Here is a 143,853-nt window from a genome sequence, read left to right on the forward strand (position 1 = left end):
TGTATACAAATACAACTACAGTGTAGAGGATTTAAATGAATTTCAGTATCCATTCAGACCTGAAGGTTGAATTTGTGGCTGTGATAAGACCTATCAGCAAAAGATGTCATAGGTGACTGTTACACTCTAGAAGAAGGACCCTAGACAGAAGCATCAGAACTCAAAAGTACCAGTAGGGGTTTTTCCAAAAAAGTGGGTCAGGAGGTCAGGCCAGGGTAAAAAAAACAGTAAATCCACAATCACCAAGTCGAGATCCGGAAGACGAAGCCAGAGAGAAAGCCAGAGGTCAGAGCCAAAAACCTAGAAATCTTGGGGGGGGGACAGGAAACAATGCGGCTCTAGGTGAAACCCAATACTGACCAAGGAGTGGTGTGTCAGGTTGGTTTAAGTAGGCAGGTGGAAGAAGGTGTGTCTGATGAGTTAATTGGAAACTGCACTGGAATGTGAAAGAGTTTATTAAGGGCGGTAACTTCACCGGGGATGTGACGTTACAGGTGACATCCATTTTCAAACCTCTTCTTCCAATTCAAGGTTGCAGAGGAGTCAGAGCCTATCTCAGCAAGAAACGGATGCAAGGCAGGGTACACACTGGATGAAACACCAGTCAATTGCAGGGGAGACAGATAAACAACCACAGACACTCACATACATGCACCTAGAGCCCATTACCCTGTCATCTCAGTATGTTTTTGGACTATGGGAGGACCGGCACATCCAGAGGAAACATAAACTAACAGTGGAAGAAAATACAAACTCCACACAGATCTAGAATTGAACCCAGGGCTTCACTGTGAGGCAACAATGCTCTGACAAAAATATGATTAAAAAACCCTGGACATGGCGGACGTGATGATGTTACCGTTAGATTTTGAAGCAAACCTTCAGAAATGTCAAAAATTAGATAGATATACAGACCAATGGTCTCTTGGATGTGGATATCTTTTTATTCCTGCTGAACTAAAATTAATTAAAATCCTCACGGAAAGGGTTCAACATGGACCTAACATGTCACCTGTTTGTGGACCTAACATAACCCTTATACCAGTCTTGCTCCAGACCCTAATATACTAGAGAAAATACAATATATTACAGCTGTAATGTGGTCTTAGTCCTTGACTTCAGGGACAATGAAACTGTGTCTGAATGGGCTGTGTGGCATGAGGGGGGCTTGTCTTTTGTCATAGGAGTTTTGCATCCAGTTCCTGAAGATATTCTTCACCTAAGAAAAATGGCATTTTAGAGTAGCTGATGCTCACAAAAACAGGTTCCTGAAGCAGGCAGGGAATTGCACTACTTGAGGAATCTCAACGTCAGAGCACTGAATTTGCAGGATTTGGGGGCTTAAAAGCAGTCATTTATTGGAGGGATGATTGGACGATTGAGTCCCTGATTGAAAGGGAGTGAGATGCACAGTATGGGTGGCTGATCTGGTTCTCATGGGCTCGGGTGGGATGCAAGCTCTCATGTGAATGCTGCAGTTACCAAGAGCAACTACAGGCAGCAAGCTGCTCCCAGCCCAGTGACAGTGAGCATCTACTTCTGTCTACTGTATACTGAAATGTACCACATTTGTGCAGTTAGAAGTTGTATCCAGGACAATACTTTTCACATACTCATATATATGCAAATTATTGGAAAGTAATTAAGCTACAGTTGTAAATAAACATAATACACATGAGAAGGTGTTTCGTTTTATTAATATACAATATTTATAATACTAAATGCAATAAATGCATTTAAACTCTACTTTATGTAAAAAGGTGCAGTGCTACAAGAAAGATTAGAGGTCACAAATGTAGACCAAAGATGAGGACTGAAACAATAAGTCAATAATAATAAATATTTAACTAAAATTCAGGAAAACTGTGAAACCAATATACATTTTCCTACATGTATTTTTAATAGCTGCTTACTGCAACAGAATTTTGTGGTGAGCAGACAATAGCTGCAATTCAGACACACCACAACACAAGAATGGCAATTTAGAGGCATACATTAATCCGGAAATTATGAAAACATACAAATACTACACAGAAGGTGATGCAGGCTGGACTCAAAACCAGAACAACAGAGAGATAGCAATGCTAACTACAGTACCACGAACACTTCAGCCGTGTATGTCAGTCTTTCCAATTTGGTGTACAGATTGCAAGGCACATTCTTAAATGACTTATTACCGTCACTCAATTATATTAGGACTGTTAATATGGCTTGAAACCACTATATTAAAACAGCGTTAATTGAAGTTGTTCAAGTTACAGTAGATGTAACACCACCACCTGAAAACATGAAGAATTTAAGGTTTTATAGGATATTATATCATATATTTTTGTGTGGTTACACATTTCATGCTTAAGATCATACAAACAAGTACATCTCTTCTGCTGTTTCACTAAAATACTAATTACATAAATATTAACTATTGCTATTATTTTATTCATTATTATAACTAAAAAAATACAGGTAAAGAAACATATGTTGAAGTGTTCAATTATACAACTAAAAAAGAAATGTTTTCTAACAGTCATGTTTGAGATTAAAATTAAATTTTGTAGTTGCACAATTATACCAAATTAAAAAAAACAAGACAATTAACTTTTTGTTCTGTATTTTACTCTGGTTTTCTGAAGTGTTGTTACTTCTTTCATAACACTGAGAACGAAGTAATTGTTATCATTTAAGAGAAAAATTACACTTCTGGATGTATCAGAGTACTAAAGAATGACTGGAACAGCCTTCTGCTTCCTCAAGAAATTCTTAATTTGCTCCATTACCTCCTCAGTTTTTAAGGTGTATATGATGGGATTCAGCAGAGGAGGCAGGGTTGCTGCCAAAGATGTGTTGAGGATTCTGGAGTCAGTGTCCACTGGTAAATTGGTCCAAACAATCATATATGTTACTAAGACAGGTATAAAAAAAATGACCACTAAGGCTAAGTGAGCCATGCACGTTTTAAATGCTTTCCACCTCCCTTGTGCAGATGCAATCCTGGAAAGAGCAACTATAATGCACACGTATGACAAAATAATCAATGCCAGTGGCAGAAAAATGAAAGTAACAGTATAAACACTGGCTATAGTCCAATTTGCACTATAGCTGCTGCAGGCCTCTTTGAACACTGGTCCATGATCACAGAAATAACTCTTAATGACAGGAACAGGCCTGCAGAATGACAACCGTGCTATGAAAACCACAGCAACAGTAAAATATGAAAAGGCTAATAACCAGCAGAAAACAATAATAATAAACATCCTGGTGTTTGTGTTGATTGTGCTGCTTCTCAGTGGAAAACAAATAGAGATTAATCTTTCATAAGACATAACAACAAGGGACAGAGATTCTAAGCCATAGAAAGAATGAACAAATAACATTTGAGTTAAACATGTCTCATATAACACAGATCTTGAGTCAAAAAGAAATTGATGTAAACATTTTGGAATAAGAGCTGTGCTAATACTCACATCTACTACAGATAAATTAAAAATGGCTATGTACTTTGGTGTATGAAGACATTCAGACAGCCATATAATGGACATTAGAATAAAATTGGCTATCAGGGTTCCAAGGTAAACGAAAGCCAGGAATATGAAATAATAATCACTGTGCGGCAGATTCTGAAATCCAGAGATCAGAAACCCCACGGTGGTGTTTTTCTCCATTGCTGCCAGCTGCTGAAAGAGTGCTTCAAAGTCCCCCTCTTCACTTTTCTCCAGCCGAAAATCAAAAAGGCAATAAAAAGTAAAGGAGATGACAATACTGTAATATTAACAATGATTCTAGTAACACAGAAACAATACAAACATCACATCCTCTTTTTCAATTTCATTTGCCAGGAATATAGTTCTGACTATTACAAAATTGAAGGGATATCATATGTGATTTGTCTATATCTCTCAGTTCTCTATTTTTGCTATTATTTAAGAGTATAGGTAACTATGCTATATGAAATATAAACAAGATATAATACATAATAATAATACAGAAGCTCTTTCTAAATTTATGTAGGTGTGCTAACTCTGTTTTGTACCTGACAGAAAGATGATGGTAAAATTTGTTCTGTGTGCTGTCTGTATATCAGCACCCTACCATAAGATATCCAGTTATACACCAGAGCATAGCTGTCATCACTTTTTCCTCAAGTGGTACGGCAAATCCTTTGTGCATGTGAGCATTCTCGTGTGTTACCAAGAAAGAGCTAAAAAATAATACCATTTATGTCATCTGGAAACCAGAGCCTGGGTCTTCCCAGTATATCATGTATTCTGGAATGAGACTCAAAAGGAGAATACTAATGCTTTTACTCTTAGTTTAAAGTAAGACTTACCAAAGTTCAAGAAGGTAGATTAAAGTGTGAAATAAATCTGTGTTACAATTTCTGTGATACAGTATTACTAGGATAATTTTTCAAAAGTGGTTTTGACCTATTGTGCTATTCTACAGAATTGAGAATATATGCTTTTAATTTTCATCGACGTTTCTAAATGATGCATTGTTAATTGAATACTTAATATCAAAATAGTTATCGCTCAATCCATGGAGGTTTTCTGAAAAATGGACTATACAGATTTTTGATATTCATTAGTACTTTGATTGATTGACTATATTAACATAGGCTGTCACAGGTAATAATTCAAAATATTAGTCTGAAAAGACTAAGCAAGCAGTCTCTATGAGAATGGTTTTAGAGCTAAATAGGTTAAGAGCCAGGAATACCCAATACATTTCAACTGTTTACAGTACTGTATGTTAACAACAATGCATTCAATGTTAAAATGCAGGAGTTTCAAAAGTATACAATACTATTTTTTTCATTTGCTTAAAGAGCCATAAATTGTATGGAAGAAAAACAAATTGAAGAAAACATTAAAATATCCTAATTTTCATTTCAGTTCTCAAACAAAACCATGCCATTAAACATTCTCCACGTATTGTAGGAATCCTAACCCTAACCCTAGCTTTGGGTTTGGGGAGGTTAGGGTTAGGGTTCAGATTTTCTTCAAAAAATGAATGCAAACTTCCACTCATTTGAGAGGTGAATATACCTCCTGGAATCAAGATATTAGTTTGAAAAGAGTAAGCAGCCTCTTCAAACATAAGAGATTGTATCAAAAGAGGTAAAATTCTATGTTTTGACAAGAATTCTGCTGTTGGAAATTTCAAGCTCAATGGTGTTAATAATGAGCATGGGTTCAGGGTTAAATAGGTTATAGTCAGAAATACCCAATAAATCTTGTCTGTATCTTTTAATATACCAGTGCATTCAATGCCAAATGCAAGAAGTTGAAAAGAATACAGTAATCCTTTTCTTCTAACACTTTGATTTTAGGGTATTTGAGACAACACTCCTTTTTAGAACATAACATTGTATAGAGCTATATATGAAAGAAAAAATGTGTAGAAAACATTGAAATGTGACTTTTCCTACTTTCATTTCTGTACTAAAACACAATTATGCCATCCAAAATTCTCCAAGTTTTGTTGGAATCCTAACCCTAACCCTAGCTTTGGGTTTGGGGAGGTTAGGGTTAGGGTTCAAATTTTGTTCCAAAAATGAATGTGACCTTCCACTCAACTGAGTGGATAATATACCTCCCTGAATAAAGGGGAGGTACTATATATTCTTCAGGTGTGTATATATCACCTGAAGAAGGCTCCACGGCCGAAACGTTGTGTTTTCTCTCTTCTTATTTTCAGCATGGAATAAACCTATTACTTGTTCCTTTGCAGCCTACGCATGCTGACGCAGCTACCCACCTGAACTACTACTTCCTGAATCAAGATTAGTCTGAAAAGAGTAATCAGTCGCGTCAAAACGAACACTATGTCTCAACAATCATAAAATCCTATGTTTTGACAAGTATTCTGCTTTTCAAATTCAATTTTTTTGTTCAATGTTTTTCTCAGTGAGTATGGTTTCATGATTAAATAGGGCAAGAGTTGGGAATACCCAATAAATCGTGTCTGTATCTGTTAATATGCCAGTGCATTCAATGTGAAATACAAGAGTTTGAAAAGTATACATCACTCACTTTCTTTTAAACATTTCCTTTTATGACAAATTACACAACATTCCCTTTTGGGGCAATGCATTGTAGAGCCATAAATATAAGAGAGAAAAATTAATGATAACACTGAATTATATATAGATACTTTATTGATCCCTTGAGGGTAATTGCAGTGCAACAGCAGCTTAGCACAGTCAAAGAGCACAGTGTAATAAATGATACAATAATACAACAATATAATACATACAGTACAATATGGTCAGTGAGAAGTGCACTAAAAAGACTTACTCACATTACAGAATATACAAAATAACCCAGAACAGTACACAAAGGGTTGTATTGCACATTAAAATATAAAAAAAATTGCACAAGTCCCTAGCATATATTGCACAAAAAAACAGTTGTAAACAGGAAAAACCAAATGTAAGCAGAGTTTAATGTTTAGTCCAAAAACAGGTCAATGTCAGTGTTGCCCCTGCCCAGACACATAGTGGATGAATTGTACAGTCTTATGGCAGAAGGCAAGAATGACCTTCTGTAGCGCTTCCTGTCGCACTGTGGTTGGATCAGCCTATTGCTGAACGTGCTCTTCATTCTCACAAGCATGTCAGAGAGGGGATGGGAGACATTGTCCATGATGGCCATTAATTTGGACACCATTCCCCTCTCAGCCACTACCTCCAGGGGGTCCAGGTCAGACCCAATGATAGGGCTTTCTCTTTTGATGAGCTTGTTTAGCCTGTTAGCATCCCCTGCTCTAATTCCAGAGCCTCAGCACTCTACTGTGTAGAAAATGGCACTCATTACAACCGACTGATAGAATTATCTATTTTCCAAAATTTCATTGCTGTCCGAAAACACAGCCTTGCCATATAACATTCTCTACATTTTGTAGGTGTCCTAACCCTAGCTAAGGTTTTGTGTACATTAGGCTTAGGGCACAGACTTTTTTTTAAGAGTAAATGCAATCTTCCACTTATTTGAGTGAAAATATATGATACAAATAAATAAATATAATATAATAATAATACAAAAAATGGTAAATATTAAAATTAAGGTTTTGATAGGTATTCTGTTCTTGAAAAGTTTGTGTTGAATGGTCAAGGGTTTCAGGGTTAAGTCTTTAAACATACTGTAGCTTGAAGCCACTGCATTTAAACCAAACATTATGTTCAATATGTTTAATGCTTAGATGTAACATTTCTACTCTGTTATAAATATGTATTTTGTATTTTCTTTTTGTATGTGTACTCATATACATGAATACACATAATTGAATGAATTACTATATATTTAATAGTTTAAACTACAAAAAGAAAGAAATTGACTACAAATACACGTGTTCAGCTTTGAAATGTGTAGAATGTTACGGATGCAGACTAGTTGAAAAAAAAGTGCCTTAGCGGAAAAAATATCAAAGGATGAATCCTAGATCCACGATGCAGTCTCAGGACTAGACCTTTAAAGTGGTTAATTTTAGAAATCGGCGATTCAAAGATACAGTACTTGTGGGGATGAAGTCTCTCTAATTTGATTGTAAATTAGTCTTTGGACAAAACAATCAATATATCAATATATATTATACGTTAATAAATTAAAGAAATATATAAGATGGGCTATACTATTCAGGTTCTAGATTACACTTGAACTGATACTTCTTTTTTTCTTTTTCGCTTAAATACTAAGTCACTTTTTTTCACTTAATTATTTAAAAAAAGGGTTAGGTGTTTAATTTTATGTGCTGTGTGCATAATAACCCTAAGAGCTAAGCATGTATTCTTTAATTTTTTAATGGGGAAAACCCTGACAGTTCCAGACTAATGAGAATATAAATGATTTACTGGAGCAGCCTTCTGCTTTCTGATGAACTTCTTAATTTGCTCCATTACCTCTTCAGTTTTTAAGGTGTATATGATGGGATTCAGCAGAGGAGGCAGGGCTGCTGACAAAGATGTGTTGAGGATTCGGGTATCAGTGTCCACTAACATGTTTGTCCATCCTATCATATATGTTACTAAAAGAGGAATAAAAAATATGGCCACTAAGGCTAAGTGGGCTGTGCATGTTTTAAATGTTTTCAGCTTCTTCTGTCCAGATGAAATCCTTGAAAGAGCAGCTATAATGCACACGTATGATAAAGTAATCAGAGCTATTGGCACAAAAAAGAAAATAATAATATAAATTTTGGCTATGGTCCAATTTTGAGAATTGTCACTGCAGGCCTCTTTGAACACTGGTCCATGATCACAGAAATAGCTCTGAATTAGCTGAACATTTTGACAGAATGACAAGCGTGTAATAAAAACAGCAGATATAATGTGGATCACTAAAGCCAAAACTGAGCAAAAAGCAATTATGATGAGCATCCTGGTGTTTGTGTTGATTGTACTGCTCCTCAGTGGAAAACAAATACAGACAAATCTTTCATAAGCCATAACAACAAGAGACAGAGATTCTAATGCATAGAAATAATGAAACATGAACATTTGAGTTAAGCACGCTTCATATAACACAAATCTTGAATTAAAAAGAAATTGATCTATACATTTTGGAATGAGAGTTGTGCTAATAGTCACATCTATGGCAGATAAATTAAAAACTGCTATGTACTTTGGTGTGTGAAGACATACTGACAACCATATAATGGACATTAGAATGAAGTTGGCTGCCAGGGTTCCCAGGTAAACAAAAGCCAAAAATATGAAATAATAATCACTGTTGTGCACATTCTGAAAACCAGCTATCAGAAACCCCACAGGTTTTGGGAATGTTTTGTTTATCTCCATTTCTGATGGCAACTGAAAAAGTGCTTCCGATTCCTCCTTTTCAGTTTTTCTCAGCCTAAAATGTAAAAAGGGAAAGGAAATCATAAAAATATGACAACACTGCAGTACTGCTAATGATACTAGTGAAACGATAATAATTACTGCACATTAAACTTCCCATGACATGACATGTTTCAGTTTCATAACAAGTTATTTCGTTTTGAATATCACAATATTTAATGTGCACAGTGATACATGTGTCAATTATTATTTTTATATCTTAAAGTCACGATGGCTATACTGTAAGGGAAAAAAAAACAAGATTTAATTCTTATATTCTATTTTATATTTCTTTGGATGTATATTTCTGTTTCATACCTGATAAAAAAAGATGATGTTGGAATTCTGGTGCAATTCTTTCTCTGTACTCTGTTGTCTCTGCATATCCTGCCTTAAACCATCCTTTTATGTACCAGAGTGCAGTTGTCATCATCCTGTCCTCGAGTGGTGTTACAATTCCTTTGTGCATATTAGGGTGCTCTTGTGTTACTGTGAAAAAGCTGAACAATAATATCTTGCCTTTGATTGGGAAACTAAGCCCTGTACCCTACCTAGTTTACTGTTATTTCTTCTCAGGGAATTCACAGAATCAATTGAATAAATCCATAGAAATCTACTGTTTTCACTTTTAATTAAGGAGGAATAAATAAGAAAAGCCACCGTGGTGGCAGCCATAGCAGCCATGTGGTTTGCTATGTGAAATTATGCTTTTGTTAAAATCTGAGATCTATGGTATTATACAAAAGCTTTAGAGTGAAATTTATTAATTTTTTGTTGTACGTCTTAATAAAATTGTTAATTATATACTGAACATCCAAATATGTGAAACTCTATTTACAATGTTTTCTGAAAAATAGAGTATAATGATTTTGGATATTTGTTGATTTTTCTGACTGGCAGTGATACACTGTACAGTATTGACTTTATTACATTAACACTAAATCAGCTCATTAATAAGAGAACATACTGTAGTAAGCACAGGTGATGGAAGTGATTTCATTTGTTGAATGTGAAGCTTTTGTAAAATTAAGAAGGAAACAGGAAATAAAAGGAACCCATGTGCTCTCTCCTTTCAGTAGAACAATTTCCTCATGCACTTAGTAATATGAGGGGTGGATGAAGTCAGTGCTCTTCATCCTTGAATAGAGACAAGATCACCCTTATGAATGTCAGTAAGTGTTGTGCACATTTACATAAAGTTAACAGCTAAGAAAAGATCGATCAATAAGAATATCTTAGTGTGATGGTCTGGGCAGGACTGTTTAGTTAAGAACAAGGAGAAGAGTAGGAATCGAGAAGATGCCACCTGGCTCATCTAGTCCACCAAGTCCAGCTTTGCATCTTACTGCCAACCACTCTTAATAATGTGAGTTTGAAATTGGAAGATAAACCTACAGTATAAAGAGGCATGTTCCCTTGCTCTATGTCCAGTAAACGGTTGGTGGGTTCCTCATCCTGTCCAGGCAAATCAAAAATGAGAGAAAAAGCTTAAGGTAGAAGCTGGCGGGGTCAGGACCAGGCTCACCCGTGTAAGCCACCTTCACCTAATCATTGGGAAAAGAAGATGGATGGGCAGCACAAATTATTTCACATTGTGTCAAAAAGAACTCTTGCACCCCTCTGGATCACTTGAATAAGGCTGAGGGGGCTGAAGATAAGGCTCTTGGCAGCATAATGCAGTGTTGGCATCAGGAGTGGGCGGACTTGAGGAAATGAGTGGGGGCCCTCGTTGCCTTTGTTGCCTCGGTGTTGAGACCAAGGCGATTGTTGATAAAAATTAATATCTGTTGTAACAGTCTGCTGGTGTCTTCTAAGACTCCTAACAGCTCCATGGTGTGCTGGTCCTGCACCTGAAGTGCTGCCTCATGCCATGCCAGGAGTTGGGACAGCTCTCTGGCCTCAGCTGAGTTCTCCTTCTGTGGCTCTGTCATTCTGTAATGACACTGCAAGAGTGCAACAAAAGAAAAAGGGAAGCCAAAATAGAACAGAAAAATACAAAAACTATACCCAACACTCAGGGCTGCAGAGTGGTAGTGGTAGTGAACATGGACAAGGAACAGGGAAAATGCTGTATTAAGTAAGCAAGCACAAAAACGGTAGAGAAAAAAGAAAACTGGTGTAAATAAATTACAAGGTAGCAAACACACAATAACTCAGCTAATAACAGAGCCCTGAATGAAGGGAAAGGGAAGTATTTCAGGGAGATGAAACAAAGAAATAACAAGTAAATAATAGGTTAATTGGCCACCAGCTGTGAAAATCTGCCCGAGTGTGCTCTAACTGTGCCAGGAGGTGTGGGACTGATTACCGGTGCCTGCGTGGACATGGACAACAACATTCCAACTGGACAACACATATCCTCTAGATTCCTTTTCCAGGTGCGTAGACTAGAGATACCAGAGACCAAGGCTTGTGCTTGTCCAAGCTTTACCAGAAGAATGGGACTATACAGTAGCTCTTAAAACGTAACAATCTGGCATTGTGTAATGGTGAAAATGTGATCTGAGAATTTTAGGGTCCATTTACAGGCTAATCAGAACATCAGAATGGCTACAAACAAGAATTTGTACTGTTCATATTGTGAATAATCAAATTACTTATTTATAATCTCTTTCATTTTACTTAGACAATGTGTGCACCCATATTGTTCACAATTTTATTCTAGGTCCAGTTTTTATATCATTATATATCGTTTTAGTTGCATATCGTTACATTTTTGCATAAGTCCAATGTGCCTATTACATTACGTTTTTCAGGTGTTTTGCTTTTCTGTTGTGTCATAAATTGTATGAAGGCTTTGTTGTCAGCAGACATTAATGATGAGTTAGAGAACTGTTTAAAAAATTGAGAGAGTAGTACTATAAATCATACAGCATTACCTTAATTGAGCTCTATTGTACTGTAATCCACCAGGGAGGTTTAGCACAGTATTAGTGTGCTGTAGTAATTAGTGAGTCATTCTGAAGCCTAAAGGGCTTCACTGTCACTAAAACATCACAAGAAATATTGAAAAGATTTAAAGAAGATAAGATCTCACAGAAAATAAGAATTTACAGCAAAAACATTTAGGTAATTTGCAATAAGACAAAATAAATAAAGCCTATCAGTAGGGGCGATCAAATGGTTTTATTATTTTTAGGTTTAATGCACTGACCTTGAAGGATAACTGACCTGGTAGATAGACAAACAAATATTCTAGAGTTAAAAAGAGGAAAATATGACAGTTTATGCTATATATTCAAAATGTACATATAAACAAGAATACAATATTCTTGTCAATAAAGGCATTATAGAGTAAAATGCAATTACAGTATCAAAGAAAAAACATTATAAATTGGCAGATAATTAGCTTAGCTTTATGTAAGATGGTTTCAGGGAATCTCAACTGTCTAAGGTACTTGTTTGATGAATACTATCCTAGTGGGATTTTCTAAAAATACTGAGCTACTGAGATCTTGTCAACAACTTGATCTGAGTTAATTTTAGTTACCAATTCAAAGATATTAGAACTGTAGTGCTTTACTTCATTTTTGTATTCTTTAAAGGTTTCCATTCATTGAATTGAAAACAGTACTGTTTTTTTAGTTTTAATTTTGTTTTAATCAAACATAACTTATAAAAATCTTTTTTTCAAAGTTGCACTTACACACTGACACTTGGTAGATCAAACAGTTTTGTATAAGCTGTCTCTTTTCTGTATAACAAGTGTAGCCCCTCTACAAAATTCTTTCAAGGCAACTAAAAATGAACAATATAAGAAAGCATGTCTTCCTGTTTAATCATTTATTATTGTTCTTCTTTCTCTCTTTGAAAGTTATTAGTACATCCTGATAAAAACAAGATTTCACCAAGTGATTCATAATTATGAAGTCTTTTAATCAGTTTTGTAAGTTGCTGTATAGTATAAAGTTATTGAAAAATGTCTGCATACTTTGCAAACAAAAACACGGATCCATCACAGAATGGTTTTTACCTTTATTATGTGTTTGAAATACATTACAAACCTTACTGTATACTGAATGCATTGATATACTGTACAAGTACAGCATTCTACCACACGTAACTCACTTTTAGGTTTACAGTATATTATGTAGGCATGAATCTGGAGTAGTTTCAATTATAATATGTGCCCGAACTGTGAGTTGAACCAGAAGTGTAAATTGGAATTGTAAACAAGTAAGACTTACAATGCTTCTACATATTATATATTTAGAAACAGGACACAATGAATTAACAAGATGAGCCCATTAATTAATTACATCTTGATTTTTTTAGAAGATTTCAATTAAAAGACTATATATTTAGCCTCTTAGATTATATATTGGTTATACATCACTCTGCAGACTAGTTATTTAACATAGATTTTTAAAATGCAAACAGATATGGTAAATTAAACAGGACCACATAAAAATGGGCCCTCTATACAGATGCAAATTCTAAACTCAGCACTTCCTCAATCAGCTGTGTGGTTGCAAGTCTCTTCTTCTACACCAAAAATCTACTACAAGACACTGATTTGTAACTTTGACTTAGCATATGCGTCTAAATATTGGTTGTCTGCTGATGTTTTTATAAAGGACACCTTTGTTAACTACTTTCTAAAGGAAAAAAAAAACTTAGTTCCAGATTATGGTTTCACTATGGGTTTTCTCGGAAAGGGTGTCAGATGCTGTAATTCCCTAAACGGAACAGTGAGCATCATTTGCCACTGTAGCTCCTGTTTGTATGGACAGACCAATCATGAAGAACACAAAATGAATCATAACAGGGTGATTTCTGTAATGTATACTGGTGCATATAAGAAAATATAACATTCAGGTCTAATGAATTTGATCAAATTTTCAAAACATAGTGAATGAAATCACAGAAAATGTGTTAGACTATCAAAATTGAAACCATACAGAATGTCTGCTCTTGAACTTTAACACCATGCAGTCTTTTCTTATTCTACTGCAAATTTAAAAGTTTCGGATTAACTTGCTAAAACAGAAAAAAGTTGTTGACTAAGAGACATTTTTCAATGTACAGTATGATGAGCAGTTAGATTGCCTCCAGATGTTAAAAAAGATTCCTTCCTACTTTATTGCACTCTCTTTCACAACACTTCATTTGTTCTCTTCTGCACAGAAATGCACAGAAACACAAAAAAACTTTCATTATTCTAGTAAAAATACAACATAGCAAATGAAAAACCCAATGAATATTATATATGTAACCAATAGGTTATTGATGTAAAAGCTAGACTGTTGTATTTTATCGTGCATTATTATTGCCTTTTGTTGACACTGATTAAATTTGTAGTTTTAAATAGTACATGTTGCACTAAGCAGATTAAACATTATACCACATTTTCTATGATCATTCTTATGAGTTGTAATAATTATTTATTCAAAGAATGATCTTGCTATTTATCTATTGTATAGTCAAAAGTATCTTGTTTCTTTTATAAAGTTTTGTAATCGCTACCATTATCTCCTCAGTCTTTAATGTATAAATGATGGGATTCAACAGAGGAGGAATGACATTGGCCAAGGAAGTGTTTATTATTCTGGTTTGGTAAACCAAAACTTTTTTCTCTTTAACCTCTCTCTCATACAAATAAAAGAAAACACACAAACTTCCACAACATGACAATTTTCTCTTTTTTTGTGAACTAAACAGTTCTATACACATATAATACCGGTGTGGCTCTGTTACTGATTTTTTTTTAATTTACTTGTTGTAAATGCAACAAGGTAGGTGGCAGATATTGGGAGATAAAACACAGCCACTAAGATTAGATGAGAGGTGCATGTTTTCATTGCTTTTAAGTGTCCTTCCTTTGATGCAATTTTTAACAAAGCAAATATTATACACAAATAAGATAATGCAATCAGCAACAAAGGGGCAATAAAATATAATGCTGTACAGAATATAGCAATTATGTTATTTGGAGTATAATCATTACAAGCCATACGATATGTTGGTCCATGGTCACAAAAATAGCTTTCTATCATAGTTGTTTTACAGAAAGATAGTCTTGTAATTAAAACTACTAATGTAGTCATTATCCCTGCAGTGAGAATCCATATTATTGTTAGCATGATAAGCATTACAGTATTAGTGACAATGACTTGATATTTCAGGGGAAAACAAATAGCAGCAAATCTGTCATAAGCCAATACACATAGAGTAAGTGACTGCATTAAAGAAAAAAAATGCACAAAAAACATATAGGACAAACAGGCTTCATATGCAATAAACCAAGATTCAAACAGGAAGGTGTCAATCAATTTAGGAATAAGAGCTGTGCTTCCACACATGTCAACCACAGCTAAATTAAAAATAGCCATATATTTTGGGGTGTGAAGGCTTCGCTCCAAGAATATAATGAACATGATGAAAGAGTTTCCTAAAACAGTTACAGCATACACAAGGCACAAGAAAATGTAATAGTACTTCACATGTGGAATGTTAGAAAACCCACTGATGTAAAACATCTGAGGTCGAACAAACGTAGCATTTATACGTTTGTTTGTAACATTAGCTTCATGTTAAACATCCTGGAAAGGAAGAGGGGAAAGTCATTGTAGTTTTATTAGTTGTGCAGCTTTGTACCACTATACTTCTAAAATATGTAATTGATTTGAACATCTTTTCACAGTTTAGTACAGCTAAAAAGAGTTCATAGCCTTCTTCTAAATTCATTATAAAATGAAATTAAACTATATATTGCATGGTATATGTGCTTACAGTGTTGTTCACGATTGCACTATGTCCATGAAACACCTGATCAAAGATTAGACTAACAAATGACATTTAGAGACAAACCCATTGTATGAAAGTCAGGGTCAATTTTACCTTCTAATGTGTTCATGAGTTTTTGTAATTACAGTAGAACCAGATATTGTCATTTCTTATTATAAATACTTTCTTGTTTTGAGTTAAAACACGTTTTTACTTGTTCAAACTGGACGACAGAATAATCTGCACATGAAACACTGGATTCATAGTAATAATTAAACAATTACTATATACATATGTAAAAATTGTTGGTCAGGTTTAATATTAAAGTCCGTGTGCTTCTGCTTTGCAATTCTGTGAAATTTATATCTACCAACAAAAGGGTTTAGACAATGCATTTCTAATGTTAGAAATATATTCTGTAATAATATTTAATATGTTAAAATGTTGAATGAATAAGGATTTACAGTATATGTCACTTGAAAATAATTAATTTGCTTTATGTGTCTTTCATATACTTTTTCATATACTGTACATATATTGAGAAAATTAATAAAGTAATAAAAAGCTACATAGATTTAAAATATTTACTGTATAATACTCACCCAAGGGTTTACAGGGAAAAAATCTAGTTTTCTATCCAGGAACATATAATTATAATATTGTTAACTCACACTGCTTTTTCTTTTTTTGAAATAACAATGTACAAAGCATGCTTCAAGTACAATTAACTGTGTGTTTCTGATTGCATTTGCAGCAACAGGCATTTATAAATATGTAAACTACTGTATATGACGTTTTTCACTGCCATCTACAGGGGCCATACCACGCACAATTATTTCCACAAAGAGTACACCTCAGAGATATCACTAAGAAAGTAGTAGATAGTGTATGTTTTGTTTTTTGTTATATTAAAGTTACATCAAAGACTTAATGTTATGTAAAATTGATTATATTTAACATTGAAGATTTAGACAAATAACTCAGTATCAGTTATGCTCTTGTTCAAGTATTGTTGGATGAAGTGCTGCACAAAGCTAGGGAATTAATGGGCCTTAAAACATGTTAACAATCAATACTCCTGTAGGTATGACAGTCATCTCTACCAGTATGTGAGAAGATACTTGCAGAAACTATTAAAGGCATAAGCAAACTTGTCACTTCCAGTCCACATCAGTCATTTGCTCCTGCCAAAGCTTAATTTGAACCTGGGTTAAAGAATTAAGGATACATTCAGAAATCTTTTGTAAAGTTAAATTTAATGTAATAGCTTACAAACAATTATGCCCAATTTAGAATTATGTACAGTATATATTAATAATATGTATTGTATATTCTCCCTTTAATTTTATTGATAAAAAACTCATGCATCTTAAGTTCTGTTTTACAGTGGCAACATGAGTATAACGCTCCAATCCTGGTCCTGGGGGGCTGGTGTGTCTGCAGATTTTCTTTCCATTTCATCTCTCAAGTTAAATTAGCTGCTTACTGGTTTAATGGACCAATTTCCAAGTTTTTCTGAGCAATTCAGATGCAAGTGCTTTAAAGATACATGGAAAACCTGTAGACACACCGTTGTAGACACATCAGGCATTTCTGCCTTAGAGGATTCGAAAGTTTAGTTGTGTAGGAAACAGGTTGCTGGGGAAATTTAGAAAAAAACACAAATGGAAAAAAAGCAAAATGAAGAAAGCCTAGCAGAAGGGAGTTTCTGATTTCAAATGATGTCATTATTTTGAGAAGCAATAACTTGAGAAAAACTGGCTTGATAGATATATTACTATATAAATATGGTAAAACTAATAAATATGTTACTGTACCTCTTCTCTCTTCTTTTGAATGTTGTGCTTTAAATGTCTGTTCCCCACTCTACCATCATTGCCATGGTTTATAGACCACTCAAACGTAATGAAGCCTTTTTAGGTGAGTTTGTCAATTTACTTTCATTTCTATGCCGCAGATTTAAGAGGATCCTTATTCTTAGGGAGTTTAATATACATATTGACGTATGGTCTTCCAGTTTAGCTAAGGATTTTCTAGCCCTGTTGGAATGCTGTGATCTAACCCAGTTTGTTCTTAACCCAACACATAACAAAGGACACGCGCTTGATTTAATCATTGGAGACACCTTTTCTCCACCATCAACATCCTGCTAAAGCCAAACTGCCCTAATATTTTCTGTCTCTTCGCAACTTTGCAACACATTTTTAGATTTCCTTAGCTCCAAGATTGACACCATTTGGCATCACATTCTCTCCACAACACACATCATTTCCACACCTCTTCCCTGCTTGCCTAACTTTACTGGTTCCCTTCTCTCTAACTTCTCTCTTCTTGACTCTGCATCCTTCTGTCAACTGGTTTCGCATATGAAATCCACCAGCTGTATACCCTGTATATCCCACCACTTTATTTCAGTCCTGTTTTACTTCTCTCTGCTCCATTGTCCTCAATATAATAAATGAATAGGGGTTTTACCAAAGGTCCTCAAAACTGCTGCCATTACCCCAATGTCAAAAAAACCAAACATGGCTCTGGACAATCTTAACAATTTTCACCCCCATCTCCAACTTACCCTTTCTTGCACAAATTCTAGAACGTCACATTACAATTCAGTTAAATAATCACCTCATTGCAAATAGCTTTTTGATTCCGTCCGATGCGGTTTCCGACAACTTCACAGCACAGAAACCTAGTCAAAATGACTAGCCTTCTTCTAATTGCTTCTGATTCTGGTTCTCTTTCTATCCTCATTCTTCCTAAGTGCTGCTTTTGACAATGTTAACCATGATATCCTAGTTTCACGTCTTGAGACTTTGTTTGGAATTACTGACACTGCACTCAAATGGTTCAAATCTAAACAGGTTCAATAAAACAGACTCACAATCTAACTGCAAATTGTAAACTCTATACGTCCTCAGTCAGCTTGGTGGTTGAAAGACAATTGCTTCTACTGTACCTAAAGAAAAAATCAATCAAGCCATTAGTTTGTTGCAATTAATATATGAGATTATAAACTCATTCCCTATTGATAATTTCTCTTAAAGGATTAAAGGACACTTTTGTTAGCTAGAGTTAATCCTGACAGGAAAGAAAATATTTACTGTATATACAGTATTATGGTTTCACAATGGGTTTTCTTGGAAAGGACATCAGATGCTTTCATTCCCTAAAGTGAGCGATGAGCATCATTTGCCACTGCAGCTCCTGTTTATATGGACAGACCAGTCATGAAGAACAGAAAATGAACCATAACAGGGTGATTTCTTAAAGTATACCGATGTACAAAGGAAATAAAACATTCAGGTCTAATAAATTTAATAAAATATAAACATAGTAAATTAAATTACAGAAGATTTGACAGACAATCAAAATCGAAACCCTACAGAGTTTCTTTTTTTGAATATTTACACAGTCCCGGCAGTGTTGACGCATAGACCTGATCAACCTCTGCACAGACTGCTGTGGGATACTCCACCACTCTTCTTTTGCAGCTGAAGCCATTTGGCAAAGGTTGGATGTTCTTGGTCTTCTCTGATTGGCATTATACAGTTTGTTGCACAGACCTCAGTATTACGTTATTGAAGTCATGCCACTATAAACCTAGTGGTGTTTACAGTATGTGGTCTTTTAATATTGTGCTGAAAATTGGAAAGTTTCGGATTGGCTTGCAAGAACGGAAAAAGTTTTGACTAAGAGACATTTGCCAATGTACAGTATGATGAGCAGTAAGGTTCCCTCCAGTCTGGACCAGAATTGTTGTTGTGTTAAGATTCCTTCCACCCTCATCACACTTCATCACCCTGTCATTTGGTGTTGACAAAGCAGCAGTCAATGTCAATGTAATGCTAACCACAATATTAACAAATTACCAACATAAGATAGCAAATATATTGTCTTGTGCCAAGTCTGTCAAGGGTAAAGCAATATTCATCAGTGAATAAAACACTCTAACAATGTCTTTGTCATCACTTCAGGTGTTCTCTGAAATGTGCAGAAACACAGAAAAACATTTTATTATCCCAATAAAAAACACTATTCAGTAAATCAGAAAACCCACTGTCTAAGATGTAAAGAATATTATACATGTGCCCAATGAACTATTGATGTAGAAGCTAGATTGTTTCATTTTCATTGACACCAAGATAAGATTTGTACTTAAAAATAAAAAACACACTATCCGTGCAGTATTCCACATTTTCCATGAATATTTGCATTTGAGTTGGTATAAGTATTGCTTCCAAGAATGGTCTTGTTATTTATTGTTATTTATAGTTGAAAATATCTTGTTTCTTTTGTAAAGCTTATTAATTGCTACCATTATCTCCTCAGTCTTTAATGTATAAATGATGGGGTTCAACAGAGGAGGAATGACAGTGGCCAAGGAAGTGTTTATTATCCTGGCATTGGGGTGAATAGTGGCTGTAAATGCAACCAGGTAGGTGGCAGATATTGGAAGATAAAACACAGCCACTAAGATTAGATGAGAGGTGCATGTTTTCATTGCTTTTAAGCGTCCTTCCATTGATGCAATTTTTAACAAAGCAAATATTATACACAAATAAGATAATGCAATCAGCACCAAAGGGGCAATAAAATATAATGCTGTACAGAATATAGCAATTATGTTATTTGGAGTATAATCATTACAAGCCATACGATATGTTGGTCCATGGTCACAAAAATAACTTTCTATCATAGTTGTTTTACAGAAAGATAGTCTGGTAATAAAAATTATAGCTGTAGTCATTAGCCCTCCAGTGAGAATCCATACTACTGTTAACATCGCAAGCATTGCAGTGTTAGTTACAATAACGTGGTATTTTAGGGGAAAACATATAGCAACAAATCTGTCATAAGCTAATACAACCAGAGTAAGTGACTGAATGAAAGAAAAAAAATGCACAAAAAACATATAGGACAAACAGGCTTCATATGAAATAAATCGAGATTCAAACAGGAAGGTGTCAATCAATTTAGGAATAAGAGCTGTGCTGCCACACATGTCAACCACAGCTAAATTAAAAACAGCCATATATTTTGGGGTGTGAAGACTTCGCTCCAAGAATATAATGAACATGATGAAAGAGTTTCCTAAAACAGTTAAAGCATACACAAGGCACAAGAAAATGTAATAGTACTTCACATGTGGAATGTTAGAAAACCCACTGATGTAAAACATCTGAGGTCGAACAAACGTAGAATTTAGCAAAAATGTTGAATTCAGGGAGTTCATAGTAGACTTGCTTCTCTACTTCACTTTTCTGTGACCTGTAATTATAAAGGTAGAATTATATACAGTATTTTTTTTTTAATATTTTGAAAGTAAAAATTGTTGTTGTGGCTTTACAGTCCAGAATGTGGTGTATTTATTTAGTATTTATATGCATACTAAGTATACTATAATAAATGTTTTATTTTTTGCTTAATTCCACACATACAGTACGTTACTTTGTGTTGTGTACAGATATATTGTACTTTGATACTTTGTTTTAATTCTAATGACCATTCAGTATGTTTTGTGCCACATTCAGTTTAAGTAAACGTCTAAAAGACAGCATACAGTATATAATAATATTATATTAGCTTTATGTTAACCTCTCAAAGCACTAAAGGTACATTTCAGTCTCTCTATTTTAAAAATTGTCAAAAACATTCGTGTAGCTTTTAAAAGCAGAAGATACTGTTTATTGTGATGCTTTGTTCCATAATGGGTCTAAAATATGTAATTTTTTTAACTCCTTTTCATAGTTTTGTATCGCTAAAACAGTGCATTAAGAATTTCATTATATACATGTAGGAATATATCTCCATCAAACACCTGATTAAGGTTTAGACTTCTATTGACAAACAATGTGCAGATGTCAGGGCGGGTTATGTAGAACTTATCAAATTATTTTTTTTATGTGATCATGAGTTTTTGTAATTAGAATAATTTCACAGTATGACCAGATATTGTACTAATCATGGTATGCTGAACATAAATATTTAGTTTTTTAAGCTTTTAAGTCTCTCAAAATTAGCCATTATATAAACTGTGTATAAAAGATTGGATTACTAGTAATAATGAAACAATTATTATACATATGTAAACATTGTTGGTTAATATTAAATTTGATAAAACTTGGTTTTGTAATTCACTAACTTTTTCCACATTCTATGAATTTTATACCTGTTGTCAGAGAGAATTTAGACAATGCATTTCTAACAGTATGTTATATAACAATAATGGTGGAATAAGAAGTTAAAAAATGTAAAATGTTTATAACACTCACCCTGATATTTTTACAGGATTTCCAGTTTTTTCTCCAGGATCATGAAATTAGTATATGGTTAATGCACACTGATTTTTTCTTTTTTTTTAAATAGCGATTTACCTTATCATGCTTTAAGCAAAATAAACTCTTGTGCTTCGCAGCAACAAGCTTCTTATACAGCAAATATCTACAGTATATGACGTTTTTCACTGCTATTAACAGGGGCCATACCAAGAAGAATTATTTCCACAAGGACAGTACAGTACACCCCAGAGATTTCAGTAGGAGAGGAGATGATGTATGCTTTGCATGTAGTTGCATAAACATTTTCAAAGTTGTTTTGTTTTGCTTTAATTTGTTTTGTTTGCAGACAAGTAACTCAGCATCAGTTGTGGTCTTGTTCATGTATTGTAGTATGAAATGCTTGTAAAAAGGTCCTTTAAGATCACTTTATTAGCCATATACAATTTCTTGCATTAGGAATTTGTATTTTTTGCATACCCCAGCTTGCTCTCCATGAGACACACAGATAGGGAGAGAGAAGCCCGGGGTCAGAGTGTAGGGTCAGTCATTTATATGACGCCCCTGGAGCAGTTGGGCTTTGCTCAGGAGCCCAACAGAGTAGGATTCCTCTGCTGGCCACGTGATTTGAACTGGCGACCTTCCAGCCACAGGCGCTGATCCTTAGCCATAGAGCCTCTGCTCTGCCCTTTGGAGAAGCAATTGACCTTAAAGCATGTTTGCATTCAAAATCCCTGTGGATATGACAAGTACATGACAGTCTGACAATTAATTTTGCTCTTATGTTTAAAATGTGCAAAATACAGCAGCACAGCATGAAGATTAAGACTATGGTTGTTTAAATCAATATGCAACAGGAACAACTATGTCCATAAGATTATATTAATTTCCTAGCTATTTGCTGTCTGTTATAGAGGCAGTCAACTGTGGCATGTTCATTCTATTGCAATATCTTTGGTTCTTAATTTTCCCAATGATCTTCACCACCTCACTTACTCAAACAATTAAGGATTAATTCAGTAATGAAAGTATCAAGGCTGAGTATCAATTAACTATGAACATTTGACACTTATCTATGTATATATACTGATGGAAAAAAGAAACACCTCCTTCTCCATACTCTGGCCCTCCTGCCTGCGTGGAACAGGCTGAAGAGTGACTGCGAAGAGAATCTGATACCACTGCTGATGAGTCCATCACAGCCTCTGTCTGGCCCAAGCCAGTCGGGTGTGACATCTAAGAGGTGTGAGCAGAGGGCCTCTGACAGGTCGCCTTGCTTTTAGGCCAGAAGCAAGGAGCCTTACTATCCTGTCACTGATGCAGGCGTTGAATCTGTTGGCAGTTTCAGCAGCAGAATGGGTGGCAGATCTGAAATGATCTCTCAGATCAGACCAGTCTGATGTGTCAGTCCTGCTCTGGTGTGGTCACTCGAGAGCGACCGGATCTTGGATGGTCATCTGTCCTACAAGTCTGCTGAAACCTTCTCTGCAGTCAGGACACAGTGGAGCGGCTTACTCCATAGTGTCTGGCAATGCTGGCACATGACATGTCTGCCTGCAGCATGCCAATGGCCCTCTCCCTTGCTTTTGGTGACATTCAAGGCATTATGGAATTCACAGACAAGTGACAAAGTGTGGCCTTTTCTTCGCAATGACCTAAACCTTTTTAAAGGTGACCTGATCAGGCATTGTTCCACCTGGACCTCATTGGGTAAAAGTGCACCTAACGAGCTTTCGTGTGATTGGCAAGTTGCAATGCCTCACTGCACAAGCTGTATTGCTGGTCAAACAAACAAATTGACAACTTTTTGTGAAAGTATATAAGTTATTACTATAGTATTCTCATTCCAGAAAATGTTGTGCTTCTTTTTTTCCATCAGTTTATTTAGAAATGGGATACAGTGAATTAACAAGACTAGTACATGAATTAATTTCATCTTGATTCTTTTAGAAGATTTAAAATTCAAGGACTATATATTTGGCCTCTTAGATTATACAGGTATATTGGTTATACATCACTCTGCAGACTAGTTATTTAACACAGATTTTTAAAATTCAAATACATATGGTAAATTAAACAGGACCACAAAAAAATGGGCCCTCCATCCATCTACAAATTTTAAACTCAGTACTACCTCAATCAGCTGTGTGGTTGCAAGTCTCTACTTCTACACCACAAAAAAATCTACTACAAGGCATTGATTGGTAACTTGGAGTTAACATATGGGTTTAAATATTGGTAGCCTGCTGATGATTTTTTAAAGGATGCCTTTGTTAGCTAGGTTCTGCAAGGAAAATAAATCTTAGTTCCAGATTATGGTTTCAGTATGGGTTTTCTTGGAAAGGGTGTCAGATGCTGTCATTCCCTAAATGGAGCAGTGAGCATCATTTGACTTTCTTTTTTCCATCAGTATACTGTATATATCCCCCTTTTGTGCAGCATCATGGTGCAGTGGTTAGCAGGGCTGCCTTGCAGTACCAAGACCCTGGGTTCAATTCTGAAACTAGGGTGTTATCTGTGTGGAGTTTGTAAGTCCTCCCCAGTGTTTGAGTGGGTTTATGCAAGATGCTCTAGTTTTCTCCCACAGTTCAAAGACATGTTGGTAGGTTAATTGGCTTCTGGGAAAATTTGAATTGATGTAAGTGTATGTATGTGCACTACAATGGACAGGCATTCCATTCAGAGTTTGTACTGCCCTACTCCCATTGCTTATATAGGTGGCACTGGCACCCCATGACCCTCTGTTGGATAAAACGATTATAAATGGATATATAACAATATTACTAATACAATTGTATAATATATTATTATATCATTGTAATATATTCATAATAAAAAAAAGTTCTGTTTTAGAGTTGCAGCTTTAGTGTGTTCCATATGTAAGTCTACTGTACAGTGTGCAACTCACAACTGGTAATCCACCAACACCAAACAGGTGTGAGCCAAACCAGTTCATGGATAGGCGACCTCCTGGGAAAGTTAACGTTGCTGCTGAAAGAGGTGTTAGTGGGAACAGTAGGGAGTTCAACCTGTGGTCTGTGTTCAACACGTTACTGTAAAAAAAGATGCACTTCTTCAGATGAGACATACTGTAAAACTGAAGTCCTGATTCCCATTAAAAATCTTAGAGCAGTTTTCAAAAAGAGTAGGGGTGTTACCTTGGTGTCCTAGCTAAATTTCCCCATGGACTCTATACATCATGGATTCCTCCATGATGGGGAAGCCAATATAATAGTTGATGTTTGGTGAATATACTGGTGCAGTTTGGTGCATTGCATCATCTAGGTGGGTGTTACACATTGGTGATAGTGGAGGGGAGTCCCCTTACCTGTAAAGCTCTTTGAGTGCAGTGTCGACAAAAGCACTATATACTGTACATTGAAGTAATTAAATAATTAAAATGACATCAGGTTAGAATCTGACTTTCCTTTACCAAATTATGGTGCAGTTTTGAGAAACAACAGTGTTATACATAGGGGGTTGTGAAAATGGTGAATAACAGAAAATGACCATGCAGATTAGTCAATAATTATAATAATTTACATAATCAATATGTAAATAATCACAATCCTCAATTTGTAAATGATTTTGAGAAGAATATGCCTGAGCTGTTGGTATAGAGGCACATGCGTTCTTTTTTCTCTGGCACAGCTTTGGTGAATAGAGAATTAATTCAGGCACACTGAGTTAAACAAATATTTATTGACAATGACAATACACACACTACAACACACATCATAACATACAACACAGAAGTTATATTTTTTACAAATTTACACACAAGGCGTCTAACATGTCTAAATCCTCACCACCCAGAAAAAAAGACCACTATGTAGCATTTAAACTCTTATACTGTAATGCCTACAGAAGCCAGAATAAAAGGCAATAAATCACCTTCTAAATCAAACAGAATATGACCTAATGTTAAATTTCTCTTTGTAAACCCAAATACTACAAAATCAATTTTAAAATGCACTCAATAACTAGAAAAGACCTGTGAGAGATTCTTTACAGAGAAAATCCAAGTTTCTAAAAACAAAACAATATCCCTCTTAACAGGGTTCAAATACTTAACTGTAATCTGGTCTTTCTGGAAGATCAGGACAAGGAGCTCTCGTCTTCTGCATTTCTGTCCCCTTGTCATTCCATCTGTCTCTTTCTCATCTCTTTATTTCCCTGCCTGTTTTATACTGTCTTCCTCGACTGTTGATTGAAACTTAATCTTTTACTCAGAACGTAGTTAACTAAGGTAAATCAAGGTAAACTTTATGATTACTTTGATTAATGAATCTCGTAAAAGCAAAGCAAACATCTCCTTGCTTTGAAACTGGAAATGGTGACACAGGCCAGGTGTTACCACATACCTAGATTCTTCAAGACACTTCAATAGTCACTTACAATATCTGTAACAATACAAACAGTTTTATTTAATTGGGATTTGACACACAATAAAAAAATCTGCTGCTCAGAATCTTAATGTAAAATTAAGATGAATATCAAGAAGAATAAGGAGTGGCTAACAAAATGAATATGTACAATATAGGCATGATCAACCAAAAAGTCCAGAATATGACAAAACACCAGGCTGGCACTATGGAATCCAATACAAAATCAATTGTATGTTTAGCCTGACTTTCTCCGTCTTGATAAGTGATGTTCCACATGGTTTACAATTTCTATCATCTCCCAGTAATGAAAATTTGCCAAATCTACCATATTACTTTGTTGAGTGGATTTTCACATGGAATGGATGCTTTACAACATACAGTATACATGTGAATTTATCATAGGTATTTTAAACATTAATGGAAGAAACGTAAGAGAAAGGATAGATCCTAATCTTGCACACTCCTGCTCGCCTACCAATTTAAGTCTCACACACCCTCCTTCCATTCTTGTACTAATTCCCTGACTCAGTTCTTCTGGCTAGGCTAGTATTCCCTCAGCTAGGCGAGTTACAACAAATACATATCTTGTCTCTCTTTCACATTCATTAGGATGGAACTACTGAAACATAAGAATTGCCTATAAGAAGGGTTATATGAAGAAGCTTCCATGAAGAACAATTCTACGAGCTACATGAGATCCTACTAGTAAAAAAAGGATAGAAAGCCCTTCCTTGGAAAGATCAGTAAAAAGCCCTGCTAACCCATTTGGTGACTAACTGCTTTGCAGCTCCTTTGAAAAACTTAACATAGTCACACAGAGGATGAAGTAATTCATTTTGGTTTGTACACTCTTGGGATAGTTCCTAGCAATTACGTGAATTCAGTATTTTTACACTTTGTGTTTAAGTGTAAGCTACCAGTTTACAATAAACTGGATATACTAAAATATATTTACAACCACATATTATATGGCTATTTGTACTGGCAACTATTCCGGTGTTTTCAAAATTATTCCACAAAAGTATTAACTTCCCATTACTTGGGAAAGTATCTTGTTTCTTTTACAAAACTTTTTAATTGCTTCCATTATCTCTTCTGTTTTTAAAGTATAAATTATAGGATTCAGCATTGGTGGAATGACAGTAGCTAGGGAAGTATTTATTATTCTAGCATTGGGATGAATAGTGGAACTTAATCCAGCTATGTAAGTAGCTGCTATTGGAAGGTAAAACACTGCTACTAGGATTAAATGGGACGTACATGTTTTCATTGCCTTTAAACGTCCTTCCAATGATGCAATCTTTAACAAGGCAAGTATTATACACACATATGATAATGCAATCACCACTAATGGAGCACCAAAAAATATTGTTGTACAGAATATAGCCATTCTGTAATTTGGAGAATTGTCATTGCAAGCCAGACGAAACACTGGGCCATGATCACAAAAATAGCTGTTTATCACAGTTGATTTACAGAAGGACAGTCTGATAAATAGAAGGACAACTGTAATTAATATTGCCGCTGTGACAATCCACACTAGTGACAGAATTACAGTTATTGAATTGTTAGTCATAATTATATGATATTTAAGGGGGAAGCATATAGCAACAAACCTGTCATAGGCCAGTACAACCAAAGTAATTGACTGCATAGAAGAAAAGAAATGTACAAAAAACATATTGGCAAAGCAGGCCTCATATGTGATAAACTGAGAATCAAACAAAAAGGTTTCAATCATCTTAGGAATAAGAGCTGTGCTGCCACACAAGTCTACTACAGCCAAATTAAAAATAGCCACATATTTAGGGGTATGAAGACTTCTCTCCATAAATATTATGAACATGATGAAAGAGTTCCCTAAGACAGTAACAGCATAAACAAAGCACATGAAAATGTAATAGGACTTTGCATTAGGTAAGTCTGAAAACCCATTCACATAAAAGAACTGAGGTCGGACAAAAGTATCATTTGGTGAAAATGTTGCATTCAAGGAGCTCATGTCCAATGTTTTCTTCACAGTTGTTTTCTTTGTCCTGCAATTATAGAAGTCATTAACTTATCATTAAATGTTGCACACCCTGAATGGCATTTACCAAGGTAGGTTTAGGAGACGAAATGTCATTATAGGGATCTATATGGGACTCTTTCCATTTCTCAAAAGCAAATTTCACCAACAGCAACATACAGTCCATCTGTATTCGTACTCTAGCATTAAGGCTTACTTGTAGTTCTTGAATTAAATTATTAGTAGAATAAGTGGTAGACTTATTAAATATATATGACACATTGTTAATGACTATAAACTTTTGAAAAAATGATCTGAATGTAGAAAACATTGCACCTTTCAAAAGAAATAAGCCGATCTGCATTTAAATACAACTAGCCTTCCGCATAAATATTCAAATTCATTAAATACCCAATGGTCAAGAGTAAATATAATTATACATTATTAACAGAAAAACTGAATTAAACTTTTAAAATAATGCTTCAAACCAGTTAAAAAATAACAACCTATAGGAAAGATACACTTCTTAAAGTATTTTAAGATGGTAGATTCAAGAGCTGCACATTATACACTTTGAGGGAGAAATGCCTAAAAAATGTTAATTTAGATTTATTTCATATATGCTTTTTATTTAAATAATTTTTCATGTATGCCTTTTTACAGTTAATTGTGTAATTGGGTGGCATTATTTAAATGTATTTTGTTAATGATAATAAATGCTAACAGATACGCCCGCAAATTGTATTTATCAAAAAAAACTTCACAATCTAAAATTATTTATCTTGAGAAAAATCAGGCATGAGTTTAATGAATTCATAAATCCTGCAAATCTTGGAATGCCTTAGTTAGAATATCTTAGACTGCAAACCTTACTTTTTTTCATGTAATTATTTTTCTGTCTGAAAACATTATTTTTTCACATGAAAAACGTATTTTTTAATATTCTTTGCACATTTGCCAACATTATTCGTAACGTTTCTACAAATTCACGAAATTTGTGTTACTACTGAAACTAGAAAATATTTGTTGGCAATCCATTAGTGAATAAATTATTATAATGTTATTTTTAAGTTATTGTAAATACAAGAATACTAAATAAACATTTAATAATTTATGTCTTATACTTACCCAAGGGATATTAAGATTATTAGCTTAGATGTTCAGGTTTCTTTGAGATTTAACACTTACAGTCTTCCGAAATAAAATTATTGTATTTGTACAATGAACCTTAACTTGGTAAAGTGGTTGTTTCCGTGTTAGGAATCACAAATGTACACAAGAGTAGAGTGCCATCTTTTATTAATGTGGCTTTGTGACGTTTTCTGTTCCCAGCACCTGTGGGCATGATAGTCTGCACTCCAGAGGAAAAATGTCATTTCCTCATTGATCTGGGTTTAGTTTTTTTTTTTAAATTAAAAAAATACTAAGAGTCTGCATGTATTTTTCTTGCTGTATTTCCAAGCTCAGTCATGAGATGTCATTAAAGTGCCATTCTAACTTCAGACTTTCTGAAAACGTCCTATCTGAACAGAATATGTTCACAAGCAGTAGTTAAGCAGTTCACTGTAAAGCAGGGGTATTATGGGTGTTGAAGGCAAACAATATATTTTCACAGATTGCTCTGATGATCACATAGAGGTTATACCTGTATCTATTTGCTATCTGGAAGGATATAAAAGTGTGTACTGATTACTTTCATAACCAACTCATGGGTTACCAAGATTTCCTAAGACTGCAAGCTAGTCAGAGGGAGAAATAGTACCAGTACCTGTTCCAGCGCTTATACGGAAAAGATGTTGCCATTTTTAAAATTAAATATATTTTTTAAAGAGAGCTAATATGATAACATCATTAAGGCTGTTGTTATAATATAGATGAGGATAAGACTGAAAAGGAATCAATTTGTAAATGGATGTGCAAAGCTAACAAGCATTTAGGTTTATTGTACAGTACATTATAGTTATATCACTAAATGGCTTATGTGAATAAAGTGAATTTATATTCATTTATTTCTCCAAATGGTGTCATAATTGCAATAACAAAGCCTTCTGCTTCTGCAAACCAGCAGGGATCCAATTTTCTGTCAGATACAGTACCACATACAGTATGGCTTAATTACCACCTTGCTAAAATAAACTTTGACATTCAGAATCACTGGGACTGCTTTGTTGCTATACATCAATAACAAAAACAAAAATATAATGTATGTTAATAATCAGGAAGTCATATTTTGAGTTATGGATGTAATAATATTTTTTTAAGATACCTAATGCAAGTTGATAGTATCCGGTCAGTTAAAGTATATTGGAACACCTCATTTAAGAAACTGATTAATAGGAATAAAAAGGATGATGTCAAGTAAATATTGTATAACTAATAAGTTCTGTATTTATCAAAAGGTAAAAAAGCTCTCCATATTCTCATACCATTTAATTAAAACATACTGTATACTTTACTAAATGTAATGTATTTTACTTTGAGTTATTTAAGCAAAGTATAATAATGTGTACTGTATTGCGCTATTTCTGTCATATTGTACTTTCAACATATATAGTTTATTTGCATGTTTTAAGTATGTTATATGCTCTACACAGAAAACTCATTAAAAAAATTAAAAAAAACATGTTACAAAATAAAATTCCAAAATAAGGTACTATAAAAACATTGATTTTATAACTAGAAACTATTATAAATCTTTAAAAAATATCAAATAAAATGTAACATTTTATTTTAAAAAATACATTTTGAAATGATCTTGCATTTTTTTAGATCTGGTGATAACTTCCCACACAGAGCAAATGATTTAAATTATTATGTGTATAAAAATAAATGAAAATATTGTTGATGACTTACCAAAATATTTGTTATGTATAATGCTGTTGAATTCTAAAAATAATACAATAAAATACTAACTACAAAATGCAGTTCCCAAATTAAAGCATTTAATGCATGACTTAAATGGATTTTATCATGTTAATGAATCTGAAAATACATTTTCAGAGTAATTTGTTTTCATTAAATAGAAAACATCTCATCATACAATAGAATAAAGAAAAGAATTACTGAGTTAAGTAAACCTTCAATGATTGAAATATGCACAATCGACCCTACCAAACTCTGAGAAAAGTCCACCTAGGAAAACATTATTAAAGAGGTGCTCACCACATTCCTCAAATGAGAATAAAAGAAGCTGGAGATGGCTTTCCATGTGTTGACATCTACCTTTATAACACCCAGACAAACGGGATGAAACACATTATTTTATGTCAGGAGAGATAATAATTACTCATTCAAGCAATTGCTTTGGCTTTTGTCAAAATGACTATTGAACTGTGTAGCAATAAGAAATTACTACTCCTGATCTTTAACTTTTTGTTTCATACTTGGTTCCTTTTGAATATTTTTTTAATTGATTCTTTAATCTCCTCTGTTTTTAATACATGAATAATAGGATTCAGCAGATATGGAATGGAGCGTGACAGTGAAGTACTTAGAATTCTAGCATTTGGATGAAGTGTGCTGTTAAATGCTGCAAAGTATATTCCTAATATCGGTAGGTAGAAAACTGCCACCAACATTAGATGGGAAGTACAGGTATTGAATGCTTTCCAGCGTCCTTCTAGTGATGCAATTTTTAATAATGCATATAATATACAAGCATAAGATAATATAATCAGTACCAATGGTACAAAGAGTAATATTGCAATACTAATAAAAGCCATTATTGAATTAGGAAAATTGTCATTGCAAGCAAGACGATACACAGGTCCGTGATCACAGAAGGAGCTCTCTATCACAGTTGATTTACAAAAGGAAAGTCTAGTAATTAAAACTACTAGAGTAATTATTATCGCTGTTGCAAAACACCATACTATGGTTATTATCACAATCATCCGATTGTTTGTGATGATGATGTGATAATTCAGTGGAAAACAAATAGCAACAAACCTGTCATAAGCTAGTATAACAAGAGTGAGAGACTGCATGGTAGGAAACAAAAAGGCAAAAAACATATTGGCCAAGCAGGCTTCATATGTGATGAACCGAGAATCAAAGAGAAATGTCTCAATCATTTTAGGAATAATAGCTGTGCTGGCACACATGTCAGCTACAGCCAGATTCAAAAGAGCCACATACTTAGGGGTGTGAAGACTTCGCTCCATGTATATAATGAATATAATGAAGGAGTTTTCTAATACACATATGACATAAACAAGGCTCAGGAATATATAATAATATCGTATATATGGCATATTGATAACGCCATTTATATAAAACCCCTGAGGCCGAACAAACAGAGAATAAAGTGGAACTGTTGAATTCAAAGAGCTCATGGCAGATTTGTGTCTTGCAGTTGTGTCTCCAGGACCTGTAAATATAAAAATAAATTTAGGTTAATAAAAACTGGGTCCAAATTGAAACCCTATATGTGTAGAATTTTCCCAGGTTTTTCAATATTGTGGCTTGAATATTTCTTTCATGTTGAAGTTCCCAGATCCCCCTACTTTGAAGGGATATATGTTTAACAGAAAAATAGTCTAAGCTTTAAGTGTAACCTCTAATTTTGCTTTAAAATACTAATTTCATGACAAATGTCAGCACAGAAATTTCAAGCTTTTGGGTATGTTTTTTTGTTTCTATTGACGAAACAAATGAAAAAACATTTTTTGAGGTGCATGGAGCACACTCACACCAGGCCACTTTTTCCTATAAGCATCACAGCAAGAAATTAAGAACATACAAACTCAACAAAAACGGCTGTCCAGGAACTGAACCTAGGGCACCACCACAATAATAATAATAATAATAATAATAGTAGTGCTGATTTTGATGATGATGATTCAGTGTGGCTTCAATGCATTTATACATTCAAAAGATAACTAATGTGGGGTCACAGTTCTTAATATTTTAAAGCAAAATCAGGCTACCTTATTGTGTTTCAGCATCTAAATTATTGTACCATTTCTATATGTGGGTATCATGTTTCTGATTCTTTTCTTTCACGTGTTAAAATATATTTGTTTCTCACTAAAGTTGAAAATTCAGTGCATACTGTACCTAAGAAATTTGAAACATTCGATTTTATATACAGTACTCACCTTAACATGTGTGCAAATATTTCTGAAATTGGGAATCTTCCAGTAAGTTGGAAGCTATATGCATAAACTGTGATTGAGTAGAGCCTTTTATAAATGAAGCTCATTGATGTCTTTGCTATGAGCTGATGGGGGACTGTTGAATCATCTCTATGTCAACATTAATCATACAGTGCTCAAGAGAACTCAATTTCCCAATAGAAAAGCAAGTGGTGTGAAGGAGAAAGTTAGAATGTAAAAAAGTAGAAATTAGGGGGAGAAGCCTTACAAAAGGAGCTATCATGTTTAAAATGTTTATTTTGTACAACTTAACCTACATAAGACCTGGCTGTATTAAAAGTTTATTGAGAGTAGATACGTACAATGCCCAATTCTCACACTAAAAAGGATAATTAGATATCAACAATTCATTATGTAGTAAACTATTGAGCAGTGTTCTTTTTATTAAGTATAATTTAGGTCATCCTTTCTGCTGAACATGAAAGTAAAGGCTAATTTCACACAAATTAAAAAATGGACAAAGTGATAAACTTTTCTTTATAATAAGAGCTGTTTTGCTGTGCATGTCTCCTTATGTCAATTTAAAAGGAGCCGCATATGTGTGTGAAGACTATTTATTACTTATGTAATGAACATGAGAAAACTGTTCTCTAGACCAGCTAAGACATAAACAAAGCACAGAGCATATAACAGTGCTTTACATATTGATTGTCAGAAAAGCTATTAATATGAAAGCATTGAGATAGAAGAAATCTATCCAAAGACCAGACTCTTTTGCTAATCATGTATCTGTTGCTGTCCCATTGAAGTGTAATTTAATTAGGCATTGTTCAGTGGCATCAGCACTTCCTTGTGGAGATGTGTTGTGTTTTAAAAGTTAAAAACATTTTACACCTTTTATTTTAAGCAATATAAACAGAAACAACAAAGTAACGTAGAAACTTTTTGTGTTACTCCCTCAGGCATGTAAAATATCATATTCACTTGCTTGTCTCATTACACATTAAGGCATTGTCTCCTGCTTTCTAACAAGTAATGTTTGATATGAAGTAGAGAATGTTATTGTCATTTAATTTATTTATACAACCTAGGTCTATGTAAATACAACCCATTTGAACTAAGAAAATAAAGATTTTCAGGTTTTTCTGTTGTTGTAATAAACTATAATTCATATAATGTACTGAAGTTCACTGGGTGTTACAAGGTGTATTGTACTTCAAAGATGGATAAAGTTTCTCATGCAAATGTGCCTTTTTTACCACTTACATAACTTATCACAATTGCTATTTTATTTGATGGTTTCAGTCTAAGATAAATACTGTACTTATTTTCGTTTGCACAGCAACTTAACTTACAGCTATTATGACAAATTAGTGTCCATTAGCTCTTCAGTAGCCCACTGAAATGTATAGACAAATAACAAGATGAACTGCCAGGTGTTGTTACTTTCTTTTTATTCATTTTGTTTTATGCAAACCTTACTGTGGACTAACAAAAGTCTGGGTGTACAATCTCAGGAACAATCCCCAAATACTCCCACAGTTTTGGAGAACCTACAAATTGCTACAGGACAAAACATAAAGCTGTTATTGGGGCCAAAAAACTGACAAGTATATAATCTTTTTTATAATATTTGTGTTTTACAACTTGCCATGTGTGCTTCATTTGATATGAGTATTCAAAACTATCTAATTAATGTGCTCATAAAATTAAATCATATTTTTCATTTAAGGAAACAAAGTAGTGCACCATGTACATTTGAACCTGCCAAATCCGCTTTAAATTTTATGGTTCCTCAAAAGTTATTAGTACATTTTATTATTCAAAAAATTATCTTTGCTTTAAACTTCTTCTCAGTTTTTAAACCATACATGATGTGATTCAGCATCAGTGGAATTGTGGAAGACAAGGATATATTTAAAATTTGGGCTTTCGGATATATGGTAGAAAATAATGCATTAATGTAGTCACATATTGGAAGATAAAGCAGAGTTACTAAGAATAGATTGGAAGATGTAGGTTTTCATTGTTTTTAAATACTCTTTCCATGATATACAGTAACTTTCAACAGTTCAAATAATAATACACACATAAGATAATACAACCAGATTCATTGGTATACAAAGGAAAACTGAAAAACTTATTCATACATAAATGTGACATGGAGTATTATTTCAGGCATTTTGAGACACAGGTCCTAAAAGACAAAAATAGCTTTTAATCTCAATAAAGTTACAGAATGACAGTCTGGTAACTAAACAAACACGTCATCCTCAAAAGTTCAGCAGTCAGAGTCCATATTACTGCCAGATTCAAAACCATCTGTCCACTAGAGATAATGCTCTAATAGCTTAATGGAAAGCATACAGTATAGCAACATACCTGTCAAAAGCTAGTGCAAGAGACAGTGACTGCATGAAAGTAAAAACTTACACAAAAATCATACTGACCAAGCTGGCTTCATAATGTAGCACTCTCAGGTTCACATGGGTATGTGCACTCGTCACTGCCGCCTCAGGTCGGCCCCCTACCGCTGGGGACTCGAACCCGGGCCTCTGGCATCAGTCAACAGGGACCCAGCCAGCTGAGCTAAAGGGAAATCTCCCATCAGCCTGGCGGCTGCGGTCCCTGCTATTCACAGGGAAGGGCGGTGACGTCACCGCGCTGGTAAGCCGGCTCGCACAACCTGCAATGTCGGCCTTATGTGTTACAATATCTTATGAACTAGGAATAAAAGAGAAAGGTCTCAATCATCTTATTAGTAATGGCTGTGCTGCTACACATGTTATCCATGTTATCCACAGGCAAATCAAAACATGGCCACAAACTTTGGCAGATGAAGTCTTTGCTCCATGTACAGTACATAAAGAGCACGACGAAACAGTTTGCAACACAGTTACAGTACAACAGTTTTCCCTAGTTCTCTTTGACAGATATAAATAATTAACAGAACATACTAATGCTTTACATATGGTTGCTAATTTTACTTGTTCAGTTTCTATTTTAAAAGAAATATAATTGTAGGAATAGTAAATATCAGTCATGTGATCATTGTTTTGTACTCACCAAAGACATTTGGAGATTTACAAAGAATGAGGAAGAGAAAGTTATCCAAAGTGTTTTTTCAATGTTTAAATCAAAACCCTCTTAGCTTTTTGGATTTGTATGTCACAGGAATCCAGAGTTGTTTGTTAATCACGGTTCTGTGATGTTTTTAGTTTGTGATTTTAGCTTGAAATTTAGCTACGGAATTTAGCTACTGTAGAAATATCATGCTCAGTGTTCTGTGTTCTGTTCTTAAAACACATCAGCATTAATAGCAGAATCAAGAAGGTAAAGAGGAACATGTTTGAGTTTCTACTATGCTTTTAAAACATTGTTTTCATTCAAGGGTCTCATTAAATTTGAAATCTATTTTAACAAGTACATTTTGATGTAAACTTGAGAATTTTAGTGTATTTAAATCCACTTGATCATCTTGGAAGAATGAAGAATAGAGGGATGCAGTTTCACATGCTAAATTTTGCTATACAGTATTTATCACAATTAAAAAGTCTACAAATATCTACAATAACAAATGAATGAAACTTTCAAATTATTTAAAAATTAAATGATTAAACTAGGTTCTTTAGCATTTTATCTTGTTGTTTATGCACACTCCAACCTACCAGAGGTTGAGAAAAGCTATGGTGTTCCTAGAAAAAACATATCATGTGAAAGAGGTGCTCACCACGTTCCTAGAATGAGAATAAAAGCAACTGGAGACAGCTTTCTGTGTAGTGCTATCTAACTAATTTTACACACAAACAAAAGGAATGAACCACAATGTTTTATATCAGACATGATAATACTTACTAATTGAAGCAACTGCTTTAGCTTTTGTCAGAATGAACTGTGTAGCAACAAGAAATTACTACTCCTCTTGATCTCTAACTTTTTGTTTCAATCTCAGCTCCTTTTGATTATTTTTTTAAATGATTCTATAATCTCCTCTGTTTTTAATACATAAATAATAGGGTTCAGTAGATATGGAATGGAGCTTGACAGTGAAGAACTTAGAATTCTAGCATTTGGATGAAGTGTGCTGCTAGATGCTGCAATGTATGTCCCTAATATTGGTAGGTAGAAAACTGCTACCAACATTAGATGGGAAGTACAGGTATTGAATGCTTTCCAGCGTCCTTCTAGTGATGCGATTTTTAATAATGCATATAATATACAAGCATAAGATAATATAATCAGTACTAATGGTACAAAGAGTATTATAGCAATACTAATAAAAGCCATTATTAAATTTGGAAAATTGTCATTGCAAGCAAGACGATACAGAGGTCCATGATCACAAAAGTAGCTCTCTATCACAGTTGATTTACAAAACGAGAGTCTGGTAATTAAAACTACTAGAGTCATTATTATCGCTGTCGCAAATCCCCATACTATAGCTATTATCACAATCATCCGATTGTTTGTGATGATGATATGATAGTTCAGTGGAAAACAAATAGCAACAAACCTGTCATAAGCTAGTATAACAAGGGTGAAAGACTGCATGGCAGGAAATAAAAAGGCAAAAAACATATTGGCCAAGCAGGCTTCATATGTGATGAACCGAGAATCGAAGAGAAATGTCTCAATCATTTTAGGAATAATAGCTGTGCTGGCACACATGTCTGCTACAGCCAGATTCAAAAGAGCCACATACTTAGGGGTGTGAAGACTTCGCTCCATGTATATAATGAATATAATGAAGGAGTTTTCTAACACACATATGGCATAAACAAAGCTTAGGAAAATATAATAATATTGTATATATGGCATATTGATAAAGCCATTGATATAAAATCCCTGAGGTTGAACAAACAGAGAATAAAGAGGAACTGTTGAATTCAAAGAGCTCATGGCAGATTTGTGTCTTGCAGTTCTTTCTTCAGGTTCTGTAAATATAAGATTAAATTTAGGTTAATATAAAAAGTGGTTCCAAAACTAAACCATATATCTGTAGAATTTACACAGGTTTTTGTGGCTTGAATACTTCTTGCATGTTGAAGCTCCCAGATCCTCCTCCTTTGAAGGGACAAATTATTAATTTAGGTTTTAATAACACTTTAGGTGTGAGGCGTGACCTCTAATTTCTCTTTAAAATACTAATTACTTAACAAATGTCAGCACAAAAAGTTCAAGCTTTCTAGTATGTTTTTTTATTTCTACTAATAAAACAAATCAAAAATATTTTTGTGGGGGATGGAGTAGAAATTAAATTTGAATGACTGGTATGTCTAAAGTGTTTGTTATTAATTTATCCAGTACTAATGAATATGAATTAATATATTTAATCTAAATGTGTATTTTAAGTAATCGATTCATTTGGCTACATCCATCCATTATCTAACAGCTTTCTCATTGGGACACGGGGGAGCCAGAGCCTATCTCAGCAAGCAGCAGGTGAAAGGCAGGATACATACTGGGTGGGGAGCTAGTCCATCGCAGAGCAAATACAGTCAAAAATTCAAACACTCACACCAGGACTAATGCTTACCATAAGCATCAGAGTACTCTGTGGAAACCCACATGAACCTGATAAGAATATACAAACTAATCAAAAATATTACTCCGAATTGAACCCACAGCCCCACATCTACGGGAAACTCCAACTACTGCTACTAATAATAATAGTGATGCGAAATCAGTCCAGCTTTTTGTCCTAAATAAACACATTGTACGATTATTGTACAATTTCTTCATGGCTATAATTGTAATATATCAATTTTACCTATAAAATTGAAACATTAGATTTTCCATACTCACCTTAAAGTGTAAATATTTCTCAAATTGTGAATCGTCCAGTCAGTTATATGCTTAGCTTACTTACTGTATATGGAAGCAATATGCATAAAGTGTGACCAAGTACAACCTTTTATACATAAAGCTCTGATATATTCGTTATACCTGAGCTGATAAGGGATATGTTGAATCACATGCTTGTTAACATTAATCATACCCAAGAGAGGTCAATTTCCCAGAAGAAATGCGGATGTCGATGTAAAGGAGAAAGTCAGAATGTAAAAAAAAAATCGAAAATAAATGGAGAAGCCTTACAAAAAAGGCTGTCATGTTTAAAAATGTTTTCCATATGTACGATTTGACCAAGTCCAAGCTATATTGAAAGTTTGTTGAAAGCAGTTAGATCAAATGTCTAATTCTCACACTAAAAAGGAAGATTAAGTATCAATAGTTCTTTAATGGAGTGAACTACAGAAATGTGTTCTTTTCATTTAGTGTCATTTAGGCTATCCATTCTACCGAACATGTAACTAAAGGCTAATTCCAATCATCTTTATAACAAGAACTATATTAATAATATAGTTCACTTATATAGCGCTTTTCTGGACACTCCACTCAAAGCGCTTTACAGGTAATGGGGACTCCCCTAAACCACCACTAATGTGTAGCATCCACCTTGATGATGCGACGGCAGCCATAGTGTGCCAAAGCGCTCACCACACATCAGCTATCAGTGGGGAGGAGAGCAGAGTAATGTAGCCAATTCATAGAGGGGGATTATTAGGAGGCCATGATTGGTAAGGGCCAATGGGAAATTTGGCCAGGACGCCGGGGTTACACCCCTACTCTTTTCGAGAAACGCCCTGGGATTTTTAATGACCACAGAGAGTCAGGACCTCAGTTTTACGTTTAATCCGAAGGACGGCGCCTGTTTACAGTATAGTGTCCCCATCACTATACTGGGGCATTAGGACCCACATGGACCGCAGGGTGAGCGCCCCCTGCTGGCCCCACTAACACCTCTTCCAGAAGCAACCTTAGTTTTTCCCAGGAGGTCTCCCATCCAGGTACTGACCAGGCTCACTCCTGCTTAGCTTCAGTGGGTCGCCAGTTGTGAGTTGCAGGGTGATATGGGTGCTGGCATCTCATATATTGTTGTGCATGTCTTCGCATGTCAATTTAAAAAGCCACATTCCATACTCTGATGTGTGAAGACTTCACTTTTATTATGTACATGTATATAAAGAAATCTGTTCTCAATCCACAGAGAATATAACAGTCCTTTAAATATTGATTGTCAGAAAATCCATTAATATAAAGCATTGAGATTGAAGAAATGTATCTGGAGAGCCTGTACATTTAACTTTTGACTCTGCTTTAACACATTTGCAGAAAATGTCAATAGGCTTATTAATTAAGCAAACTGTAGGCTCAAGAAAATGACATCATTTGCATACAAGATGTACATTAATTAATTTTTGATGATGCAGAGGTATTAAAAAAATATTTCTAATATTGCATTATAAGTTTCTTGATTTCTAACCTTATCTCTTTTCACCTTTGCATTTCAATTTAAAAAATACAAATGTAGAAATATGAAAGAACACTCTAAGCATCTTTGTACATCACTTGAATATAGTTAAAGGTAATGTCATCCAAATACAAACAGGTTACAATGCATGGGGGTGGGAAAGCTATCTCTCCCATTTGTTTTTTAAAAATCTCTCTCTGCCCTTCAGATCATGAATTTACTGTAGCAAAAGACACAAAAAGAGTACTGTATCTGTAGTTTTTTGCTGTACCATTGTAGAGGTTTGATGGTTTTACTGAGACAATTATTAATTGTAGCAGTAATCACGAGGTGGTTCGTTGTGGCTCTTAGAAAATCAATCGTCAGAACAACTAACAACGCACATACACGGGTTCAATACACGAGATATATTTATTAATATAAATTGTGCACCAAACATATACTAGTCTGCCTGGATAAAAGTGGCAGACCTTACTGTGAGGGTTATCAATATACAAGGTATATAATCTCGAAGAGATGCAAACACAAAGAGATACACAACAGAGAATATATGTCAATATATATCGTTCGGTTACCAAATCGCTAATCAGTGTTATTACCCACTGTTACTCTAAACTCGGAAGTAAATACATTACTCATGAATTAAATTGATAACAACTTGTGTTGAGGTACAATTGAATTCTCGAGACGCAATGTAGAACATGGGGTTTACTTATCCACTGTGTATGGATTTAGAATTTCCCGGCACTAACACCAAACCAGCTGACAGGCTCTGTTGCAGCCTCTGTTCCAGCGGTTGTCCAATGGGCGTTGTCCCGGTGTCCTCTGGCTACCGGCCAACCAGTCGAGGTGCAGCTCGGAGTAGGACGGGCGGAGGAATCTAACTGCGGCGCGCAGGGCAGTCGTTGCTCCGAGGGGATCTACCAGCAGTCCGGCTGGCTAGTAGAAAGTCTCTATGCACGGAGTGTGACCGCGAGTCCTCACAAGTCACTCTTTTGCCCGGGAAGAAGCTGGTTCGTTCCCGGTCCAGCGCTGCTTCTGAATAAGCTATTCAGGTTGTCGACGAGGGTCCAACTGTAGGCTGCCGTTGATCAAGCGGAGCATTCACGTTGGTAGAATTCTTAGTACGTACGGGATCCTCGGCCTCGCGCTTAGAACAAAGTCCCAGTGCAGACAACAGCAGTTGTCACGTGATTGTCTCTGAGGATGCGCGAAAATGGCCAAGGAGAGCCCCGACCTGAGCTTGCACTCCCTTTTTGACGAAGACACAGATGTGTGCTGATTGGTTGAGAGTTTGGCGGGCATTGGAGACCCACGTGGTGTTACCATGCCCTGCCAGTCCCTGAATGATTGATCTAGGTGAGATATGAGTCACGTACTCCTGACACTTAGGAATGCAGTCCAGATGTCCATTTGGCACTCCCTAGACAGATAGGCGCCAATGGATGACCATTGATCATGATAGCCAGGCTTAGCTAAGTGCATCCCCGTTTGGGAGCTCTCCCTTATCAAAAGAAAACATCTTAAATCAGCCTGCATGAATACTTTCTCTGTGGCTGCACCAGAGAGATGGAGAGTGAGATGGGGCCTCATTTAGGAAAGCACAGCAACCCTTAATTCTGTCTTATTAACAAGGATTTCCGCTACACCATTGAAGTGTAATTGCAATCAGTGGCATCAGCTCTTTCTTATAGAGATGTGTTGTATTTTTAAAGTAAAAAACATTTTACACATTTTATTTTTGACAATATAAACAGAAAGGGAAAGGTAAAGTAAAAAGTGTTTGTGTTGCTCCCTCAGGCATGTGAATATCTTATTCATTTGCCGATCTCATTACACATTAATACATTGTCTCCTACACTACATTTTAATGATGTTTGATGTAAAGTAAAGAATGTCAGTATATTTAAATTTAGGTGGGTAGCTGCGTCAGCATGCGTAGGCTGCAAAGGAACAAGTAATAGGTTTATTCCATGCTGAAAAAAAGAAGAAAGAGAACACAATGTTTCGGCCGTGGAGCCTTCTTCAGGTGTGTATTCATACAACTTAGAGCTATGTAAAATACTTCCCATTAGAGCTAAGAAAAGAAAGATTTTCCATTTTTTCTGCTGTTGTAATAAACTACAATTGAATTACTGAAGTCCAAGATGTATTACATCGATAAATGTTCTCGTGCAAATGTGTATCACCGATATAACTTTTCACAAACTCTATTTAGATTTTGATCATTTCAATTTGCATGCTTATTTCCACTTACACAACAACTACATTATGACATTTTTTTCCCATTAGCTCTTTGGTAAGACCATTGAAATATGAATAGACAAATAACAATTTGAACTATCCAGTGTTGTAGTTTTATTTTTCTTCATTTTGTTTCATGTAGTCCTTACTGTGGATTACCAAATACCTGAAGTATTATTCTTTTCACCAAAGCTGTGCCAGAAAACAAAAAACTCATGTGCCTTTAACCATACCAACTGCTTGGGTATATTCTTGACAAACTCTTTAAAAGCTAGGAATAAAATGATTTATTTTAATTAATTTTATTAATCTACTCAATCAATTCCTGATATTCATTGCTTTTGATAACCCCTTATTTGTAACAATATTTTGCACACTTGATGTATCTATAATATTTTTGTTAATGCACAGGTACAGTATGACAAATTGAATTAGAAGTTGCTTGTGTTCTAACCTTAGCTCTTTTAACTAAATAAATACAAACGTAGAATGCCAAAGAACAAACAAATAAACTTTGTACATTAGCCAAATATAATTAGAGGTTATATCTCCCAAATATACAGTACTAACAGGTTACAAAGCATAGAGGTGTAAAAAATGTAATTCTCTATTTTTTAGAGATTAATACACTGCTCACACAAATGGAGGCAATGATTTCCAAGTGCTCCACAGGGAGGGGTAATAAGAAGGGGGATATTCAGCATTCCGCTCACTACCCCCATATTCTTATACTGTGCCCTAGCCCCCTGTCTTGTTCTTTAGCAGCTTCTCCTCTAACACTGCACTTTATAAAAAGGGGTCACCCATAACAGTCACTCTCTTAGCAGCACACCCTGAGCCTCAATGCTTCATGTACTGTTTCACTAGGCCTTTCTACATGCCCTGGACTTTCTTGACTACTCCACCCCCCTGCTCTTTTCTCAACTTGGTCTGCATTTTTGCTGACCCATGCCAACGCATCTGACACATCCCTCACTTCTAACAACACAACCATGTTTCTACGTTTTCTTTTCAAGGAGAAGTCTCACTCTTGAAGCTTTCAAGTAATTCAGCTATTGCAGTCCTACTTCTTGAGCAGTTGGTGTGGGGGAACCTGCTGTCCCAGAACGGCTCTAGTGTGCACACGATACATTCCTCAATTTTCCAAGATTCACCCAGGGTGAGCGGTCATGGCTTTCTACTCTCTGTTGTTTGCTTCTTCAATGTGAAGTTGGTTGGAAAGGAAAAGGCTAGAATTTCCTAATAACTGACACCAACATGGCAAATTCGACCTATACTCGGCACAACATACTGTAGGAAGGCGACACATACTAGACAGGAGGCAGGTGTTTATCTATGCAAGACTCAGGGTTTATTGCCTTTTAGTTACAGAGGTCTGCTTTTCACCATGGAGAGATAAGGAGAGACAGAGACACTGTAGGTAGAGAGATGCCCACCACCAGGAGCCAATGTTGAGGTCTGCTCACTACACGGTCCAACCTCCAGAGGCCACAGAATGTGACGAGAGTGCTGAGTCAATAACCCAAATCAACACCAGAGCCATGCAGCAGGGAAACAAATGGGGACCAGTGTAGGAGGGACACTACTAGCCCTCCGGGCAGACCACTGGGGCACAAGCATCATCCCTTTGGTACACAACTTGCAACCCACAACTGTAGTAATCTCCAAATTGTAGTACCACATTCAGGTTAAAGGTCAAGGTTAGAGTCTTGTCAGGCCTTAGTGGACACCTGATCGATGGCAACAATTGTACACCGTGATCTCCTACCCTAATGTGGTGGAGATCACAGACCTGAAGTTGTGTATGGCCACAGGAGAAGTGATTCACGTAGACCACAGAAGCAACGATTCAAAGGACCAGTCTAAGTCACCCCCATCCAGGAGTTGTGCATAAAAGAGCTGGACTTCCTTCTAGGCTCCCGGGCCCAGCTAGACCTCTAGGTAGGTTCCATTCATCTGTGTAGGGGCCCAATGCTCACCCTTAGCACTGCATAGCTCCAACCAGGTGTCAACCCACTCCTTTTCAGCAGCTCCAGCATCGCCTCCTTCTCTATCAGGGGACGCCTCATGCCCAAGTTATCACAGGGAGAGTCCAAGGTGACAAAACCCATAGCAATCCAAATAAGAATAAAACTACAATAAGAAGTCACCACAGACAATGCCTGGATGCCAGCAGCCAGAGTGTGATGCCCCCACCAATGAAGGTTTCTGTTCTGACAGAGTACTTGAAAGGGAACCGTACTGCAAAATAGCAGAGCCTGTTCATGGAAACAGCCAGGATGATGACATGCCACCTTGAATCTAACCCCTAGAAAAACTGCCAGGCTGTCAGGAAGCAAGGAGTGCAGTGATTCAGATTCTGTGGGAGAGAGAGCACAAACTGTTTCACAAAAGAACACAATTAGTGCCTCTTACAGTAATTTGAGGAGCTCCATATTACCTGGGCCAGACCAGCCTCTTTTACCAGACACCAGTAATGTGCTCCATCAGACAGCACCCATACTAACTCTCTGAAGCTAGGGCAGGTGGCAGAATGGGCCGTCATGGAAATGAAGGAAGCAGGTATAACTGAACCACTAGGCAGCCTGTAGCGCTTTCCAACTGTAATGGTCCACTAGAAGGATGGATAATGGTGCCTCTGTGTGGATCAGCAGATGTTGAACACTGTCACATTAAAGGACTGCTACCCTCCTACAATACAAGGATTTACAAGTCCCTGGACTACCTCGCCATCTCTGTGGTTCTCATCGCTGGATCGCAGTAATGGGTTCTAAAAAAAAAGTAATGCTGACAGATTCAATTTTTCTTTTTATTAATGAAGGGAGAGCACCATGTTCATTTAAAATGACCAAATCTGGTTTCATTTTTTGGGGTTTCTTAAAAGCTATTAATATCTTTTTAATTTAAAGTTTTATACTTGCTCCCAAATTCACCATGCGGTTCAGAGCTTCAGTGGAAGAATGGAAGACAAGGATGTACATGTATTTAAAATTCTGGCCTTTGGATAAATGGTGGAAAATAACACAGTAATGTAGTTGACAAGTATTGGAAAATAAAGCATAGTTGCTAAGATCAGGAGGGAAGTGCCAGTTTTCATTGCTTTTAAATACTTTCTACCCCAATTAAATTTTCAACTATGCAAATACAATATACACATAAGATGATGCAATCAGATTTATTGCTATAAAAAGGACAACTTAAATACATATTTGTGCATAAATATGGTTTGGAGAATTATTACAGGCAATTTGGTACACAACTCCATGGACAAAGAAATAGCGTTTTTATCACAATAGAGATACAGAATGACAATCTGGTAACTAAACCAACACCCATCCACAAAAGGGGAGCCGTCAGAATCCATACTACTGCAGGATTCAAAACCATCTTGCCTCTAGTGGTAATGATCTAATAATTTAATGGAAAGCATATACAGTAGCAAAAAGCTGTCAAAGGGTAGTACAAGAGTTAGTGACTGCATGAAATTCACTAACACAAAAATGATACTGAACAAGTTGGCTTCATATTGAATAGAGTAGGTTTCGAAGGGAAAGGTCTCAATCATTTTAGGATTAAAACCTGTGCTTCTACACATGTCAACCACAGCCAAATTAAAACATGACCACATACTTTGGTGTATGAAGGCTTTGTTCCATGTGCAGTGTTTGATGAGCATGATGAAAAAGGTTGCAACACAGTTACAGTGTAACAGTATTGTCTAGTTCTTTTGCACAATTACAAAATAAACAAAGAACAAGAAATATTCTAATACTTTACATATGTTAGCTACATTTACCAGTTCCAATTCTCTTTAACAAGAAATGCAACTGTGGGAATTTCAAATATGAAGTCACTGCTGTTTTGTACTCACCAAGGTTTCCAGCTTGTTTCTTAGCGGTTGAAGACAAAACTGTCTCAGCTCTTAATCATTTATTATATGTCAAAAGAATCCAGAGTCTTTTATTAATCATGGCTCTGTGATGTTGCAAAATCAAGAAGTTAAAGAGGAATATGTTTGTGGTTCTGCTTTTAAAACATTTTATTAATTCACAGATCTTGTTAAATATGAAAACATTGGCTCCTACCTCTTTTATCAAGCACATTTTGATATAAACTAGAGAATTTCATTGCATTTACTGTAAATCCACTTGTTCTTTTTAGAGATATGCAAAATTTCATAGAATTAAGAAAAATGGGTTTTCCCTGTTGTGTTAATCTAATTAGAATACAATTCAATAACTGAAGTGTACTATGTGTTACAGGGCACATGATGTGTCTCGTGAAAATTACTGGCAATTCAAAATTGACAACAAATTAATATCACGATAAAAAATATCTACAATATAAAACAAATGAAACTTCAAAATACCAACCAAAACTAAAAGATGAAATGAGATGATTCATCTTGGCTTTGATCAAAATAACTAATAAACTATGTAGCAGCAAGAAATAACTAAATCCTCAGCATCATGTCCGGTTCCTTTTTATTATTTTTTTAAATGATTCTTTAATCTCCTCTGTTTTAAAAGCATGAATAAAAGGGTTCAGTAGAGATGGAATGGAGTGTGACAGTGAAGTACTTAGAACTCTGATATCTGGATTAATTTTGCTGGTTATTGTTGCAAAGTATATTCCTAATATTGGTAGGTAGAAAACTGCCACCAACATTAGATGGGAAGTACAGGTATTGAATGCTTTCCTACGTCCTTCTAGCGATGCAATTTTTAATAATGCAAATAATATACAAATATAAGATAATATAATCAGTACTAATGGTACTAAGAGAACTGTTGTAATATTGAAAAATGCCATTACTAAATTTGGATATTTATCATTGCAAGCAAGATAATACACAGGTCCGTGATCACAAAAATAGCTCTCTATCACAGTTGATTTACAAAAGGACAGTCTGGTAATTAAAACTACAGTTATAAGTATTATTGTTACTGCAACACTCCATACTGTGGTTATTATTAAAATCATCCTATTGATTGTGACGATGATATGATAATTCAGTGGAAAACAGATAGCAACAAACCTGTCATAAGCTAGTATAACAAGAATGAGAGACTGCATGGTAGGAAATAAAAAGGCAAAAAACATATTGGCCAAGCAGGCTTCATATGTAATGAACCGAGAATCAAAGAGAAATGTCTCAATCATTTTAGGAATAATAGCTGTGCTGGTACACATGTCAGCCACAGCAAGATTAAAAAGAGCCACATACTTAGGGGTGTGAAGACTTCGCTCCATGGATATAATAAATAAAATTAATGAGTTTCCCATCACAGATATAACATAAACAAGGCTTAAGAAAATAAAATAATATCGTATGTACGGCATATTGATAAAGCCATTGATATAAAATCCCTGAGGTTTAACAAAAAGACCATAGACAGGAGCTGTTGCGTTAAAGGAGTTCATGGTAAATGTGTGTCTTGCAATTCTTTTTCCAGGACCTGTAAATAAAAGATGAACTCCAGTTTGATAAAAAATGTGTCCAAAACTAAATCATATATCTTGTAGAATTTACCCTGATTTCTCAGGGCAAAAAAAATATTGTGACTTGAATTTTCCTTGCATGTTGAAGGCGGGTTTTATTAAGAGACAGTCTAAAGGTAAAAAAAAACTCTAGTTTCTCTTTAAAATACCAATTGTATAACAAGTGTAAGCATGGAAATTTCAAGCTGTCAGGTATGTATTGATCTTATTGGACAAATAAAAAAAACCTTTTTTATGGTGCATGGAGTAGCAATAAAATTTGAATGAATGGCATGCACATTTGGCTATAAAGTCTGATCTACTTTACATCAATTTCCTAACCGTTTTATGTGGTATGTCTGTATTTGGAAAAGATAGGGTACAGTATGTCTTTGAGCTGTGGAAAGAAACTGGAGGAAACTGAGGATACCCTCATGGAAAATATACTGTACCAGCTTCACGCAGATACCACCCAGGAAAAGCTCTAGCACTATGACAGAGTAATGCAATAATAATAATAATAATAATAATAATAATAATAGTAATGTGTTGCATTTACAGCACTGTCTATCTCTTTATGCATTAAAAAAGACATTGCTGTGTTGTCACAGTTTATTATTATTAAGACAACATCAGGCCAGCTGATTGTGCCTCAACATCTAAATCATTGTAGTTTCTTTATGATTTTCTCATGTGTCATTTTCTTCTTGCACGTTAAATTATATTCTTTTAACTGACATTCTTAATACGATGCCTATCGTACCTAAGATAATTGAAACATTAGATTTCCAATACTCACCTTTAAATGTGGGTTAATATTTCTGAAAATGTGAATCTCCCAGTACACTGGAAGCCAAAGCTATCTGCATGAACTTTGAAAAAGTACAGCCTTTTATGCATAAAGTTCTTTGGTTTCTTTGCTGTGCATGAGCTGTTGAGGGACGTGTTGAATATTCTGCTTGTTAACATTAATCATGCCCAAGAGAAGTCAATTTCCCAGTAGAAATGTAACTCAGTGTGAAGGAGAAAGAATGTGAAAAAATTAGAAAATGGAGAGAGAAGCCTTACAGAAGCTGTTGTCATTTTTAAAATTGTTTGTGCACTGTGTGTGTGACTTTACTTATAAGACCTGGCTGTATTGAAAGTCTGTTTTGAATGAATACATGCAATGATTAATTCTCAAACTAAAAAGGAGGCTTAGGGACAGTATTAGTAGTTCATTAAATGAAGTAAAGTATTATTTTCTTTTTGTTTGGTGTCATTTAGACTATCCTTTCTACTGAACATGTGAGTCCTAAGTGTGTACAGTATATCACAATTTTAGTGACTTGTGTTGTAGAACAGCATGATAAGTTTAAGGACTGATTTCCTGTTGCTCAGCATCTGAAACTAATTTAACAATACATTATGCATATGATTAGCATGTACAATCTATTGCACTCTTTACAGGCAATACTGTACTGTATGCAATCCAGTCTGTAATATAATAAAAGCAAACTGTTATAATCTCATCCAGAGTTTACTCTGCCTTTTTTATTTAACCTATGGCCTTGAAATACAAAGTGACAAGAACAAAGTGTTGTTGTAATAGGTTAATTGATATATTTTAAATAGCATTCACTTGGAATAGCAACACCCAAGAATGAAGTACACTGAAAAGATTATGGAGTGTTTTGGTCAAAATTTGTCTTAACCCTCTTGGCTGAGGGCTGATCTCCTATCAATATGACGAGGAAGCTAGGACCCCCGTGCAGAGTGAGGAGTGACCGAGAGGCAGCTGCAGAGGTGGGAAGCAAAAAGACATATGCGAAGGAGAGAAAGGGATGATGTACATTTAATATTTCTAATGGTTTTAGGTGATGAAATAAGGTTAGCAGTGATTGTGAATTACTGACTGCTGAAACTGGCTGTTGTCATCCCTTCTGAACTTTTATTATAAACTCCATAAATTGTTTAAAAAATCAAACTACTTTAGCTAAAATTTCTAATTCGTTTTCATCTTAGGTTGAAAATCAACTGCCTGGTAGTGTTAATTTATTTAATATGCTACAGTATATACAGTATGCACTATATTTTATATAGAAAGAAAAAGGATCACAAACTGTAGTGACATTTTTTAATTAGTGTTTTTTTTTATTTTGTCCACTGTTCGAATTCATTTCCAGTAGCTAATTGGGCAGAATGTCATACTTTGATGAGATAACTTCTAAACACTACTTAAGAAATTACATTAACAGTAAATAATTGTATGTGAGAAGGATATGTCATTATTAATTGTGAAGAAATTAAAATATAGAATAGGGTGTAGAATCTGTAGGTCTGTACTTCACAATATTATTGTACCCTCAATATTAAATATTTTAACCATTAAGAAATCTATTAGTTTATTTTTAAAAGCAAAAATATAGATATATCAAATGGTATTATAAAGAGGAAATTAATACTCAACAAATATTATTTTCTTTTACAGTTCAAGGAATTAAAGATCTAATTTATTTGAGGTGTGGATTATTGTTCATGCAGTTAACTCTGTATTAATTTCTCTTAAAAGAAATTTAACAACTTTGTCAATGGTGCAAATTGTCTGAGGCCTTAAATAAACATGGTCATGAAGTTCTATTAACATATGGATGCACCCAAGAACTGCCCCAGTGGTGACACTAGTAGTATTCCGAAGAGATAAAGTTATCTACTGACGGGATGTTATGAAAGTGTTTGTAAGAAAATTAATGAAAGTGTAGCCTCCTTGTTTGTGTCATGGATGTCGAAAGGGTAAGTCGTGGAATGGCCAGGAGAGCAATAGACCCTATGTGTAGCGGTAAAAGGGGCAACATGGGGGTTAGCCCAGGCTCAGAGGGTCAGATGATGTTGGTATAGAAACCTAAGCCCTCAGGCCATGGACGTGGGGCAAGCTGGTGCTAGATGGGTCTCAGGACATCTGTTACCTCAATGCTGAGCCAGGAGCAGAGCAGACACAGGAAGTAAATCGGCTACACAACAAGACACACCAGAAAGACATGAATAATCACAGAGAACTAGGAAGAGGACAGAAGTAGAGCGCCCTCTAGATGTACAGGGCATGACAGTACCCACTCTCCCCCCCTTCAAGTTCGGCTCCTGACGCCCAAAAAAGAGCTAAACAGCACTGGGGAAGGCAAAACCTCATTTACTGAAAGGAAACCTCCGGGAGTCCACGGCTGAGAGCTACCCCCTCCTCCGGGTAAAAAGAAATTTATTGAGTAGAGGAAGGGGGGCCAAACTGGGATCTGGAGGAGCGAGACAAAAAACTAGACCGAACACGTAAAAAATCACACGCAACAAAAAATAAACCCTGATGGAATACCCCTTTGTGCCTCGCTCTGTGAAACTCCAGCTTTGACTCCCACTCGTCATACTGTGTTGATGCCTCATTCCATAGTATGCAAGATCCCCCTGTCTGCCTACGTGCTCAGCACTCCTTGACCCCTGTATGTGTGTTGACTGATGTTTCCCTGTTTTGTCTCCCTCTTGCCCAGCAGGTCTCATTGAAGAGTATACTGTACTTTTACATTTAAAGTGTAAACAGTATTCCACAGTTATGGCATAAACAAAGAACAAACAATATACTAATGTACTCAATAAATATATTTGAAAATCTAAAAGCCTGAGGATGGAAATATTTCCAACGAGTTTTTTGGAGGGTACACACAAAACACTTTTAGCTCTTTGGATCATGTATGTCACAAGAATGCAGAGTATTTTAGTGAAAAAATGGAGATGGTTCATACTGAAGTGCATATTGTATTGCAGGGATACAGCTTCTTGTGCTAATTTCTGAAATATTTCTGACATACAGTATGTTTCCAAATGCTATTCAGAAAGTCCTTTAAAATTAGTAGACAAACAATGAGTAAAACTGTCCAGCACTACAGTCTTTATTTTGTTTTAATCTGCTTTTGTTGAGAAAGACAATTCTTTGATACAATTGTAGGAAAGATGCTCCCCACAGATTTAAGGTATGTATAGACACAAAATGGCAAAAAGAAGTAAATCTGTTATAAGTCAAAAGAAATCACAAGAAATATAATCATTTAACATACCTGTGTTTTCAGATTGGCATGCTTCATTCTAGATAAATTATTCTAGATTCACATATTCATTCTAGATAATTTATACATCCATTTATAATAATAAACTAATATTCAATATTTAACAGTAATAACCTACATTTATTTGTATATTTTTGCCTGTTGTAAAGAATTGGTTGTTTCGAACAGGATCGTACAGTAATGCCTTTATTAATGAAGTGGATGCATTGGCAATAGAGCCCTTTATGAAGAAAAGGATGAAGAAGTCGACCATTTCTGCTATGAACCTGTGCAGAGGAGACGGAATGGTATACTCTCGTCCTGGCTGCTTTTCATGTGACTATGTCTATATATGGTACACATGCTTAGAAACAAACACAGAAACATTCATTTTATTAATGAATCAAGGAGGTGTACCATGTTTATTGCAAATTGCATGAAATATAAATATCAGTACTAAAAATGAATTAGAATAAAATTTCATTGTAATGCTTCTCAAAAAGCTGCTGATATCTTGTTTCTATTGTAAAGCCTTTTAATTGCTTCCAAAATCTCCTCGGTTTTTAATGTGTAAATGATGGGGTTCAGCATTGGTGGAATGGTAGAAGATAAGGATGTATTTAATATTCTGGCATCTGGATGAATGGTAGATAGTATCGCAGCAAGGTAGGTTCCACATATAGGAAGATAAAACACTGCCACTAAGATTAGATGGGAGGTGCAAGTTTTCATTGCTCTTAAACGCTCTTCTCCTGATGCAATTTTCAACAACGCAAACACAATACACATATAGGATAATGCAATCAGAATTAATGGTATAAAGAGGACAAGTGAAATACAAATTTGTGCATAAATATGATTTGGAGAATTGCTGTTACAAGCTAATTGATACACAGGCCCATGATCACAAAAATAGCTGTTTATGACAATAGATTTACAGAATGACAGTCTTGTAACTAAACCTACAGCTATTAGCATAAGGCCAGCTGTCATAATCCATATTATTGTCAGAATCAAAACCATCTTTCCATTAGTGATAATACTGTGATAATTTAATGGAAAGCATATAGCAACAAATCTATCGTAGGCAAGTGCAAGAAGAGTTAGTGACTGCATGAAAGTAAACAAATGTACAAAAAACATACTGGCCAAGCAGGCTTCATATGTTATGGACTGAGAATTAAATAAGAAAGTCTCAATCATTTTTGGAATAAGAGCTGTGCTGCCACCCATATCAACTACAGCTAAATTAAACACTGCCAAATATTTAGGGTTGTGAAGGTTTTGGTCCATAAATAAAATGAACATGATGAAAGAGTTTGCTATTACAGTTACTATATAAACAAAACACAAGAAAATGAAGTAGAACTTAACATGTGGAATGTTAGAAAAGCCATTGATGTAAAAGAACTGAGGTCGAACAAACGTGGAATTTGTTGAAACAGTTGAATTCAGGGAGCTCATGACAAATGTCTTTCTTGATGAGACTTTTTTCTGACCTGAAAATACAAATCTCATTATCCTTTTCAAATATTCATTTAAGTATTGTTTTTTATTTATCCATTTAGACCAAGAATTATGGTGGCCCCAAAGTGCAGCTCAGGCTAATAAAAGGGAATTGACACTTTAAAATGAAACTATAGAAAAGGGAGTGCACACTAGAAAAAGACCAGTAATTACAGAATTGCATGATCATTCTTCCCTCATCTTTGTTTAAGTGGATGGTGTTTAATAACTTCTGGAACAACTACACAGGAACTGCAGAAACAAAACAAACTTTCCATACATCCTCCACAAACAGGGCAATACATGGTGACCTATCATTAAGAATAGTACTTTTATTTTTTTTGCAAAGGATGGTTAATAGTTTATTTAGATATATAGAGCACTACATTCAGTTCACTTTCATGTGTGTGATAACACGAATGCAATATAACATGATACCAGAGCTGTGAAATTATATTTCAATGACTGGTTTAGCTAGCTATAAACATCATCCATTTAAAATGTAAAGCTGAGTTAAACAGGTTTTTGAATCAGCCTCACTGAGTGAATTTAACCAGTTCACCACATTTTCATGAAATAGGCCTACATGAAGCAAGGGTAGTCCTGTCAACACTGTTATACCTACAACCACTAGCTAGCTAGCAGTACATGCCTGAAGATCGCTTATGCTTACTAGCTACAGTAGCTAACAGAATAATGTTTGGAATTTCAATCCCAAATTTAAAAACACTTTCAAATACATTTCTTGTGTTTTTTCCGTTTTCCTAGTGTGAACACCTCTTTATAGTATGTGCTCCTTTTCTATAGTGTGCACTCCTTTTAATAGTGTGCATTCCCTTTTTCTAGTGTGCACATCTTTTTATAGTGCTCGTTCTTTTTTCTAATGTGTGCTCCTTTTTATACTGTGCCGTTTTTCAAGAATGCTCTCCATTTTCTAGTTAGCTTTCAGATTTTCTAATGTGCACTTCTTTTTAGTCTGCTGTCCCTTTTTCTAGTATGTGCTGCACTTCAGGGACACCTTATAGAATGTCTAGGATTGTCACCTCTACATGCCTCTCATGAAATTGTAGCACAATTGCAAGTTAAATCATATGAAATGTAAGGTAAGTTATATACATATATACTGTACCATGATTTAAGTTATCTGTGTTATAGAGCAGCAACATAAAGTTAAGGACTGACTTCAACAACACATTATGCATAGGATTAACACGTGCAATCTGCTGCGGTCTTTATAGGCAATATATAGTCCATTGTGTGCAATCACGGACTAACAGAGGTACAACTTTTTTGGCTAGTATTGACAAAAAGATCAAATATTTGTATTATGTAAGACTGCTATTCCTTGCACTGTGAAATGAGTGTTTGATAATAATTTATTTATGATATATGTGATTTTGTTTTTAAACCTTGGTAAATATTATATTTTTTTAATTTAGTTAAAATACAGCAAAATATAAACATATCTATATATGCATCCAAAGTATAAATGTAATACTCACCCAATTTTGTTTTAAATTTCCTATACAGTACTGTTTGTGTCTATGGAAAAAAGTGTGAAATCATGTTGTATTTAATTCCTTAACTGATTCCTCAGAAATCAAAATTCTGACAATATTACAAATTGTCTGACTTTTATAAGCATGTTGTTTTGCATTTCAATTAACATGGGGATGCACCCTAGAACTCCGCTGCGTGATATTAACAATATTCCACAGAGATAAGGCTGATTTACCAGTGGGATGCTTTGGAGGTTTTTGCAAGATAATTAGTGGAAAGTCTGTTGAATGTCAAACCCAAAATTAAAAGACACCTGTAGAATGAATGAAAAAGCATGGCTTTACTATAGAGCTTTTTGAGGAATATAAGGAGAAATACTGGCAAATATTCTGTAGTATAAGTTAACAAGGCCAGGCATGCACTGTCAGCTCAGTCTCCCAGGTTCGTAACTCCGACAGAAGTGTCCAGGTGGGAACCGAATTGGGTACCCAGGCACCCTTTGGATCAACTTGGGGAGATATCCTTGGTTCCCACTCCTGGACCCCAGGAGACTCCTGGTCAGCACAGCAGAGAACATAGGAATCCTCCTATTAACTCAGGCTAAGGGGTGTCTCTCACTAAGCATTGGAGTAGATCCCTAATGCCTGGCTCCCTAGGAAGAAAAGGAGAAGGCTCTGCTGGGAGCACTGGAAGGAAAAAATAGAAAAGTTACCAAGACAGCCCTAAAAGAGAGGATCAGAAAAGAAAAGTGGAGAATGGTTGTCCTGAATAGTAGACAAAAAAGCAGGAGAGTTGAGGGCAGTTGAAGAGAAAACCAGTGAACAGAACCCTCTACAAGACAGGAATGGGGCTGCTAGTCTGAGGGAAAATGCCTGCACAGGGAGAGCACTGGGGTCCTGGATGATGGATTCCTCAGGATCCTCGGCATTAAATAGAGAAACAGAGCAATAGAATAATTACATGCAACCCCGGTAAAACCATGAGCCCTCATGAGAATGCAATGGTTTCCCAAGGCAACAGTGGGCTGAGAGACTCCCAGGACAGCTGTCATAGCATGAACATGATGGAAGTGTCATGCTCAATCCTGAAGGGCATGTCATGCTCACATGGCAACTGGCCTGACCTCCACTTACCTGTCACTCAGCAGCGGTTTCCATGTATATGAATCTGACAGGAGATTTGGACCACCTGGAGACTATTTATGACTATAGTAGTTCAGGTGGGTACCTGCGTCAGCATGCGTAGGTTGCAAAGGAACAAGTAATAGGTTTATTCAATGCTGAAAAAAAGAAGAAAGAAAACACAATGTTTCAGCCGTGGAGCCTTCTTCAGGTGTGAGAAAGACAAGGAAGTAGGCAAAGGTAATGTAGCAGGAGAACAAAGGCTGGGAGGGAGGAGGAGTGAGAGGCGGGAGCAGGGGACAGAAAGAGAGGCCAATCAAGAGGTGTGAAGTAAGAATAGGTGTAGAGAGGTGTGAAATGAAACTTCCAATGAATGGAGAAAATTTAGAAGAAGAGTAGTCTGTCGTTAAGAGAAGGGGGAAGGTATGATCCTAGCTGCAGGATAAGTTTGGTTTCGGTAGTCTTTCTGATGTATGAGTTCGGAAAACCATCTTTGAGAACACAAACGGAGAGATTAGAGTGGTCGTGGTTGTCAGAGGTGAAATGAGAAACAATGGGCTTGGAGAGATCTTTAATCTTCACAGCCCTGACGTGTTCTCTGAAGCGGTCTCCGAGTCTCCTTCCTGTTTCTCCAATGTAGATGGCTGGGCATTTACTGCAAGAGATACAGTAAATAAGGTTGCTGGAGGTACAAGATGCCATTTGGGTGATCCGGAATTGTCCTGAGGGGCCTTGAATGAGTGTGGTGTTGGATGTATACTTGCAGGTAATACAGCGAGCTCTGTTGCAAGGGAAAGTGCCTGGTGTGGATGGTTGCTGAGGGCGGTCAAGAGAGCTGTGAACAAGAAGGTTACGCAGATTAGGTGATCAGTGATATGAGATGATGGGGCAGTCAGAAAAGAGGGCCCCAATGGAGGGATCATCCTGTAGGATGGAAAAGTTGTCGTTAATAGTCCTGGGGATAGGAAGTGTGTTAGGGTGGTAGGGAAACACCAAAGGAATGCGCTTATTACGGCAGGAGTTCCTGATTGGGTTGATGGTCCAAGGGGTGTTCACCCAGGGAGTAGCTGTGTCCCATTCTGGTGCCTATGGCAACTCCACTCACCTGTTGGTAAAAAAAGATTATTGAAAAAGAATGTGTTCAGTGTGAGGACCAATTCTGCAAGGCGTACCAGGGTGTGGGTGGGTGGATCAAGCACTGTGCATTTGTCCAGCGTGTGCTTGAGGGCTGTAAGGCCGTCATTATGGGGAATGATGGTGTAAAGAGATGTGATGTCCATGGTAAAAATGTAGCATTCGGTGCCCTGAAATTGGAACTCATGAAAAAGTTGGAGCGCGTGGTTGCTGTCTTTGATGTATGATGGAAGACCTTTAACCAGCGGTCCCCTGAGGCTGTCGAGAAAGGCTGAGATGTAAGTAGTTGGACAGTTACATGCTGATACGATGGGGCGTCCGGGGGTGTCCGGTTTGTGGATTTTGGGGAGGAGGTAAAATTGAGATACCTGCTAATGTTCAATGATGAGCCGGTTCGCCTCCTGGGGGACATCATTACTGCTGATAAGAAGGGAAATGGTGGATACCACTTCCTTTTGGTAGTCATTGGTAGGGTCCTGTTGGAGACGGAGGTAGGCAGAAGTGTCAGTTGTCTAGAGGCTTCAAAGATATATAGATCCTTACGCCACACCACAACAGCGCCTCCTTTGTCCGCTGGTTTGATGACGATATCATCCCTGTTGCGGAGAGACTGGAGCGCCTGATTTTCTCCTTGGGTGAGGTTGGACCTGTGTTTACTGGGTATAGAGAGTGCCTTGGGAGCTTGATTGGTGCATTGGTTAATGAAATAATTGACTGGTGGAAAACGGCAGAGAGGGGGGAGTCCAACAGCTCTGTTTGGGATTAATGTTGTTAATGACATCAATAACTGGGTTGTTATCAGCTGCCTGTGAAGAGGAATTGTCAGCAAAATGTGCTCTGAGACGGATCCTGCGGTAAAAGCGGTTAAGGTCGACATTGGTCTGGGGGATGACCAGCTTCCTGGGAACTGGTACAAAACTGAGGCCTTTGCTGAGGAGGGATCGCTCGTCCTGTGAAAGAGAAAGGTCAGAAGGTATTTTGAGGGCATTCTGTATGTGTGCTGACTGATGTTTCCCTGTTTTCTCTCACTCTTGCCCAGGTGCCCAGAAGAGTATACTTTTACATTTACAGTGTAAACAGTATTCCCCAGTTATGGCATAAACAAAGAACAAAGAATATACTAATTTACTTAACAAATATATTTGGAGATCTAAAAGCCTGAGGATGGAAAAGATTTGGAGGCTAAAGACAAAACTCTTTCAGTTCTTTGGATCATGTATGTCACAAGAATGCAGAGTATTTTAGGGAAAAAATGGAGATGGTTTGCACTGAAGTACATATTGTGTTGCAGGGATACAGCTTCTTGTGCTAATTTCTGACATATTTCTGATATATAGCATGTTTTCAAAAGATGTTCAGAAAGTCCTTTTAAATCAGTAGACAAACAATGAGAAAAACTGCTCAGCACTGTAGTGTTCTTTATTTTGTTTTAATCTGCTTTTGTTGAGAAAGACAAGAATTCTTTGATTCAACTTTAGGAAAGATGTTCCCAACAGATTTAAGGTATGTATAGACACAAAATGGCAAAAACAACTATAAATCTATTATAAGTCAAAAGAAATCACTAGAAATATAATCATTTAGCATAGCTGTGTTTTCAGATTGGCATGCTTCATTCTAGATTCACATATTCATTCTAGAAAATGTATACATCTATTTATAATGATAAACTACTGGTCAATATTTAACATTAATAACTTACATGTATTTGTATATTTTGACCTATTGTAATACAATTTCATGTGACTATGTCTATATATGGTACACATGCTTAGAAACAAACACAGAAACATTCATTTTATTAATGAATCAAGGAAGTGTACCATGTTTATTTAAAATCACAAATTACATGAAATATTAATATCAGTACTAAAAATGAAATAGAATAAAATTTCATTGTAATGCTTCTCAAAAAGCTGCTGATATCTTGTTTCTATTGTAAAGCCTTTTAAATGCTTCCAAAATCTCCTCGGTTTTTAATGTGTAAATGATGGGGTTCAGCATTGGTGGAATGGTAGAAGACAAGGATGTATTTAATATTCTGGCATCTGGATGAATGGTAGATAGTATCACAGCAAGGTAGGTTCCACATATAGGAAGATAAAACACTGCCACTAAGATTAGATGGGAGGTGCAAGTTTTCATTGCTCTTAAACGCTCTTCTCCTGATGTAATTTTCAACAACGCAAACACAATACACATATAGGATAGTGCAATCAGAATTAATGGTATAAAGAGGACAATTGAAATACAAAACTGTGCATAAATATGATTTGGAGAATTGCTGTTACAAGCTAATTGACACACAGGCCCATGATCACAAAAATAGCTGTTTATGACAATAGATTTACAGAATGACAGTCTTGTAACTAAACCTACAGCTATTAGCATAAGGCCAGCTGTCATAATCCATATCATTGCCAAAATCAAAACCATTTTTCCATTAGTGATAATATTGTGATAATTTAATGGAAAGCATATAGCAACAAATCTATCGTAGGCAAGTGCAAGAAGAGTTAGTGACTGCATGAAAGTAAACAAATGCACAAAAAACATATTGGCCAAGCATGCTTCATATGTTATGAACTGAGAATTAAATAAGAAGGTCTCAATCATTTTAGGAATAAGAGCTGTGCTGCCACCCATATCAACTACAGCTAAATTAAAAACAGCTGAATATTTAGGGGTGTGAAGGCTTTGGTTCATAAATATAATGAACATGATGAAAGAGTTTGCTATTACAGTTACTGTATAAACAAAACACAAGAAAATGAAGTAGTGCTTAACATGTGGAATGTTAGAAAAGCCATTGATGTAAAAGAACTGAGGTCGAACAAACGTGGAATTTGTTGAAACAGTTGAATTCAGGGAGCTCATGAGAAATGTCTTTCTTGATGAGACTTTTTTCTGACCTGAAAATACAAATCTCATTATCCTTTTCAAATATTCATTTAAGTATTGTTTTTTATTTATCCATTTAGACCAAGAATTATGGTGGCCCCAAAGTGCAGCTCAGGCTAGTAAAAGGGAATTGACACTTTAAAATGAAACTATAGAAAAGGGAGTGCACACTAGAAAAAGGCAAGTAATTACAGAATTGCATGACCATTCTTACCTCATCTTTGTTTAAGTGGATGGTGTTTAGTAACTTCTGGAGCAACTACACAGGAACTGCAGAAACAAAACAAACTTTCCAAACATCCTCCACAAACTGGGCAATACATGGTGACCTATCATTAAGAATAGTACTGTTATTTCGTTATGCAAAGGATGGTTATATATATAGAGCTAGACATTCAGTTCACTTTCATGTGTGTGATAACACCAATGCAATATAACGTGATACCGGAGCTGTGAATTATATTTCAATGACTGGTTTAGCTAGCTATAAACATCATCCATTTAAGACATATAGCTGAGTTAAACAGGCTTTTGAATCAAACCCACTGAGTGAATTTAACCAGTTCACCACTGAAATGTTCATGAAAAGCAACGGTGGTCCTAACAACCACTAACTAGCTAGCAGTACATGCCTGAAGATCGTTTATACTAACTAGCTACAGTACCTAACAGAAGAATGTTTGGAATTTCAATCCCAAATTTATAAACACTTAAACATTCAAACAGTCCTTACATTCAACACAATAGTGTCAGATTTGCATAGGAAATGAAAAGGAGAAATTATTTAAAGTTAGCTAAGTAAAAACTATCAAAGGAACATGAAAAATATACAGTATGACACCCTTCATCAGATGTCACTCTCCTAAAGTAAATTATTGAGGATGACGGACATAATTGCAACCTAAAAGTAGAGGGCAGAATGATAATATATTTCTGTAATAACTGTTTTTTTTCTAGTGTGTTTCCATTTTTCTTGTGTGCACACCTCTTTATAGTATGTGCTCTTTTTCTAAATTGTGCACTTCTTTTAATAGTATGCGCTCTTTTTTCTAGTGTTTGCTACTTTTACTAGTGTGCACTCCTTTTTAGTGTGCTTTCCCTTTTTCTAGTATGCGCTGCACTTCAGAGACACCTTTTAGAACGTCTAGGATTGTCACCTCTGCATGCCTCTCATGAAATTGTAACCCAATGGCAAGTTAAATCATATGAAATGCAAGTTATATCATAACAGAGAACATCCAAAACATAATTGGCCTTAACTGTCATTTAATAAAACAAAAGCCATTGTACCTAGAAAATCAATACACTAAATACATACAGTATATAACAGATATTATTGCTGAAGCACTGGTATACCACAACAGACTATGTTCCAGGTCTGTATACAATGATTTGTGTTATCTGTGTTGTAGAGCAGCAAGATAAAGTTAAGGACTGACTTCCTGCTGTGCAGTATATGAAATTAATTTAACAACACTTTGTGCATAGGATTAGCATGTGCAATCTGTTGCACTCTTTATAGGCAATATTCCAATGAAGTTTGTATAGCAAAATGGTAAAATTTGTAGTTCATTGCATGCAAATCAAAGACTAACGGAGGTAGAACTTTCATGGCTAGTACTGACAAAAAGTTAAAATGTTTGTATTATGTAAGACTGCTATTCCTTGCACTGTGAAATGAGTGTTTGATAATGATTTATTTGTGATATATTTGATTTTGTTTATAAACCTTGGTAAAAATAATATATATTTTTAATTTAGTTAAAATACAGGAAAATATAAACATATCTATATATGCATCAAAAGTATTAATGTAATACTCACCCAATTTGTTTTTTTTTTATTTTCCTATACAGTACTGTTTGTGTCTATGGAAAAAAAGTGTGAAATCCTGTTGTATTTAACACCTTAACTGATTCCTCAGAAATTAAATTTCTGACAATGGTACCACTTGTCTGACTTTTATACGCATGTTGTTGTGCAGGTCAATTAACATGGGGATGCACACTAGAACTGCCCCTGCAGTGATGTTAACAGTATTCCACAGAGATAAGGCTGATTTACTTACGGGATGTTTTGGAAGTATTTGCAAGAAAATTAGTGAAAGTATGTTGAATGACAAACCCAGAATTAAAAGTCACCTGGAGAATGAATTCAAAAGCATGGCTTTACTATACAGCTTTTTGAGGGAGAATACTATAAGGAGAAATGCTGGCAAATATTTTGTAGTTTAACCATTGTAACAGACCTAGTGTCAGGCCTACAGATTACCATACATAGCTGCTAACAAGTTTAATGACTTCTCCAAAAGAATTTAAATGCTTTAGAAATCTCAAAGAAATTCTAAAATCCACAGGCCTAATGGTGTGTGAATTAAAACAAACATACCTAGTATTTCTGTGCTTTTCTATTTCTATTACGAAGTAAAAATTGACTTGTATTACAGGGCACAAAGAGCACAAAGGGAGAAAGAACTTGAGTGGTGCCAGAGGAAAGACAATAACCAAACCAAACGTATCTAGCTAATACAGTGAGGACTAACCTAACTAATCCAAATAAAAATAAAATAAAATATGGCGTCTTCATGCGCCCTAACTTCCCCACAGTGAACTAACCAGAACCAAAATACATGAGTGGCACATACCAATAACCTAGTGTGTCTAGACAGAAAACAAAACCTAAGTGTGCACAATGTACCCGACGACCTTACCTTTACCTTTTCCCATGGTGTAAAGCAAGTTCACAGTTATCGATAACACGACACGAGTGAACCAATTGCAAGATTATGGGAAAATGGATAATACTGAAGAAAATACACGAGCAAGGATTAGGGTAACAAAATGAGCACAAGCAAGATAAAAAAAGAAAAGTAACAAGTGCGGGCAAGATAATAAAACACAGGTAATCAAAACAAACAAACGAACGAAGCGGGAAAAAAACAAAACATACAGACACACACAGGGATGTACAGTAACACTACGATACCAGACTTTAATGGAAAATGTATTGCTACCACACTTGTCCAGAAATACATATCAATCAGTTGCAAAATGATTGATTTAGAAAGAGCTGCAAAGATTGAGCTACCATAGCTGTTTTCCCCAGTGTCTGCACAGACCATCAATGGCTACACCAAAACATACTTTTCTGGCTTTGTTTCATTACTCTTCCCTTTAATCAGCCATATCTGCAGGATGCTGTGCTCCACTGTGTGCTGTAGTAAACAAATCACTTTTTCTCCAACATAGCAACTTCTGGGTTGGTATAAGGATCATTGGCAAATCACTAAAAGTCAATTTTAAGAGGAATGGCTGACTGAGTTTAAATTAATTGGCAGAAGGTTTTTTGGCAAAACAAAAAAAAGATTTGAAGCAAGGAATGAGTAGAAAGCTCAGGATGTGATGCTTGAGAAGGTGATGCAGCGTAAAGAAGATACTGGAATGTAAAGTCTTAAAGAGAAGAACTCGTGTTAGAGGTCCTCAGTTTCGGAAAAGTGTGATTGCATAAAATGGTATGGGTAGCAGGGAACCCAAGCTGTTGTTTAAAGAATAGTTTAAAGATAGAAGACCAGGTGAAACATCTGGGTAGTTTCATTATATACTGAAATTGAAAGGTATTTTTTAATGTGTCCTACGCCTATACTGTATGTCTGGGAAGGAGGTCCATTGTTGCACAGAGGAGTGAACATTGCGAAGTCCCAAATTTGGCACAGACTGAGCTGTAGCCCAGTTGGGGGCAGCTGAGCAAACATTAATGGCTGGGAGTAGCGCTGTAATAAAGAGGGAGATATGAAAAGGGAAGGATAGTTCAAATTGCTCAGTCTTTAGGCAGATATGAAGGATACCCGATAATTGTGATAATATTGTGTCACTATTATAAAAAGACAGGGGCCAGTCAAGAATTATCTAAGCAATTCTGTGCACCTGAACTAATTCAGGTTTTCCATAGTGTAGCGGCAATGCTTGTTAATAAGACAGAATTAAGTTTGCTGTGCTTTCCCAAATGAGGCCCCATCTCTCTCTTCATCTCTGTGGTGCAGCCACAGAGAAGCTATTCATGCAGGCTGATTTAAAGATGTTTTCTTTTGATAAGGGACAGCTCCCAAATGGGGATGCACTTAGCTAAGCCTGGCTATCGTGATCAATGGTCATCCATTGGCGCCTATCTGTCTAGGGAGTGCCAGATGGACATCTGGACTGCATTCCTAAGTGTCAGGAGTAAGTGACTCATATCTCACCTTGATCAACCAATCAGGGACTGGTTGGGCCGAGTAACCCACGTGGGTCTCTGATGCCCATGAAACTTTCAGCCAATGAACGAGCTGAAGTTCCTCCAGGTAAAAACAGGCAACACAGAGAGCCTGTAAAAAAGAATTCCAGGGGTGCAAGACAATTCCAGGGCAGGACGGCCCAGGAGCAGAAAGGCTCCCAAGGGCAGGACATTCTCGCAGCGCGCCTCCTGACCATCCTGAGACTCAGCCCGGACCAACACGTAACGGTCAGTGTGTCCGAGTGCCAGAACTTTCCTTTGTTCTAAGAGTTGAGAGCGGAGGTTGCCAGAGAGTAACCAAAGGATCCACCCGAGGTTAGCATCAGCAGCAAGCCTCGTGAACAGGTCGGAACTGTGGACAGCTGAATCACTATTCAGAACTAGCGCTTCATCAGGAACGAACCGGTCTTCTTCCTGACCTGCTGGGACCCACAGTAACTTTTCTCCTGTGCACAACTTTGCTAGTTAAAGCCAACACTAACTATCCGGTCTTCAGAGAGCAGCGCAGAGCATCGCAGGATCTCCACCACGTCGCAAGCCGCAACAGCACGGCCACTGCTTGGCACCAAGCCAGAGAGCGTGGATTGGACAGCAACAAGCCTGCAACTGTTTCTTTGCTTGTGTCTGCAGGAGATCTGAATCCCCAGAGATTGGATGAGTATTCAACTTAACTGCATTACAGCTTGAGAATTCAATTGTTATCCCAACTAGTTGATATCAATTTAACTCCTATGAGTGATGTACTTGTTTTGAATATCTAGTGTAGAAGTTGTAATCCAAGTTCATTTACGAAACGGTCTAAATGAATGATATACTGAACGTATGTCCTCTTGATATATGTAACTCTTCGTAACTGAATGAATATATACCTTTTGTATTCTGATAACCCTCACGATAAGATCTGTTATGTTTACATGCATATTTTATGTATTAATAAATGTATTCTTGTGTATTAGTACCTGTGTGTGTGCGTTGTTTGAGTTATACTGCATGGTTGGATTCTAAGACCATTAAAAGAATCATTTTGTGATTTACTGCCACAATTAATAATTGTCCCAGTAAATGCCCAAACCCCTACAGAACTGGTGCCTCGTGAGAGCACACTACAATAGTAAAGGGGTAAGTACTTATGCAATTAACAAGTTTTGCAAAGACCATATTTAACTACTTTCCCTCATGAATATGTTCAGTTTGAGCATTCAAGTTTTGATTTAAATAATTCACTTAAAATGTATACATTACATTGTAAATCAATGGGTTGTATGCTTTTGCAAGGCACTGTATTTTGCGTACCAATATAATTAAAAGTACAATTAAAAGTAATATGCAATATTATTACACAGTACGAAATCAGCATACGATATACCAAATATAGAATACAGTATGTATGGTGAGATATTACAATGTGATACACCTGCTCAGAAAAAATTTAAGCAGACTTTAAATTAGCATCTGATCTCACATAGAGCGTAGTGTGAAAAGGCTATATAGACATTGCATGATGCAAACAGATAATGTGTATATTAATTGTACATTTATATTATATACTAATATAGCAATTGTACAACTTTAATAATGCAATATATTTAATCTCCTAAGCATCAAATAATGTTTTATACAAATGGAATACAAAGGTTTGTACTACACATGGCATGAGCTATTTTATAATTATCTAGATACTTATTAAACTCTACTTCACCTTTAATAATTAATTATTAATCATTAAAAAATAATTCATTATTAAGCAACAGGTTCGTTCACAGAAATTACAGCCTTTTTGCTCCATCTAACCTGTGTTGTCATTACTAAATTGGACAAGATACAGTATACAACATATTGAAATATTACTTATTATTCTTCTGCTAGTTCCATAAAATCATTTATAATTGGTAGCAGAGATGGTCTTGTTTCTTTTATAAAGTTTTTTAATTGCTGTCATAACCTCCTCTGTTTTGATTGTGTAAATGATGGGGTTCAGCATTGGTGGAATGGTAGAAGACAGGGATGTACTTATTATTCTGGTATTTGGGTGAAGAGTGGACATGATTGCAGCAATATATGTGGCTGATATTGGAAGATAGAAAACGGTTACTAAGAGTAGGTGAGAGGTGCAGGTTTTCATGGCTTTCAGGCGTTGCTCACCTGATGCAATTTTCAGCAAAGCAAATATAATGCAAACATAAGATAACAGAATTAGAACAAGTGGTGCAAAAAGCAAAACTGTGATAGCAATTTTTGCCATTATGTAACTTGGGAAGTTATTATTACAGGCCATACGATACATAGGTCCATGATCACAAAAATAGCTGTCAATCACAATGGTTTTACAGAATGAGAGTGTGGTAATTAAACCCACAGATGTAATCACTAGACCTGATGTGAGAAACCATACAACAGCAAGAATCACAGCCATTCCAGTATTAGTGATGACAATGTGATATTTCAGGGGAAAGCAAATAGCAACAAATCTGTCGTAGGCCAATACAACTAGAGTAAGTGACTCTAGGAAAGTAAAGAACTGTACAAAAAACATATTGGCTATACAAGCTTCATATGTGATGAACTGAGAATCAAAGACAAAGGTTTCTATCATCTTAGGAATAAGTGCTGTGCTGCCACACATATCAACTACAGCCAAATTAAAAACAGCCATATACTTTGGTGTGTGAAGACTTTGCTCTATGTATATGATGAACAAAATGAAGGAATTTGCTAGTACTGTTACAGCATAAACAAAACACAAGAAAACATAGTAGTACTGTGCGTGGGGAATGCCAGAAAACCCATTAATATAAAAAAACTGAGGCCGAACAAGTGTGGCATTTGCAGACATCATTGAATTAAAGGTGCTCATGGTAGACTTCTTTCTTCTCTCTGTCCTTCTTTGTCTGTAATAACAAAAGTCATTACCATATTAATTGTTAAAATAAATCAAAGAAAATGTGCCTATAGCATGACTGTCCAACCTTTTTTCAGGTGAGAAGGAATTTCAACCACAACATTACAGTACAAACCCCAAAATGTATTTAATTTATTATGTAAGGAAAGAGATTTCTAAGAATTAAGTTGTCAGGACATACTGTATAGTTACAAATTTGAGGACAACATTTTGCCTATCCAGTGCTTTTGGTAGTTAGTAGTTAATCAAAGGATCCAGTCCTTTCCAGTCATTTAAGAATAATCTACACAAACACTAATCTAAATCACAATGTTGATTATCCCCTACATAATAAAGATTAAGTTATTTATTAAGCTCTAATGGGCTGAGAAGTTATAGTATCTTTGGAGTGTTACAGTAGTTCTGTATAATATTAGGATCCAAGTGTACTGTATGTAAGATTTAGTTAGATTTCACTGCTTTGCAGTGTACTAAATTCTAAATGTATTTATTTTAAGTTTTATTAAATTAATGAAATAGAGCTTAAACAACTTTTCTTTAAAATCAACGCTGTTGTACAATAAAGTATTTATGGTGTGCATTTTGCAGATGTTATTCACACGCATAACAATGACAGTGTCAGTAATTGTTGTATTACAATATAAATCAAATATGTTTTATAGATCATGTTAAAAGGTTTTGGCATTTATTGAGCTTTGAATATAAAAAATTCATTTCCTATAACAAGTCAAATTATAATGTCCTTAACATGAAATTCAAATCATTTGAAAAAATTTTCAACATAGATACTGTATATAACAGAAGTAAAAATACATTCTAACAAATTGTTACATACTGTAACTGTATAACAGAACAATTTACCTTTTCCTGCAAATTAATTACTTCATTGACATTATAATCAGTATTGTATTGTGTGCATTTTAATCAATATATAACATATAAACAAAACTGTATTCTGTGCTTTACTATTGTTGTTGTTGCCACTTCTAATAGCCTTAACAAAAATAACCTGCAAAAGTTTAGACTTCTCTATGGGCACAGTAAATAGAAAATCTACTGTAACTACTGTAACTAAGAGATACAGCATATGTTTTCTAAATGATATTGTATATTCTTTCAATTCATTTAAACACTATTATAATATTATTTCGGTATAACCTTTTTCAAAATGTAATTACAGGTCATAAAATATTTTATATATTAAAGAAAGAAAATCCAATACTCACCAAAAATGCCAGTAGCACATATAAAAAGATGATGAAACTAAAGTACTGTGGAAAAAGAAACAAACATCACTTGTGACTTTATTTGGGTTTTCAGATCAAATATGCTTGTCTTAACAATAGACATTGCAATATTACAAATAGTCTTTCATTTGGTGAATTAAATTCTAAATAAAATGTCTGGAAGACCATTACAAAGGGATTGTATACTTCATATTTTAGTGTGTGTTATTAATTTTCTAGGCTGAGGAAATGACAGCGCTACATCCACACATAATTTAAGAAACACCCAAAACACTGAAGTAAATTTCTTCATTGATGGCATTATGTGTGTCAGCTTTGATTGGGTCTGTTTGGATATTCGAGGTTCATATTGTACATTTCTTGTACATCACTTGTGACTTTATTTGGGTTTTGTTGAAAAATATATACATCTTGTGCTTTAACATAAGCATTTTTTTCTGGTGGGTACACATACAGAATCATTTGAGCTTTAAAAGTTCCCCAACTGTAAAGTTTATTTTTAATAAAGAAATGCAATTCATTTCACTGAATAAATAGAAATATAACACTAACAAATAACAACGGTACTAATACTCACTACAATATAGTTCAATACAGCTTTCTGTGATGTTCTCTATAATGTTGTATTTACTGCTCACCGTGTTCTTGTAATTTCCTATTTGGTTCTCATAAAAGAAAGAAAATATTAAAACATGTTTAAGTATTGTAAATGACTGTGCATCAAAGCATACAAGTACAATTGGTGAGAAACAAGTTCCTTTTATAAAGAAAATGTATCAACACAATCAACTTGGGAATGTGTTAGGCAGCAGTCTGTACTGTCACTCTGCCTGTGCTCCACAGAGAGGTAAACATGACTCATTTAATTATATGGCACTGTGTGCAATACTAGAAATAAAATCTATTCTTCATTGCTTGTTTGTCAAGCTAGATCAAATACCAAAAATATAGCCTTTAGAAAGGTAAAGATACAGCTGAACTTACCACTTTATAAACTTTAACAGTTTCTGTGTATAATGTACTTAATGACTGTGCAAGCAAATATTAGTACTTATTATATAAGCTTTACAGGAGGCTAAATTAGATTGATTCATGAGCAAGTTTAATATATCTGTTATATAATGAATTTCTGCAATGGACTAGTGCTTTGTTCAGAGTGTACCCTGAATTGCGTCCATTGTATTCCAAATGTCCAACACGCCTGCAACATTGAATTGGATGATGTGATTAGAAAAAGGATGATGGAATTAATATATCTGAAATAATGGCAACATATTTACATTAATAATGTATTTATGGCTGTCATCGCCTGATAATGTCCTTCTATCTGGAAACACATAAACAGTTACACCATACTGTACATGTAATATTTTGTCTATTGATTGTTTCATGGAGAAAACATATTTAAGCAGAATAGCACAGAGACATTTAACATCTAACGAGAACTGGTGGTATTTGTCAGTTTTTTGGATCACCATGACCATTATAGATATAAAAACTTTTTCAAAACCCATATAGTTTTTATTGCATCTGTCTATCAAGACCCTCTGGCACACAGCCCAAACATTTCAAGGTCAAGTCTGAGTCATGTCATAAGCATGTTCTAGCTCATCCATGCTTCTGTCAGTGCCCCTACCCACAAGCATATCTCTTATCTGACTCTTTTGTCGCCATCAGCATAAAACGAAAAATACCCAGTATCACACATTACTTATTTGCTGCTAATATCTCATTATGTTTGAGGGTACTATACAATCTCCTTTCATGCCTGTCTGCCCTGTTGTCTGTGAATATTTCACCAATAGCTGCAATTCTGCTTGTAGCCTACCTACCTATTTATCAACTGTACCTGACTGTATTAAGTAATTTAACTAATTCAAATACCATACTTGGTATAATTGATATAAATTTAAAAAGATGCATGCAACTGACTAATTTCCTAAGGTGCATTTATCTGTAAAAATATACTCCTCCATCTCTCCATCTTATCCCCCCACTCCGCACCCACACACACATATGAATTACATTCAGTTCTATACATTTGTGTCAAAGGAAAATCGGTCTAGTGTCATGTTTCATACACTGCACTGTGAGAAACTCAACATCAGACTTCAAGCTCTATTTTCTGCTTTTCTGGTCATTTGGATTGTGGTCAGGTGGAGTTATTGTTGGAGTCAACTGTGTCTGTGGAGGTAGAAAGGTTTCTTCCTTGGCATGGACAAGAAGTTAGGAAAAAATGAGAGGCATGGGATTGTTGTTTGTTATTCACATTGTTGTTGTTGTTTTGTTCTTCTTCCAGACACAGTAAGGAGATGTGGCAGAAGAGTTATGATATAAACAAAAGAAAATAATTTAGAGAGGTGTTTTCCATGCGGTGTTTGAAAAGCCACTGCTGTAAAAAGAACTGAGGTTGAACATAAAAGTTCATGATCAGTTGATAGTTCAGAGAACACGTCTTTCTTCACCATAGTTTTCTTTTATCTGTAATGAAAAAATCAATTCTCTATTTTTTAAGTGATATTACAAAAAACAGTGTGATTCTACAGTTTGCTCATTTTTTTATTTTCTCCAGTGAAAGATTCGCTCACAATTTTGTTGTGGGTGTTGTTGAATAGCTTCACAAAATTAAAGTTATAATCTTCTGCTTTATTAAATGCATGTATGTTAAACAACTTAACAGTATTAATTAACTATATACAGTAATTACAGTACAGACTATACATATTTCAATCTACAGCCCCCAGTATTTTAATAAAACATGATTTAACTATTATTTCCAACAATTTAATTCACAGAATTATCTCTAAAGTCAAATATGCTTGTCTTAACAATAGACATTGCAATATTACAAATAGTCTTTCATTTGGTGAATTAAATTCTAAATAAAATGTCTGGAAGACCATTACAAAGGGATTGTATCCTTCATATTTTAGTGTGTGTTATTAATTTTCTAAGATGAGGAAATGACAGTGCTACATCCACACATAATTTAAGAAACACCCAAAACACTGAAGTAAATTTCTTCATTGATGGTATTATGTGTGTCAGCTTTGATTGGGTCTGTTTGGATATTCGAGGTTCATATTGTACATTTCTTATAGATTCGTAGAGATATCTCTAAAAATCGTAGACTGTTAATTGTATTAATCTATAAAAGCAGTAGAGTTTATTCTTCTATAATGCAGTTATGCAGAAAAGTGGTTTAAAGTGGGAGTTAGAAATTATAGCTATTACACAGTTGCTCATTCAATTTAATAAATATAATGCTAAAACAGGAATAGTGCTGAACAATTAATGTTATCCTTTGAATATATTTATGATTTCAACCACCTATTGGCAAATTAACATAATGATATTCCCTTTATAAAAGTAAAAAAACAAAGAACATAAGGTTTCATTTCAATTTGCAGAGGAAAATCTCCAAATACAAAATTATGTATATTAAATCACACAATAAAATTGGTATTACTTTCTATTTATATATTTATTATTATTCAATATATCGTATTAATATGTTAGCTTTTAGAGAAAATAAATAAGGTCCATGTTACAGTACATACAACACCTGTAAAGCAGAAATAAAAGCAGGAGATCAAGGTTTCTGTGAAAGATACAAAGTCAGCAGGGAGACAAAGATGAATAATTACACTCTAGAAGAGTAACACTTCCAGAGGGCACTGGAAAGAGACCTCTGACCGTAGCAAGTGCAAAACACTGAACATGAGAAAAAATGCAGACAAGGTAGTGTTCAGCAGTTGAATGTTGCCCTACATTTACATTTACAATACCCTTACCTTTATTTGTGTTGGCCCTGTGTGGGGACTGAAATGAGAGTTGATCAAGTAGGATAATTCAGGAATAAAAAAACGCTGCAGCTTCTTTGCACAATAATACAGAGTGTGCAGAAGGCAGAGAAAAAAAAACCCTCTTTGCTCTGTAAGCCATAGTGCAGTGCTTGAATTTTGTGACCTCTTGAAATCTATTGTGTTGGTTGCATATTTGATATTGTGGTGCTCTGTGGTAGAACTGTGGTTTCGTACTTAAATGTGATTTTCTGAAAAGTTTTTCCTGAGTAAAAATGATGGCTGTTAAAACGTCTGAATTAGAGTTGCTCATAAGCACTCTCTCTAGCAACGACAATCCTGACTACTGAGACAGTGTTGAGAAATTGAATTTTGACGAACTAGCTTATTGCGGGAGGTTCTGTGAATGCAATGCAGACTGTATCTAATTTCACTTTAAACCTCGCTAAACAGCTTGAATTGACTTTGTCCGAGTTATCGAAGTTCCAAAAGCTTCACGGTAAACTTGAGAGATATAGGTCTGAGCGAGTTGAGCTGTTAGACATAATCAATGTGAAAACCAACAAGAGGTTTCAGCGACAATAGAGGACTTGTCCGTTGAGAAAGCTGTCGATGAGAAGGCCTAGCCTGCATGGAAAAGAAAGGTAATTGGAGAGTTTATACGAACGTAACCATAAAATACATGAGGACTTGTTGTGTGTTGGTGAGGATAAAGACTTGCTTGGACAGGAACTGGATGCCGCCCTGTGGGGAGCACAGCAATTACAGCGCAGGCATTCCTTACCACGAAGTAGTACGGAGCACTCGCTCAAGCTAAGGGCTCCGCATGAGAGAGTTCTCCCAGCCAGGATCTGTAACTGGGTCATTGTGGGGTAGAACGCCGAGCCCCAAATGAGACGCTAGGGCGAGTCAATTAATGCATAGGCCCCCCGACCATGATCTCTGCCATCTCTCCATCAGTGGAGAAGCTAAGAAAATAAACCTCCACTTGCTGAGACCACTAGCGAAGGAAATCTCAAATTTTACGCTTGTGTGCAAAAGGTCAGAATGTAGTGCAAGACCTGTTTAGGGAGCTTAGTGCCACTGTAGCCAGTCTAGCCGTGGGACAAATCCCACCCCACTTGATCCCACGCTTCTCAGTAGAGGAGCATGTGACATTAACCACCCCACAGCTCGAAGGGCATCCAGAAGGCGATCAAAGTTGGTATTTGGTTCCGTATCTTGAAATGGGTATGTCTACAAAAGCAATCCATTGGCTGTGTCTAAATGATCCACCACTGAAGGGTGTAATGAAACGAGGGAGAAGAGGGAGGTTTATGAAACCCATGGAGAGCAGAGGGAGGTTAATGAAACCCATGGAGAGCAGGTGGGAAGTAAATGGCTGGTCAGCACACCACATTTTAACTGTCACTGACTTATGACAGGCATGATACAGCTACCAAAATGCAGCTGCCCAAATCAAACAGTTTTCCTGCAAGCTCCCGAGGAGCCCATAGTGCATCTTGGTGACTTAACACTGTACCATCTAAAACCAGAATGATATGAGACCAAACTTGAGGTTGTAGATGCCTTCAGGGGCCACACTGTTGAATTGGATGGTAAAATCCAAGAGACTGTAAGCCTTGAAGAGGTACAGGTAGTTGAGTTTGCCTTTAATGGAACAGACCTCCAAACCACCCTGGTAGGTGCCCAACACAGTTTTCATGGTTCATGAGGGGGGCTAGAAACAGGAACTGTTGTTATTCTAACGTCACTGCTGGGTAGCTGGATCATGACTCGCAGTGTACTCTGGATGCTGTACTCTCAAATCAAGACGTTGCAGGGTAGTGTGAATGAGTCAAAGGGAGTGCTAGCATGTCAAAGAAAGGAAGTGACCTCTCCCAAATATTCGCCTACCATAGAGGTATCAGATACTGACAGTGAACTTACTGATGTGTCAAGACTAGACTGAGATAATGTCTCCTACCTTATTTATACATGCTCCTGGTACTATGATAAACTAAGTGATGGTTAGCTTTTCATGTGAGTGTGACTTATCGTCTGTACTAGTGGATGTTATTCATAATGTTTGTTTACAATGCTGGTTTTTGCATGAATTCTCGAGACATAATGTGGATATTGAAGGTTAATACCTTAATAATACAATGGACATCACTTAACCCTGTGTTTTGGTCTGAAGACAACAACGTATCAGGACCTCATGACCTTCAAATAGGGGGTATGTAGCGGCAATACTTATTAATAATACAGGAATTAAGTTTGCTGTCCCCCCTGCCAGTCTCTCTCCCTCAACTCTAGGGTGCTGGACACAGAGAGGCCATTCCATGTGGTTCAGATTAAAGGTGTTTTTCTGTCTGATAGAGTTTTCTGACAGCTCCCAGGGCTAAGATTCGCCAGCCACCTTAATGAGTGGTCATCTCTGGCGCTTTTCTGTCTGGGAGATTCCAAGGGAGAGTCTCATCCCAAGTTGTTTACAACCCTAAGGTCAGAGAGCATTGTAACCCATCCTCCACCTTGATCAGCCAATCAGGAACTGGTAGAGCGGGGTAAACTCACGTTGAATGCCCGCAGAACTTACAACCAATGAACGACTGTAGTTCCTCCAGATAAAAGAGGCAGCACAGGACCCAGAGGGCATGCCTCCAGGAAGTTCTCAGACTCAGCTCGGACAATCATGTGATGGCCAGTTTGTCTGAGTGCCAGGACTATACATTGCATTGCATATGCAGCGCATTGAAAGTATTCAACTTGTACATTGCAGCTTGAGAATTCACTTGTTTTCTCAATCCCAGTTGTCAATTTAATTAATATGAGTGATGTTCTTGCTTTTGAGTATCTAGTTGTAATCAAAAACCTCATTAACGAAACGTTATTAATGAATGGTATACTGAATATATGTATCTCTTGGTATTTGTAACTCTTCGTGATTGAATACAGATCCAACCATTCAAAATGAGCGAGGTACGCTGCGTTAAAACATGGTGGACATTGCGCAACATACCACTTCATACCACAACATATCACATGTTTTTTGAATTAGGATAATAGTACCTTGTAAAACTGCCAGGTGGAGCAAAAAAAGGTTAGCGTCTTATGAACAGGATTTGAGCTGTTGCCAGAAAATGGCCACTTTCGAATCCTGGTCACTGCTGACAGTCTTTTTCCAATTAAGAATTTAAGTTGTATATAAGTTGTATACTGTTTAGGCTGTTTAGTTTAATAATTTTAAACTATTACATCATGTTAAACATTAGACATTATAAAGTTGGTATATTTTTTAAAAGTAAGATTGCTCAGTTGGACAAAAATACACAACCTTCCACCTTCATCATAAATATTTTATGCATCAGAGTCTTTAACTTGGTAACTTACAGTGGGTTCTGTTTTCAATGTGCTTGTTCTAACATTATTAAGCTTATATTCTGTACTTTATAAAAAGTTATGACATTTTATCCTTTTCTAATACACAGTAAGAACACCACTCGCTGTTATTGTAAAAAGATAAATGTTGTAGTGATTTAACATCACTTGATAGTTATATGAATATGGAATCGTGTAACTAAACAGCTAACGTATCACAGGTGGACATTTTGGAAACATTTTGACATCCGTTTCTTTTTAAAAAACTTGTATTGTCCTCGTAGTAGTAATGGACAAAGCACTCCACCCAGTGGTTCAAAGCGCCATCAGAGTATTACTTTCGGTTTCATTCTTATATAGTGAATACATAAAAATAGTCCACCATTAAAGCTTGTTGTTGGCTCTGGCATGAATTTGTGTATCTGGATGAATTAAGTGATGGTTTTGTGATTAAAGAGATCTTCGCAAAATTCTTTAAGTTAAACAAAGTAGGGAAGAAAGGTTATTTTTACAATTGGCACCCTGAGATTCTGACTGATTTAATTCCCCTCATTTAGCTGAAATGGTTAAAGAAATCATGCAGCAGTTATATGTATTGGAAGGCGGTCTGTTTTATTAACCCCTGTGTCGTACTGTGGTTAGACATGGGTAATGTTATCCCCATTAAACACTGTGCTTATCCTGCAAATCCTGCTAAACTAGAAGCATTGCAAAAGGTGATAAACTAAATTATTTACTGGGGGGCAGTTGAGATCAAAGAAGGAAGTCTGTGAAGCCCTCCTGTTTATTGGTACTAAACATTGATGAGACGTCACGGTTCTGTACAGATTACAGAAGAGCGAACGCAGAAACTCCACCAGACATTATATGTACTGTTTAACCATAGTCAAGGACCGATGTGCTGTTCCCTTTTGTAACAGAGTTACTCCAAGGAAATTAGACACAAGAAGAGTATTAGTGAACTATGTTGTGTGGCTCTGATGGAATTTCTCTGTAAACTGAAGAGTTATAGAGGAGACAGGTTGTGTATTGCCTATTTTTACACTTGTAAAAACATTCCAATATTAATGCAACACGGAAGATGTTATTAATAATCTTTAAAATCTGAAACTGTTAGCTCTACTTCACACCTGCATGTCAAGCTCATGGTTTGAAAAACAAAACATCAAACCTTTGATTGGATAAGAACATCATGATTCTTTGCAAGGATGTGAAAGGTGACAATTTCTTACAGTTACTATCAGGAGAAAAAAAAGTTTATTTTTTTAGTTATTTGTGGCTGCTGCAATTGAACCCTTTGCAATGGCTGGATAGTTAACACTTCCCAATTGCTTTATCAGTCTGTGGGGGGAAGCTCTCCTTGACAGCTGACACTCCTCCATATGCTTAAGTGAAAAATTAATAAAAACGCTGTTGTAAACGCCATATTTACAATTTGCTTAAAATAAAATCTGTTGTAAATTTCTCTAAAGCTTTCTCAATCAAGAACGAGAATTCACGTAGGGAGCTGTATGAGCATGCATAGGCTGCAAAAGATCAGCTTAAGAGGGAAGAAAAAGCATTCAGAGAAAACAATGTTTCAGGTGTGAAGAATATAGAGCGCCCCAATTCAATTGCAGCCTAAACCTTTCTCCACACACCCTGCCCCCTTTGCGATTGGAATATACATAAACAAAGCACTGAAAGCTTTACAGTAGATGGTCAGGTGTTATGTAGGGATGGTACATCATTCTGGCTTTATGAACTCACACCTGTGATTTGATTAATTCAAAATAAGTTGTTTTTTTTAATTGAACCAGGTACTAGATCTTGTTTATATAAACGTTATATCACTGGGCAGTGGTGGACGGTTAGTGGATAGTGTGCTATTTTGTCAGCAACTTGCTAATCTGCTTAACACCTGTAGAAAACATGATTTTACTTCTGTACGGAATGCGTGTTGTGTTTACAAAATTAAAGTGTTTCAAATGTTTAATTAAGACGTAAAAATAACTTACAGCTTACACTAAGACTCAAAGACTCTATGTGCGTAAAAAGTGTTTTTAACTGATTTATATACAGTCTTTTCATGTTGATTTAATTGTCCTTCTTTCAGTTGGATTGCATGATTATTGTTATTATTTCTCTATTATTGTTGAATCCTTTAACTCGTTCACTTGTGATTATTCTGGAAATATTTTTAAATGTTTCTTTTAACTCGGAATTTGTAATGTTGGCCGCTCTGAACGAGTAAGCTTTGATCCAGTACAAATAAATGTATTTCCCACAAGCAATACTGTAGTGGCTTTACAATGATACAACATTGTGCTGTTTGCATGTGGTACATCTTTGTTCAAGTTTTAAAACCACAGTATGGAAAATAAGTGTTAAGAAAAAACAGGACATTTGATTGCTGGTTGCCTTATGTTAAACAGCAACAATGACAACAGAACATGCTACTGAAAATTCTTTCCCATCCCCCAGAACTGGCAGAACTGTCTATTCTACATAACATTACACAGCTGGGTGTAACACTCCTAGTCTTTGTGAGAAGTAGAGCTGCGTTACATGAAGTGGCTGCAATGGAATATATGAGTAGGTAAAAGTAAATTCCAAGCTGGAAAGAAAAGACACAACGTGTCTCCTCAATAAATCTTCAGTTTACATACTGTCCAAGGGCATTTATTATTAATAATATCTTCCATATCACATTAAATTTGGAACGATTTTACACATGTAAATCCATCTATTTTCAAATCGCTTTATCCAGCACAGGGAACAGTTTCACCAATACTCTTTGGCAACATTTTTGATTTTGACAGACTTCACAATGCTTCGACTAATGCTTAAAAATGCAACAATGCGTACTCTGGTAAGAGCACAGAACATCTTTCCGCCTGTGAAAAGATTTGCTTATGTACCTTATTCTTACCTGTGTGAAAACAGAAAATACAGAGGGAGTTTCAGAAATACCAAAAAATCAATATAGTTTCCATAATATTTACTATTTTAGTTTTTAAAAGAAATGTTTATTTGTTAAAAAAAAAGGTCAGGCTGTGACGGGGTTCGAAGCCATTACACCACTGCATTGTTTGATAACTTAGGCTATAACTGTAAAGGGTAGGCAAAATGCTTCCAAGTAATCATGGGTGAATGAATCAAATTGATGCAGATGTTTACAGAGAAAATGGACTAAAATGGTAATAATTTGAGCTATATGAAAATAAATAAATCCTTAAATAACATTATTAATTTCTTTAGATATGTGATTCCATATTATATTCCTTATTAATCAAATTCTAAAAAGAATGCTTTTTTTACTGCGATAAGGGGTGCAAGTCTTCATAGAAAAGGTTAAAATATTATAACATTTTAAAAAGTATATAAACTTAATACAGTCAGAAAAAGCACATAAAACTCTTCCAAAACAACCACAGTAAGTAACCAAATGAAAGACTTTGATGCTTAAAATGTTTATGAATAAAGTGGAATACTGGGTTGTATTTTTTATTAAACTACCAATACCAGCCATATACAGCTTACATAATATTTCAGGTGGGTAGCTGCATCAGCATGCATAGGCTGCAAAGGAACAAGTAATAGGTTTATTCCATGCTGAAAAGAGAAGAAAGAAAACACAACGTTTTGACTGAGGAGCCTTCTTCAGGTGTTAGGTCTTCAGCTCACACCTGAAGAAGGCTTCACTGCTTAAACGTTGTTTTCTTTCTTCTCTTTTCAGCATGGAATAAACCTATTACTTGTTCGCTTACATAATATGTTTATATTCCTTAATTAGTATCATTTATGATGTTCAGAGACATTATGCTCCTGTTTTTTTTGTGCTCAGCTACCAAAATTTCCCTTTAGTTGTAAAATTCCATATTAATATTCAATATTATATAGATTTAAACATGCACAGTAAAGAGATTAAATGAAGCAATCGTTTCACTAACAACCAATGCACCATGAGTGCTGCCTATCGGTCATTTTGACCAGCCAATCACATACTGAGGTATAACACGCTAATCTGCAGATAATTTTGCGCAGTACGGGGATTTACTGCGCATTTTGAATGGCTGCATCTGTATATACCTTTTGTATTCTGTTAACCTTCACTATAAGATCTTTTATGTTTATATGCACATTTTATGTATTAATAAATGTATTCTCGTGTATTAGTATCCGTGTGTGTGCGTTGCTGAGTTCTTCCGCAAGGTCGATTTTCCAATAGCCATCGAAGAATCATTTTGTGATTTACTGCTACAATTAATAATTGTCCAAGTAAATGCACAAAACCCCTATATCTATATATTGGCATCTATATTTAATGGTGAGCCAAAGTGTACAAATCACAATATAATTCTTGTTAGCACCAAGAGATTCCTGGAACTTAAACACAAAATAAACAAATAATCAACCGCAGAAGTATATACTTTAAAATCATACAATAATATTTATAATATATTAAAATTTATTTTGAAAAATGTAAAAAAAGTTTTGCTTAAAATGAATAGGAATAGTGTCCACAGTACAGTATGACACACTTTTGAAGTTGAAAAAATGTTTCTATGAAATGTACATACCACAGAGATGAAACTGAAGACAAAATCAACTATAGTCTGGTAGAGTCACACAGAGCATTGAAAAAAGAATAGCAGAATAAGAAAATAATTAGCACAAAAGGAGGGTCTCGATGGGTGATGACAGATTGAGACTAGTAGGAGAGAAGACAGTGAGAAGGATAATAAAATAAATAATGTGTAAGTTTGTAGAATAGGTGTAAAGCTAGAACAGTACAAGGAGAAAAGTTCAGGCAGATACAGCTGAATAAATAAAGTGCAACAAAGAAGCCAGAAACAGAAAAGAGAAACAGTGAGGGTGCTGCATGACTATGAACAAAGAACAAAATAAAGAAATGCACAAAACTGTTAAAATAATTGCTACATGCAGCTATGTTCAAAGAAAAGAGCTACAAGTCAATACAAAACTTAAAAATAATATGAGTTTCATTCATTTCTCATTGCATTTCATGTACAATTACATGGTTTCATATTGAATTTCTTCAAAATGTATATAGTATATTAATCCTACTTATATATTCCTGAAGATACTTCACTAATGTCTTATATTCAAACTCTACAAATTCTGTTAATTGATTCTACTTTAGGTTTAATTGTCTTGTTTCTTTTGTGAAGCCTTTTCACTACTTGCATTACCTCCTCTGTCTTGATTGTGTAAATGATGGGGTTCATCATTGGTGGAATGGTGGAACATAAGGATGTACTTATTATCCTGGTATTTGGGTCAACAGTGGTAATGTTTGCTGCAATGTAGATGGCAGATATCGGAAGGTAAAACATTACCACCAAGATTAAATGGGAGGTGCAGGTTTTCATTACTTTTATGCGTTCCTCCACTGAAGCGATTTTTAGCACTGCCAAAAGTATACACGCATAGGTAGAGAGAATTACAGTCAAAGGTGCAGCGAGCAATACTGTAATACTGATCTGGGTAATTACATAACTAGGAAAATTGTCATTGCAGGACATACGATACACAGGTCCATGATCACAGAAATAACTGTTTATAACAACAGATTTGCAGAATGATAATTTGGTAAAGAAACCTACACCTACAATTAATAACCCAGCTGGTAGAATCCATATTCCAACTAATATTTTACCCATTCCAGCAGTAGTAATGATGATATGATATTTCAGAGGAAACCAAATAGCAACAAATCTATCATATTCCAATAATACAAGGGTAAATGACTGCAGAAACTAAAAAAAATGTACAAAAAACATATTGGCCAAGCAGGCTTCATATGTGATTAAATTAAAATCAAACAGAAAAGCCTCAATCATTTTAGGAATAAGAGCTGTGCTGCCACACATGTCAACTGCAGCTAAATGAAAAACAGCCACATACTTTGGGGTGTGAAGACTTTGCTCTATGTAAATAATAAACATAATGAAAGAGTTTCCTAATAGCGTTAGAGTGAAAACAAAACACAAGAAAATGTAATAGTATTTCACATAAGGAATATTAGAAAGTCCATTTATATAAAAGAACTGAGGTCGAACTAATGAAACATTTGGAGGAAGTGTTGAATTCAAGGAACTTATGAGGCTGGTTTTTCCCAGTTGTTGTCTCTGTCCTGTAATTAAGAATTCTGTACTAGAATTTACAACATGCAAGAATTTCAACTACAGCAGTACAGACTGCAGCCAAAAAAGATTAAATCTTGGTGTTATTTTCTCTCCATGTAAATAATAAGCATGAATGTAATAATGGTTCACATAAGGAATGTTAGAAAATCATTGATATAAAGGAAAGGAGGTCAATCAAATTAAACATTTTGAGGAACTGTTGAATTGAAGGAGATCATGTTTGTTTCTTTACAATTGTCTTTTTCTGTCCTGTAAGTGAAAGGATTTAAAACTCAATATTACAAAAATGGAGAAGACATAATTTTGGTTTTATTTTATTTTGTCATGTAAGGAAAGACCTGACAATTGGAGATCTTAATAACAAAAATTTAGAATTGGTTGCATTACAGTATTTAGGTTATTAAATGGGCATTTAGAATTGTAGGTGTGGGTTAATCTTATATTAAGCGTGTAACTGTAGGTTTAATTTTCTTCTGAGCAGTATATTAAATTATTTTAAACAACATACATTACTTAGCATACTAGTATTTGAGATGTTATCAATCGATTAAATGTGGTAGTTACATAAAGAAAATACAGTATAAAACAAATTGCTTTCCTTGGAAATTAACTTAAATGATCTTAAATGAATTATCATATACCTGACAGAAATAAAGCCAAGCACTATCTTGTGCATTACCCATTCTCAGAAAATAATAATGAAAACAATATAACATTATTGTGAGTTTCAGTGTTGGGACTGTAATAACAATGGTTTTGCAAGAAAAGGTAAATAGTTTCACAATGTAGTAGAGTGCAGTGAGATAATGCATTAGAAGTCCAAATTGATTCTGTAATTATAATTTTTCTACATAAAAAACAAAACACATATTAACATTTTTTATAATTATTGAATGTAATAAGACTTTGTAAATCTTTGTAAGAAATGACTATGTATTTTATATTTCTTGTTCTGTAAACAAATATATTGATGTTATGAATTTAATTATATAAGGAAAGCAAGCACGTTATACTCACCAAAAAACTTCTTATTCATATGAAAAGGGAAAAGGAGATGAAAGCTTTGAAAGACAAAAGCAGCAGTTGTGGCACAATTTGAATTCCTTAAAATGTTTCCATATTGTTTTCTAACTATTTATATTTTCACGTGCAAAACTATAATGACTCCACTGTTACATTGCTTAACTAGAAATAGAGAAATAGAGCACAAGGAATTAGAATAAAGTCAGTATTTAAAGTCATTAACAAATATTGTTTTTTGAAATGTAAGAAACAACAATAAAATCACTTTAAATACATAGAATTATTATATACATATACAACTAAAAAATAGCTGCGGAGTGCTATATAATGTGCTGTGCCATTGTATTATCTTACTAAATAAAGAAATTGTAAAAATATTTGAATATAATACCTGATATAGTAAAATAGAACACTAGTAAAAATGACAAAAACCTAAGGCATTTTATAAATAAGATCCTGCAGAGTGCAATCATTATGGGAATGCATTGTTCAACAGTGTTACTGTGGGACTCATCAGTTCCACTCATAAGGGCTCTTCAGAGAGAGAAACATGATTTGTTAATTATAAGGAGATGTTTGTAAACATAATAGAGTAAGTATTTTCTTATTCCAGACCAACTATAAACACGTACACACTTGTACAGTAACTTTCACAGTTCAGGTTCAGTTCAGGTGTCTGTGTAGTAGAAATCTCTTTATTTCATATGCATATGGAAGAACGGTTTGCAACCACCGAACTTCCTGAACAGTACAAGAATTAATCTTTTATACCATAAAAGAAAAAACAAGTTACTGTGACACATGTGAACAAATGATAAGACAACAACACATGCCAATATTGTTATTAATTATATCTAAGTTGCAGACTAGACAACAGTTAGTTCCTTTCATACGGCAGAGCGGTGGCTCTGCTGCTAAGGATTTGCGCCTGTAGCTGGAAGGTTGCTGGTTCAAATTCCATGGCCGGCAAAGGAATCCTACTCCGTTGGGTCCCTGAGCAAGGCCCTTAACCCCAACTGCTCCAAGGGCGCTGTACAATGGCTGAACCTGTGCTCTGACCCCAAGCTTCTCTCTCCCTGTCTATGTGTCTCATAGAGAGTGAGCTGGGGTATGTGAAAAGATAAATTACTAATACAAGAAATTGTATAGAGCTAATAAAGTGATGTTGTTATGTTGTTGTTGTTATGTTCTGAGCACACAGCCATCTTACCTAATACATGCTCTTTATTTTACTTAACATGGACAGGCAACATATTTACAGATGCAGCCAGTCAAAATGCACGGTACAAACCCGTACCGCATGCAATTACCCACAGGTCACTGTGTTATACTGCAGTACGTGATTGGCTGGCCAAAATGACCGACAGGGGCACTCGTGATGCATTGGTTTTAGTGAAAAGATTTAATCTTTTAATCTCTTTACTGTGTATGTTTTAATCCGCTTAGTATTGAATGTTTATATGGAATTTTAAAACTAAAGGGAAATTTTAGTAGCTGAGCATAAAAAGAAGAGGAGCATAACACATCTGATGGACATAAATGATATTAATTTAGGAAAAAAAACATATTATGTTAAATGTATATGGCTGGAATTGGTAGTTTAAAGACAAAATACACACCAGTATTCCACTTTCTTCCTAGACATTTTAAGCATCAAAGTCTTCCATGTGGTTAATTTGGAAACAATTTTATGTGCTCCTTCTGACTATATTAAGTTTATATACTTTGTAAAAAGTTATGTTTTAACCTTTTTTGTGAATTCGCACATTATTGCAGTAAACAAAAGTATACTTTTAGAATTTGATTAATAGGGAATATAATATGGAATCATGTATCTAAATAAATCAATAACGATATAATTATATTCATATACTGTAACTCAAATTATCACAGTAGTATACTTTCTTTGGATTTGTCTGCTTCAATTTTACTCCTTTCCATGTGATTACATCTGTGGCATGATGGCTTAAGCATGTGCCTCATATGCCTGAGGTCGGAGGTACGAACCTAGCTGTCACCATGAGTTTTCTTTTAACAAATAAACATTTCTTTGAAAAACTAAAATAGCAAATATTATGGGCACTATATTGACATTTTTTAAATGTCTAAATATCACAACATGTTCAAATCTAAGTCATTTATTAATAACAACAAATAATGTCAAACTGCTACTACTGTCGTTATTACTGATAATAAATATTATCGACACTATATTGAATCTGTTGGTATTTCTAATTATAAAACGTTCAAGTTAAGTGAGGTAAGTGATTACCATTTTACATGAATACTTGCGCTTGTTATCGCAGTAAAAGAAACTCATACTTTTTAGAATTTAATTATTGGGGAATATAATATGGAATCATGTATCTAAAGAAATTAAAAACTATATTAATTTAAGAATCTAAATATATGTATTTATATAGCTGGTAGTATTATTGTATTCCACATTCTTTGTAAACACATTTTATTTTTAATTTGACTCATTCATGTATGATGAATTGTGAGAGAGTGATAGATGGAGACAAGACGGAGGTTTCTTGTCAAAACAACATTCCCCAGAATGCAGTGGGAAATTGGCATTTTACTCCTGATGGTAACTGTAACAAATTGTAACGTTTCACATCCTTGCGAAACAATCATAACTTCTCATCCAATCTAAGTTTTGATGTTTTTCTATTTTGAAACTATGATCTTGACATGCAGTTGTGAAACAGAGTTAACATCTTCAGATTTAAAAGGTTATTATAATATCTTCAGTGTCACATTAACATTGGAATCTTCTTCCAAGAGTAATAAGAGGCGATACACAACGTGTCTCCTCTATACATTTTCAGTTTACAGACCGTCCAAGATCATTTATTATGAATAATATCTTCCATATCGCATTAAAATTGGAACACTTTTCACAGGTGTAAATCCACCTATTTTCTAACTGCTTTATCCAGGACAGGTAACAGTTTCACCCCTCCCCCTTCCCTTTGCCTGTCTGACCTTTTTTAACAATTCTATGCCTGAATGGGTGAGAAAGAGACAAAAAGAAGTGAATCCTGTTTTTTTATGGTCTGTAGCTCAAATCCTGCTTAACTAAAAATTATACAAAGAAGAGTATTATTGGACAATGTTGTGAGGCTCTGGCAGAATTTCTCTGTAAACTGAAGAGTTATAGAGGAGACAGGTTGTGAATTGCCTCTTTTTACACTTGTAAAAAAGAACATTCCAATGTTAATGCGGCACGAAAGATATTATTAATAATGTAGCGCTTTCGGACTCATGTGGGTATGCGCCTTACTGTACCAGCTGGGGGATCGAACCAGCCCGTCACCCAACAGGGAGCCAGCCAGTATTACTAACCCTAATACCTGTAATGTCGGCCATATGGTGTACGTGTTACCGAAGCTGAATGTTTAGCCTTTGTCACTAATGAAACCACTAAATAAAGACATAAATAAAGAACGCCTCTTTCTTCAAAGCATTTCATTGATCTGGAAAATAAGGAAAAGTTTCACAACCCAAAACAAAGCTGGGGAAGGTCAGAGGCCTATTGTGTAAAACACTTAGTTGCAGCACTGTGGGTGTTGTGCTTAAAAAGCTATTGAGTCATGAAGAAGACCCCACTATCCCAGTGAATTGCATGTCTAATGGTGCAGTATTAAAAAAAATCATATATTTTTAAAAAGGTTTCACAACCCAAAGCAAGGCTTGGAAAAGTAAGAGGACCTGCTAAATGTGTAAAACACTTAGTTGCAGCATTGTGGATGTTGTGGTTTAAATGATGTTGGCTTGTGAACAGCTTCCCCCATCCGAGTGCATAGAGCCACATTAAATAAAAGCACGAGAAAAAGATATTTACAACGCAAAGCTGCGTCAGTCTTCTGTGTAAAAAATCAGTTTGAACATCAAGGGTGCTGTTTTTAATAAGCTGCTTAGTTAAGAATAGGACTTTTCCTGCTGTCGGCAGTATTGTGTATTTAGTTGACCCTTATCTGAATGAAAACAGGACATAAAGAAAGGGTTTCAGAAATGAAAGCATTATTCCCGTACTTACAATCTGGGTAATTGGAGACTGAGCTGTTCTGCTTCCTATGGTCATATACGGGTTTTTCGCACAAACCCGTATTGAGCAGTATTTCTCATGTTGTGAACATGTGTACACAGTGGTCACCAAGTGTTCCAGTTAGTGCGTAATTATGCATCGATGAAAAACTTGAGGTTTACAAAAAGAGAATTAGCTCACTGATAGTTTTATGTGGAGGTCTTTAAAATGTGTTTGGTTTGAAGGCTTTATGTGTTTCCCTTGCGAAGATATGGACAAAAGAATATTTGTGTGTGTTCCATTGCTCTATTTTATACTGTGACAGGAGAATACACACTGTATAAATTATTGTTGCAGCTGGGCTTTGAGTTTTGAGTCGCCTACTTACTTCTTCGACTAGCTTGCAGAGAAAGTCATTGGCCTGCTTTTTATCTATCACTATTATAGAACATTATTTATTACTGTGAATTTTCTGGGGGGCATTTATAATATAATACAGAGTATAATAGAGAGTCTGCATTAACCCTATTTTTATTTAAATTGCAAATGCGTGTTTAATAAAATGCTTTTATTTATTCACAATCTGACAATGCAAGACAGAACAAAAGTATCTATGAAATCACATTCCCCCACTGAGCTCAACAATCTTACAGATCAGCTAATCAAGGAAGAAAACAATTATCTGCTGTCTGCTGCTGAGGCTAGGAGAGAAAATCACGCCTGGCTTTTCAATGGAATTGCATTAACTTGCTAATGTGTCTAACACATTTCCTGGCATATTGTGTTAATTCTCAGTATTTTATATTGTGTTTGAGTCGAGGAAAGAAGCATTTCCCAGATATAAGCTCATCGGTATAGTACACGTTTATCTGTACCATTTGTCAGGACAGACAACTTACTGCACTATAGCTTTGGTAAGGAGACGGACTATGGCCAAAATCAAGAAGACTCTCACACCAAATAATGAAGATGAAAAAAAATGGGAAGTCAGCAAGAGACATTGTACAGCATTTGGTTTCCATGGACATCTTTGTTTGTGAAAGCACAATGAGACGACATTATAAAGCGGAGAGGAGGCAAAGAGAATCTAAACCAAGGACAATTCAAAGGTAAGTAACTTTGTAAAAATATTTTATTACATGTGAATACAACAACACACATTATTTTTATAACAAACTAATTGTTGATCTCTTTTTTTTTAAGTCCTATAGTGCGAGCCATTAACAAACTGACGGAGGAAAATGATGCTCAAATTCAAAGATGGCTGTGGACTGACCTCGGTGTGAACATGAGTCCGACATCGATTCGAAGAGGCTTTCGAAGTGCGAAGGGTAAGCAAATACAGTGGGCTTCATCTGAAATACCCGATTATAGTGCATAATACAAGGAATTATTGCTGTATTGAATTATACATTCTATTATAAATATTTCTTTGTAGCCTGTTCTTCATGAAAACACTGTACATGTGAAACGATCTTCGAAAGACTACCAGGACAGTAAAAAAGAAAGCAGTTAGATGAAAAGAAAAGTTTATTTTGACGTTATTTCTTACATGTATTCTGTTATTTTGCCACAGGCTGTGGGTCTCTGTTCTCGCCCACTGCCCAGGGTGCCAACCTCTAAAAGCAGCATCTGTGTGAAGACTTTTCAGCAGCAGCAGGAGCAGTACGACTCATTGCTGGGGAGGATTGGGAGGTTGAAGACACTCCTAAAGATGCAGAACCTGGAGACAGTATGTTAAGTGCCTCTCCCCACCGTGCAGGTTGCTGTGCCTGGCGGAATACGTATCTCCACACAGCCCTCCGCCTCCAGCAGAGCAAACACCACCTCAGGACACTCCAGGACACTCCATCCCAGCCTCTCTGCTCACCTCCGCCCAGGAATTGGCTGGTGCTGTCCCCGTTGTCTCCCCACAGGAAGCACCATCTACACAGCAGAATTCACAGATGCCAATGCAACATACAGTTCTCCCAGATTTCCAACTTTTGGCCATCAGTCAAGAGGAGGAGGAGGGATTTTATGTGTAGTGTATTGGTATAGATGGGAAAGCCAGAGCTGACCGCTGTGCCGCACTTCTGTTTCGTAATTTTATGACTTTTGAATTTGACTGGACCACATCCGTAAATTTCGATGGGTCCAGAGGGTAAAGGGCCTTGCCTTGCAATCTCCGGGAAACTATTATAGGCATGGTGAATCGGAGATTCTCAAAACCTACTTTGTATGATTGGAAATGAATACGTGATCAGATCAACTAAATGCTTTGAAGAAAAAGGCGTTCTTTTCCTCTGGTTTAACAGTCTGTGCAGCAACAAAACAATACGTTTAAACAAGAGAGTGTGGTGTTACTTTTTGTCAATGAAAAAATAAAGTATTTTCATTTCAAATCAAGTGTCCTTCTTTCAGTTTCGGCATGATTAGCATGAAACAACATTGGGTCATTGTTATGATTTCTCTATTATTATCAAAACCCTCAACTCACTTGTGGTTACTTTAGAAACATTTTGACATGTTCCTTTTAACTACCTTTCTGTCGATATTGTAGCAATAGACAAAATGAAACACTTGGAGTTTGTAATGTAGGGCACTCTAAAATCAAATTCTGGAAAGTATGTGTTTTTTTACTGCGAGTGCAAATATCCATAGCAAAGGTTAAAACATTATAACTTTCTGTGAAGTACATCAACTTATTATAGTCTGAAGGAACACATACAAAAATTTCCAAAATAACCACAGTATGTAACCGAATGAAAGACTCTGATGCTTAAAATGTTTAGGAAGAAAGTGGAATACTAGTGTGTATTTTTTTATTTAAACTACCAATACCAGCCATATACAGTTTACATAATATGTTTATGTTCCTAAATGAATAACCTTCAGACACATTATGCTCGTCTTCTTTTTATGCTCAGCTACTAAAATTCCCCTTTAGTTGTAAAATTCCATATTAATAATCAATATTAAAATGATTAAAATATGCACAGTAAAGAGATTAAATGATTAAATTGTTTCACTAACAACCAATGCACCACAAGTGCCCCTGTCGGTCATTTTGGCCAGCCAATCACATACTGTGGTACAATGCAGTGAACTGAAGATAATGTTGCGCGGTACGGGGTTGTACCTTGCATTTTGAATGGCTGCATCTGTACTAATGTACTCAACAAATATATTTGGAAATTTAAAAGCATGAGGATGGAAAAGATTTCCAACTAGTTTTTTGGAGGCTAAAGACAAAACTCTTTCAGCTCTTTGGATCACGTATGTCACAAGAATGCAGAGTATTTTATGAAAAAAACAGAGATGGTTTGCACTGAAGTGCACTACAGTATGTGTTGCAGGGATACAGCTTCTTGTGCTAATTTATGACATATTTCTGACATGCAGTATATTTCCAAAAGCTGTCCAGAAAGTCTTTTTAAATTAGTAGACAAACAATGAGAAAAACTGCCCAGCACTGTAGTCTTCTTTATTTTGTTTTAATCTGCTTTTGTTCAGAAAGACAATTCTTTGATTCAATTTTAGGAAAAAAGGTTCCCCACAGATTTAAGGTATGTACAGACACAAAATGGCAAAAAGAAGTAAATCTGTTATAAGTCAAAACAAAGCACAAGAAATATAATCATTTAAAATAGCTGTGTTTTCAGATTGGCATGCTTCATTCTAGATAAATTATTCTAGATTTACATTTTCATTCTAGATCATTTATACATCACATCTATTTATAATAATAAACTACTGTTCAATATTTAACATTAATAACTTTAATGTATGATAACATTAATACATTTATTTGTATATTTTGACCTATTGTAATACAATTTCATGTGACTATGTCTATATATGGTACACATGCTTAGAAACAAACACAGAAACATTCATTTTATTAATGATTCAAAGAGGTGTACCATGTTTATTTAAAATCACAAATTACATGAAATATTAATATCAGTACTAAAAAAAAATTAGATTAAAATTTAATTGTAATGCTTCTCAAAAAGCTGCTGATATCTTGTTTCTATTGTAAAGCCTTTTAAATGCTTCCAAAATCTCCTCGGTTTTTAATGTGTAAATGATGGGGTTCAGCATTGGTGGAATGGTAGAAGACAAGGATGTATTTAATATTCTGGCATCTGGATGAATGGTAGATAGTATCACAGCAAGGTAGGTTCCACATATAGGAAGATAAAACACTGCCACTAAGATTAGATGGGAGGTGCAAGTTTTCGTTGCTCTTAAACGCTCTTCTCCTGATGCAATTTTCAACAACGCAAACACAATACACATATAGGATAATGCTATCAGAATTAATGGTATAAAGAGGACAATTGAAATACAAAACTGTGCATAAATATGATTTGGAGAATTGCTGTTACAAGCTAATTGATACACAGGCCCATGATCACAAAAATAGCTGTTTATGACAATAGATTTACAGAATGACAGTCTTGTAACTAAACCTACAGCTGTTAGCACAAGGCCAGCTGTCATAATCCATATTATTACCAGAATCAAAACCATCTTTCCATTAGTGATAATACTGTGATAATTTAATGGAAAGCATATAGCAACAAATCTATCATAGGCAAGTGCAACAAGAGTTAGTGACTGCATGAAATTAAAAAAATGTACAAAAAACATACTGGCCAAGCAGGCTTCATATGTTATGAACTGAGAATTAAATAAGAAGGTCTCAATCATTTTAGGAATAAGAGCTGTGCTGCCACCCATATCAACTACAGCTAAATTAAACACTGCCAAATATTTAGGGGTGTGAAGGTTTTGGTCCATAAATATAATGAACATGATGAAAGAGTTTGCTATTACAGTTACTGTATAAACAAAACACAAGAAAATGAAGTAGAACTTAACATGTGGAATGTTAGAAAAGCCATTGATGTAAAAGAACTGAGGTCGAACAAATGTGGAATTTGTTGAAACAGTTGAATTCAGGGAGCTCATGACAAACGTCTTTCTTGATGAGACTTTTTTCCGACCTGAAAATACAAATCTCATTATCCTTTTCAAATATTCATTTAAGTATTGTTTTTTATTTATTCATGTAGGCCAAGAATTATGGTGGCCCCAAAGTGCAGTTCACACTAGTAAAAGTGAATTGACACTTTAAAAAGCAAATGCATTCTAGAAAAGGGAGTGCACACTAGAAAAAGAACAGCAATTACTCAATTCCATGATCATTCTTCCCTCATCTTTGTCTAAGTGGATGGTGTTTAATAACTTCTGGAACAACTACACAGGAACTGCAGAAACAAAACAAACTTTCCAAACATCCTCCACAACCTGGAAAATACATGAGACCTATCATTATGAATAGTACTTTTATTTGGTTATGCAAAGGATGGCTATATACAGTATATAGAGCTACAGTATGCATTCAGATCACTTTCATGTGTGTGATAACACCAATGCAATATAACATGATACCAGAGCTGTGAAATTATATTTCAATGACTGGTCTAGCTAGCTATAAACATCATCCATTTAAAACATATAGCTGAGTTAAACAGGCTTTTGAATCAGCCCAACTGAGTGAATTTAACCAGTTCACCACTGAAATTTTCATTAAATATGCCTACATGAAGCAAGTGTATCACGCGGTGTATCGTGTCATTTGACGTCACGCCGGAAAGTATTCGGAATCACCTTGTAAAACCGCCAGGAGGGGCCAGTAAAGCTTAACCTCTCATGTACAGCATTTGAGCTTTTAAATTTAAACTGTGTATTACAGCATGTTAATCATCAGTCATTAAAAAGTTGGTTTATTTTATGAAAACAAGATTGCTCAGTTGGACAAAAGTACAGAACCTACCTTTATCATAAATATTTTAATTATGCAGAAATATTTTATGCATCAAAGCCTTTACCGAAGATATTACTAATAGTATTAATAATGAATGACTTTGGACAAGCTGTAAACTCAAAGTATTACGCTGGTCCACATTCTTTCTAACCGTCATTTTAAACAAAAATACTTTTATTTTTTTCTTTGACAAACACCACAGCATTTCGTTCGTCTGACTAACGAGGACAGGACATTAGCTAGCAAATACAATAAAGGAATGACTTTTTTTGCTCATTTCTTTAGCACATTTGTACAAGCACTTGGAATCTGTCCAAGCCCTACTTTGTCAGGCATTTTCTTTTACTGTAACGGACATAAAAACTCCCTTGCTTTTAACAGAGCGTTTCATAATTTCTAACTACGAAAATTATTTAAACTGCGACACTTATCATTCAACCAGAGCTCAAAATATCACAAGGATCCTCAAGAGCACAGCAAAGACTGTATTAAAAGATACTTGTATCAGATACATGAGAATCCAAGCTTTTTTATCTACGCTTTCTTTTCTGTATACCAGATATTATGGTACCACTTCAGAAGGGTGTCAGCCAGTCAGATTCCAGGAATCGGTACTTTAAAGAAAAAATGCACACCAGTATTCCATTTCTCCCTAAACATTTTAAGCATCGAAGTCTTTAAGTAACATGTGAAATAGCGTGTATAAAAAGTGGTAGTTTTAAGCTTTTCTGCTAATATAATATGGAATCGCGTATCTAAAGAAATTAATAACGATATAATTATATTCGTGTACTGTGACAGGGCTGTGTAGAGCTGTTTCACCTCTGCTCATGTGACTTCCCTGGTAGCCTGCTGGTCTACGTGCCGGACTAGTAACCCACAGGTTGTGTGTTCAAATCCAGCGCTTATTCTTTTTATGCTCAGCTACTAAGATTTCCCTTCAGTGGTAAAATTCCATATAAATATTCAAAACTAAAACGGGCACAGTAAAGACATTTAAATCTTTCTACTACCGACCAACGCACCACGAGTGCCCCTATCGGTCAACCAATCACGTACCGCGGTATTTTGTGTCATCGCACGTCACGATGTGCGAGGACGTAGCCAATTACACGCGGTACGTGTCTGTGCCGCGCACTTTGAATGGCTGCATCTGTTCGTATTACAGGACATAAAGAACACACAGAGAATAAAACCTTGAGCGGTGCCAGAGGAAAGAAATTAACCAAACCAAACGGATCTAGTTAATACAGTGAGGACTAACCTAACTAACCAAAACAAACAAAAATAAAAGGGTCTTTGGCATCTTCATGCGCCCTAACTTCCCCACAGTGAAACAACCAGAACCAAAATACATGAGTGGCACGTGCCCCTAACCTAGTGTGTCTGGACAGAAAACAAACCTACGTGTGCACAATGTGACCCGACAACCTTACCTATACCTGTTCTCCTGGTGTACAATAAGTTCACAGTTAACAATAACATGACACGAGTGAACGAATTGTACGATTATGGGAAAATGAGTAATTGAAGAAAATACACGAGCAAGGAATAGGGTAACAAAATGAGCACAAGCAAGGTAAAAAGGAAAATAACAAGTGCGGGCAAGATAATAACAAAACACAGGTAATCAAAACAAACAAATGAATGAAGCGGAAGCTAAAACGAACTAACACGAACACTAGCGAGCAAATGCAAACACGAGCTGAAACGTTAACCGAAGACGTTAACCGAAGATGACCCGAAAGCTGACCGAAGCCAAAAGCTGACCGAAGTTGAGCTGAAAGCTGAACGAAGTTGAACGGAAAAGCAAATGGAGTCTAACCTTTTCTGGTATTTAAACTGTAGATCTTGGGTTCTGATTGGCCGGGAGTACAGATGATAATGACGTCACAGCTGCAGCAATGGTGTAATGATGGGCCAATTGGGGGGGTACCTGAATACAGGAAGTGGAAGAAAAAACAAAACATACAGACACACACAGGGACATAACACTACGATACTAGACTTTAACAGAAAATGTATTATCCTTTTCAAATATTCATTTAAGTAAAACATACAGGATATCAGACCTTAATAGAAAATTTAGTTGTACTACAGTACACTTGTCCAGAAATACATACAGCATCAATCAGTTGCATAGTGATTGACTTACAAAGAGTTGCTAAGATTGAGCTACCATAGCTGCTATCCCCAGTGTCTGCACAGACCATCAATGGCTACACCAAAGGGTACTTTTCTGGCTTTGTTTCATTACTCTTCCCTTAAATCAGCCATATCTGCAGGATGCTGTGCTCCACTGTGCTGTAGTAAACAAATCACTTTTTCTTCAACATAGAAACTTCTGGGTTGGTGTAAGTGTCGCAGGGTATGGGTCATTGAAGCAGTCAAAGGGCTGAAATTGATTGGGCTATGTTGATTAGTGTTGCAGGATGTGGGCCATTAAGGAGTGAAAGGCTGGGTGATTAGGTTATGTTGATTTCTAGGGTGGTGTTAATGTCCCAGTGAATACCGCCTAGCAGGAACAATTAGGTATCGAGACTTGGAGGTGTGAGGAGTCGCAGAGCCAGTTTAGCCAGACAAAGGGAGGAGGAGAGAGAGCCGGAGAGTGAACAATGAACTGATAAGGTCCCATGACACCAAGCTTGGCATCCCCACGGTCCTCAAACATTACAAGCTTCCTGGAAAAATACTGGACAAACCCAATTCTGCCAGGGGCTGTGGAAAATCCCCCGAAAGGGATTGGCTAAGCAGAGGGTTAAAAACACCTGAGACAGGACAGAGGGCGCTCGGAACTCCCACTGGACCCTGGAGACGATGCAGGCAGCGCCGGGGAAGCTGCAGAGTGCGAGACCATGGAGGCAAGGACCTATTAATCCAGGAATTGACAACTACAGGAGACATTGGCATTTCAACAGAGGTACTGTACAGAGACTTTTTAATACCTGAAGGCAAAGGACAAAGAACCTGGCCCAGCTAACGGATACAAACTGAGCGGAAATAGAGTACAGCTCGTGGGAGGATTTCTGGTGTAACCTGAACGGAGATCGGGAAATTGAACTGGGTGATACCCCTCTCCTTAAGGTGGTTGTTCGTCTCCAGGCCATCAACGACTTTCACCAATATTAAGAAGAAATGTGGTAGTGGCCTCCCTTCAGTACTTTACAAAAGAAAAGACTGCCGCCCCTCTGGATTTCATTGCGCCCCTTTGAACTATTTTCTGGTTGTTGTGGATGTTCCTTTTTTTATGCTTCTTAGGATAGAAAATAAAAAGGGCACTTATATAATACAAATGCTTGTCGCTGGTCTGTGTGTGCATTGATGATTCTGGGAGATAAACAGAACCTGTGGTAATGTAGAGGGGCCCTAGCACCCCATGTGTATTGCTAGGTGGCGTAGTTGTACACGAGGCAGGGACATTCCTCGCCCATAGGGTTCACCTTACTGTGACATAAGGATCATTGGCAAATCACTAAAAGTCCATTTTAAGAGGAATGGCTGACTGAGTTTAAAGTAATTGGCAGAAGGTTTTTTGGCAAAACAAAAAAAGATTTGAAGCAAGGAATGAGTAGAAAGCTCAGGATGTGATGCTTGAGAAGGTGATGCAGTGTAAAGAAGATACTGGAATGTAAAGTTTTAAAGACAAGAACTCCTGTTAGAGGTCCTCAGTTTTGGAAAAGTGTGATTGCATAAAATGGTATAGGTAGCAGGGAACCCAAGCTGTTGTTTAAAGAATAGTGTAAAGATAGAAGACCAGGTGAAACATCTAGGTAGTTTCATTATATACTGAAATTGAAAGGTATTTTTTAATGTGTCCTACACCTATACTGTATGTCTGGGAACGAGGTCCATTGTTGCACAGAGGAGTGAACATTGCAAAGTCCCAGATTTGGCACAGACTGAGCTGTAGCCCAATTGGGGGCAGCTGAACAAACATGAATGGCTGGGAGTACCGCTGTGCTAAAGAGGGAGATATGAAAAGGGAAGGATAGTTCAAATTGCTCAGTCTTTAGGCAGATATGAAGGATACCCGATGAAGGTGAGAAGACAAATCAATATTATTGTGATAATATTGTGTCACTATTATAAAAAACAGGGACCAGTCAAGAATTGTCTAAGCAATTCTGTGCACCTGAACTAATTCAGATTTTCCAGAGTAAAGGGGTAAGTACTTATGCAATTAACAAGTTTTGCAAAGACCATATTTAACTACTTTCCCTCATGAATATGTTCAGTTTGAGCATTCAAGTTTTGATTTAAATAATTCACTTAAAATGTATGCATTACATTGTAAATCAATGGGTTGTATGCTTTTGCAAGGCACTGTATTTTGCTTACCAATATAATTAAAAGTACAATTAAAAGTAATATGCAATATTATTACACAGTATGAAATCAGCATAAGATATACCAAATATAGAATAGAGTATGTATGGTGAGATATTACAATGTGATACACCTGCTCAGAAAAATTTTAAGCAGACTTTAAATTAGCATCTGATCTCACATAGAGCGTAGTGTGAAAAGGCTTTATAGACATTGCATGATGCAAACAGATAATGTGTATATTAATTGTACATTTATATTATATACTAATATAGCAATTGTACAACTTTAATAATGCAATATATTTAATCTCCTAAGCATCAAATAATGTTTTATACAAATGGAATACAAAGGTTTGTACTACACAGGCATGAGCTATTTTATAATTATCTAGATACTTATTAAACTCTACTTCACCTTTAATAATTAATTATTAATCATTAAAGAATAATTCATTATTAAGCAACAGGTTCGTTCACAGAAATTACAGCCTTTTTGCTCCATCTAACCTGTGTTTTCATTACTAAATTGGACAAGATACAGATTACAACATATTGAAATATTACTTATTATTCTTCTGTTAGTTCCATAAAATCATTTATAATTGGTAGCAGTGATGGTCTTGTTTCTTTTATAAAGTTTTTTAATTGCTGTCATAACCTCCTCTGTTTTGATTGTGTAAATGATGGGGTTCAGCATTGGTGGAATGGTAGAAGACAGGGATGTACTTATTATTCTGGTATTTGGGTGAAGAGTGGACATGATTGCAGCAATATATGTGGCTGATATTGGAATATAGAAAACTGTTACTAAGAGTAGGTGAGAGGTGCAGGTTTTCATGGCTTTCAGGCGTTGCTCACCTGATGCAATTTTCAGCAAAGCAAATATAATGCAAACATAAGATAAAAGAATTAGAACAAGTGGTGCAAAAAGCAAAACTGTGATAGCAATTTTTGCCATTATGTAACTTGGGAAGTTATTATTACAGGCCATACGATACATAGGTCCATGATCACAAAAATAGCTGTCAATCACAATGGTTTTACAGAATGAGAGTGTGGTAATTAAACCCACAGATGTAATCATTAGACCTGATGTGAGAAACCATACAACAGCAAGAATCACAGCCATTCCAGTATTAGTGATGACAATGTGATATTTCAGGGGAAAGCAAATAGCAACAAATCTGTCATAGGCCAATACAACTAGAGTAAGTGACTCTAGGAAAGTAAAGAAATGTACAAAAAACATATTGGCTATACAAGCTTCATATGTGATGAACTGAGAATCAAAGACAAAGGTTTCTATCATCTTAGGAATAAGTGCTGTGCTGCCACACATATCAACTACAGCCAAATTAAAAACAGCCATATACTTTGGTGTGTGAAGATTTTGCTCTATGTATATGATGAACAAAATGAAGGAATTTGCTAGTACTGTTACAACATAAACAAAACACAAGAAAACATAGTAGTACTGTGCATGGGGAATGCCAGAAAACCCATTAATATAAAAAAACTGAGGCCGAACAAGTGTGGCATTTGCAGACATCATTGAATTAAAGGTGCTCATGGTAGACTTCTTTCTTCTCTCTGTCCTTTGTCTGTAATAACAAAAGTTATTACCATATTAATTGTTAAAATAAATCAAAGAAAATGTGCCTATAGCATAACTATCCAACTTTTTTTCAGGTGAGAAGGGATTTCAACCACAACATTACTGTACAAACCCCAAAATGTATTTAATTTATTATGTAAGGAAAGAGATTTCTAACTATGAAATTGTAAGGACATACTGTATAGTTACAAATTTGAGGACAGCATTTTGCCTATCCAGTGCTTTTGGTAGTTAGTAGTTAATCAAAGGATCCAGTCCTTTCCAGTCATTTAAGAATAATCTACACAAACACTAATCTAAATCACAATGTTGATTATCCCCTACATAATAAAGATTAAATAAATAAAGTTATTTATTAAGCTCTAATGGGCTGAGACGCTATAGTATCTTTGGAGTGTTACAGTAGTTCTGTATAATATTAGGATCCAAGTGTACTGTATGTAAGATTTAGTTAGATTTCACTGCTTTGTAGTGTACTAAATTCTAAATGTATTTATTTTAAGTTTTGTTAATTGTAATGTTGACATTTAAATTAATGAAATAGAACTTAAACATAACTTCTCTTTAAAATCAACGCTGTTGTACAATAAAGTATTTATGGTGTGCATTTTGCAGATGTTATTCACACGCATAACAATGACAGTGTCAGTAATTGTTGTATTACAATATAAATCAAATATGTTTTATAGATCATGTTAAAAGGTTTTTGCCATTTATTGAGGTTTGAATATAAAAAAAATCATTTCCTATAACAAGTCAAATTATAATGTCCTTAACATGAAATTCAAATCATTTGAAAAAAAGTTCACCATAGATACTGTATATAACAGAAGTAAAAATACATTCTAACAACTTGTTACATACTGTAACTGCATAACAGAACAATTTACCTTTTTCTGCAAATTAATTACTTCATTGACATTATAATCAGTATTGCATTGTGTGCATATTAATCAATATATAACATATAAACAAAACTGTATTCTGTGCTTTACTATTGTTGTTGTTGCCACTTCTAATAGCCTTAACAAAAATAACCTGCAAAATTTTAGACTTCTCTATGGGCACAGTAAATAGAAAATCTACTGTAACTTTCATTAGTACATAACAACTAAGAGATACAGCATATGTTTTCTTAACGATATTGTATATTCTTTCAATTCATTTAAACACTAATATAATATTATTTCAGTATAACCTTTTTCAAAATGTAATTACAGGTCATAAAATATTTTATAAATTAAAGAACAAAAATCCAATACTCACCAAAAATGCCAGTAGCACATATAAAAAGATGATGAAACTGAAGTACTGTGGTAAAAGAAACAAACATCACTTGTGACTTTATTTGGGTTTTGTTGAAAAATATATACATCTTGTGCTTTAACATAAGCATTTTTTTCTGATGGGTACACATACAGAATCATTTGAGCTTTAAAAGTTCCCCAACTGTAAAGTTTATTTTTAATAAAGAAATGCAATTCATTTCACTGAATAAATAGAAATATAACACTAACAAATAACAACGGTACTAATACTCACTACAATATAGTTCAATACAGCTTTCTGTGATGTTCTCTATAATGTTGTATTTACTGCTCACCGTGTTCTTGTAATTTCCTATTTGGTTCTCATAAAAGAAAGAAAATATTAAAACATGTTTAAGTATTGTAAATGACTGTGCATCAAAGCATACAAGTACAATTGGTGAGAAACAAGTTCCTTTTATAAAGAAAATGTTGTAACACAATCAACTTGGGAATGTGTTAGGCAGCAGTCTGTACTGTCACTCTGCCTGTGCTCCACAGAGAGGTAAACATGACTCATTTAATTATATGGCACTGTGTGCAATACTAGAAATAAAATCTATTCTTCATTGCTTGTTTGTCAAGCTACATCAAATACCAAAAAATATAGCCTTTAGAAAGGTAAAGATACAGCTGAACTTACCACTTTATAAACTTTAACAGTTTCTGTGTATAATGTACTTAATGACTGTGCAAGGAAATATTAGTACTTATTATATAAGCTTTACAGGAGGCTAAATTAGATTGATTCATGAGTAAGTTTAATATATCTGTTATATAATAAATTTCTGCAATGGACTAGTGCTTTGTTCAGAGTGTACCCTGAATTGCGTCCATTGTATTCCAAATGTCCAACACGCCTGCAACATTGAATTGGATGATGTGATTAGAAAAAGGATGATGGAATTAATATATCTGAAATAATGGCAACATATTTACATTAATAATGTATTTATGGCTGTCATCGCCTGATAATGTCCTTCTATCTGGAAACACATAAACAGTTACACCATACTGTACATGTAATATTTTGTCTATTGATTGTTTCATAGAGAAAACATATTTAAGCAGAATAGCACAGAGACATTTAACATCTAACGAGAACTGGTGGTATTTGTCAGTTTTTTGGATCACCATGACCATTATAGATATAAAAACTTTTTCAAAACCCATATAGTTTTTATTGCATCTGTCTATCAAGACCCTCTGGCACACAGCCCAAACATTTCAAGGTCAAGTCTGAGTCATGTCATAAGCATGTTCTAGCTCATCCATGCTTCTGTCAGTGCCCCTACCCACAAGCATATATCTTATCTGACTCTTTTGTCACCATCAGCATAAAAAGAAAAATACTCAGTATCACACATTTATTTTTTTCTGCTAATATCTCATTATGTTTGAGGGTACTATACAATCTCTTTTCATACCTGTCTGCCCTGTTGTCTGTGAATATTTCACCAATAGCTACGATTCTGCTTGTAACCTACCTACCTATTTATCAACTGTACCTGACTGTATTAAGTAATTTAACTAATTAAAATACCATACTAGGAATAATTGATATAAATTTAAAAAAGATGCATGCAACTGACTAATTTCCTAAGGAGCATTTAAAAATATACTCCTCCATCTCTCCATCTTATCCCCCCACCCCACACCCACACACACACACACATATGAATTACATTCAATTCTATACATTTGTGTCAAAGGAAAATCGGTCTAGTGTCATGTTTCATACACTGCACTGTGAGAAACTCAACATCAGACTTCAAGCTCTGTTTTCTGCTTTTCTGGTCATTTGGATTGTGGTCAGGTGGAGTTATTGTTGGAGTCACTTGTGTCTGTGGAGGTAAAAAGGTTTCTTCCTTGGCATGGACAAGAAGTTAGGAAAAAATGAGAGGCACGGAGCTGTTGTTTGTTATTCACATTGTTGTTGTTGTTGTTTTGTTCTTCTTCCAGACACAGTAAGGAGATGTAGCAGAAGAGTTATGATATAAACAAAGGAAAATAAATTAGAGAGGTGATTTCCATGCGGTGTTTGAAAAGCCACTGCTGTAAAAAGAACTGAGGTTGAACATAAAAGTTCAGGGTCAGTTGAAAGTTCAGAGAACACGTCTTTCTTCACCACAGTTTTCTTTTATCTGTAATGAAAAAATCAATTCTTTATTTTTTAAGTGATATTACAAAAAACAGTGTGATTCTACAGTTTGCCCATTTTTTAAATTTCTCCAGTGAAAGATTCGCTCACAATTTAAAGCTAGAAAGACTAGAGCTAACCAGGATGCTCATCTAATTAGAATTTTATTTAACCTTTCAAAAGAAACTCAGAAGTAATCAAACATTAATCACCTAGCTATATATAGAGGTCACATAGCTATATAGCTACATTCTGATCACAATCACATGCTATTGCTGAATTACTGAACACAAGTTAGATTTGGGAGTTATAGAATTTGTGCAGCATGGTTTACATTAAGGGTGTTGTTGAATACCTTCACAAAATTAAAGTTATAATCTTCTGCTTTATTAAATGCATGTATGTTAAACAACTTAACAGTATTAATTAACTATATACAGTAATTACGGTACAGACTATTCATATTTCAATCTACTGCCCCCAGTATTTTAATAAAACATGATTTAACTATTATTTCCAACAATGTAATTCACAGAATTATCTCTAAAGTCAAATATGCTTGTCTTAACAAAAGACATTGCAATATTACAAATAGTCTTTCATTTGGTGAATTAAATTCTAAATAAAATGTCTGGAAGACCATTACAAAGGGATTGTATCCTTCATATTTTAGTGCGTGTTATTAATTTTCTAGGCTGAGGAAACGACAGCTCTACATCCACACATTTAATTTAAGAAACACCCAAAACACTGAAGTAAATTTCTTCATTGATGGCATTATGTATGTCAGCTTTGTTTGGGTCTGTTTGGATATTTGAGGTTCATATTGTACATTTCTTATAGATTCGTAGAGATATCTCTAAAAATCGTAGACTGTTAATTGTATTAATCTATAAAAGCAGTAGAGTTTATTCTTCTATAATGCAGTTATGCAGAAAAGTGGTTTAAAGTGAAGGATAGGAATTATAGCTATTACACAGTTGGTCATTCAATTTAATAAATATAATGCTAAAACAGGAATAGTGCTGAACAATTAACGTTATCATTTAAATATATTTATGATTTCAACCACCTATTGGCAAATTAACATAATGAAATTATACAAAATACAAAATCATGTATATTAAATCACACAATAAAATTGGTATTATATTTCTATTTATATATTTCTATTTATATATTTATAATATATTTATATATTTATTATTATTCAATATATCGTATTAATATTGTAGCGTTTTCAGGTTCTTTTCAGAACAAAGGACCAGTGATTTGTAGCGCTTTTAACGCGATTACCAAACCAAGCGCTAGCTTTATTCATTAACAACCACACAAAACCAAACACAAGATATACACGCACATGAGGAGACTGACGGAACACGTACACATCTTTAGGGTGGTAATTACTTAACAACACGCTATACTTTTATAAGACTACACAGGGCACTAGAACTACTAGGACATTATTTACACAGGTAGGGTCAGCTGCTGGTCATCGTGCTGACCCTCAGACTCTCCCCAGCTACCACTCCCAGCATGCCCAGCAGTACTACGAGCCCCTAGGGGCGCTTCCTCCTCATCACCAGGCGAGGGCGTTACACTGCCCCCACCTGAAGCGTCTGGCGTCTCGCCGACGTTGAACACCCCCCTCAGGCTGTACTCGTACTCGGCTAACTGCTGTGGAACCCTGCGTGAGCGGCCGCTGCGCCGCGGTGACAGCTGGCAACTCACGGACGCCCCACTATCAGCCGGCTCCAGCCCCGGCTGCTCCTCTAGAGCCTCCCCACACGGCTCCTCCTCCCGGGCCCGGTAGGGGGCCAGGCGGTCTCGGTGCAGGACCACCACTCTCCCCCGTGTTCGCAACCGGACACGGTAGCAGACCTCACCCACCACCCCGAGTACCTCAGCGGGCCCCTCCCACGACGGCGCCAGCTTAGGACTGAGGCCTTTGCGGCGGCGCTGGTTGTACACCCACACTGAGTCCCCAGGCTGGAAGGCAGGCCCCCTACAGCGCAGGTTGTAGTGCCGCTTCTGTCGGACCCCCGCCTGAGTTAGGTGGGTCCGTGCAAAGCTATGCACCCGCCGCATCCGCTGCCGCAGGTCCCACTCGTAGTCCGGTCCAGCCGGCGGTGCCGACCCGTCTCCGGGCGGCGGGCCGAAGACCAGGTCCACCGGGAGTTCCTGGACCGCGGTCCTATACGCCCAGAGCGCAAGGGAGAGGTGGCGGTCCCAGTCCCGTTGGTGCCGGGACACCAGGGTGGCCAGCTGGGTGGCGAGCGTCCGATTAAACCGCTCCACCAACCCATCGCTCTGGGGATGCAGCGGTGTGGTCCGCGTCTTAGTGATCCCCAGGCGCTGGCACACTCTGGCGAAGACCTGGGACTCGAAGTTACGCCCCTGGTCACTGTGTAACTCCTCCGGCACCCCCAGCCTGGCAAACATCCCCTCCACCGTGGGGGCACCCTGGTCCGGGAGGGCGTAGGCCTCCGGCCACTTCGTAAAATAGTCCATGGCCACCAAGACATAGTGGTTCCCGGCCTCAGTGCGTGGAAACGGGCCCAAAACGTCCACCTCCACACGCTCCATAGGAGCCCCCACCTGGTGTTGTTGGAGGGGGGCCCGAGAGCGCTCGGGGGGGACCTTCTGCGCCACACACACCGCACACGTTCGGCAATACCGCTCCACGTCCCGGTGGCAAAGACCCCAATAAAAATGGCCTCGGAGACGCTGCAGGGTTTTTTTTACCGCTGAAGTGCCCCACGCCTGGCTGGCCGTGCACCACTCGGAGCACCGCCCCGCGGAGCGACCGTGGCACTACCAGCTGCCACCGTACCTCGCCACTGGAGGGTACCCACCACCCCTGGCGCAGCACCCCGTCCTTTACCTCCAAGGCCTCCCACAGGGCGCAGAGAGCCTTGACGGACTTTGGGTGCGGGGCGAGCTCCTCTCGCGTAGGCCGCACTCCTGCTGCCCTCCAGCAGAGCACTGGCCCCACGTCAGGATCAGCTTCCTGACGCTGCGCCAGGTCTGACAGGCCCACCCCCAGCGGCCCCTCCCGGGCCGTGGCCGCGGTGCTCGCCTCCGCCACGGTGCGGACAGCCTCCTCACACTGCTCCCGCCGGGCGCAGTGGTGGCAGTCCGGGGCCTCGCAGGGGTGCCGCGAGAGAGCATCGGCATTGAGATGGCGAGACCCCGCACGGTGCACGACAGTGAAGTCGTACTCCTGCAGGATCTCTATCCATCGCGCCATCTGCCCCTCCGGCTCCTTAAAGTGGAGCAGCCAGGTGAGGGACGCATGGTCGGTCCTCAGCCGGAACCGGGTCCCTAACAGGTACGGCCTGAAGTGGTGGACCGCCGCCATCACCGCCAGCAGCTCACGACAGGTCACACAGTAGTTCCGTTCAGCCCTAGTCAAAGCCCGACTATAGTAGGCCACTACGCGCTCCCCATCTGGCCCCTCCTGCACCAACACCGCACCAACCCCCGAGTTACTCGCGTCGGTATCGAGAACATACGTTAACCGCGGGTTGGGGTAGGCCAGCAAGGGGGCCCCCACCAGAGCTTCACGCAACCGGCCGAAGGCCGTCTCACAGCCTGAGTCCCAGTCGAAACGGCGGCCCTTGTTGGTGAGGCGGTGCAGCGGGGCAGCGATGCTGGCAAAGTCCCGGACGAACCTCTGGTAGTACGAGGCCAACCCCAGAAAGCTGCGCAGCTCCGCGACGGTGCGTGGAGTCGGCCAGCCCCTCACTGCGGCGACCTTACCTGGGTCCGTAGCCACACCTCGCGGTCTAACAACATGTCCCAGGAAGGTCACCTCCCGCCGCAGGAGCTCGCATTTGTGGGGGTTGAGCCTCAGGCCAGCATGGCGGATTCAGGCCAGCACCACCTGGAGGTTCGTCAAGGCCTGGTCGAAACCCCAGGCATGAACCAGCAGATCGTCCAGATACAGCACACACTGGTTCCGCGGGACCGATGCCAGCACCCTCTCCATCAGCCTCTCGAACGTCGCCGGGGCATTGCACAGGCCAAAAGGCATGACAGTAAACTGCCAGAGGCCCTGGCCGATGGAAAAGGCCATCTTCGGGCGAGCATCGGGAGCAAACGGTACCTGCCAGTAGCCGCAGCGGAGGTCCGGGGAGCTGAACCAGGTCGACCCGGTGATGTAGTCCAGGGCGTCATCTATCCTCGGCAGGGGGTAGGAATCTTTCCAGGTGACCTCGTTCAGCTTGCGGTAGTTGACGCAGAACCTCCACGAGCCGTCTTTTTTTTTGACCAGTACAGCTGGCGCCGACCACGGGCTCGCGGAGGGCTCAATCACCCCCGCTGCAGCCATCTTCCGGATCTTTTCCTCGGCGGCGGTCTGCTTGGCGTGAACCATGCGTCCCGGTGGGATGCGGATGGGCCGAGCGTCGCCAGTGTTGATCTCGTGTTGGACCAGGGCAGTGCGGGTGCAGTCCTCATCTCTCGCTGCAAAGAGATCCTTGTTCTGGGCGAGTAGCTCCTGGAGCCGCTGCCGCTGGTCCTGATCGAGGCCCTCGCAGCTCCGCTGGTAGAGGTCCTCAACGGCGCGCCTCGCTTCCACGCAACGCTCGGCCCCCGCCGCCGCCGCCTTGTCTGGCATCCCGGCTGACTCGGGGGCAGGATCCGGCACTCTCACTCCCCGGCTCGCAGGCCTGGTCTGCCCCGGCGAATTGCTGCCGCCGCCGCCGCCGCCACCACTGCCTCTTTTTCTCCCGGCTCCGGCAAGCCCGCGTCCCTCGGCCTTCGCCGGGCCTGCCCTCCACCAGGTGAAGTCGCTCCCCCTGCCACACCAACTCCTGCCGGCTCAAGTCCAAACTGGCCCCCACTCGCTGCAGTAGGTCCAGCCCCAGAATGCAGTCCTCCTGGATGGGTGCGAGGTAGCAGGGGTGGCGCATCATCGCTGCACCTAGACGGAAGGCAAGCACCTGTTTCCCCCGGACTGCAGTGAGCTGTCTCGTCACGGTCCTTAGCCGCAGGCTGGAGGCCTCCCATCCTGGGGGTTGGTGCCCTCGGTGTCGGGGAGGACGCCCGGCTGGAGTAGGGTTACCGATGAACCGGTGTTGAGTAGGGCCAGGCAGGGTCGGTCCTCGATTTGGCAGTGGAGGTACAGGCCCCAGCTACAGCCAACTCGCCCCACGGTCGCGTGAGGGGCGCCGGTCTTAACAGCGCTCTCCGGAGCAGGGGTTGAGGTGTTCAAGGGGCGGCCTTCCCCGCGCTGAGTCGCCCCGTTCCCGTTTCCCGACGCCGATCGAGGAGTGCGAGGTTCGGGTGCCTGGCAGAACCGGGCTCGGTGTCCCCTCTTCCCGCAGCGGTTGCAAATCAGCGCGCGGAGCTGTTCCGCGGGGGTCGCTGCACGGGCTGGCTCCTCTTCCCCCTCGCTGGATTCCTCCGTCGCCGCCTCGGTCAGCCGGCAGGGCGCACTGCGTCTGCTGGCGCTTCCAGCCACCCCGAACACGGCCTCAGCCCGTGTAGCAAGGGCCAAGGCCTGCTCCAGCGATGTTGGCGCGGCCAGCTGCACGTGGCAGCTCCCGGGGGAAAGTTGGGTATCCTCGGCGGGCGAGGAACGTGACATCAGCGGCAACCGGGCCCAGTCGCTCTCCTGGTCGGCGCCGCCGCAGGGCCAGCCTCTCCCGCAACAAGTCCGGTGCCTCCTCCACACCGAAGCGCAGCTGGAGAGCTGCTGCCAGCGCCGTGTATTCGCCTCTGTCCTCCTTCGGGACATCCAGGAGCACCTGGCAGGCTGCTCCTTCCAACGCCGCCGCCAGGTGGCCGGCCATCTCTGCCCGGCTCCAACCATTCGTCCGGGCCGCGAGCTGGAACTGCGCCTCGTAGGTTTCCCAAGGCGCTTCCCCATCGTAGCGACCTGGTCGCACCCGCGCCGATGGGTGTGGGAATCGCTGATCGGCTCCGGCAGGGAGAGTATCCTCTCTCTGGGGCGCCCGCTGACCAGGAGTAGTGGCCAGTCGCCCCAATTCTACCGGCGGGACCACTATTGAATAGCCCTGGTAAGGGCTGTGGCCACCTGTTGCACCCAGGAGTTGCTCAGGCTCCCTATGTGCGCTGCCGATGGGTTCTGTTTCTTTCAGCGTCAGCCGACGCTTAATAGAATCGGGTAGTGTCTGCCACGATTTGTCCATGCTGCCTGCTTCTGACACCAATGTAGCGTTTTCAGGTTCTTTTCAGAACAAAGGACCAGTGGAGACGCGATTACCAAACCAAGCGCTAGCTTTATTCATTAACAACCACAGGATATACATGCACATGAGGAGACTGACGGAACACGTACACATCTTTAGAGTGATAATTACTTAACAACACGCTATACTTTTATAAGACTACACAGGGCACTAGAACTACTAGGACATTATTTACACAGGTAGGGTCAGCCGCTGGTCATCATGCTGACCCTCAGACTCTCCCCGGCTACCACTCCCAGCATGCCCAGCGGTACTACGAGCGCCTAGGGGCGCTTCCTCCTCACCACCAGGCGAGGGCGTTACAATATGTTAGCTTTTGGAGAAAAGAAATAGGGTCCATGTTACAGTTCATACAACACCTGTAAAGCAGAAATAAAAGCAGGAGATCAAGGTTTCTGTGAACGATACAAAGTCAGCAGGGAGACGAAGATGAATAATTACACTCTAGTAGAGTAACACTTCCAGAGGGCACTGGAGAGAGACCTCTGACCGTAGCAAGTACAAAACACTGAACATGAGAAAAAATGCAGACAAAGTAGTGTTCAGCAGTTGAATGTTGTCCTACATTTACATTTACAATACCCTTACCTTTATTTGTGTTGGCCCTGTGTGGGGACTGAAATGAGAGTTGATCAAGTAGGATAATTCAGGAATAAAAAAACGCTGCAGCTTCTTTGCACAATAATACAGAGTGTGCGGAAGGCCGAGAAAAAAAATCCTCTTTGCTCTGTAAGCCATAGTGCAGTGCTTGAATTTTTTGACCTCTTGAAATCTATTGTGTTGGTTGCGTATTTGATATTGTGGTGCTCTGTGGTAGAACTGTGGTTTCGTACTTAAATGTAATTTTCTGAAAAGTTTTTCCTGAGTAAAAATGATGGCTGTTAAAACGTCTGAATTAGAGTTGCTCATAAGCACTCTCTCTAGCAACGACAATCCTGACTACTGAGACAGTGTTGAGAAATTGAATTTTGACGAACCAGCTTATTGCGGGAGGTTCTGTGAATGCAATGCAGACTGTATCTAATTTCACTTTAAACCTCGCTAAACAGCTTGAATTGACTTTGTCCAAGTTATCGAAGTTCCAAAAGCTTCACGGTAAACTTGAGAGATATAGGTCTGAGCGAGTTGAGCTGTTAGACATAATCAATGTGAAAACCAACAAGAGGTTTCAGCGACAATAGAGGACTTGTCCGTTGAGAAAGCTGTCGATGAGAAGGCCTAGCCTGCATGGAAAAGAAAGGTAATTGGAGAGTTTATACGAACGTAACCATAAAATACATGAGGACTTGTTGTGTGTTGGTGAGGATAAAGACTTGCTTGGACAGGAACTGCATGCTGCCCTGTGGGGAGCACAGCAATTACAGCACAGGCGTTCCTTACCACGAAGTAGTACGGAGTACTCGCTCAAGCTAAGGGCTCCGCCTGAGAGTTCTCCCGGCCAGGATCTGTAACTGGGTCATTGTGGGATAGAACGCCGAGCCCCAAATGAGACGCTAGGGCGAGTCAATTAATGCATAGGCCCCCCGACCATGATCTCTGCCATCTCTCCATCAGTGGATAAGCTAAGAAAATAAACCTCCACTTGCTGAGACCGCTAGCGAAGGAAATCTCAAATTTTACACTTGTGTGCAAAAGGTCAGAATGTAGATGCAAGACCTGTTTAGGGAGCTTAGTGCCACTGTAGCCAGTCTAGCCATGGGACAAATCCCAACCCACTTGATCCCACGCTTCTCAGTAGAGGAGCATGTGACATTAACCACCCCACAGCTCGTAGGGCATCCAGAAGACGATCAAAGTTGGTATTCGGTACCGTATCTTGAAATGGGTAGGTCTACAAAAGCAGTTCATTGGCTGTGTCTAAATGATCCACCACTGAAGGGTGTAGTGAAACGAGGGAGAAGAGGGAGGTTATTGAAACCAATGGAGAGCAGAGGGGAGGTTAATGAAATCCATGGAGAGCAGGTGGGAAATAAATGGCTGGTCAGCACACCACATTTTAACTGTCACTGACTTATGACAGGCATGATACAGCTACCAAAATGCAGCTGCTGAAATCAAACCGTTTTCCTGCAAGTTCCCGAGGAGGCCATAGTGCATCTTGGTGACTTAAAACTGTACCATCTAGAACCAGAATGATATGAGACCAAACTTGAGGTTGTAGATGCCTTCAGGGGCCACACTGTTGAATTGGATGGTAAAAACCAAGAGACTGTAAGCCTTGAAGAGGTACAGGTAGTTGAGTTTGCCTTTAATGGAACAGACCTCCAAACCACCCTGGTAGGTTAATTACGACGTAAAAATAACTTACAGCTTACACTAAGACTCAAAGACTCTACGTGCGTAAAAAGTGTTTTTAACTGGTTTATATACAGTCTTTTCATGTTGATTTAATTGTCCTTCTTTCAGTTGGATTGCATGATTATTCACACCTGAAGAAAGCTCCACAGCCGAAACGTTGTGTTTTCTTTCTTCTCTTTTCAGCATGGAATAAACCTATTACTTGTTTGCTTACATAATATGTTTATATTCCTAAAATAATATCATTTATGACGTTCAGAGACATTATGCTCCTGTTTTTTTGTGCTCAGCTACCAAAATTTCCCTTTAGTTGTAAAATTCCATATTAATATTCAATATTAAATGGATTTAAACATGCACAGTAAAGAGATTAAATGAAGCAATTGTTTCACTAACAACCACTGCACCATGAGTGCCGCCTGTCGGTCATTTTGGCCAGCCAATCACGTACTGCAGTTTAACATGCTAATCTGCAGATAATTTCGCGCAGTACGGGGATTTACAGTGCATTTTGAATGGCTGCATCTGTATATACCTTTTGTATTCTGCTAACCTTCACTATAAGATCTGTTATGTTTATATGCACATTTTATGTATTAATAAATGTATTCTCGTGTATTAGTATCCGTGTGTGTGCGTTGCTGAGTTCTTCCGCAAGGTCGATTTTCTAAAAGCCATCGAAGAATCATTTTGTGATTTACTGCTACAATTAATAATTGTCCAAGTAAATGCACAAAACCCCTATATCTATATATTGGCATCTATATTTAATGGAGTGCCAAAGTGTACAAATCACAGTATAATTCATGTTAGCACCAAGAGATTCCTGGAACTTAAAGGCAAAATAAACAAATAATCAACCGCAGAAGAACATACTTTAAAATCGTAAAATAATATTTATAATGTATTAAATTTATTTTGAAAAATGTATAAAAAAGTTGTGCTTAAAATGAATAGGAATAGTGTCCACAGTACAATATGACACACTTTTGAAGTTGAAAAAATGTTTCTATGAAATAGAACAGAGATGAAACTGAAGACAAAATCAACTATAGTCTGGTAGAGTCACACAGAGCATTGAAAAATGAATAGCAGAATAAGAAAAGAATTAGCACAAAAGGAGGGTCTCAATGGGTGATGACAGATTGAGACTAGTAGGAGAGAAGACAGTGAGAAGGATAATAAAATAAATAATGTGTAAGTTTGTAGAATAGGTGTAAAGCTGGAACAGTACAAGGAGAAAAGTTCAGGCAGATACAGCTGAATAAATAAAGTGCAACAAAGAAGCCAGAAACAGAACAGAGAAACAGTGAGGGTGCTGCATGACTATGAACAAAGAACAAAATAAATAAATGCACAAAACTGTTAAAAAATGTCTACATGCAGCTACGTTCAAAGAAACTAGCTACATGTCATTTCAAAACTTAAAAATAATATGAGTTTCCTTCATTTCTCATTGCATTTCATGTACAATTACATGGTTTCATATTCAATTCCTTCAAAATGTATACAGTATATTAATCCTACTTATACATTCCTGAAGATACTTCACTAATGTCTTATATTCAAACTCTACAAATTCTGTTAATTGATTCTACTTACTTTAGGTTTAATTGTCTTGTTTCTTTTGTGAAGCCTTTTCACTACTTTCATTACCTCCTCTGTCTTGATTGTGTAAATGATGGGGTTCATCATTGGTGGAATGGTGGAAGATAAGGATGTACTTATTATCCTGATATTTGGGTAAACAGTAGTAATGTTTGCTGCAATGTAAATGGCAGATATCGGAAGGTAAAACATTACCACCAAGATTAAATGGGAGGTGCAGGTTTTCATTGCTTTTATGCGTTCCTCCAATGAACCGATTTTTAGCACTGCAAAAATTATACATGCATAGGTAGAGAGAATTAGAGTCAAAGGTGCAGCAAGCAATACTGTAATACTGATCTGGGTAATTACATAATTGGGAAAATTATCATTGCAGGACATACGATACACAGGTCCATGATCACAAAAATAACTGTTTATAACAATAGATTTGCAGAATGATAATCTGGTAATGAAACCTACACCTACAATTACTACCCCAGCTGCTAGAATCCATATTCCAACTAATATTTTACCCATTCCAGCAGTAGTAATGATAATATGATATTTCAGAGGAAACCAAATAGCAACAAATCTATCATATGCCAATAATACAAGGGTAAATGACTGCAGAAACTGAAATAAATGTACAAAAAACATATTGGCCAAGCAGGCTTCATATGTGATTAAATTAAAATCAAACAGAAAAGCCTCAATCATTTTAGGAATAAGAGCTGTGCTTCCACACATATCAACTGCAGCTAAATGAAAAACAGCCACATACTTTGGGGTGTGAAGACTTTGCTCTATGTAAATAATAAACATAATGAAAAAGTTTCCTAATAGCGTTACAGTGAAAACAAAACACAAGAAAATGTAATAGTATTTCACATAAGGAATATTAGAAAGTCCATTGATATAAAAGAACTGAGGTCGAACTAATGAAACATTTGGAGGAAGTGTTGAATTCAAGGAACTCATGAGGCTGGTTTTTCCCAGTTGTTGTCTCTGTCCTGTAATTAAAAAGTCGTTATTGCATTGCATTTTACAAGTTTTTCTTTCTGTACTATAATTTACAACATGCAAGAATTTCAACTCCAGTAGTACAGAATGCAACCAAAAAATATTAAATCTTGGTGTTATTTTTGCTCCATGTAAATAATAAACATGAATGTAATAATGGTTCACATGAGGAATGTTAGAAAATCATTGATATAAAGGAAAGGAGGTCAATCAAATTAAACATTTTGAGGAACTGTTGAATTGAAGGAGATCATGTTAGTTTCTTTACAATTGTCTTTTTCTGTCCTGTAAGTAAAAGGATTTAAAACTCAGTATTACAAACATAATTTTGTAATTATGAAGACATAATTTTGGTTTTATTTTATTTTGTGGTGTTAGGAAAGACTTGACAATTGGAGATCTTAATAACAAAAAATTGAGAATTGGTTGCATTACAGTATTTAGGTTATTAAATGGGCATTTGGAATTGTAGGTGTGGATTAATCTTATGTTAAGGGTGTAACTGTAGGTTTAATTTCCTTCTGAGCAGTATATTAAATTATTTTAAACAACATACATTACTTAGCATACTAGTATTTGAGATGTTATCAATCGATTATATGTGGCAGTTACATAAAGAGAATACAGTATAAAACAAATTACTTTCCTTTGAAATAAACTTAAATGATCTTAAGTGAATTATCATATACCTGGCAAAAATAAAGCCAAGCACCATCTTGTGCATTACCCATTCTCAGAAAGTAATAATGAAAACAATATAACGTTATTGTGAGTTTCAGTGTTGGGACTGTAATAACAATGGTTTCGCAAGAATGGATATTAGTTTCCAATGTAGTACAGTGCAGTGAGATAATGCATTAGAAGTCCAAATTGATTCTGTAATTATAATCTTTCAACATAAAAAATAAAACACATATTAACATTTTTTATAATTATTGAATATAATAAGACTTTGTAAATCGTTGTAGGAAATTACTATGTATTTTATATTTCTTGTTCAGTAAACAAATATATTGATGTCATGCATTTAATCATGTAAGGAAAGCAAGCACGTTACACTCACCAAAAAACTTCTTGTTCATATGAAAAGGAAGAGGGAGATGAAATGTAACAGACATGTTGAAAGACAAAAGCAGCAGTTGTGGCAGAATTTGAATTCCTTAAAATGTTTCCATCTTGTTTTCTGACTATTTTCTTTTTCATGTGCAACACTATAATATTGCTTATATAGAAATAGAGAAATAGAGCACAAGGAATTAGAATAAAGTCAGTATTTAAAGTAAGAAACAACAATAAAATCAATTCAGATACATAGAATTATTATATACATATACAACTAAAAAATAGCTGCAGAGTGCTATATAATGTGTTGTGCCATTGTATTATCTTACTAAATAAAGAAATTGTAAAATATTTGAATATAGTACCTGATATAGTAAAAGAGAACACTAGTAAAAATGACAAAAACCTAAGGCATTTTATAAATAAGATCCTGCAGAGTGCAATCACCATGGGAATGCACTGTTCAACAGTATTACTGTGGGACTCATCAGTTCCACTCATAAGGGCTCTTCAGAGAGAGAAACATGATTTGTTAATTATAAGGAGATGTTTGTAAACGTAGTAGAGTAAGTATTTTCTTATTCCAGACTGTTACGACCCCAAGTGTCTAGGAGTAAAGGGGTGTAACATTTAGGAAAATGTTTGGAAGCAGGTGGGTTCTGGTGAGGGGCTAGGAAGTGTGATAACAAGGGTGGGTGCAAAAGTAATGATTTTAAGTTGAATAAGTGACTGGTAAGACACGATAACACACAGGGGTTCAGTCATTCCATAGACCGAACATTCGGCACGGAAGATATTATTAATAATGTAGCGCTTTCGGACTCACGTGGGTATGTAAAAATATTTTATTACATGTGAATACAACAACACACATTATTTTTATAACAAACTAACTGTTGATCTCTTTTTTTTTAAGTCCTATAGTGCGAGCCATTGACAAACTGACGGAGGAAAATGATGCTCAAATTCAAAGATGGCTGTGGACTGACCACGGTGTGAACGTGAGTCTGACATCGATAAGAAGAGGCTTTCAAAGTGCGAAGGGTAAGCAAATACAGCGGGCTTCATCTGAAATACCCGATTATAGTGCATAATAAAAGGAATTATTGCTGTATTGAATTATACATTCTATTATAAATATTTCTTTGCAGCCTGTTCTTCATTAAAACACTGTACATGCGAACTGATCTTCGAAGACTACCAGGACATTAAAACAGAAAGCAGTAAGATGGATGAAAGAAAAGTTTATTTTGATGTTATTTCTTACATGTATTCTGTTATTTTGCCACAGGCTGTGGGTCTCTGCTCTCGCCCACAGCCCAGGGTGCCAACCTCTAAAAACAGCATCTGTGTGAAGACTTTTCAGCAGCAGCAGGAGCAGTACGACTCATTGCTGGGGAGGATTGGGAGGTTGGAGACACTCCTAAAGATGCAGAACCTGGAGACAGTATGTTCTGGCAGTCAAATGCTAGTTCAGCTGTTCCCGAACAGACCTTCATCTCATGATAAGTGCCTCTCCCCACCGTGCAGGTTGCTGTGCCTGGCAGAATACGTATCTCCACACAGCCCTCCGCCTCCAGCAGAGCAAACACCACCTCAGGACACTCCAGGACACTCCATCCCAGCCTCTCTGCTCACCTCCGCCCAGGAATTGGCTGGTGCTGTCCCCGTTATCTCCCCACAGGAAGCACCATCTACACAGCAGAATTCACAGATGCCAATGCAACGTACAGTTCTCCCAGATTTCCAACTTTTGGCCATCAGTCAAGAGGAGGAGGGGGGATTGTATGTGTAGTGTATTGGCATAGATGGGAAAGCCAGAGCTGACCGCTGTGCCGCACTTCTGTTTCGTAATTTTATGACTTTTGAATTTGACCACATCCGTAAATTTCGATGGGTCCAGAGGCTAAAGGGCCTTGCCTTGCAATCTCCGGGAAACTATTATATGCATGGTGAATCGGAGATTCTCAAAACTTACTTTGTATGATTGGAAATGAATACGTGATCGGATCAACTAAATGCTTTGAAGAAAAAGGCGTTCTTTTCCTCTGGTTTAACAGTCTGTGCAGCAACAAAACAATACGTTTAAACAAGAGAGTGTGGTGTTACTTTTTGTCAATGAAAAAATAAAGTATTTTCATTTCAAATCAAGTGTCCTTCTTTCAGTTTCGGCATGATTAGCATGAAACAACATTGGGTCATTGTTATGATTTCTCTATTATTATCAAAACCCTCAACTCACTTGTGGTTACTTTAGAAACATTTTGACATGTTCCTTTTAACTACCTTTCTGTCGATATTGTAGCAATAGACAAAATGAAACACTTGGAGTTTGTAATGTAGGGCACTCTAAAATCAAATTCTGGAAAGTATGTGTTTTTTTACTGCGAGTGCAAATATCCATAGCAAAGGTTAAAACATTATAACTTTCTGTGAAGTACATCAACTTATTATAGTCTGAAGGAACACGTACAAAAATTTCCAAAATAACCACAGTATGTAACCGAATGAAAGACTCTGATGCTTAAAATGTTTAGGAAGAAAGTGGAATACTAGTGTGTATTTTTTTATTTAAACTACCAATACCAGCCATATACAGTTTACATAATATGTTTATGTTCCTAAATGAATAACCTTCAGACACATTATGCTCGTCTTCTTTTTATGCTCAGCTACTAAAATTCCCCTTTAGTTGTAAAATTCCATATTAATAATCAATATTAAAATGATTAAAATATGCACAGTAAAGAGATTAAATGATTAAATTGTTTCACTAACAACCAATGCACCACAAGTGCCCCTGTCGGTCATTTTGGCCAGCCAATCACATACTGTGGTACAATGCAGTGAACTGAAGATAATGTTGCGCGGTACGGGGTTGTACCTTGCATTTTGAATGGCTGCATCTGTACTAATGTACTCAACAAATATATTTGGAAATTTAAAAGCATGAGGATGGAAAAGATTTCCAACTAGTTTTTTGGAGGCTAAAGACAAAACTCTTTCAGCTCTTTGGATCACGTATGTCACAAGAATGCAGAGTATTTTATGAAAAAAACAGAGATGGTTTGCACTGAAGTGCACTACAGTATGTGTTGCAGGGATACAGCTTCTTGTGCTAATTTATGACATATTTCTGACATGCAGTATATTTCCAAAAGCTGTCCAGAAAGTCTTTTTAAATTAGTAGACAAACAATGAGAAAAACTGCCCAGCACTGTAGTCTTCTTTATTTTGTTTTAATCTGCTTTTGTTCAGAAAGACAATTCTTTGATTCAATTTTAGGAAAAAAGGTTCCCCACAGATTTAAGGTATGTACAGACACAAAATGGCAAAAAGAAGTAAATCTGTTATAAGTCAAAACAAAGCACAAGAAATATAATCATTTAAAATAGCTGTGTTTTCAGATTGGCATGCTTCATTCTAGATAAATTATTCTAGATTTACATTTTCATTCTAGATCATTTATACATCACATCTATTTATAATAATAAACTACTGTTCAATATTTAACATTAATAACTTTAATGTATGATAACATTAATACATTTATTTGTATATTTTGACCTATTGTAATACAATTTCATGTGACTATGTCTATATATGGTACACATGCTTAGAAACAAACACAGAAACATTCATTTTATTAATGATTCAAAGAGGTGTACCATGTTTATTTAAAATCACAAATTACATGAAATATTAATATCAGTACTAAAAAAGAATTAGATTAAAATTTAATTGTAATGCTTCTCAAAAAGCTGCTGATATCTTGTTTCTATTGTAAAGCCTTTTAAATGCTTCCAAAATCTCCTCGGTTTTTAATGTGTAAATGATGGGGTTCAGCATTGGTGGAATGGTAGAAGACAAGGATGTATTTAATATTCTGGCATCTGGATGAATGGTAGATAGTATCACAGCAAGGTAGGTTCCACATATAGGAAGATAAAACACTGCCACTAAGATTAGATGGGAGGTGCAAGTTTTCGTTGCTCTTAAACGCTCTTCTCCTGATGCAATTTTCAACAACGCAAACACAATACACATATAGGATAATGCTATCAGAATTAATGGTATAAAGAGGACAATTGAAATACAAAACTGTGCATAAATATGATTTGGAGAATTGCTGTTACAAGCTAATTGATACACAGGCCCATGATCACAAAAATAGCTGTTTATGACAATAGATTTACAGAATGACAGTCTTGTAACTAAACCTACAGCTGTTAGCACAAGGCCAGCTGTCATAATCCATATTATTACCAGAATCAAAACCATCTTTCCATTAGTGATAATACTGTGATAATTTAATGGAAAGCATATAGCAACAAATCTATCATAGGCAAGTGCAACAAGAGTTAGTGACTGCATGAAATTAAAAAAATGTACAAAAAACATACTGGCCAAGCAGGCTTCATATGTTATGAACTGAGAATTAAATAAGAAGGTCTCAATCATTTTAGGAATAAGAGCTGTGCTGCCACCCATATCAACTACAGCTAAATTAAACACTGCCAAATATTTAGGGGTGTGAAGGTTTTGGTCCATAAATATAATGAACATGATGAAAGAGTTTGCTATTACAGTTACTGTATAAACAAAACACAAGAAAATGAAGTAGAACTTAACATGTGGAATGTTAGAAAAGCCATTGATGTAAAAGAACTGAGGTCGAACAAATGTGGAATTTGTTGAAACAGTTGAATTCAGGGAGCTCATGACAAACGTCTTTCTTGATGAGACTTTTTTCCGACCTGAAAATACAAATCTCATTATCCTTTTCAAATATTCATTTAAGTATTGTTTTTTATTTATTCATGTAGGCCAAGAATTATGGTGGCCCCAAAGTGCAGTTCACACTAGTAAAAGTGAATTGACACTTTAAAAAGCAAATGCATTCTAGAAAAGGGAGTGCACACTAGAAAAAGAACAGCAATTACTCAATTCCATGATCATTCTTCCCTCATCTTTGTCTAAGTGGATGGTGTTTAATAACTTCTGGAACAACTACACAGGAACTGCAGAAACAAAACAAACTTTCCAAACATCCTCCACAACCTGGAAAATACATGAGACCTATTATTATGAATAGTACTTTTACTTGGTTATGCAAAGGATGGCTATATACAGTATATAGAGCTACAGTATGCATTCAGATCACTTTCATGTGTGTGATAACACCAATGCAATATAACATGATACCAGAGCTGTGAAATTATATTTCAATGACTGGTCTAGCTAGCTATAAACATCATCCATTTAAAACGTATAGCTGAGTTAAACAGGCTTTTGAATCAGCCCAACTGAGTGAATTTAATCAGTTCATCACTGAAATTTTTATTAAATATGCCTACATGAAGCAAGGTTGGTCCTGTCAACCAGTAGCTAGCAGTGAAGATCGTTTATACTAACTAGCTACAGTTGCTAACAGAAGAATGTTTGGAATTTCAATCCCAAATTTATAAACACTTAGACATTCAAACAGTCCTTACATTCAACACAATAGTGTCAGATTTGCATAGGAAATGAAAAGGAGAAAATTTTAAAAGTTAGCTAAATAAAAACACTCAAAGTAACATGAAAAATATTTGACACATTTCGCCAGCTGTCACTCTCCTAAAGTAAATTATTGAGGATGACGGGCATAATTGCAACCTAAAAGTAGAGGGCAGAATGATAATATAATTCTGGAATTACTGGTCTTTTTCTAGTGTGTTTTCTGTTTTTCTTGTGTGTATACCTCTTTATAGTATGTGCTCCTTTTCTATAGTGTGCACTCCTTTTAATAGTGTACATTCCCTTTTTCTAGTGTGCACTCCTTTTTAGTGTGCTTTCACTTTTTCTAGTATGTGCTGCACTTCAGGGACACCTTATAGAATGTCTAGGATTGTCACCACTGCATGCCTCTCATGAAATTGTAACCCAATGGCAAGTTAAATCAAATGAAATGCAAGTTATACAGTACCATAACAGAGCACATCCAAAGGATAAACGGCCTCAGCTGTCATTTAATAAAACAAAAGCCATTGTACCTAGAAAATCAATACACTAAATACATACAGTATATAACAGATATCATTGCTGAAGCACTGGTATACCACAACAGACTATGTTCCAGGACTGTATACCATAATTTAAGTTATCTGTGTTGTAGAGCAGCAAGATAAAGTTAAGGACTGACTTCCTGATGTGCAGTATATGAAATTAATTTAACAACACATTACGGATATAATTAGCATGTGCAATCTCTCACGCTCTTTATAGGCATTATTCCAGTGAAGTTTGGATAGCAAAATGGTAAAATTTGTAGTCCATTGCGTGCAAATCAAAGACTAACAGAGGTATAGCTTTCATGGCTAGTATTGACAAAAAGTTAAAATATTTGTATTACGTATGACTGCTATTCCTTGCACTGTGAAATGAGTGTTTGATGATGATTTATTTGTGATCTATTTGATTTTGTTTTTAAACCTTGGTAAAAATAATATATATTTTTAATTCAGTTAAAATACAGGAAAATATAAACATATCTATATATGCATAAAAAAGTATAAATGTAATACTCACCCAATTTGTTTTTTTATTTTCCTATACAGTACTGTTTGTGTCTATGGATAAAAAGTGTGAAATCATTTTGAATTTAACTCCTTAACTGATTCCTCAGAAATCAAATTTCTGACAATGTTACAAATTGTCTGATTTTTATAAGCATGTTACTATGCAGTTCAATTAACATGGGGATGCACCCTAGAACTGCCCCTGCAGTGATGTTAACAGTATTCCACAGAGATAAGGCTGATTTACCAATGGGATGCTTTGAAAGTATTTGCAAGAAAATTAGTGAAAGTAGGTTGAATGTCAAACCCAGAATTAAAAGTCATCTGGAGAATGAAATCAAAAACATGGCTTTACTATACAGCTTTTTGAAGGAGAAAACTATAAGGAGAAATGCTGGCAAATATTCTGTAGTTTAATCATTGTAACAGACCTAGTGTCAGGCCTAGAGATTACCGTACATAGCTGCTAACAAGTTTAATGACTTCTCCAAAGGAAAAAAAGTGCTTTAGAAATCTCAAAGAAATTCTAAAATCCACAGGCCTAATGGCATGAGAATTAAAAAATATATACCCAGTATTTCTGTACTTTATCTATTACAAAGTAAAAAAGTGAATACAGTAAGTGACTGGTACGTATTACAGGACATAAAGAACACAGAGAATAAAACCTTGAATGGTGACAGAGGAAAGAAAAAAACAAAACCAAACAGATCTAGCTAATACAGTGAGGACTAACCTAACTAACCCAAACAAACAAAAATGAAAGGGTCTTCGGCATCTTCATGCACCCTAACTTCCCTACACTGAACTAACCAGAACCAAAATACATGAGTGGCACACGCCCCTAACCTAGTGTGTCTAGACAGAAAACAAACCTACATGTGCACAATGTAACCCGATGACCTTACCTATAACTTTTCTCCTGGTGTACAATAAGTTCACAGTTATCAATAACAAGACACGAGTGAACCAATTGCACAATTATGGGAAAATGGATAATACTGAAGAAAATACACGAGCAAGGATTAGGGTAACAAAATGAGCACAAGCAGGGTAAAAAGGAAAGTAACAAGTGCGGGTAAGATAATAACAAAACACAGGTAATCAAAACAAACAAACGAATGAAGCGGAATCTAAAACGAACTAACACGAACACTAGCGAGCAAATGTGAACACGAGCCGAAAAGCTAACCGAAGATGAGCCGAAAGCTGACCGAAGGCAAGAGCTGACCGAAGTTGAGCTGAAAGCTGAACGAAGTTGAATGGAAAAGCAAATGGAGTCTAACCTTTTCTGGTATTTAAACTGTAGATCTTCGGTTCTGATTGGCCGGGTGTAGAGATGATAATGACGTCACAGCTGCAGCAACGGTGTAATGATGGACCAACTGGGGGGGTACCTGATACAGGAAGTGGAAGAAAAAACAAAACATACAGACACACACAGGGACGTAACACTACAATACTAGACTTTAATAGAAAATTTATTATCCTTTTCAAATATTCATTTAAGTAAAACATACAGACACACACAGGGACATAACACTAGGATATCAGACCTTAATAGAAAATGTAGTCGTACTACACTTGTCCAGAAATACATACAGCATCAATCAATTGCATAGTGATTGACTTACAAAGAGTTGCAAAGATTGAGCTACCATAGTTGTTTTCCCCAGTGTCTGCGCAGACCATCAATGACTACACCAAAGGGTACTTTTCTGGCTTTGTTTTATTACTCTTCCCTTAAATCAGCCATATCTGCAGGATGCTCCACTGTGTGCTTTAGTAAACAAATCACTTTTTCTTCAACATAGCAACTTCTGGGTTGGTGTAAGGATCATTGGCAAATCACTAAAAGTCAATTTTAAGAGGAATGGTTAACTGAGTTTAAAGTAATTGGCAGAAGGTTATTTGGCAAAAAAAAGATTTGAAGCAAGGAATGAGTAGAAATGGGTAGAAATGAGAAATGAGTAGAAAGCTCAGGATGCAATGCTTGAGAAGGTGATGCAGCATAAAGAAGATACTGGAATGTAAAGTCTTAAAGAGAAGAACTTGTGTTAGAGGTCCTCAGTTTTGGAAAAGTGTGATTGCATAATATAGTATGGACAGCAGGGAACCCAAGCTGCTGTGTAAAGAATAGGTTAAAGATAGAAGACCAGGTGAAACATCTGGGTAGTTTCATTATATACTTAAATTGAAAGGTATTTTTTTAATGCATCCTATGGCTATACTGTATGTCTGGGAAGGAGGCCCATTGATGCACAGAGGAGTGAACATTGAGAAGGAGGGTCCCAGATTTGGCACAGACTGAGCTGTAGCCCAATTGGGGGCAGCTGAACAAACATGAATGGCTGGGAGTAGCGCTGTGCTAAAGAGGGAGATATTAAAAAAGGGAAGGATAGTTCAAATTGCTCAGTCTTTAGGCAGATATGAAGGATACCTGATAATTGTGATAATATTGTGTCACTATTATAAAAAGATAGGGGCCAGTCAAGAATTGTCTAAGTAATTCTGTGCACCTGAACTAGTAAAGGGGTAAGTACTTATGCAATTAACAAGTTTTGCAAAGACCATATTTAACTCCTTTCCCTCATGAATGTGTTCAGTTTGAGCATTCAAGTTTTGATTTAAATAGTTCACTTAAAACGTATGCATTACATTGTAAGTCAACAAAATGGGACATAATTTGAAAGGGTTGTATGCTTTTGCAAGGCACTGTATATTGTATACCATTATAATTAAAAGAACAAGTAGTATGCAATATATTACACAGTAAGAAATCAGCATAAGATATACCAAATATAGAATACAGTATGTGTGGTGAGATATTACAATGTGATACACCTGCTCAGAAAAAATTTAAGCAGACTTTAAATTAGCATCTAATCTCACATAGAGCGTAGTTTGAAAAAGCCATAAAGACATTGCATGATACAAACAGATAATATGTATATTAATTGTACATTAATATTATATACTAATATAACCATTGTAAGCGGCGAGCACACGGTGGCACGGACAGCGATGCGACTGAGCCCGCAGGGTCGACGGCCGCGAGGGCGGCCCAAGAAGCAGTGGATGGATCGGATCACAGAAGATATGCGGAAAGTGAACGTCGCCCCGGAGGACACCTATGACCGTGCCAAATGGAGACGGGCGTGCCAACAAGCGGACCCTGCCGATGCGGGATTAACGCTAGGATGAAGAAGACTAATATAACCATAGTACAACTTTAATTATGCAATATATTTAATCTCCTAAGCATCAAATAATGTTTTATACAAATGAACTACAAAGGTTTGTACAATACAGTGCATGCAATATTTTATAACTATCTAGATACTTATTAAACTCTGCTTCACCTATAATAATTAATCATTAAAGAATAATTAATTGTTTACTTAATAATAAAGCAACAGGTTAGTTCACAGAAATTACAGCCTTTGTGTTCCATCTAATCTGTGTTGTCATTACTAAATTGGACAAGATACAGTCTTGATACAGTCAATTATTAATTGTAGCAGTAAATCACAAAGTTGATTCTTTTGATGGCTTTAGAGTCCAACCATGCGACATAACTCAAACAACGCACACACACAGGTACTAATACATGAGGATACATTTATTAATACATAGAATATGCATATAAACCTAACAGATCTTATCGAGAGGGTTATCAGAATACAAAAGGTATATATTCAGTCAGTTACGAAGTGTTACACATACTGTATCAAGAGGACATACGTTCAGTATATCATTCATTAAGACCGTTTCATAAATGAACTTGGTTATAACTTCTACATTAGATACTCAAAACAAGTACATAACTCTTAGGAATTAAATTGATATCAACTGGTTCGGATAACAATTGAATTCTCGAGCTGTAATGCATTGAAGTTGAATACTCATCCAATCTCTGGGGATTCAGATCTCCTGCGGGCTCAAAGAAACAGTTGCAGGCTGTTGCTGTCCAATCCGCGCTCTCTGGCTGTGCTGTGCGGTTTGCGACGGTGCGCTGCAGATGCTCACTGGCTGGCTAGTTAGTGTTGGCTTTAACTAGCAATGTTTGCGCACAGGAGAAAAGATGACTGTGAGTCCCAGCAAGTCAGGAAGAGGACCGGTTCGTTCCTGATGAAGCGCTAGTTCTGAATAGTGATTCAGCTGTCCACAGTTCCGACCTGTTCACGAGGCCTGCTGCTGGTTACTCTCTGGCAACCTCCACTCTAGACTCTTAGAACAAAGGAAAGTTCTGGCACTCGGACACACTGGCCGTTCCGTGGTTGTCCGGGCTGAGTCTCAGGATGGTCAGGAGACGCGCTGCGAGAATGTCCTGCCCTTGGGAGCCTTCTGCTCCTGGGCCGTCCTGCCCTGGAATTCTCCTTTGAATTCCCTTTAGAACAGTCCACAGAATCCTCTCCAGAATCTTACTTGAATCTCCCCTTCTGAATCTCACTGAATCTCACAGGCTCTCTGTGTTGCCTGTTTTTACCTGGAGGAACTTCAGCTCGTTGATTGGCTGAAAGTTCCATGGGCATCAGAGTCCCACGTGGGTTACTCGGCCCTACCAGTCCCTGATTGGTTGATCAAGGTGAGATATGAGTCACTTACTCCTGACACTTAGGAATGCAGTCCAGATGTCCATCTGGCACTCCCTAGACAGATAGGTGCCAATGGATGACCATTGATCATGATAGCCAGACTTAGCTAAGTGCATCCCCCTTTGGGAGCTGTCCTAGGACCTTAAATCACCCTGCACTAATGGTCTCTCTGTGGCTGCACCACAGAGATGAACAGAGAAATGGGGCCTCATTTGGGAAGCTCAGAAACACTTAATTCTGCCTTATTATTAAGCCTCGCCGCTACACTGTCATGATCTCCTCTGTTTTGATTCTGTAAATGATGGGGTTCAGCATTGGTGGAATGGTGGAAGACAGGGATGTACTTATTATTCTGGTATTTGGGTGAAGAGTGGACATGATTGCAGCAATATATGTGGCTGATATTGGAATATAGAAAACTGTTACTAAGAGTAGGTGAGAGGTGCAGGTTTTCATGGCTTTCAGGCATTGCTCACCTGATGCAATTTTCAGCAAAGCAAATATAATGCAAACATAAGATAACAGAATTAGTACTATAATAAAATAAAAAAATAAAAACTGTGATAACAATTTTTGCCATAATGTAACTTGGGAAATTATTATTACAGGCCATACGATACATAGGTCCATGATCTCAATAATAGCTGTCAATCACAATGGTTTTACAGAATGAGAGTGTGGTGATTAAACCCACTAATATAATCATTAGACCTAATGTGAAAAACCATACGCCAGCAAGAATCAAAGCCATTTGGGAATTAGTGATGACAATGTCATATTTCAGGGGAAAGCAAATAGCAACAAATCTGTCATAGGCCAATACAGCTAGAGAAAGTGACTCTAAGAAAATAAAGAACTGTACAAAAAACATATTGGCTATACAAGCTTCATATGTGATGAACTGAGAATCAAAGGCAAAGGTTTCTATCATTTTAGGAATAAGTGCTGTGCTGCCACACATATCAACTACAGCCAAATTAAAAACAGCCATATACTTTGGTGTGTGAAGACTTTTCTCTATGTATATGATGAACAAAATGAAGGAATTTGCTAATACTGTTACAGCATAAACAAAACACAAGAAAACATAGTAGTACTTTGTGTGGGGAATGCCAGAAAACCCATTAATATAAAAAAACCGAGGCCGAACAAGTGTGGCATTTTCAAACATCATTGAATCAAAGGTGCTCATGGTAGACTTCTTTCTTCTCTCTGTCCTTTTTTGTCTGTAATAACAAAAGTCATTACCATATTAATTCTTAAAATAAATCATAGAAAATGTGCCTATAGCATGACTGTCCAACTTTTTCTCAGGTGAGAAGGAATTTCAACCACAGAATTACAGAACAAACCCCAAAATGTATTTAATATCTTATGTAAGGAAAGACATTTCTAACTAAAAATGTAAGAACATATAGTTCCAAATTTGAGGACACCATTCGGCCCATCCAGTGATGTTGGTAGTTAGTAGTTAATCCAAGGATCCAGTCATTTAAGAATAATCTACACCAGTGGTTCTCAAACTTTTTGGACCAAGTACCACCCCTGATCAAACCAAAGCATCCAAGTACCACCTACAAGTCATCTTCTCATAGGAACCCCAGAAATTCTCAAAGACCAACATGAGCACACGTGCGCGCACACACTCACATACACATATAATAAATATTATAATAATAAACTTTATTTGAAAAAGCGCCTTTAAAGGTGGCTTCTCAAAGTGCTTTACAGAAAAAAAACAGGTATAACAACAAATAAATATAAACAATAAAAAAGCACCATTTCAGTGAGAGGGATGAGCCTGTTTAGTCGAGCAAAGCAGATGTGAATTCATTTTACGAGCCTTGATACAATTCACAACCGAGTCTAACAGATTTTAAATCGTCAGGCATTTTATGGACGTCGAAGGTCTCACGGTGGATGCTGCAATGCGTCCATTAATTTCTGGAGCAACCTCTCTAATTCGTGCAACTACACAACTGTGCTGGCTTGTCATTGCTCTAGCACCGTCTGTACGAACTCCGACGCATTTTATCCAGCCGATGACATTATTTTCGATAAATTCATTCAGAAGCTGAAATATGTGCTCTCCTGTAGTTCCCGTTGGTAGTGGCTTACAGACAAAAAAAGTCTTCATGGGACGTACCCTCAAACTCGTATCTAACGTAAACGAGCAAATTGGCCAAATCGACTACAGACTCATCTAATTGCAGTGAAAAACATCTGCTCATCTTAACGCGCTCTATCAGCGTACTTTTGATATCATCCACCATTTCAATAATTCTATGAGTGACTGTGTCTTTCAGAGGGGGCAGCAGGTCGAGCTGTTTAGCAGCTTTTTCTCAACATATAATACATGTCAGCTTTTTTGCCAACGGTAAATAAGGTTCTTCAAAAATAGTGTGGGGCTTACCTGCTTTAGCAATCCGCAAGCTTGCATTTTCCCCCGTTTCCGTTTCAGGAGTCTGTCTCAGAAGTTAAAAGAAGTTTTAATTTCATGCGCATGGGAGCGAAACACAGAGACGCTCGGTGTATTTTTCTCAAATTAACTTAGAACAGTTCTTAAATATTTTTCTGTTATCTATCACACTTTCCTGTGCTCACAAGATTACCAGCATTCCTAGCACGCATTTCTATGCATTCCTGTGTTTACAACATTGGCATTGTTCCAAAATGACGCACATTCTCCTACCTCTCTATTTGCTGGAAATAAGTTTTGTTAAATACAATTGGTCACTTATGTTCGTAGCACACATTCCTATAGAATGGTACAGAATTACATTGTAGCTCTGTGTCCACTCAAGTATTAGCGCGCGCTGTATCGTAGTACGTAGGCTGCGTATTCGACACGTATTAAAATAGAAAATATGAAAACCCATCCCAATTTTTCAGTCCACATAACAAAGTTCCAGGACCATATGGTATACCACCTGGCGGCGCTCCACAGTTTGAGAACCACTGATCTACACTAACACTCATCTATTATCCCCTACATAATAATGATTAAGTTATTTATTAAGCTCTAATGGGCTGAGAAGCTATAGTATCTTTGGAGTTTTACAGTAGGTCTGTATAATATTAGGATACAAGTGTATGTAAGATTTAGTTAGATTTCCTGCTTTGCAGTGTACTAAATTCTAAATTTATTTATTATAAGTTTTATTAATTGTAATATTGACATTTAAATTAATGAAATAGAACTTAAACATAACGTTTCTTTAAAATCAACTCTGTTGTACAATAAACTATTTGTCGTGTGCATTTTGCAGATGTTATTCATATGCATAACAATGACAGTGTCAGTAATTGTTGTATTACAATATAAATCAAATATGTTTTATAGATCATGTTAAAAGTTTTGCCATTTATTGAGTTTTGAATATAAAATTCATTTCCTATAAAAAGTCAAATTATGGATTTAATTTTATTATAATTAAAAAAAACATTAAATTCAAATCATTTGAAAGTATTTTTACCATAGATTCTGTATATAACAGAAGTAAAAATACATTCTAATAAATTGTTACATACTGTAACTGTACAGATGCAGCCATTCAAAATGCGTGAGGTATTTCGCGGCATACCCCGGTAGGCGTGTCACAGTATCACGCGGTATGACGCAGTTAACGTGGTGTCACGTGGTTAACTATCCGGCGTCGCCTTGTAAAACCGCCAGGGGGAGCTTAACCTCTCATGTACAGCATTTGAGCCTTTAATTTTGAACTGTGTATTACAGCATGTTAATCATCAGTCATTAAAATGTTGGTATATTTTATGAAAGCAAGATTGCTCAGTTGGACAAAAGTACACAACCTACCTTTATCAGAAATATCAAAGCCTTTACTGAAGATATTACTAATAGTATTAATAATGGATGACTTTGGACAAGCTGTATACTCAAAGTATAATTTCTTTAGCACATTTGTACAAGCACTTGGAATCTGTCCAAGCCATACTTTGTCAGGCATTTTGTTTTACTTCAACGGGCATAAAAACTTCCTTGCTTTTAACAGGGCGTTTCATAATTTCTAGCTACGAAAATGATTTAAAATGCGACACCTATCATTCAACTAGAGCTTAAAATATCACAAGGAAAAATACACACCGGTATTCCATTTCTCCCTAAACATTGTAAGCTTCGAAGTCTTTAACTAACGTGATACCGGAGTCAACAAGCATACTTTTAGAATTTGATTAAAAGGGAATATAATATGGAATCGCGTATCTCAAGAATTTAATAACGGTATGATTATATCCGTGTACTGCGGCAGGGCTGTGTAGGGCTGTTTCGCCTGCCTGATCATGCGAGCTCTCTTGTAGCCTACTGGTCTAGGTGCGTGACTACCAACTGGCAGGTTGTGTGTTCGAATCCAGCTGGTGCTGGACTTTTATTTTAACAAACATTTCTTCGAAAAAATAGGCAAGCGATATTATGGACAATCAGTTGACTTTTATATTTCAAAATATCGCAACATGATCGATATTTGCGATATTTTGAACATATCTTCCCTTCTGACAGCGGTTCCTGCTTCTATTGTGTGTGTGTGTGCAACAGTAAATTTTTATAGAGAAATGGAGGCTGGACAGTATGCGTTACAATATAAACATTTATATTGATTTAAATCGTGTTCTGATTTAAATCGCAAACGCGTGTTTAATTATGTGTTTTTAATCATAATCAGGCTAATGCATTTCTACATTTTCTGTATGAACCAGCTTAGAGGTTCATACAGAAAGACAGCTTGTGTTTAAATTGAGTGTAAGGTAATTTATGCTTCTAAAGTCATGGTCAGTATTATTGTACTGTGCTGTACTGTGTCACATTATTTTATAGCGTTTTTATTGCATTATTAAATCCGGTGGCGCTGTGTTAGTTTCCTGACTCACATTATTTAAACTACCACACTGATCATTCATCTCTAAATAAACTTTATTTTATATAGCGTTTTAAGCGATTAGGTAATTAGATTGCTCATAAACCTAATCGCTTTTTCTACATAAACACAGCGTGATTGCTCTCTGAAAATGCTTTTCCTTTATTTTTAAAGTAGGCTCAGATTTCAACTATAGATCGTATTATTATAAACTTTCTTGGAAAAATGTATTTTATGTAAACCATGTTTGCTATTAATTCATTTAGGGCTAAAATACGTTCATTGTCTTCCAATCGAGTCAAGTTGACATTGGAAGCCTGCCACACCCGGACTGTTAAACCAACGCATTAGCACGTCAAAGCCCATTGAGCCAGTATTGGCTTTAGTATCCCCCCCCTTCTCCCCTCAATTCAATTCAATTCAAGGTGTTTTATTTGCATGACAGATGGGTACAAGCAGTGTTGGGTATGTATATTGTAACGCTTACAGCAGACAGGCACTGTGTAGGAGCCGACGCACCAGAGCAGCGCCTGCATTTATAACTTAGTTTTTAAAATAAGTCAAGCAATACGAAGCATCTCCTTTTACTTAGTGCCTGAGCATACTGCAACGCGTGTGAAGCCCATAAACGATATTAATTTTGGAACTTAAACATACAGTATATGGCTGGTCTCGGTACTTTAAAGAAAACATACACACCAGTATTCCATTTTTCCCTAAACATTTTAAGCATCGAAGTCTTTAACTAACGCGATACCGGAGTCAACAAGCATACTTTTAGAATTTGATTAAAAGGGAATATAATATGGAATCGCGTATCTCCAGAATTTAAAGACCAGACAATCGCAAACTCGTTTTCAATAAAATTATTTTATTCATTCAGCAGTTTGTGAGAGGGACATCCAGCAGGGAGAGACACACACACCGGTTTTCATTGACAACATTGTTTTTTTTTCAATTCCTCTTGTCTAACAGGAATGTTTTGTTTGTGGACAGACTGTTAGACAAGAAGAAAAGACCGCCTCCTCCTACGAAGCATTTCGTTGATCCGATCACGAATTCTTTTCCAGTCGTACGCAGCAAGGGTTGAGAATCTCCGATTCACCATCGTACTAATGGTTTCCCGGAGATTGCAAGGCAAGGCACTTTGCCTCTGGACCCATCGAAATTTACAGACGTGGTCCACCCCCAGTAAATTTCAAAAGTCACAAGATTTCGAAACACGAGGGCGGCGTAGCGGTCGGCTCTTGCTTTCCCGTCTATGCCGATGCACTGCAAGTACAACCCCCCCTCCATCTCCTGGGTGATGGGTAGCAGTTGGACATCTGGGAGAATTATTCGTCCCACTGGCATCTGTGAATTCCGCTGTGCTTCCTGGGGGGAGATAGCCGGCGGGGACAGCATTAACAGATTCCTGCGCGGTGGTGAACTGAGAGGCCGGGCTGGAGTGTCCTGAGCTTCCGCCAGGCATTGCAACCTGCGCGGCGGGGAAAGGCACTTTTCAGGAGACAGCTGCTCAACTGTTTGACTGCTGGAACATACTGTCTCCTTCCTCTGCATTTTCAGGAGTGTCTCTAGCCTCCCAGTCCTCCCCAGTAATGCATCGTACTGCTCCCGCTGCTGCCGAAATGTCTCCATACAGGTGCTGCTTCTACAGGTTGGCACCCTGGCCAGTGGCCGAGAGCAGAGACCTACGGCCTGTGGCAAAATAACATAATTCATGTAAGAAATAAAGTCACACAGTAGTAATTCGTGATCGGATCAACGAAATGCTTCGTAGGAGGAGGCGGTCTTTTCCTCTTGTCTAACAGTCTGTCCACAAACAAAACATTCCTGTTAGACAAGAGGAATTGAAAAAAAAACAATGTTGTCAATGAAAACCGGTGTGTGTGTCTCTCCCTGCTGGATGTCCCTCTCACAAACTGCTGAATGAATAAAATAATTTTATTGAAAACGAGTTTGCGATTGTCTGGTCTTTAAATTCTGGAGATACGCGATTCCATATTATATTCCCTTTTAATCAAATTCTAAAAGTATGCTTGTTGACTCCGGTATCGCGTTAGTTAAAGACTTCGATGCTTAAAATGTTTAGGGAGAAATGGAATACTGGTGTGTATGTTTTCTTTAAAGTACCGAGACCAGCCATATACTGTATGTTTAAGTTCCAAAATTAATATCGTTTATGGGCTTCACACGCGTTGCAGTATGCTCAGGCACTAAGTAAAAGGAGATGCTTCGTATTGCTTGACTAATTTTAAAAACTAAGTTATAAATGCAGGCGCTGCTCTGGTGCGTCGGCTCCTACACAGTGCCTGTCTGCTGTAAGTGTTACAATATACATACCCAACACTGCTTGTACCCATCTGTCATGCAAATAAAACACCTTGAATTGAATTGAATTGAGGGGAGAAGGGGGGGGATACTAAAGCCAATACTGGCTCAATGGGCTTTGACGTGCTAATGCGTTGGTTTAACAGTCCGGGTGTGGCAGGCTTCCAATGTCAACTTGACTCGATTGGAAGACAATGAACGTATTTTAGCCCTAAATGAATTAATAGCAAACATGGTTTACATAAAATACATTTTTCCAAGAAAGTTTATAATAATACGATCTATAGTTGAAATCTGAGCCTACTTTAAAAATAAAGGAAAAGCATTTTCAGAGAGCAATCACGCTGTGTTTATGTAGAAAAAGCGATTAGGTTTATGAGCAATCTAATTACCTAATCGCTTAAAACGCTATATAAAATAAAGTTTATTTAGAGTTGAATGATCAGTGTGGTAGTTTAAATAATGTGAGTCAGGAAACTAACACAGCGCCACCGGATTTAATAACGCAATAAAAACGCTATAAAATAATGTGACACAGTACAGCACAGTACAATAATACTGACCATGACTTTAGAAGCATAAATTACCTTACACTCAATTTAAACACAAGCTGTCTTTCTGTATGAACCTCTAAGCTGGTTCATACAGAAAATGTAGAAATGCATTAGCCTGATTATGATTAAAAACACATAATTAAACACGCGTTTGCGATTTAAATCAGAACACGATTTAAATCAATATAAATGTTTATATTGTAACGCATACTGTCCAGCCTCCATTTCTCTATAAAAATTTACTGTTGCACACACACACACAATAGAAGCAGGAACCGCTGTCAGAAGGGAAGATATGTTCAAAATATCGCAAATATCGATCATGTTGCGATATTTTGAAATATAAAAGTCAACTGATTGTCCATAATATCGCTTGCCTATTTTTTCGAAGAAATGTTTGTTAAAATAAAAGTCCAGCACCAGCTGGATTCGAACACACAACCTGCCAGTTGGTAGTCACGCACCTAGACCAGTAGGCTACAAGAGAGCTCGCACGATCAGGCAGGCGAAACAGCCCTACACAGCCCTGCCGCAGTACACGGATATAATCATACCGTTATTAAATTCTTGAGATACGCGATTCCATATTATATTCCCTTTTAATCAAATTCTAAAAGTATGCTTGTTGACTCCGGTATCACGTTAGTTAAAGACTTCGAAGCTTACAATGTTTAGGGAGAAATGGAATACCGGTGTGTATTTTTTTCTTTAAAGTACCAAGACCAGCTATATACTGTATGTTTACGTTCCAAAATTAATATTGTTTATGGCCTTCACACGCGTTACAGTATGCTCCTATTCTTTTTATGCTCAGCTACTAAGATTTCCCTTCAGTGGTAAAATTCAATATCTACAACGGGCACAGTAAAGACGTTTACAGTAAGTCTTTCTACGACAGACCAACGGACCACGAGTGCCCCTGTCGGTCAACCAATCACGCACCGCGGTATCCCGTGTCATCATACCTGCGGTATCTGTACCGCGATGTCTGTACCGCGCACTTTGAATGGCTGCATCTGTATAAGAGAACAATCTACCTTTTCCTTCAAATTCATTACTTCATTGACATTATAATCAATATTGCATTGTGTGCATTATAATCAATATATTACATATAAATAAAACTGTATTGTTGTTGTTGCCACTTCCAATAGCCTTACCAAAAATATGCTGCAAAATTTTAGACTTCTCTATGGGCACAGTAAATAGAAAATCTAACTTTCATTAGTACATAACAATTAAGAGATACAGCATGTTTTCTAAATGATACTGTATATTCTTTCAATTAATTTAAACAATAATATAATATTATTTTAATATAACTTTTTTCAAAATGTAATTACAGGTTATAAGATATTTTATAAATTAAAGAAAGAAAATCCAATCCTCACCAAAAATGCCAGTAGCACATATAAAAAGATGATGAAGCTGAAGTACTGTTATAAAAGAAACAAACATCACTTGTGACTTTATTTGGGTTTTGTTGAAAAATATATACATCTTGTGCTTTAACATGAGCATTTTTTTTTCTTATGGGTACGCATACAAAATAATTTGAGCTTTAAAAGTTTCTCAACTGTAAAGTTTATTTTTAATAAAGAAATGCAATTCATTTCACTGAATAAATAGAAATATAACACTAACAAATAACAAAGGTCCTAATACTCACTACAATATAATTCTATAGAGCTTTCTGTGATGTTCTCTATAATGTTTGTATTTACTGCTCACCGTGTTCTTGTAATTTCCTATTTGGTTCTCATAAAAGAAAGAAAATATTAAAACATGTTTAAGTATTGTAAATGACTGTGCATCATAGCATACGAGTACAATTGGTGAGAAACGAGTTCCTTTTATAAAGAAAATGTTGTATCAACACAATCAACTTGGGAATGTGTTTGGCACTAGTCTGTACTGTCGATCTACCTGTGCTCCACAGAGAGGTAAACATGACTCATTTAATTATATGGCACTGTGTGCAATACTAGAGATAAAATGTATTCTTCGTTGCTTGTTTGTATGGAAGCCCATTTACGCCAGGGAGTTAAAAAAACGCGCTATGGTATCTCACAATTGCGACTTTGTATGTCAGAACTCCGACTTTAAATCTCAGAATTCTGACTTTATATTTCGCAATTGCGACATCATATCTCGCAATTGCGACTTCATATCTCAGAATTGCGACTTCGAAATGGCCACATTTCATTGTCTGTACTTTTGTTATTGTAATGAATTCTGGTTCTAGGGCTTGTGCCCTCGCCGCTCCCACCCTAGTTCATGCCTCACTGCATTGGCTCGAACCCAGATCTTGCCAGCTGAGCTAAAGAAGACCTTCTTTTTTAAGTAAAAAAGGAATTGTACCAAAATTGTTTGCGATAGATTTCCAAAATGTTATTGTTAAATATTTAAAGGTAAATGTTAAGTTTAAAGATTTTGATATTTTATATTTTTATATTTATATCCGATTTGGATACAGGATATGTTCTTATTATTAATCTGTTAATTATGTTGGTGAAATACTTTATCCACAAAAGTAAATGGTCTAATACTCCTCCCTCTATTAATGCTTTTAATTCGTTTTTTACTTAAATTCTATTAGAAATTTAAAGAATGAAAAGGCAAGACATACAATGGAAATATGTAAAAAGTATAAGTTTCAGCTTTAATAATTGTGAATTCCTCTGGAAGTCCACCCGTTTCCACCCGTCCCTCAAATATACGGTTAACATATCTTCCGTTTCTAGACATCAACTTCTCCATCAACTACCCCCGACTCTCCACTTCGGTTAGTTACAAACCCACAGATTCACACAGCTATCTCCTGTATAGCTCATTTCACCCCAAACACACTAAAAACTCTCTCCCTTTTTCACAGTTCCTTCGGCTACAACGATTATGCAGAGACAACATCGATTTCCAGAACCAAGCCCTCAAAACATACTCCTTTTTCATCAACAGAGGATACCCCAGCAAAGTTATTGACAGGGCCCTTGCCCAAGCCAAAAACACCCCTCGGACCATCAACTCAATCAGGAACTCCCGCTGTAACAACCGCATTCCTTTGGTGCTTCCCTACCACCCCAACACACTTCCTATCCCCAGGACTATTAACGACAACTTTTCCATCCTACAGGATGATCCCTCCATTGGGGCCCTCTTTTCTGACCGCCCCATCATCTCATATCGCTGACCACCTAATCTGTGCAACCTTCTTGTTCACAGCTCCCTTGACCGCCCTCAGCAACCATCGACACCAGGCACTTTCCCTTGCAACAGAGCTCGCTGTATCACCTGCAAGTACACATCTAACACCACACTCATTCAAGGCTCAGGACAATTCCGGATCACCCAGATGGCAACTTACAGATGCAGCCATTCAAAATGGGTGGGGTATTTCGCGGTATACCCCGGTGGGCGTGTCTCATCAAAACGCAGTATCACGCAGTATCACGCGGTGTATCGCGTCATTTGACATCATACCGGAAAGTATCCGGAATCACCTTGTAAAACCGCCAGGAGGAGCCAGTAAAGCTTAACCTCTCATGTACAGCATTTGAGCTTTTAAATTTAAACTGTGTATTACAGCATGTTAATCATCAGTCATTAAAAAGTTGGTATATTTTATGAAAGCAAGATTGCTCAGTTGGGCAAAAGTACACAACCTACCTTTATCATAAATATTTTAATTATGCAGAAATATTTTATGCGTCAAAGCCTTTACCGAAGATATTACTCATATTATTAATAATGAATGACCTTGGACAAGCTGTAAACTCAAAGTATTATGCTGGTCCACATTATTTGTAACCGTCATTTTAAATGAAAAGACTTTATTTTTTCATCGACAAAAAGTAACAACACAGCATTTTGTTGATCTAACTAACAAGGACGGGACATTAGCTAGCCAATATGATAAAGGTATAAATTACTTTTTTTGTTTATTTCTTTAGCACATTTATTTGAACATTTCCATTGATTGTACAAGCACTGAAAAACTGTCCAATCCCTAGTTCGTCGGGCATTTTCTTTTAGTATAACAGACATAAAAACTCCCTTGCTTTTAACAGAGCATTTCATAAAAATTATTTAAACTGCGACACTTATCATTCAACCAGAGCTCAAAATATCACAAGGATCCTCAAGAGCACAACAAAGACTGTTTTAAAAGATACTTGTACCAGATACATGAGAATCCAAACTTTTTTATCTACGTTTTTAAAATTTATCACACAGTAACAAGTCAAATTTCAGGGGCGTCCGTATACCAGAGGTTATGGTACCACTTCAAAAGGGTGTCAGCAAGTCAGATTCCAGGACCGGAATTATCTGTTTTATAATCGAGAATATGTAAGCACGTATCTAACTAAATTAACCATGATATTAATTTAAGGATCTAAATTTCTAAATCTATGTATCTATATAGCTGGTAGTATTACTGTATTTCACTTTCTTTGTAAACACGTTTTGTTAACACCCAAATCGCAGGTGGATTCTGTTTTTTGGTCTGTTATGGTTTGTAGCTCAAATCCTGCTTAACTAAAAATTAGACGTGAGAAGAGTATTATTGGACAATGTTGTGAGGCTCTGGCAGAATTTCTCTGTAAACTGAAGAGTTATAGAGGAGACAGGTTGTGTATCGCTTCTTATGACACATTTTAATTCGCTTAGTATTGAATATTTATAAGGAATTTTACCACTAAAGGGAAATTTTAGTAGTTAAGCATAAAACGCAGAGGAGCATAACGAAGGTCATAAAGGTCATAAACGATATTAATTTAGGCACATAAACATATTATGTAAACTGTATGTTGTTGTTATTGGTATTTTAAAGAAAAAATACACACCAATACTCAATTTCTCCTAAAGTATATTGACATTTTATATATTTCAAAATAACACATGTTCGTACTGTATGTACAGTACACAGCGGTACAGCAGGTTGAACTGTAGGGCGCAAATCCACCCGAACCCAAAAGCCCAACATATTAATGTGCATTCGCCTGACGCTGTGCGGTTTTCATCACTCTCTGCAGGAGTAGTTTTTAATTCAGTTTGAATTATAACTGTACGTACTGTCTTCATATTTGGCCAGGGCTTTAAAGAGAGGGCGCGCCAAAATTTTTCGGTGCCGTCGTCTGCGCTTTAAAGGTGCCCCTGTCGCGGAAGAATTTGACCTCGGAACATTCACCCACCAAGGGGTGCGGAACCAGGGAACTATTTACATGGAAAATGGGCGATCTCCCAATACTATTTGGCATTTTAGTTATGGAGGCGGAAAGACGCCCCCCCATCTCTGGGTGCCTGAGTTGTTGCCATCTTTAACCATTCCGTGTCCGAGTCGCAGCAGGTAGAGACATTTTCAGAGAGCAATTATGCTGTGTTTATGTAGAATAAGTGATTAGGTTTATAAGCAATCTAATTACTTATTCGTTTAAAACGCTATATAAAATAAAGTTTATTATTAATTTGCTGGACAGAGTGGTGAACATTATTATGCAGAAGACAAAGATAATGATTTACGTTAAAAGACATTTAATTAAACACGGGTTTGTGATTTAAATAGAAATTGGGGTGACGGGAACTCTTAATCTAAATAAAAATAAAATAAATAAAACAGGTTTCGATAGTTAATAACCACTTTTTATGCACGAAACACAGGTGATTTTTCTTCCTCCTGATCAGTTTAGAAATCTGTGTACGCTGTAAGGTTTTTACTTCTTAATTAAACTTTTAAAATACACGTTTCGAATAGAAAGAAATCCTCTTCCTGGTACAATATGTAGAGCAGATCAACACGTCTTTTTTCCCCAATCAGAGGGGTGTCAGATGGTGTCAGCCAATCACCATTCTGAAGCCCTACCGTAATCTCTGGTATAGGGAGACCCCAGAATTCTGTCCCATAGTTTAAATAGATGATAGATACTTTCATTGATCCCGTGAGGGAAATAAAGTAAATCATTTTCATTTTAGGAAATTATTAAATGCTCGGTTAAAAGCAAAGGAGATTGTCTGTTATAGTGGACATAAAAACAAGAGTTTGCTGCGGCGTTATTGGAAACCCAAATTTAACAAAAAATCGCTGGCATTATATCCTAGAAGACACAGACCGGCGCCAGACCGGGAGAATGCCCGCAGCGTAAAAGAAAATGCCTGATGAACTAGGGATTGGACAGTTTCCAAGTGCTTGTACAATCGATGGAAATGTTCAAATAAATGTGCAAAAGAAATAAACAAAATAATCATTTATTTCTTTATCATATTGGCTAGCTAATGTCCTCTCTTTGCTAGTTAGTGGCTGTGTTTCTGCGTTGGGTAGCAACGGGTGACTATGTTCTCAGGCGGAAGATGTAAACAGCTTAATTTTCGTGTTAAATAATTTTTTTAAATTAAAATTCATTCTATACAGCAATCGCATATTTGGGTACCGTTTCATAAAACTTTCATGTTTAAAATGTTTAGGGAGAAATGGAAGACTGGTGTGTATTTTATCTTTAAACTACCAAGACCAGCCATACACAGTACAGTTTACATACAGTAATGTTTATGTTCCTAAATTAATATCGTTTATGACCTTTAGATGCGTTATGCTCCTCTTCTTTTTATGCTTAGCTACTAAAATTTCCCTTTAGTGGTAAAATTTCATATAAATATTCAATACTAAGTGGATTAAAATGTGCACAGTAAAGAGATTAAATGATTAAATCTTTTCACTACCGACCAGTGCACCACGAGTGCCCCTGTCGGTCATTTTGGCCAGCCAATCACTTACTGCGGTGCCCTGCGGTGGCTTGTGGGTAGTTTCCCGTACCGTGCATTTTGAATGGCTGCATCTGTATACCTCCAGCAACCTTATTTACTGTATCTCTAGCAGTAAATGCCCAGCCATCTACATTGGAGAAACAGGCTCGGAGACCACTTCAGAGAACATGTCAGGGCTGTGAAGATTAAAGATCTCTCCAAGTCCATTGTTTCTCATTTCACCTCTGCCGGCAATGACCACCCTAATCTCTCCGTATGTGTTCTCAAAGACAGTTTTCCGAACTCATACATCAGAAAGACTACAGAAACCAAAATTATCGTGCAGCTAGGATCACACCTTCCCCCTTCTCATAACGACAGACTACTTTTCTTCTAAATTTTCTCCATTCATTAGAAGTTTAATTTCACACCTCTCTACACCTATTCTGACTTCACACCTCTTGATTGGCCTCTCTTTCTGTCCCCTGCTCTCGCCTCTCACTCCTCCTTTCTCCCAGCCTTTGTTCTCCCACTACATTACCTTTGCTTACTGCCTTCTCACATCTGAAGAAGGCTCCGTGGCCGAAACGTTCTGTTTTCTTTCTTCTTTTTTTCAGCATTGAATAAACCTATTACTTGTTCCTTTGCAGCCTACGCATGCTGATGCAGCTACCCACCTGAGCTACTACTTCCTCTGGAAGTGTCTAATTCTGTATCTTTTTTTCATATTCTGTCCCCTTTTTTGCATTTCTGGTGTTTAAATAAAAACTTTTTTAAAAAGCCCACCGTCCACTATTCCATCAGGTACTATGGAAGCCTCCCTGGCAGAAATGGGATTATATAATAAAAATTAAAAACATTAAAATGAGTGTAATTAATTTGATTTTTTTCAGAGCACTTGACAGAACAAGTCTTCAGGCCTATACTGTAGATCCTATGATCCTGTATGATTTACGAATATAAGTGTAATGGAAAAGCCGACATACAGGTTGTACGATCTGGTTGCAGTGTGATGACAGCACCGCCCTCCCCTGTGCATGACAGGGATGCTGGCCGCCAGGGCAAAAGAAAGTGTTCTTTAGCTCAGCTGGCAACCTACCTGCTTGTAACCTACCTACCTATTTATCAACTGTACCTGACTGTATTAAGTAATTTAACTAATTAAAATACCATAATTTGAGTAATTTATATAAATTCAAAAAGATGCATGCATAAATTTCCTAAGGAGCATTTCTCTGTAAAAATATACTCCTCCATCTCTCCATCTTATTCCCCCTACCCTCACCCACACACACATATGAATTACATTCAATTCTATACATTTGTGTCAAAGGAAAATTGGTCTAGTATCATGTTTCATACACTGCACTGTGAGAAACTCAAATCAGACTTCAAGCTCTGATTTGAGGCAGAAGAGTTATGATAAAAACAAAGGAAAATAAAATAGAGAGGCATTTTCCATGCAGATTTAGAAAAGTCACTGCTATAAAAAGAACTGAGGTTGAACAAAAAATTCTGAGTTCATTTGAAACACCTCTTTCTTCACCATAGTTTTCTATCTGTAATGAATGAATCAATTCTCTATTTTAAATTTTCTGTAATATTACAAAAAAAATGTTATTCTACAGTTTGCTCACCTTTTTATTTTCTCCAGTGAAAGATTCACTCACAATTTTAAGCCAGAAAGACTAGAGCTAATCAGGAAGCTCATCTCATTAGAATTTTATTTCACCTTTCAAAGGAAACTAAAAAGTAATCAAACAGTAATCACCTAACTATACATAGAGGTCACATAGCTATATAGCTACAGAATTCTGATCACAATCACATGCTATTGCTGAATTACTGAACACAAGTTAGATTTGGGAGTTATAGAATTTGTGCAGCATGGTTTACATTAAGGGTGTTATTGAATAGCACAAAATTAAAGTTATAATATTTTACTTTTTATTGAATGCATCTAAGTTAAACAATTTATATGCATATACAGTAATTACAGTACAGACTATACATATTTCAATCTACTGCCCCCAGTATTTTAATAAACATGATTTAACTATTATTTCCAACAATTTAATTAATAGAATTATCTCTAAAGTCAAAGCTGCTTGTCTTAACAATACAAATCGCAACATTACAAATAATTAGTCTTTCATTTGGTGAATTAAATTCTAAATAAAATGTCTGGAAGACCATTACAAAGGGATTGCATACTTCATATTTTAGTGTTTGTCATTAATTTTCTAGGCTGAGGAAACGACAGCTCTACATCCACACATAATTTAAGAAACACCCAAAACACTGAAGTAAATTTCTTCATTGATGGCATTATATGTGTCAGCTTTGATTGGGTCTGTTTGGATATTTGAGATTCATATTGCACATTTCTTAGAGATTCGTAGAGATACCTCTAAAAATCATGGAGTTATCTCTAAAAATGGGAGCTTGTATTAATCTTTAAAAGCAGTAGAGTTTATTCTTCTGTGATGCAGTTATACAGAAAAGTGGTTTAAAGTGGGAGTTAGAAATTATAGCTATTGCACAGTTGCTCATTCAATTTAATAAATATAATGCTAAAACAGGAATAGTGCTGAACAATTAATGTTATCATTTGAATATATTTATTATTTCAACCACCTATTAGCAAAGTAACATAATGATATTCCCTTTATAAAAGGGAAAAAAAAACAAAGAATATAAAGTTTCATTTCAATTTGCAGGGAAAAATCTCCAAATACAAAATCATGTACTATTAAATCACACAATAACATTGGTATTGCTTTCAATATATATATATATTATTCAATATATCATTTTAATATGTTAGCTTTTAGAAAAAAGAAATAGGGTCCATGTTACAGTGCATACAACATCTGTAAAGCAGAAATAAAAGCAGGAGATCAAGGTGTCTATGAAAGATACAAAGTGAACAGAGAGATGAAGATGAATAATTACACTCTAGCAGAATAACACTTCCTGAGGGCACTGGAGAGAGAGTAGCAGAATGTAGAGAAAATACGCACAAAGGGAGACAGACTGTATTAGTCCCAATAGAGTAAATACAGTAAGTGCAGGATTGTAGAATACGTATATACAGAGTGCAATAAGGAGAGGGAGGCAGAGAGACACAGGGCCCAGAAAATGAATGTACTCTAAGTGTAAAAAAGAAGCCATAACAGGCAGCGTGATGAAACAGTGAGGGTGCTACAAAACAGTGTGGGAAGAAAAGCATAAAAAGTTCACAGCATGGCAAAATAAAAGGAAGCTACAATGGCTAACGTCAAACATATGAGCTATAAATCAGCAATAAACTACAACAAAACATTCAATCTGTTCATCACAGTATCTTAAACACCCAGAAACTATTGTTGAAAATAGTAAGAATATACTAATACGTTAGTCAATATGAGTGTCTTTTATATACTAA

General features: G+C 36.8%; 15 protein-coding genes and 2 pseudogenes across 15 annotated transcripts; all 17 read right to left on the reverse strand.

Annotated features, from left to right (window-relative positions):
* Positions 1 to 2,714: 2,714 nt before the first annotated feature.
* Positions 2,715 to 3,659, reverse strand: LOC148830578 (olfactory receptor 1E16-like). Its single transcript, XM_088919931.1, has one exon. It carries the CDS (start codon positions 3,657 to 3,659, stop codon positions 2,715 to 2,717), a length of 945 nt encoding a protein of 314 aa, XP_088776057.1.
* Positions 3,660 to 7,822: 4,163 nt separating this feature from the next.
* Positions 7,823 to 8,791, reverse strand: LOC148830579 (olfactory receptor 1E16-like). Its single transcript, XM_088919932.1, has one exon. It carries the CDS (start codon positions 8,789 to 8,791, stop codon positions 7,823 to 7,825), a length of 969 nt encoding a protein of 322 aa, XP_088776058.1.
* A 1,727-nt stretch (positions 8,792 to 10,518) lies between these two features.
* LOC148830580 (olfactory receptor 1E16-like) lies at positions 10,519 to 18,056 on the reverse strand. Its single transcript, XM_088919933.1, has 4 exons — positions 18,032 to 18,056; positions 14,528 to 15,356; positions 14,297 to 14,381; positions 10,519 to 10,773 (listed from the first exon to the last, which is right to left on the reverse strand). The coding sequence occupies exons 1-4, from the start codon at positions 18,054 to 18,056 to the stop codon at positions 10,519 to 10,521; spliced, it is 1,194 nt and encodes a 397-aa protein (XP_088776059.1).
* Positions 18,057 to 19,808: 1,752 nt separating this feature from the next.
* Positions 19,809 to 21,114, reverse strand: LOC148830581 (olfactory receptor 1E16-like). The gene is made up of 2 exons (XM_088921394.1): positions 21,082 to 21,114; positions 19,809 to 20,804 (listed from the first exon to the last, which is right to left on the reverse strand). The coding sequence occupies exons 1-2, from the start codon at positions 21,112 to 21,114 to the stop codon at positions 19,809 to 19,811; spliced, it is 1,029 nt and encodes a 342-aa protein (XP_088777520.1).
* A 4,885-nt stretch (positions 21,115 to 25,999) lies between these two features.
* On the reverse strand, positions 26,000 to 28,230 carry LOC148830582 (olfactory receptor 1M1-like). Its single transcript, XM_088919934.1, has 2 exons — positions 27,259 to 28,230; positions 26,000 to 26,029 (listed from the first exon to the last, which is right to left on the reverse strand). Exons 1-2 carry the CDS (start codon positions 28,219 to 28,221, stop codon positions 26,000 to 26,002), a joined length of 993 nt encoding a protein of 330 aa, XP_088776060.1. The 5' UTR covers positions 28,222 to 28,230.
* Positions 28,231 to 31,604: 3,374 nt separating this feature from the next.
* On the reverse strand, positions 31,605 to 32,564 carry LOC148830583 (olfactory receptor 1-like). Its single transcript, XM_088921471.1, has one exon. It carries the CDS (start codon positions 32,559 to 32,561, stop codon positions 31,605 to 31,607), a length of 957 nt encoding a protein of 318 aa, XP_088777597.1. The 5' UTR covers positions 32,562 to 32,564.
* Positions 32,565 to 37,271: 4,707 nt separating this feature from the next.
* LOC148830584 (olfactory receptor 1-like) lies at positions 37,272 to 38,222 on the reverse strand. The gene has a single exon (XM_088921441.1). The coding sequence runs from the start codon at positions 38,220 to 38,222 to the stop codon at positions 37,272 to 37,274; it is 951 nt and encodes a 316-aa protein (XP_088777567.1).
* Positions 38,223 to 47,346: 9,124 nt separating this feature from the next.
* LOC148830585 (olfactory receptor 1500-like) lies at positions 47,347 to 48,303 on the reverse strand. The gene has a single exon (XM_088921549.1). The coding sequence runs from the start codon at positions 48,301 to 48,303 to the stop codon at positions 47,347 to 47,349; it is 957 nt and encodes a 318-aa protein (XP_088777675.1).
* A 4,619-nt stretch (positions 48,304 to 52,922) lies between these two features.
* On the reverse strand, positions 52,923 to 53,891 carry LOC148830586 (olfactory receptor 51F2-like). The gene has a single exon (XM_088919935.1). The coding sequence runs from the start codon at positions 53,889 to 53,891 to the stop codon at positions 52,923 to 52,925; it is 969 nt and encodes a 322-aa protein (XP_088776061.1).
* A 5,705-nt stretch (positions 53,892 to 59,596) lies between these two features.
* Positions 59,597 to 60,565, reverse strand: LOC148830587 (olfactory receptor 51F2-like). The gene has a single exon (XM_088919936.1). It carries the CDS (start codon positions 60,563 to 60,565, stop codon positions 59,597 to 59,599), a length of 969 nt encoding a protein of 322 aa, XP_088776062.1.
* A 6,169-nt stretch (positions 60,566 to 66,734) lies between these two features.
* On the reverse strand, positions 66,735 to 69,414 carry LOC148830588 (olfactory receptor 51F2-like). Its single transcript, XM_088919937.1, has 2 exons — positions 69,371 to 69,414; positions 66,735 to 67,728 (listed from the first exon to the last, which is right to left on the reverse strand). The coding sequence occupies exons 1-2, from the start codon at positions 69,412 to 69,414 to the stop codon at positions 66,735 to 66,737; spliced, it is 1,038 nt and encodes a 345-aa protein (XP_088776063.1).
* An 11,861-nt stretch (positions 69,415 to 81,275) lies between these two features.
* Positions 81,276 to 82,118, reverse strand: LOC148830589 (olfactory receptor 51F2-like; annotated as a pseudogene).
* Positions 82,119 to 91,365: 9,247 nt separating this feature from the next.
* On the reverse strand, positions 91,366 to 92,334 carry LOC148830590 (olfactory receptor 51F2-like). The gene has a single exon (XM_088919939.1). The coding sequence runs from the start codon at positions 92,332 to 92,334 to the stop codon at positions 91,366 to 91,368; it is 969 nt and encodes a 322-aa protein (XP_088776065.1).
* Positions 92,335 to 98,113: 5,779 nt separating this feature from the next.
* On the reverse strand, positions 98,114 to 100,511 carry LOC148830591 (olfactory receptor 51F2-like). The gene is made up of 2 exons (XM_088919940.1): positions 100,468 to 100,511; positions 98,114 to 99,107 (listed from the first exon to the last, which is right to left on the reverse strand). Exons 1-2 carry the CDS (start codon positions 100,509 to 100,511, stop codon positions 98,114 to 98,116), a joined length of 1,038 nt encoding a protein of 345 aa, XP_088776066.1.
* Positions 100,512 to 112,683: 12,172 nt separating this feature from the next.
* On the reverse strand, positions 112,684 to 113,667 carry LOC148830592 (olfactory receptor 51F2-like). Its single transcript, XM_088919941.1, has one exon. It carries the CDS (start codon positions 113,665 to 113,667, stop codon positions 112,684 to 112,686), a length of 984 nt encoding a protein of 327 aa, XP_088776067.1.
* A 4,857-nt stretch (positions 113,668 to 118,524) lies between these two features.
* Positions 118,525 to 119,493, reverse strand: LOC148830593 (olfactory receptor 51F2-like). The gene has a single exon (XM_088919942.1). The coding sequence runs from the start codon at positions 119,491 to 119,493 to the stop codon at positions 118,525 to 118,527; it is 969 nt and encodes a 322-aa protein (XP_088776068.1).
* A 6,697-nt stretch (positions 119,494 to 126,190) lies between these two features.
* Positions 126,191 to 127,121, reverse strand: LOC148830594 (olfactory receptor 51F2-like; annotated as a pseudogene).
* Between the last annotated feature and the right edge of the window lie 16,732 nt (positions 127,122 to 143,853).

This window comes from Atractosteus spatula, chromosome 7, assembly GCF_055471065.1.
Source record: "Atractosteus spatula isolate fAtrSpa1 chromosome 7, fAtrSpa1.hap1, whole genome shotgun sequence".
In the NCBI taxonomy this organism is placed as follows: domain Eukaryota; kingdom Metazoa; phylum Chordata; class Actinopteri; order Semionotiformes; family Lepisosteidae; genus Atractosteus; species Atractosteus spatula.

Bases quoted from the DNA above. Each gene is read 5' to 3' on its own strand.
- LOC148830578 (XM_088919931.1), bottom strand. From the start codon at position 3,659: ATGGAGAAAAACACCACCGTGGGGTTTCTGATCTCTGGATTTCAGAAT.
- LOC148830579 (XM_088919932.1), bottom strand. From the start codon at position 8,791: ATGGAGATAAACAAAACATTCCCAAAACCTGTGGGGTTTCTGATAGCT.
- LOC148830580 (XM_088919933.1), bottom strand. From the start codon at position 18,056: ATGGCAGCAGTTTTGAGGACCTTTG. The intron at 15,357-18,031 runs GTAAAACCCCTA...TTTAACATGAAG, and splicing joins AGCAGTTTTGAGGACCTTTG to CTAATGTTACAAACAAACGT. The intron at 14,382-14,527 runs GTAACAGAGCCA...GGTTTACCAAAC, and splicing joins AGTAAATTAAAAAAAAATCA to CAGAATAATAAACACTTCCT.
- LOC148830581 (XM_088921394.1), bottom strand. From the start codon at position 21,114: ATGCTGTCTTTTAGACGTTTACTTAAACTGAAT. The intron at 20,805-21,081 runs GTGGCACAAAAC...AAAGTGAAGTAG, and splicing joins GACGTTTACTTAAACTGAAT to AGAAGCAAGTCTACTATGAA.
- LOC148830582 (XM_088919934.1), bottom strand. From the start codon at position 28,221: ATGAGCTCCTTGAATGCAACATTTTCACCAAATGATACTTTTGTCCGA. The intron at 26,030-27,258 runs GTAATGGGAAGT...TCAACAGTCGAG, and splicing joins GAAACAAGATACTTTCCCAA to GAAGACAGTATAAAACAGGC.
- LOC148830583 (XM_088921471.1), bottom strand. From the start codon at position 32,561: ATGAGCTCTTTGAATTCAACAGTTCCACTTTATTCTCTGTTTGTTCGG.
- LOC148830584 (XM_088921441.1), bottom strand. From the start codon at position 38,222: ATGAGCTCTTTGAATTCAACAGTTCCTCTTTATTCTCTGTTTGTTCAA.
- LOC148830585 (XM_088921549.1), bottom strand. From the start codon at position 48,303: ATGAACTCCTTTAACGCAACAGCTCCTGTCTATGGTCTTTTTGTTAAA.
- LOC148830586 (XM_088919935.1), bottom strand. From the start codon at position 53,891: ATGAGCTCCCTGAATTCAACTGTTTCAACAAATTCCACGTTTGTTCGA.
- LOC148830587 (XM_088919936.1), bottom strand. From the start codon at position 60,565: ATGAGCTCCCTGAATTCAACTGTTTCAACAAATTCCACGTTTGTTCGA.
- LOC148830588 (XM_088919937.1), bottom strand. From the start codon at position 69,414: ATGTATATATTTTTCAACAAAACCCAAATAAAGTCACAAGTGAT. The intron at 67,729-69,370 runs GTACAAGAAATG...AAGGACAGAGAG, and splicing joins CAAATAAAGTCACAAGTGAT to AAGAAAGAAGTCTACCATGA.
- LOC148830590 (XM_088919939.1), bottom strand. From the start codon at position 92,334: ATGAGCTCCCTGAATTCAACTGTTTCAACAAATTCCACATTTGTTCGA.
- LOC148830591 (XM_088919940.1), bottom strand. From the start codon at position 100,511: ATGTATATATTTTTCAACAAAACCCAAATAAAGTCACAAGTGAT. The intron at 99,108-100,467 runs GTTTGTTTCTTT...AAGGACAGAGAG, and splicing joins CAAATAAAGTCACAAGTGAT to AAGAAAGAAGTCTACCATGA.
- LOC148830592 (XM_088919941.1), bottom strand. From the start codon at position 113,667: ATGAGTTCCTTGAATTCAACACTTCCTCCAAATGTTTCATTAGTTCGA.
- LOC148830593 (XM_088919942.1), bottom strand. From the start codon at position 119,493: ATGAGCTCCCTGAATTCAACTGTTTCAACAAATTCCACATTTGTTCGA.